This window comes from Dipodomys merriami, unplaced genomic scaffold (assembly GCF_024711535.1).
Source record: "Dipodomys merriami isolate MVZ:Mamm:240054 unplaced genomic scaffold, mDipMer1.0.p SCAF_408, whole genome shotgun sequence".
NCBI lineage: Eukaryota > Metazoa > Chordata > Mammalia > Rodentia > Heteromyidae > Dipodomys > Dipodomys merriami.
The window spans coordinates 702,589-812,594 of NW_027205693.1; the positions used below are offsets into that span (position 1 = coordinate 702,589).

At 53.6% G+C, this 110,006-nt stretch overlaps 1 protein-coding gene across 3 annotated transcripts; it reads right to left on the bottom strand.

Annotated features, from left to right (window-relative positions):
• Positions 1-504: 504 nt before the first annotated feature.
• Positions 505-101,866, bottom strand: LOC138806779 (transcription factor ETV6-like). Of its 3 annotated transcripts, none has more exons than XM_069992135.1 (8): positions 101,702-101,866; positions 50,048-50,177; positions 16,630-16,794; positions 13,963-14,097; positions 9,106-9,645; positions 4,807-4,949; positions 3,876-3,976; positions 505-2,437 (listed from the first exon to the last, which is right to left on the bottom strand). In XM_069992135.1, the coding sequence occupies exons 1-8, from the start codon at positions 101,732-101,734 to the stop codon at positions 2,332-2,334; spliced, it is 1,353 nt and encodes a 450-aa protein (XP_069848236.1). In that variant the 5' UTR covers positions 101,735-101,866; the 3' UTR covers positions 505-2,331. The 3 variants fall into 3 exon arrangements, with proteins under 3 accessions (XP_069848236.1, XP_069848237.1, XP_069848235.1); XM_069992136.1 differs by lacking the exon at positions 101,702-101,866 and adding an exon at positions 62,474-62,554; XM_069992134.1 differs by lacking the exon at positions 101,702-101,866 and adding an exon at positions 52,927-52,984.
• Positions 101,867-110,006: the final 8,140 nt, after the last annotated feature.

Below are 110,006 nucleotides of genomic sequence, written 5' to 3' on the forward strand. Positions count from 1 at the left end.
GGGCCGTCCTCCAGTCCCTCAGGGTGGTGGGCGCGTGTGGCTATGAACTCGTCAGGGTCTGCAGAGGGCAGGCCCTGTGCCCCGGGGTGGCATGGGCGGAGGGGTGTCCATAGCGAAGAGGGGCTGGGACATCTCTACAGGGCCTGAAGATGGCCCTCGGCCTCACGTCCTCAGAGGATGCTTCAAGTCAGAACTCCCCGGCGAGGGATGTCCCCCCAGAACGCACTTGCGGTGCCGAGTGTCAGAGGCCCAGCCTTCTATGTGGCGAAGGGCAAGAATGAGCCTTGGCTTGCAGGAAGAGCAGCGTGGCGCCTGCTCTTGACTCCAGGGGCCTCGGAGAAGCTCCTGGCCTCTACCCACCATGTGACTCAGTGCCCTGGCCATCTTAGAGGCTGGACGTGGATCACCACCACACTTTTCTCTCTCTGCAGTTCTGGGGTTGAACCCAAGGCCTTGTGTGCACTAGGCAAGCACCTGACCACACTTGAGCTGTGTCTCCATCCCTTTTGCTTTTTTTTTTTTTTTTGCACGAATCTACTTATTCTGAGCTAGTCCTGAGCTCTTGATCTTCCTGCCTCTGCCTCCCAATACCCATGCCCAGTTCCCTGAACACTCTGGAAAGGCTGGGATCTGCTGGAATACAATCACCAAAACCCTTCACACAGAAAGCAGCGTCCTGTCCTCCTGAGGGTGGATCGGGGAAGCACGGGGTGCAGGAGTGGGCTGGCCACGTGCGTCTACCTGTGTCTGGTGGCCAGCCTGGGCAGAGCAGGCTCGAGAACCCCAGTTGGCTCAAGTCCAGTCTCTGGACCACCGTGCATCTCCCTGCAGCGGGGCTGGTGGCCGCTGTCAGTGAGCACAGCCCGGGCTCTGCCAACCGTTGCTCGTGGAACTCAAGTGAGCCCCGGGTGTCACGGAGGGAGCGGGGGAGGGGGGGGGATGGGTGAGGGGGGTGCTGTAAGGCAGATCTGGATTTAGAGACGACGCTCCATACACTGCTTCGCTGACCTCGCCCAGAGAGTAGCCACAGGCGGTGAAGCCGGGAAGAGAAAAGATCTGCAGCTGCTGCAGGCCTGGCTGCAGGAGGCGCTGCCCACCGACAGACAGGAAGAAGCGAGCGCATGGCCCTCTGGAGTGCAGCATGCGAGGGAGCAAAGAGCAAGGCCGTTGGGGAACTTCCTGTCTGCACCAGCTCGACAAACCCCAAAGTGGGAATGGACTCCAGGGTCCCCCTGCCCCCCAACAAGACACACTGTGATCAGTGGCTCCCAGAAAGCTTTAAAGAAGGCTGGGAACTGAAGTAAGGGGGAAAAAAATCCACAAGGCCATGGAAAGTGACACCGGGCAGCCTTTGGAATGAACTGGAGGGGCTTTTCTTCCCACTAACCTGAATAATCTGTTTCAGGAAAATTCTGCCCAGTTTCTGGACTGCTAGGCCTGTGTGGCCTTTCTCTATTTCTCCTCTGCGGTCTCTGCGCGCTAAGGCCTGGGGCCCGGGCCTTCCAGACAGCCTGGGCGGGCGCAGATGGGCGCTGATCTTCCCCGGCCATGGTGGCCTCCCTGTGCCGCCTCCCTCTGATGAGACATCCAAGTCACTGGTCTGTTTAGGTGGCAACAAACTCCACGATTCTCTAACGAGCTGAGCTCTGTGGAGAGGTATAGAGTACAGCAGCAGGGGGGAGGGGGAGAGGGCGCAGGAAGGAAGGAGAGAGAGAGCAAGGCAGAGAGAGAAATGGCTTTTCCTTCCACGAGATCCTTGTTAAAAGCCTCTCTCCCCGTCTCCACCAGGACCCGCTGGGTCTTTGTCCCAGCAGGGCAGACCTAAACCACAAGCGGGAAGAGGAGGAAGTCACTCCTTCGGCAGTATTCTCTTTTCTGACCAGCTAAGCTGGCCGTACTCTAAGATTTGCAAAAATAATATATATAGATATATATAAAATCAATATATATTTCCATAGGAAAACAAGATCTGATGTCTTCCCCTGTATGAACGATGAGAATTCATGTCGCAAGTTCTTAAAAAATAAAAACCGGAAAGAAAAAAGAACACCACCGGAGAAGACGGGTCAGGGAGTCGTAGACGGAGGCTGCGGGGAAGGCGAGGCTGGCGGGCACCGCCCTCGGGAGGCCCGGCCGCTCCGCCGGGGGACCCGGGTGCCCGGGGCCTCCTGCTTGGAGGTGGAGGCGTTCCCGCCACGCTGGGTCTTTCCCTGCTGGCTGTGCCAGCGGGCCACTGTGCCGGAGCTCTGGTCGGGGCGGGCGGCGGCCTGGCCCAGCTGGGGCCTGGCGGCCCCGTTAGCGGTCGCTTCTGTGGCCTGGCCTGCGGCCCCCTCAGCAGTCATCTTCCTGGAACATCTGCTCATCCAGCTCCTGGGACTCCAGGTGCTCCAGCCGGTCCGTCCGGCCACTCATGATTTCGTCTGGCGTTTTCATGAACCTGGGATGAGGACACAGGAGTGAGGGGATTCCCGAGCCATCACCCGGAAGGCGGGGCCGGGCCACCGCTGCCACGGCCACCCAGCCACCTCGGCACAGAGCCGGTGATGCACACCTTCCTGCTGCCACGGCATGGCGATCAGCCGGGGTCAGCCCAGCACCGTGACCGGCGTGGCTAGGAGTCACAGAAAACTAGTCGCAAGATGGCTGGAGACAGGGCGGGAGGCGAGGCCCAAGCCCACGAACACTGGACCAGCAAGCTCGAGGGCTTGAGTTCAAACCCCAGTACCACCCAAAAAACCCCAGCGGCCATTCACCAGGACCGAGGTGCGGGGGGTGGGAGGGGGAGGCACAGGAACGGAGGGTCCCTGCCTTGTTCTATGCTAGGAATAACTGTGTCTACACACGCACCCATACGGCTTAAGTCTTCGTGTGTCAGCACGCCCACTCCTTTTGTGTTTTTCTTTTTTGCCAGTCCCTGGGCTTGAACTCAAGAACTCACGGCGTGGCGCTGTCTCTGAGCTCCTCTTGCTCAAGGCTATAGCGCTCCACCACTTGGGCCCCAGCTCTTCCTATGGTACAGTCTGATACCTCCAACCACATCCTTCCCAGTCTCTTTTTACAGAGTCCGTGCTAGCGCGGTGAATCTGCTCGGCGCTCAGCTCCTGGGTTGGTGACCTGCACGGGCGTGTTTAGCCTCCCCGCTGAGGTGCCCTGCTAACCACCATCAGGGTGCAATCTGCTTAGCTTTGGCTTCACTCAAGTTCACACATGAGTAGGAAACAAGTGGATGTTTCTCAAATCCTCACCAAGCAGCACTGGTATCCAGTTTGCAGTATGTACAGTCACACTGCTGCGTCTCCGAACAGCAGAGGAGGAGGAGGAGGAAGAGGAGGAGGAAGAGGAAGAGGTGGAGGAAGGGTAGAGGAGGGGAGGGGAAAGAGGAGGAAGGGAAGAGGAGAGGATGAGGGGGAGGAGGAGAGGAGGGGAAGGGAGAGGGGTAGAGTAGAGGAAGAGCAGAGGAGAAGGGAGAGGGGGAAGTGGAGGAAGGGAGAGGGAGAAGGAAGGGAGGAGGGTTGTGGGAGGTGGAGGAGGGGAGGGAGAGGGGGAAGTAGAGAAAGGGAGGGGGAAAGGGAAGGAGAGGGAGGAGAAGGGGAGGTGGAAGAGGAAGGGGAGAGGAGCAGGGGAGGAGGGGAGGAGGAAGAGGAAGATGGAGAAGTGGAGGAAGAGCGGAGGAGGGGGAGGAATAGGGGAAGAATAACAGTAGGGAGAGGAGAGGGAGAGGGAAGGGGGGAGGAGGAGGGGGGAGGATGAGGAAGAATAGGAGGAAGGAAGAGGAGGAGGGGAGGAGAGGGAGAGGATGAGGAAGAGAAGAGGAAGAGGTGGTGGAGGGAGAGAAGGAAGAGTGGGAGGAGGAGGAGAGGAAGGGGAGCACTTACCTGAACAGGAGCCTCTGGCCTGGCTCCTTCTTGATAATGTTGAGCTTGTAGTAATGGCGCAGGGCTCTGGACATTTTCTCGTAGGTCATGTTTGTTCTGTTCTGTTTGTTAGGAGGAGGAAGAGAGGAAGACATGATGAAGTAAACTCCGAAAGGCACTGGGGCAGCCATTACAGCCAAGCTCCTGCGGTCTCGGCGTGCCCGGTGTTGCACGCGGCCTGTGCCCTGCTCATCCTCCACGCTTCTCCGTGGGCCCTGGGCTTTCTCATGCGGGGCCATGTTCGGCCACCGCACCCCTTTGTCTGGAGGGCTGGGAGCTTTAGTGAACGCGGCCCAGAGCGGCCTCCGGAGATGTCCCGCATCCTCTAACCACGCAGCAGCCGCAGCGCTCATTCTCAGGCTTGTCTCTGGCTGTTGGGTTACGGACGGGTTAAGTCCAGGTTGGGCAGCAGAAACACAGTGGCTCTGAGCTCTGGGCTTTGGCGTGGCGAGGGAGCGGGCGCGGCGGAGCTGAGGCACCTGGCGGGGGCCTGGCCGTGCGGTCTGCCTGCCCCGGCCTCCCACCTCGCCTGCCTCCCTGGCTCTCACTCGGCTGGGCCCCTGGGATGGGCTCTTCTGCGAGTCTGAACTGCGGAAGACGTTGTTTTCAATTCTGATTCTTCAGAGCTCTCGCACTGTTTGTTGGGAAAGGGACTGATGTCTTGCAGACAGAATGGAGGTGACTGTCCTGACACCCCCTGTGGGTCACAGGACTCATGGGGGGAGGGCAGGGACCTGGTCCATGGAAGTGGCACAGGAGGGACACTGAGGCAGACCACCCGACGGCCCGGATGCACACACCTCCCTCTTCTGCACCATCTGTCCTGCGAGGAATCAGGCAGCGGCGGGCCCACCCCGGCCCCCTGGCTGAGGGACCCTGTGCCCCCTCTTACCTTATGGTTCCCCCAGAGTCGAGCCAGGCCGTTAGGATCCACGATGCGGAATATTTTGGACTCTTTGTCCTCCCATCGGATGAAGTTTTCGTACCGGCTGTCGGAGAGCAACTGGTAGACGTAATCCCAGAGCAGCCTGCAGTCTGTGGAGAAGGGGGTTGCTCACACCGGGGCCACGGCTTCTCATCCGTCACCAGGACCGGAGTGTCTTGGGCGACAGGCAGCGCACGGAGCCCTAGACGAACGGGCTCTGACGGCAGCCGGAGGCCTGGGGGGAGGGCAGGGGGGGGGAGGGGGACAAGGCCTCCCTGCAGTTCAGACAGGGGCGGGGTCGCAGATGAGGCTGGAAGACAGCTGTGGCACCGGTGGGCGGCACCGTGGACGGGGACTGGGTGGCTGAAAGTGGCCAAGGAGAATGGGGGGGGGGGCGTGTGGGAGTTGCAGCTAGTGTGGTTTTAATGAGACAATCTTCCCGTTTGATCACAGCCTGATGGGTGCTGAGGCAGACAGACTAGGCGTTCTAACCGGTGCACGGCAGGCCCCATTTGTGGGGTTCCTGGCTTGGTGGCTGGTAAGGGACCTCTGACAGACCAAGGACATGCTCAGCTGCGGCCCTGAGGATCTGGGGGTCCAACTCTGGGCTCCTGCACTTCAGTGTGCTGGGTTAGGCTGGGTTGGCGAGCTGGGAAGGGTGGCCCGTCCGGACTAGGAAAACCCTTTTGTTGGAGACAGGGTCTCACTACGCAGCGCAGGCTGGCCTTGAGCTCCCCACCCTCCCGCCGCCACCCACCCAACGCTGGCATTGTAAGCAGGTGCCAGCCACCGCACCCGGGTGAGACCCGGACTTTCCCACAGCCAACACAGAAAACCCCCCACACCCCCAGAGGCAAGCGCCCTTCTCTGTGGTCTACACCTAAGAGGGCGGCTCCTCCTTCTCTTCGGAACAATTCAAGGGACAGGAGATGCAGGAGGTGGGGTCCGAGGGCGCCATGCTGTCAGCTCCCAGCTTTCCATGCCCCGCCCAGTTTGGTAAGTCATGTCGGGCGCACACACACACACACACACACACACACACACACACACACACGTGCCACGAGACTCAAGGTCTGTGTGACCTAATGTGGTCTGTGTTCTCAGAGAAGGGCACACACACACACACACACACACACACGTGCCACGAGACTCAAGGTCTGTGTGACCTAATGTGGTCTGTGTTCTCAGAGAAGGGCACACACACACACACACACACGTGCCACGACACACACACACACACACACACACACACACACACACACACACACACACACACACGTGCCATGAGACTCAAGGTCTGTGTGACCTAATGTGGTCTGTGTTCTCAGAGAAGCCAGGAGCGGGTGGGCAGTCTCTGGAACACCTTAAGACTTGCTGGAAAAATAAGATTCTACTTGATTCCTGCACTGTGAAATCCCTCTGTGAACAGTGCGAGGAGGAAGAAGAGAATGTGGTGCTGTCACCAGCTGAGCCTGAGCGCCAGCCACAGCCTTCCGCGTCCCTGCAGCCAGGTCTCCTTTCTTCGACCTGGGCCTGGGCCATGTGATGTCAGGACGATGGAGCGTCAGCCCCTCTGCCCTCAGAGCTGGCCCCTCCGTGTCCACCCATCCCGTGGTGGAGGGAGGGTGGGGGCAATCCAAGCCTCAGGACAGACCTGCCAATGTTGCCCTGGTGCAGACAGAACCACCTGGGCCACTGTCAAAACCCTAGGAGGTGACGAGTTCCTCGGCCGGCAGAGGACCTGGCAAACGCTCACAGCCTGTACACTGCCAGCCCTGCGGCGAGGCTCGTGCTTTACTACTTGAGCCACATCTCCACTTCTGGCTTTTTTGGTGGTTAATTGGGGACCAGAGTCTTACAAACTTTCCTGCCTGTGATCTTCAGATTTGGCCTCCCGAGTGACTATTATTATTAAGGCGTGACCTGGCTCTACTTTGGTTTTAAAGCCCATTCTATTAGATAAAAGGCCCATCTTCCTTCTGTTCCTAGAGGCTCTGTAGACTGTTAGAGCTCACCTCGAATCTTCAGGCTTTGTCAATAAGATAACCTAGGAAATGATGGTCACCTCACTGGGCCCCGCCCAGCTGTGGACATGCTGAAGCAGAGGTGGGCATTTTAGAGAGATACTCCTTCCTCCAATGGTCTCTTCCATGAGGGGATGATTATGAAAGGCTGTAGCTTAGACAGAATGCTGTTTTGGGCTGCAGAAAGCGAGTTCTTGCTGTTTCCTGCCAGGTGAGGTTCCCCCCTCTCCCCGCTAACAGGTCCTGTAAAAACCCTTCTTGTGGCTGAGGGGAAACGCTTCCCAGCCTGCCTCTGCCTCCTGCCAGGGGCCGAGTGAGTGTGTACACACTGGACAGGGACTACAAATAGGCGTGCAAGTCCCACATAACCAACAGCTTCCACGCCAGGTGGCTGATGCTAAGAATTCTGGGTAGGCAGGTTGAGTCATGGTGCCAAGGGATGCACGCAGAAGAGCGCGCTTTGCAGTTGTTCGGTGTTTTTTAACACTCAAGCGCAGGACTTCAGGCACCAGGACAAGGACGCCAAGGGACTGTTTTTAGTCATCTGACCCTGGGTTCCAGCTACGAAGCAGGCAGAAGGCGACCTGCGACGAGGCTGCTCTGGTGGCAGCAGGCACTGGCCACGTGTGGATTTTCTGACTGTGATACTGGGGTGAGGCCGGGCGTCTGCCCAGCGTCTGACGATGTGCGGGCTGGTTCCCCGCCGGGCATGTGACCACACGGCTCACCCCCTTAGGCAAACTGGAGTTTCCAATCTTCCCAAGCCCTTCTCCTGTTTCCCACAGCCAGGCCTGGCAGGGTGGCTGCTGTGTGTCATCTTTTAGAAATACTGCCCTCACTGCCTTCTTTTCAGGGCACTTTGATTTCTGAAAATGAGTGCAGAACCGGCCCCCACCCCGAGGGACGAAATCCCCAGGATCAACAGCCCCGCAATCCCCTACCCCGCCCTCCAGGGCACACAGGCTGAGTGTGTGCAGGTGTGTGAGGTGTGGACCCCTTGCACCAAGGCCTTGCCCTGCCCTATACAGCATGCAGGCGAGTGTGTACACATTCCAGAAGGTGCTGGTATTTGACAAATAAGGTTAAAAAGTAGTAGTGAGGGACTGTGAGGAAAGAACACTCTGGAAGGTGTTGGTGTAGGAAGGGTCTGGAAGGTTTCTGACAAGTCTAAGTATAGGTATAGAAAGGGCCAGGAAGGCTCCCCGATGGACAGGTGTAGGTGTAGGTATAGTAAGGCTCTCTGATGAACAGGTGTAGGAAGGCTCCCTGCTGGACAGGTGTAGGTGTAGGAAGGCTCCCTGATGGACAGGTGTAGGTATAGTAAGGCTTCCTGATGGACAGGTGTAGGTGTAGGTAGGCTTCCTGATGGACAGGTGTAGGTGTAGGAAGGCTTCCTGATGGACAGGTGTAGGTGTAGGTAGGCTTCCTGATGGACAGGTGTAGGTATAGTAAGGCTCTCTGATGGACAGGTGTAGGTATAGTAAGGCTCTCTGATGGACAGGTGTAGGTGTAGGTATAGTAAGGCTCTCTGATGGACAGGTGTAGGTGTAGGTAGGCTCCCTGATGGACAGGTGTAGGTGTAGGAAGGCTCTCTGATGGACAGGTGTAGGTGTAGGAAGGCTCTCTGATGGACAGGTGTAGGTGTAGGAAGGCTCCCTGATGGACAGGTGTAGGTGTAGGAAGGCTCCCTGATGGACAGGGGTAGGTATAGGAAGGCTCTCTGATGGACAGGTGTAGGTGTAGGAAGGCTCCCTGATGGACAGGTGCAGGTGTAGGAAGGCTCCCCGATGGACAGGTGCAGGTGTAGGAAGGCTCCCTGATGGACAGGTGTAGGTGTAGGAAGGCTCTCTGATGGACAGGTGCAGGTGTAGGTGGGCTCCCCGATGGACAGGTGTAGGTATAGGAAGGCTCTCTGATGGACAGGTGTAGGTGTAGGAAGGCTCCCCGATGGACAGGTGTAGGTGCAGGAAGGCTCTCTGATGGACAGGTGTAGGTATAGGAAGGCTCTCTGATGGACAGGTGTAGGTGTAGGAAGGCTCCCTGATGGACAGGTGCAGGTGTAGGTGGGCTCCCCGATGGACAGGTGCAGGTGCAGGAAGGCTCTCTGATGGACAGGTGCAGGTGTAGGAAGGCTCCCTGATGGACAGGTGTAGGTGTAGGAGGGCTCCCGATGGACAGGTTCAAGAATGCTCCGATGGATGCCCCTCCTGCTACCACAGCCCTGGGGCTGGTCCGCACTCACCTGCTATTCTCCCGATTGGCATGGCGTGCTCCTCTGGCGGGGACACAGACACCATGATGTGGTTCATGTACGCCAGGTCCTCGCGGTGTGACAGGTTGATGGGCTTCCCTTCCCTGTGCAGCCCGTCCTCGGACAGCCGCGACTGTTTGAAGTCCACCGTGTGCCGGGGGTTGAGGATCAGGGGGTGCATGATGGGGCTGGGCATCAGCTGGATGACGCGGGCGTTCTCGGGCCGGGGGCTGCCGGGCTTGGCGAGGGCCTCAGAGGGCGGCGAGCGGTGGTTGCTGTCCGCGGGTGACACCGACAGGGGGTAGGCCTCCTGGTGGTGGTTGTCCTGCTGCAGCCGCGGCCCCGGCGCCCGCTCGGCTGGGGACAGGCGGCGGAGCATGTTGTCCAGCGGGGACCGGAGCGGCCGCGGCTCGGGGTCGGGAGAAGGCCGGTGGTTGGTGGTGATGGGTGAGCGGTGCAGTAGCTCGATGGTGGGGGGGTTGTGGTGCAGGCTCTCCACGGTCGGCCGCGGCGTCCTCTGCACGCAGTTATCTGTGCGGTACAGGAGAGGGCGCTGGGTGCGTGCATGCTGGGGAGACCCTGTGTGGCACCAGGCTCCAGGCCCGGCCTACAGACACTCTGCCCTGCAATCCCGGCGGCCTCTTCTTCTCCTTCCCATGCCTTCCCTTGGCTCTGCCTGTGGGCACCAAGTTCCTAAGGAATGTCTGCAGTCTCCCCCACCCTGGTGCTCTACCGCCTGGGCCATGCCCCTTGCCCTTTCTGCTTTAATTTCCACGTGGGGGTCTTGCAGTTTTGCAAGCCCCAGTGGCCCTCCAACCTACAGCTGGGAAGAAAGGTGTCCACTACCACGCCTGGTGTGTTGGCTGCAATAGGGTTTTGCTAACATTTTGCCCAGAATGGCCTTGATTTGTTAATTTTTCTGCATCTCTGCCTTGTGAGTAGCTGGGATTATAGGCATTACCATCCCACCTGGCCTATAAATACTCTGGTTGACTTACACTTCCATAACCAGATTTTTATATTCTCTACCTCTAGTTGTTGCTGCTAATAATAACAATGGTTAACGATGACTACATCCTACGCATCGGATCCTCCTGTTCAAGTCTTTGGACACTCAAGCCGGATGTGCGCTGCTCCTATTTCTGGATGAGGAAACTGAGGGGCAGGCAAATAAATGCACCCCAGGCAGAGTTGGGGATGAGAACCCCATGTCACTCTGTCACATGGAAACGGCTCATGCCAAGATGTGCTCAAAGCACCACAGTGGCCGCTGTTCACCGAATGGCAATGGTTTTGATTAGAGAAAGCCAGTCACCAGCCATGGGACAATGTCTGCACACAGAGCTCATCGTCACAGACATTGCTCTTGTTCACTGAGCAGAGAAATCTAGAGAAAGCCAGAGACGTCGGCCTCCTCGCTGTCCACAGAAAGAACTCACAAAGGAGACTGGAGAACACACCAGGGGATAAATGGAGACAGGGGTGGTAGTTCCTTTAACTTTCGTAATAAGAAAATGGAGATCTCTCTCACGTTCTCTCTCTCCTCCTGGGGCTTGAACGCAGGGCCTGGGCACTGTCCCTAGCTCCAGGTTAACACTGTGCCACGTGAGCTACTGCTCCACTTCTGGCTTTTTGGTGATTAATCTAAGAGTCCCAGGGATTTTCCTGGCTGGCTTTGAACTGCAATCCTCAGATCTCAGCCACCGGAGAGCCTGGGATGACGGGAGTGGGCCCTAATCAACAAGACAGTGGACAAAAGAAATATTGCTTGTGACGTTAAAACAGCATCTTTTGCCACCAGTGCATATTCTTTGCTGCCAACTCCACACGAGTTCTTCATCACTGGGGTAGCTATCAGTAGGAAACTTGCTTGACACATCACAGATCTCAAAGTAATGGTAAGTAGCTAAGACAGGTTTATTCCGAACGTCTAAGCATTTTCTTCTAAATGCCACTCACAGAATCCTGATCTAAAAACTGAAGGTAAGGACAACGAAGGCCAGCTATTTCCTGGATCCATTTCCTGCCTTACAAATTTCACCTGTGGGCTCTCTCAGAAGTCCTGGCCAAGCGTATGCGCTCCGGGAGGCCGAGGAGGGGAAGAACTCTCACGCCAAGGGCAAAAGAGGAACTGATGTCATGTCCTGGGGAAATTTCACTCTCTCCTGCCCAGATCTGTGGGAACAATGAGGGCAGGAGACAGCGCTCCAGATAATTCAGTCTACTTGTGACTCAGGATCCGGCCAGCAACAGGACTTGGAAGAACTTGATTTATTTATTTCTCCGCAGACCTGGCTGGAGGAGGAAGTACTTGATGAGGCTGATAGCATTAGAGTGGAGAAGTGGATCTGAGCGCATTTAATTCCAGGCTCCCGCTGGTCTGGGCACCGCCCTGGTTGAGGCTGAAAGGCTGGTCTGCAACGAGACCTTCCAAGCTTTGTTCTGGTTGGCAGAGCTGGCGCCCTGCACCGAGTGGGTGCTGGGGCTGCTACTCAGCCTGTTGTGGGGAGCTGGCAGCAGGGTTCGGAAATGCCCGAGACCAGAGGCGGCAGGCAGAGCAACTCTGGACGCCGGGGTGCACTACCCGGGGGGTGGTGCATCACCCCCCTCCCCCACCCCGCCCTGATATAGAAGCCTTCTGTTTAAATAAAACAAGGAGACTGTTCCTGACCAGCTTCCGTGTCTGTCTGCTCTTGGGAAACTGTCCCCAGATTCGGGGCACTCACGGGAAGAGGGAGGGAAAGAGGAATCAGCCCCCGGCTGGAGTCTCCATCTCTGAAGCTTGCCGTCTGCCCACTCCAAGCCGCTCTCCCTGGACCTCTGGGAGACGCCGGGCTCCTCCTCATGAAACAACCCTGGACTTCTGGAAGGTGCCCGCAGTTCCCACTTTCAGCTTAACTAGCACAGTCTCTTGTCTCTCTCTACTTGGAATTCCTGGAAATTCCATGCAACCAACTCATGTCCTAAGTAATGAATGCTTAGTGAATCTAAAATAAAAACTGCCTGTCTGTGGTCGAAGTCATGGGCGCTGACGGGGACGTGGGCACCGGGCAAGGCCCGGAGGTGTCCGTGTGGCACTCCTGGCTTCGTGGCTCCCGCCTGGGCGCCTCCTCCCAGCACCCCGGGTAGATGAGCGCAGACTCTGAAGGGCGCAGAGCCCCAGTCCTCATCTCCAGGGAACGGCCTCCCGCCAGAGATCCCAGGGCTTCTGGAGCCCTCGTTCCCACTCTTCTTATTCACCAGAGGCCCGCTGTCCAACCCCCGCTCTGCACAGCAAACCAAGCCGCTGGGACAGAGGTCATACTGCCCTGGGCCAGGAAACAGGAAGAAGAGCCTCTACTTCCCCATCGTTAAGAGTGGAAACAGGAAGCTGGGCAGGAAGAAGAGGCTTTGCTCCCTCGGCCCTTGGGTGGAGGCAGGAAGTGAGGACGGGTCTGTCCCGCAGTGGGGCGGCTCCGCCCGCTGCTGCCGCCATGTTCAAGGCCTGGTGAGGTTCCTGTCATCCTGGGTCCCCCCCACCCCCACCACGCCATCAGGCTGTGTTGCCCACAGTGGGCTCTGTTCTGCGAGTACTGAATGTTAGGTCTGCCTGAGAGCAATGGCCCCTTCCCTTGGCTTTCTCCCTGTGCACCACGTAAGTCCCTGCCCAGCACCTGTAACACGGAACTGGCAGGCCTGGGGGCAGGGTCACCGCTGCGGCGCGGCTGGAGGCTTGCTCTCTCCCTCTCAATAAACCTTCTTCCCTTGAACCGCGTGTGAGTCTCCTTTCAGCACCCCTTCTACTGCGGACGGGCCGGCCCTTCCAATGCAGCTCTGCAGGTGGTGCCAGCTCACCGAGCCCGAGGGGGAGGGGGTGACGATGGTGGAGGGGGCACAGGCCTTGGCCACGCATGTCCGTTCAGACATCTGAAGTGGAGGTAGGGAAAACCCCGCTATCATAGGGCACGACTCACAAGGGCAAAGGACAGGGACACCTGCTCATCACCAGAGGTGGCTGAAAGTCAAGCAGTGTAAGAACCACCAAAGAGTGGCAATGGCTAATGGCTCTCTGCTTGCTATCAGATGGGGTCATCCCAGCGGCCTTGGGCTCGGGACAGGAAAGCCTGTCCGTATGTGGAGTATGGCACACTCCACCTGCACATATACGACCTACATGGATACACGTGCAGTCATGCATGCACACATCGACATGGATATGTGAATACGCACGTGTGCGCACACAGATCTGGATATGCACACATGATCCGCACGGATATGCGTGCATGCCAGTATAAACACACCACTGCATACGTATTCGTGTTCTCAGGCAAGTCAATAGCAACACAAGCAGACCTGTGCCAGCACACTTTTCTGTGTATCTCCATAATGGAGATAGGAATCTCATGTGCTTTCCCTTTCTAGGCTGTGATCTTCAGAGCCTAGCCTCCTCAGCAGCTTGGACTGCAGGTGTGAGCCACGGTGCCTGACTCGCTGGGAGCTGGGTGTGAGATGGAGCTGCCTGGTCCGCAGGTTAACCTGACCCTGGTCGGTCCCTCACACCAACACCCCCTGCTCGCTGCAGCACTTGCGTACTCGGTCTGTGAGGAGCTCTTAGAGCGAGACAGCGTTCCTGAATGGATGGGTCTACTCACGAGTGAAGTCAGGCTTCACCTATACGGTGACCGCTACCAGAGCCCGCTTTCCCATGCTCGTGGCCGTCTCTCCCTGCTTCACACCGTGTCGTGAAACATCGTCTGCTCTATGCTACCGGGACTGTCCAGCCATCTCTCCTGTCTTACCGCGGGCCTCGACGTCACGGCCGGATGTGGACGGGAGGGGCGTGGGGGAGTCTGGCGGGCACAGGCCTACCTTCCTCATGGTTCTGGTGCAGCAGTGTGTCCGGCTGGGTGTGCATCGCGTTTCCCGGGTGGAAGTAGGGGGAGAAGAGGAACCGGGGCTTCCGCTGCTTCAGAATGTGCTGTAGGAGTTCGTACAGCACATCGCCTGCACAGGCAAAGAAAGGCATGGTGTTAGGGAGCAGCATGGCGGCCCTGGGACCACCTGGTGCGATGGAGAGGAAACCAGTGCAAAGCAGGGCCAGAGGCGGGGCTCAAGGGGTGGAGCGCCAGCCTGGCAATCTCAAAGCTGAGTTCAAACCTTAGCATGAGAAGAAACAGCCAGGTTTAAAAAAGGTGCAAACCAGAAAGAAAACTTAATCCACCCACAAACCTATGTCTAAGAGAGAGATCGGTCTTGGTAATGCCACGTGGGGCTGGAGCTAAGGGTCCGAACAGTTCAGCGCCTCTTCTTGGCGCAATGAGGCGCCGCTGGTTCTCAGTGTGACTTACCATCTGCCTAAGAATGAGCATCAGAGCTTTAGAGGGAAGTTACATTGTCCTGGCTTTGTGCGGCTGGCTCTGCCTGCACTTCAGGCTGTGCTAATGATGAAGTCGTTAGGGAAGAGGATCTTTCTGCTCTAATCCAACTCGAGGTTCTTCACAGAAAATGTTCTTCCATGGAGGTTTCTCTACAGAGAGGGAAGCAGGCCTTTCTGACCCAGGCCAGCTCCAGCCGGAAACAAAGGAGAAGAGAACACTTCACCACCGAGGGCAGTGATGCGGATCATGCTCTAGAAGAACTGGTACATTCTGGAACGCTTCCCTTCCAAAAATACATCTGTCAGCCCCTGGCGGAGGGCCGGGGCTGGCTGGAGCTTTGGCCCTTCAAGGGTGGCTGAGTAGCTGATTAGCAAAAACACAGGGGGCCACCCCCACCCCCAGGCCTAGAGCCAAGGGTACAGGTGGAGGCTCTGGGGCTCTAGGACAATCAGGAAAAAGCCTCAAGCCTCTGACATCCCTCTGTGTGTCAACAACACCCCCAACAATGGGCGTTTGTCTCTAATTTTAGCTGCTTTTAAACAGATACTTTAATTAACAACTTAATTTAACTGCATATTTTGGGCTGTAGATACTGCTATACTTTCCCTCTCCAAACCTGGGAAACTGGCCATACTGATTCCTTTCTGGCTTTCCTTCCCTCCCTCCTCTGCCCCTTTGTCCCAGATGAAGCCCCTGACTTCTCTCTCCCTCCTCCTCCCCTCCAGAACACTGCCCCTGGCTGCTCCTTCCTCTTTCTCCACCTCTGACCTTTGGGAGCTGGGTATAACCACTGCTTCTGCTTTGCTATGATTCGACGGAGACTCAAGAACCCTGGACAGCACAGCTCTGGGGGTTTTGCTGGGAGGAGATGGGCAGAGGGCAGTGGGCAGGGAACAGGGGGCAGGCAGCGACCACGATTTTGGGAAGGTGGCTGCCCAGGTAGAACCTGTAGGAGACCAGGGGACCCCCGGCCTGCTGGGGACGCTGAGACTTGTCGTCATGGTGACGGCTCTGAGGAGAAGGGGACTCGGAGCCCGAAATACAGTCCTATTTTAATGGCTCGTATTTTCATCTCAAACAAAAATAAGTCCCTAATCAACACTTTTGGTTTTTGAGTTTTGGGCTCTGTGGAAGGATCATCTTCCTAAACTTTTCCTAATTGACTTTGCCTCATGCGTGCTGGATCTGATCAATGTTTTATTTCGGTAATACGCAGACTAGAAAACAAAAAAAACATTTAAAAATACATCTTGATGATTACTACTACTAAAAAAGAACGGTGGGTAATTAGCAGGCCCATTTTGGAGGGGGAGGTCAGGAAATGTAAATTTAGTGTCTGAGAGTGTCAGAGCTCCTCGCAGCCAGCCCGGGCACCTTGAAGTCCCCAGCCCTCCGCAGAACAGATGCCGCTGTGTGGGCTAGATGAACAGGGCGAATGAAGAGAGGGCTGGAGCAACGGGAGCCACATTCTCACCTATGTTTGTAGCTCTCTCTGTGTCAGCGGGAAGCGGGCCACACAGTGGTGTGGTCTGTGCAGGAGCTGGAATCAGCAGCAAGCACTTGTCCTTTGACAACTCTAGACCTGTCCCTTCATGTACAAAAAGGCAAGGTAGGGGTCGGAGGCATGGCTCGGTCGAGTGCCAGCCAGGGAGCGAAAGCATCAGGTGCCAAGCTTGAGTCCCAGTCTTGGACAAAAAAAAAAAAAAAAAAAAAAAGATGGGGGTTGGGAAGGTGGCTCAGTGGTAGAGCGCTTGCCTTGCATGCCTGAGGCCCTGGGTTCGATTCCTCAGCACTACATAAGCAACAAGTAAAAAGCCGGAAGTGACGCTGTGTCTCAAGTGGTAGAGCACTAGCCTTAGCCTTGAGCTGAAGAGCTGAGGGACAGCGCCCAGACCCAGAGTTCAGGCCCCACGACTGGACCCTCCCAAAAAAGAAAAAAAAAAGATGGCAACATAGGTCAGGCATGGTGGCTTACACCTGTAATTCCAGCTACTCACGAGGCTCCAGGTGTCAGGTCATGAGGGCGCGGGATTCAATGCCGCCGCAGCCTGGGCTACTGACCTGCCTCATGGCTTGTGTGGGGGTCCAGGGCCTAGCATACACGCCTCAGAGCTGCAGGCCCACCTGTGCCCCAGCCCCCCTCCCCTGTCTGGCTCACCTGAGCCTGGAGAACGGTAACGGAAGTCCTCTTTGGTCAGCAGCAGGAGGGCTTTGCCGTTCATCTCGAATGTGTTGCTCTCGATTGGCCGTAAGGAGAACTCGTTCTCAGCCCACTTGAGCCACTGGGCTACGTCGTCCCTGCTCCAGTAGATCGGCTGCAGGCCTGCAGGAGACAAAGCTCTGCTCAGCATGGTCTGCATCCACTTCCCAGCCTCTGGTAATGCCGCCAGCTTTCTAGGGTGACACTTCCAAAGGCACTATGCTGGAAGCCCGGCTTGCAGAGCGATAACCCCTTTACACCACTACTTCGCAGCAACAAACCAACAAACTCTCTGGCCTCTTGGAGGGCTCCGGCGTGCGGTCAGGCAGAGAGAGGGGCGCACTGTCCACCTGGAGTGTCCGTATCGGGAGGTCTCACGCCCTGGCCCACGTGTGGCACCCCCCCCCCCAGCATCATGACCACCGTCACGTGCGGTGAAGGGGGTCCAGGAGTTGAGCTGAGCTGAGAAGGTAGGCTGGGTGGAAAAGAGCGTGCTCACCCTGGTCTCCTACCACTGAACTAAGGCCCCTGGGTGGCTGAGTGGGTGCGGGGTCAGGGGCCCCTTTCTGGATGGTTCAGTCACCTGAGCGACCTGGGCCACTGGCCCCCTGGGCAGTAGGGGACAGTCAGGGAAGACCAGTGGCCCCGAGTGTCAAGGACAACTTCCGGCAGGTGGGGGAATGGCAGAGGGCAGGATGGGGAAGGAGACCCTAATTTTTTTTTTTTTTCTGCCAGACCTTGGGCTTAATAAACTCAGGGCCTGGGTGTTGTCCTTGGGCTTCTTTTGCTCAAGGCTAGCACTCTACCACTTGAGCCACGGCACCACCTCCAGCCTTTTCTGTGTCTGTGGTACTGAGGAATTGAACCCAGGGCTTCATGCATGTTAGGTGAGCACTCCACCACTGAGCCACCTGCCCAGTCCCCGAATTTAGCCTTTTTCAAAGGTGCTTTTCATCGTGTACCAAACGAGGCACGAGTGCTACAGTGTGGACACGGGGCAGGAGGTGTGCGTGCGACCTGTGTGCATGTTACAAGGTCACTGAGGTTGAATGAATGGACCTTGTCCGCAGGAAATAGTCTCACATGAGAACCCCAGGACCTGTGCACAGGACCACCCATAACCCCAGGACACAAGTCACTTCACTTCTGCAACCAGCCTGGAGTCCAGTGTCTTTAGGAAAGGACAAAGGAGTATAGTGGAGAAGGCAGAGGAGGAGGGCGGAGGAGGTGAGCGGAGGAGGCGCTGGGAGACAGCAGAAGAGGTGACAGTTGGTGCTGCCACTGACTTGCTTCACAGAACCCTAGTAGTCCACCTGTTGGACTATCCTGGCCTCCAGTCCATCTTCGTTATTTCTCTTGAATTACTGGTTTTCTTCCCGCCTTCTGCTTTTCTTAAAAATTTGCCATTTGGTCAGATCGGTGGCTCACGCCTGTAGTCCCAGCTACTCAAGAGGCTGAGATCTGAAGATCACAGTTGGAAGCCAGACCAGGCAGGAAAGTCTGTGAGACTCTTCCAACCAAACTTCCCACCAAAAAGATGGATGTGGAGCTGTGGCTTAAGTGGTAGAGGCCACCAACCTTGGGTGAAAGAAAAAGGTCAGGGATGGTGCCCAGGCCCCGAGTTCAAGACCATTCCCTGCCGACCTCCACGGTGGCCCTTGCTCTGCTGTAGCTGAACGACACGACAATTTCTCTATACTTCCTCAGAGCTAAGGAGTTGCCACACCGGGAACGCAGAGACAGTGTTTGGAGAATGCATGTGTCTGTCTGGGGGGCTCTGGGGCATCAGGTGTGGGGGGGACTCCCCCCACCTGCAGAACCAGGGGCGATCTCAGTGACTGTCTGCTTTCTTGGTGGGGAAGAGCCACTGGGGACCGACCCAACAAAGAGCCCACGCCACGGCTGCATGTGCACACCAGCTACACACAGTGCAGTCTGTGGCCGGGGTCTCTGCACACTAGACTGCTGTTGACGCTCCTCTCGGAGCCAGCCCTTCCTGCCCACCGTGACAAATCGCAGCTTCCAAGAAACGGGGTTTCATCACGGACGTCCCACACAAGCCTTGTGGAAGGGTCAGTGCCTCTGAGGAGCCCCAGGGTGTGGGCCAGGCCCAGGCCCCCGCACCCCCACTGCCCTCTCCCTCTCGCTTTTCATCAGGGTCCCCTCTGGAACATGGGGTTTATCCCGAAGAGCCAGGCCCCATCTCCGCACACGGTTGTGAGTGTAACTGATGATTTTTCTAAATGGCCTTTGAAAGGCAGCCCTTGGAAACTCTGCCAGAAACAAATCGATCTGAAAGACTCAGGCTGAATTACTGAGCTTTGGCAAAAGGAAATAAATCTTGTCCATTCCCGCGCCGCGCCTGTGGCTCCGGCTTCCAGGAAGAAACACTGTTCTTTCCGGAAAGGAAGCCTGGACGTCTCCCCAGACCTCCCGCCCTTCCTCTCCGTCCCCAGATGAAAACTCTCCACTTTCTTTGCTCCTTTGCCTCAGTGTGTGTCTGAATCAGCAATGCCCAGGGTCTGCAGCATGGTGGCCAGAGATGCAACTCAAAACTTTCCTGGGGTGCAAAGCTGACCTGGAGGTGCAAAGCGGAAGGATTGTGCTTACAGATGCTGGGGCCAGCACCAGGATGGGGTGATGCTGGAGATGGACGGATGAGGGACAGTGCGGGAAAGGGGGCTTCCTGCGGGGCATCTGCCACTCCGTTCGTTTCAGCTGAGTGGCGCCTTCACCTGGCCGGGCCCCCCAGGAGTTCACACCTTGAGGACCCCAGCCCCAGCCCACCCGTGCCGTGCCTGATGCCCAGCGTGGTGCGTGGTCCAGCAGGAGGAGAAGAATGTGAAGGCGCACACAAGTCCACGCACAGCCGCGGGGGGCTTTCTGGAGGGAAGGGTGGGGTGCAGCCTGACGCGTGCGCACAGGGCTCAGGGTAAGGTTTAGGGGACCCGCAGTACCGGGCTTGCTCTTGACTGTGTGCCCCTTGTTTCTGTTGCCAAGGTCCATCTACCTCCTTGCCCCCTTCCCAGCCCGCGTCCATCGGCGGGCCTAGCCCCTGTGCCCAGGGCACCGAGGTTTCGCCGTCTTTGTGGTCCAGCCCTCTCCCCCCGGCTGTCCCCCGTGGCCTGTTCTCAGCTCTGACCCTGCTGAACCCTGTCCCCCTTCTGCCCCTCCCTACTGGCCTCATCTCACCTAGAGAGCAAACGCCTCAGGATGAGCTTCCATCTCCCTGCTCATGCCCACAGCCACGCGTTCCCTCGCACGAGCCCCAGCGGCCTCCACCCCAGGTGACCCTGCTGCCCGACAGACACTTCCGGAGCGCGTTATCTCCCCCACTTCCGGCTCATCATTGTACCGCCCATCCTGTGTGGCGCTCACTTTCATCAGCAGGACAACACACACCTTTGCCTGGATTTCTGGGGCCTCCGTTGGGCCTCAAGTGGGGGGGGGCAGTGGAGGAGTGCGCAGGCATTTCTGAGTGAATGGGAAGCTGACCCGCCCCCAGATGGGATAGCACAGTGGTTAGGCAGGAGGTCTCAGAATCAGGTGTCCTGGGTTCAAATCCAGTCTCCCGACTGATTTGCCCAGTGACCTTGGGCAAGGTTCCTTTCTTCACTGTTGGTGCCTCAGTTTCCTCTTCTATAAAATGGGGATGGCAGCAGGGCCTCTGCAAGGGGGCTGTGCCCTGTGTGGGATGCACAGAAAGCCCTCGGAGCAGAAGCAGGCACAGATGAAGCATTGATCCGTGTCTCCTGCTATCAGGAAGGGCCTGGCCTGAGGACAGAGCCACCGAGGGACTCCATCAAGGGCATAACAGAACCAGCATTGTCCCCACTGCCGTGGGGAAGGGGGGAGGGGATGAGTCAGGCGCAAGCAAGGCTGGTACAGTGCTGGGGAAACAGAGGAGAGTAACTTGAGATGAATTCAATGTGAGGAGTCACTGACAAAACCCGGCTCTGCCCGCCACACCCAGGTGGACCAGTGCCGTCCACGCCAGGGCCGGGGGAGACACGGCATGCTAACCTGTTGATATGGGGTCACTGTGAGCTTACAAGATGAACTCTTAGAGAATGGGACCGCGGGAGGCAGGTCAGGGAGCCGGGTGTCCTTCAGCCCTGGCAGAGCGGGCACAGGCGGCGGGCGGATGGCCAAGGGCGTCCGGTGGACTTGGTATCTGGGGATGGGAGCCAGGGCAGAGGCGCAGGCCGGAGCTGGGGATAAGCTTGTGCCTGTGTGGATAACTCCAGATCTTGCCTAGCAAGGCAAAAAAGAGGCAGGGTGGAGGAAGAGAGCGAAGGAGAAGGCGATCTCCCTGTGCCAGCTGACCAGGGCACCCTGGATGTTATCGAGGAGCCGGCCATGGCCCGGGCAAGGAGCGTACACCCAGCAAAGCAAAAACCCGCACTCTCTAAAGACTGACGGTAGGCGAGTCACTGGCCCCTTTGTGCAATGGAACAAATCAGAGCCACCCCAGGGTTTAGTGAGAACACATCGTGTTCTCAGAAATCTCCCCTAAGAATTCCCCTGCCCCTCCGGGGGCCTGGCCGGAGATCAAACCCCCTGTGCCACCGTAAAAACAAAAACTAGAATTTGCTTCCCCAAGTTTGAGGTCCAATCATTTATAGGTTGAACCATAAATAAAAGCATAAAACAGCTGGGTTTGGCACTTCTGAGGAGCCTCCATGCCAAGAGCTCTTCTGAACAGGCTTTAATCTCTGGTTCCTGAGTGGGCAATTCGGGGTCTTAACTGAACCGTGGGGTCATGGTTACAAACATCAGCTGTCACCGTGCTGCTGAAATTTATAATGTGCCTGCTAATGATGCCTCTGAGATTCGCAGAAAATCAGATAATAGAGGCTTTACTGTAAGCAGGACGGTTAGAAGAATCAATGCCTTTTCCCAAACAGCCGGAGTCATTTCTAGGAAGTAATTCATGCGCCATTCGGGCCGGGCAGCACTGACTGCCTGGGAGGTTCCCGGAGCCCAGGGACGAGGGTCTCTACGTTTTCTTGCTGTATTGTTGCCAGCCTGTGTCCAGGGCTCCCCATGTCCAAGCCCCCACCCCAGGGAGTCATGAGCAGGGGGTCCTTTGTACAGCCCCTTGGGCTGGATTTGGTTATGAGTTCTGGGGAAGGGTCAGAAAGGGGAGGGCAGGTGCGAGGTGGGTGGGTCGGGGAAGACCGCAGGCCAGGCTGGCCTCCAAGGTCCAGCCCCATTGCCTGGAGTCAGCCACATCAATGCCTTGTGGGTGACCCAGGCCCTTGGGCAGCCCGTGGCTCAGTGCCCTGTGGGGCAGAGCACAGAAGTGCCCTGGGGGGAAGAAGTGGGGAGGGAAGGGAACAGTGGAGAAGCTGATTTCCTGGTTGTCTTCTCCACAGTCCACCTTCCCTGTGGGGGTGGGGTGGGTGAAGGAGTCTTGGCCACGCCCCTGCTCTGCAGCTCCACAGCTCGGGTTCCCAGCCTCCCACTCCCCCCGCTGGACAGAAATAAAGAACGGCTGTTCAGGAGCAGCTCTAGGGCAGATTTCTATTTTCCCCCGTGGCTGAGACACGGATTTCAAACGCAACGCAAACCAGCACGGGAGAGACGAAGCCCCTTAAACCTTCATGGCCCCCGCTGCACCCCACAGCGAGGCCACAGCAGCCTGTGTTGGGTCAGGACCAGGCTCCCTGGGAGTCGCAGGGTCTGTGGTCACTGTGAGCTGGATTGGGTCCAGGCCGCCTGGCTGGGAAGCAGGGGAGCCCCCCCAGTGACACACGGGGTCCCCCTATGCTCCCCGAAGCTGTGTCAGAGAGGCAGGAAGTGTGCTGGGGCGCATGATGGAGCACAGGAGGGGGCAGGGCTCTGCTTTCCTGGGGGACCCATGAGTGACCCCCGTGTTACCCCCTAAGGGTTGTGAGGAGCGGAAGAGGCAGACCCCCCCATGACGTCATCAGCCTTTGTTAACGTGTGAGACTGTTCAGCTCTGAAGAGTGAACACGCACATATACAAACGTGTGTGCACCAAACCCACACATGCACACCCACCTATACCATGAATGCACGTGTACACACACACACACACACACACACACACACACACACACACACACACACACACACACACACACACACACACACAACCTATTTTCTCCAGAATAGGGGAGCAGCTACAATAACAAACCAAAAATATTAGGAAAATATTCTGAATATGCTGTGGAGGCTCTTGAAACAAACACAAAGCGTTTTGTGGCATTACATGCAGTTTAGTTGAGAGCAGGCCAGGCTTCTCGGCGGCAGGAGGCAGGGGCTGCTAAGCGAGGTGGGAAGAGGCTGCTGGGCCAGCTCCCTGTGTCCCCCCCCCCCCCCGGCTCTGTCCTTGTCTCTTACTTAGTGTGGTGCCAGGTGACCCCCAGGCTTTCCTGGGCCGGTCACTTGTCTCCGTCTCCATTTTCTCGTCTAGAGGAACCATTGTAGCGTCCATGTGAACCTTCAGGTCATCCACCGGCGCTGAGGCTAGGCCTCACTCACCCCCCCCCCCCCCCCCGCCAGCTTCCAGGACAGGGTCTAACAGTGATGGATGCCGTGAAGCAAAAGGCGGGAAGTGGCCTGAAGGCTGGGACCTGAGCAGCTAGACGGATGGCAGCCAACTCCCACGACAGGTCACTAGAAATGTCCAATCACCGCTTCCGGGAACCAACCACCTTTCCTTCTCCTGCCTGCCTGTGCTCAGACCATCAGGGCCTCTCCTGTCCAGCCGGGTTCTAAGTGAGAGCCAGACACCACTACCGCAGAAAGACTCTGGTCTACCTGCTTGGTGGGCCCTGTTAGCCTGACCACTCCCCCGGGAGCCAGCCAGTGGACCAGGAACCCACCGGTGTCTTTGAATCTCACACGGATTCTGACAGCTAGAGAGCAGGGGACAAGTCTGCTTGGTTGCTGTGACTGGAGGAACACAGGGAGATGCCGGCAGCGAGTCCAGGCCACGCTCGGCTGCCCGCGCGCGCTCGGGTCCCGTGGCTGGGTGATCCCGTGGCGGGGTGACCCCGGGGTCAGGTATTTGACGCGTTGGGCTCCCCAGAGATTGGGTGTCTGGAGGCTGCAGGAGACACAGACCTTGTGCGTGTGGCAGCAAGTTCAGAGGCTGAGCTGTCATTTTATTCCTAGTGAGAGCGGCAGCTCTCTGCTCAGTTCTTTAGTGGTTGGGATACGTCAGGCCATGGAGGACAATGATGACAACACCGAGACCCTTACACCCTAGGCTGTCTCTGTGGCTGCTGTAGAGTAGGTGCCTCGTGTGGCCAAATGGCCCCAGTGATTCTATAATGCCGTGTCCCAGACGGACTCCGCCCCATCTTGTTCTAGAACACAGCATCGCAGGGAGAACCAAATGTATTTGTACAACAGAGTTTAAACATGCCCTACTCTTCCTCTTCTCCTGACTTCCCCAATTTCAATCTCTGTAACAGGAAGACCATTTGCTTTTTCCTATTTCATGCTCACTCCGGGGGATTTCACAAAAATACTTTTGCTGGCCTCTGTGGGTGTGTGATGAAGCTGAAAACTCACCATCTAGATGATCAGAGCTTGGTCCAAGGGGGGGGGGTAACTTACTCTCATAATAAAGCTAAAAACATACACATCTTACATGTTCTAGAAACAACCTAAGTACAATTTCCTGTTCCCGGGTGACCACTGGTACTCAGTCATTCAACAAACACGAAATGGAGCTCTGTGTCTAAACTATGACTATCCACACTGTGAGACACTGTGGGTACAGGATGAGCACATCTCCCTTTGTCTTCAGGACACCACACAGGCAGCCTTATCAGCCAGCCAAGTTCTTCCTTGTAACTTCTTTCAGGCTTCCCTAATCTGTCACAGGGAGCAGAGCTCCACCTACACATATTTAATTCACTGATTTATCCGCACGCCTGCTGAACCGTCCTTATAAACAAGAAAAAACAAGTCATGGCTGAGGTTGGAGATCTCAAGGGCATTAAATCTAGTAGGGAGGCTACCTAAACCAGGAAAAGGAACTATTCAGAGTTGTAGGTACTTGCATTTACTTGGGGCAAGTAAAGCCGTTAAAAGCTACCACCCAAGAAACTGTCTCTTCATATGGAAACAGAGAAGACAAAGCGTCACTTATTACACCACAAGGGCAGGACACTTCATACAGGCTTACAGGCCACTAAGGAGAATCCAGCCTAAGTAGGAGACAGAACTTGTTAAATAGAGCCAGGCTAGGAGGGCAAAGGAACGGCAGATTTCCCATCAGAAGAGATCTGCCAAGCTGAGATCAATCCTAAGAGATGACGGTTTAGCAAAGTCCATGAGATTTACCACCAGAAAGTCGGAAGTGGAGCAGTGGCTCAAATGGCTGAGCACCAGCCTTGAGTGAAGCAGTGAAGGGACAGTGCCAGGCCATAAGTTCAAGCCCAGTAATGGCACCAAAAACCCCTAAACAAACCAAACCACCAGGGAGGGTGTGTCCCTGGCCCAAGGCTGTCTTCTTCCTCATCATGGTGGCAAACCAGGATAAGCACCCAGAGGCCGGCAATCCAGACGCTGAAGCTCAAGAGGACGTGGCCCCTCCTGCAGGCCTCCCAGCAAACCTGGCTAAGATGACGGTGCCCATGCGGACCTGTGGAAGGCGCAGGGGAGCAGGTGGTAATGGGGACACCTTGCCATGGAGGCCCTGGCCTGCTCTAGCAGCTTTCTCCCCACAGGCTACGTGGAATAAACGTCTCTTCTTCTTCCTCTCCCCCTCCCCCTGGGCCTGCAGCTAATTGCAGCTGTGGTCAGGGGCTGGCGGCCAACAGTCCCACAATGCACCGCTCCACAGGAAGTTCCCAAGATCTCTTCCTGAACAGGAAATTTCCTGTGGTCCAACTGACATTCCTCGTGGCGTTTATCACTTGTATCCATTTGTTTCTGCAGGCCTGGGGTCTTGGGTAAGAACAACTAGAAACGGTTGTGGGGGGTGGGGGGAGCTACAGGGGGAAGAGGAGGGGGGGTAGGGATGCAGTTAGTGTCAGGGGAAGAAAGTGTGACTAAATTAACCCTGAAAGGACAGCAAACATTAGCAATGTGGAGATGTGCAGAGAATGTAAACATGGCTCACCCAGCCCCAGAGATGCTAGAATTGTCTGAGGCTCAGAACGCAGGTGTGCGGGAAGCTGCAGGGGAGTTCACACACAGTGGAGGCCAGTGTGGGCTTTGAGGGCTTGAACCATGTCCTTGTGCCCTAATGCCCAGTAGTTAGGGACCTGCTCACAGCAGGAAGGGCCGCCTGGCTGGGTGTCTCCCCAAGTTCAGCCCTCAGCTGGGCGGCCACAGTGGCAGGTTGAAGGAAATGCAAGAAAGCCTACAGCACATCTGTGATTTTCCCAACTCACCTTTGTGAGTGGGCGTGCGCGTGCATGCATGCCTGTGTGCACACACGCCGGTCCTGAGGTTTGAACTCAAGGCGGCCCAGGAGCTTTCCCTGAGTTTTTTTCCGCTCAAGGCTAGTGTGCCCTACCATGTGAGCTGCAGCTCCTCTTATGGCTTTTTGCTGAACTGGGACTTTCCTGACTGGGCTGGCTTTGAACCGTGATCCTCAGACCTCAGCCTCCTGAGTAGCTGGGATGGCAGGTGGGAGCCACCGCTGCCTGGCTCATTTATTACTTATTCTGGAAGTCGTCGGTCATCTAGCTGACAGTTCTCTTTCAATGTCCCTCCATGGCTCTTGGCTGCCTTGGGGTGGTGTTTAAGTCCTTCTCTCAGCACACTGAGCGCCCCCCTCCCCCCCATCCTCCTTCACTGAAGCCACCAGCTTCTAGAAGGAACCATGCATTGCCGCCCTCAGGTGCTTCTGTAGTTTTTTCTTTCTTTAAGATGGCTTCAGCATGCTTTTCCCTAACTCAATCCCTTTCTTCTGCAGGCCAGTGAGCACCTCATGCCCAACACACAGGCTCTCGGATGAGAACTAATCTGACTTGCCTCTGAACATGCAAGAATTTGCAGAAAGACGGTCTCAAAACCGTATCCTTGTATGGTAATAAAAACTTAGGAATTTTCTTTTGTTTCTCCTATGCACTCACAACCACATCACACGGGAAGAGCTGGCAGCAGACACGGGATGGTCTCTAAGACAGAACTCCCTCTCCAACCCGCACCAACCTGGAGCGCTCATGTCTCGAGGACGAGACATCAGCACAGAACCCTATCCTCTTGGCCTGGCTTGGGTTCTGGCCGTAGTCGGAGGCTTTTGGCTGTGGGCCTCGCTGGACACTCTATGGTTCACTCCACCTCCACTCCAGGCCCAAGCTGCACTTTTGGTCAAGATGACACCGCGGTTCAGGGAACCAGTATTTGGATGGGGTGGGCGTGGGGTTGGTACTGGGGTTTACACTCGGGCCCTCTGTCACCTGAGCCACCCCCACCCCAGCTCTTTTGGTTGTAGTTACTTTTTGACTAGGGTACTGTGTTTATGTCCAAGGTAGTCCTGATCTTCCTGATCTTTGCATGCTGAGTAGCTGGGATTACAGGTGTGAGACACCATACTCAACTTTGAGTCACTCTGGAACTGCTGGCTTTGCCGTGCCCGCTGCCAATTTTGGTCCCCCTTCACTCCCCAGCTCCAGAGAGGGTGAATGGACTCCTCCTGTTCGGTGGCTGCACTGTGCTCTCCGCTTCATACTGCTCCTTAGTCAGCTCGGGGTGACAGCTCAGGACGTAGCAGCTCGGGCCACTGCCTCCCACCCAGACTCAACCTGGCCTTCCCTGTTATCTGCTCCCGAAACTTCTCTAGTGAGTGGGTTCAGTGGGCACAGCCCACGCTTGGGAACGGTGAGGCCCTTCCAGGGGCTCATCCTTCCCTTCTGTTCCCAGTGCCCGGCCAGGCCCGGGCCGGGAAAGTGCAGGAAGACTGGCTCATTCCATGGTATCACTGAGAGGGGCTCTGCAAAGATGCCTCACTTTAGAGAGACATCGCAGTGCCTCTCAGGCATTTACCCACAGTCAAAGCAGCTCTCGCAGAAGGCTGTCCGAGCCACATCCCAGGTGGGCCTGGTGGAAGTTGGGCCTTGCCAGGGCTCTGGTTTCAGGGTGAGAGGAGCGGAAGAGCCAGAGCCGTCTCTAGGACCGCGTGCCTTTTGCAGCCATAAACATTGGAGGGCGGACAGAAGGGCCCCATGCTGGGGGCTCAGCCTCCAGCCAAGGGCTTTGGGCCAGGCCTTTCTAGCATGCCCACATTTAGAAGTAACTTGTCAGGCGTAAGCCGGTTAGCAGGTTAGCAACTCTGGCATCAGTTTTATAAATACCCCGGAGGTTTAAATCACATACAGGTGCACATATGCATGCTCTCGCACACCCATGTGCTCTTTCACAAATGAGCATGAGAAGACTGCACCCATGCCCCTGCAGGGGATGTGTGGACAGTGGGGTAGAGGATGTGTGAGCAGTGGGGAAGGAGGGCTGGGGGCACCACAGAGCCCATTAAGATGTGTGAGGATTGTTAGGTTTAGGGTCAGGTATGATGACTGTGGAGAGCGGGTACTCTCTTCATCGCCAGAGGAAAAATAAAAAACAAAAAAACAAAGGAACCTGTGGGGCGGGCTTACACCGAGGCCAGATACTGGACACGGTTGATTTCGGGGACCCAATGTCTGACCCCCACGCTGTGGAATGACAGTGATGCCCAAAAAGCCAGGACAACTCTCCCTCTTGGGAGTGACAAGAACCTAGTACCATGTAAGGCCTACATAACACCGAGCATGGCGCTCAGGATCAATGAGGCCAGCGGGTGAGAGCGTGACTGCGCCCAGTGCAGCTGACTGCCCTGACCACACGCTGACCACCCACCTACGATCTGCCCATCTGGACAGCTCAGCTGAGCAGAGCGGGGTGCTGGGTGTGGACTGGGTAGCCAAGGTGCCAGGCTCCGGAGCCTGCACTGGGCAAGTGGCTTGGACTCGAGCACTGAGCCGAGCAAGAGTGGCCTGAGGTCACAGGAGGCCAAAATAGCCCAGGCCCGGGGGTCAGGCGGGGGCGGTGTGGGCGGCACCTCCTGTCTTTGAGCTGAGCTATTTTAAGCAGTCTTGGAGCTATTTCACACCCACACGGAGTCCAGGACAGAGCGAGTGAGCGAGAGGAGGCTCCGCTGCGCACTCCTGACTTTCGTGGTTCCCACCGAGCTTCTAAGAAAGCGAATCTGGCCATGTCAGGGCTGTGGCTCTATTTATTCCCACCCAGCTGCCCAGTTGCTGGGAGTTCTACATCTACAAGCGGCAGGAGGAAAAGATGCTTTCCAGAGAGCCCACGTTCTATGGGGATGATTCTAGACTTCTCTCGGACGGTTCAGGGTGCACGTCCTTTTGACAAAGAGTGAGAAGAGGAGGAAGAAAGGAGCAGAGCGGGTGGGCACAGCTCACGATGGCCACAGAAGGGGTCATTTCCTCCCACGCCTGGAGGGGCAGCTCTGTGGTCCTGGCCCCTACTACCCAGTCAAGCCCGGCCTGGGAAGCAGGTCTGCCCGTCACCTGCACAGGCATCTGGGAGTTGGGGCTCCTATGCAGCCCGATCCTGTCCTCCATGGCAAAACCACTAAAGTTAACAGCTAGAGAGCCACCCCCCAACCCCAAGTCGGAGATGCTCCTAAACTTTTCAGCGCTAACTTCACACAGAAAACCTCACACCTGCCCCTCCATGACGGGCCACAGCCACAATGCAGGTGTGACCAATAAAATCCCTCAGACTCTGAGGAAGGGACGTGAGCGGGTTGCGGGTTCAGACTCAGACCCTTCTCCACAACATTGCGCAGAGTCCATCCATGTAAACCCTCCCAGCCGCAAGCATGTTGGATAAAAGATCTTTACCATGAAGCCGACGGGAAGCATTCTGCCGTTCTGGAATCTGATGCGTATGGAGTCCCAGCTGGCGGTCATGGCTCTGCCCCCCTCTGTGTGTGATCTTAGGGCACTGACTGGAGTTCTCTGAGCCTCATCCCGACAGCCTTTATGGGATTACTGTGGGAACCAGACAGTGGCTCACACCTAGGGCATCTTCTCTATGCCTGGCCTTGTACTCACTCCGCCGCCCTGGCTGGCCTGCAAGTTGTGAGCTGTAGGGATTACAGATGTGCTCCCCTGCCGCTGGACAGGAATGAAGGCTTTCTGCCATCTGCATCTCCCACCTCATCCCTCAACCTCTCAGCGACGATTCTGACCAAATTATTTCCCCAAGACTACTTTATTAAGTGAAGAGTTGTTATTGATCCTCAAATAAAACAACCATTTAGAGCCTTCTAAGTCACTTACATGCATATAAAGCCGAATGCTTTTATTACCCTCCCCTCTCCCCCCTCCTCGCTCAGCCACAAATAAAGATCGCTTGGGTTTACAGCAGATGGATGAAAACTGAGCCCCATTAGCAGAAGAATCTGAAACTGACAGGGATTCACTTAAATGTAGTTCATCTCTGGGCTGTGTGGGCCCTGTCCGGTGATGTGGGTTTTCCTGAAGTAAACGCTTGGCTGGCTCTGGCCAGTGCTTCCGATCTGTCTCTTCTGGGGAGGGCGGGAACCCACCGCCCTCCCAGCCGCATGGACCGGGGTTATCTCTGCCTAGATGCACTTTGTGAATCACAGCAGCTTCCTGTGAACAGAGCTGAGTTCCAGCCAGCGGTCCCATGACTGAGAGAACTCTCACTATGTCCTTGGAAAGAAGGCAAGAGTACTGCCTTTCTCTCCACCCCCCCTTCCTCCTCCTCCTCATTTTAACGCCTTTAGGGTTGGATTTAAGACTTTTTTTCTTCTTATGGTGGGGACCAACCCCAGGGTGCCAAAGCCATCTCACCTCATGACCCGGCACCATGCGGACTCTTGGTGCCGCTGACATAGGATGCGAATCTCAGTGTCAGCTCCAGGTGTGGCCAAACACACATCTACTGAAACCATCGGAGACACAGCCCGCGGCCCATAGATAAATCCCTGGCTTTGACAGCGGAGCTATGGGAGCATGTGCTGTTTATCACAAGTTCTGCATTAGCAGTTGATGCCTCTAATTAGGCAAAAGTGGGAAAACAAATTAAGTTGTATGTAATTAATACAGATTTTTGTGGTTGGAAAAATATTGCAAAACATGGGGTTCAGGCATGAAGAATATAGTAGAATAGAGGCTTGATATGAAAAGACTGAAATGAAACCATGATACACAGCCCTCCATGATACACCGTACTGTGCTTCTCACTACCGGCCAGGGCACGGGGTCTACACTGCAACTGCAGCTATCTTTGTTTTATCCATCCATCCTTTACCCATCTATTATCCATCCACCATTGATCTATCATCCTCAACTCTCTCATCCATCCATCATCCGCCCATCAGCCTTTCATAAATCATCCATCTATCCATCTACCCACCCACCCATCCATCAGCCTTCCAAAAATCATCCATCCATCCATCCATCCATCCATCCATCCATCATCTATTTACTTGGCGATACTTATTAGACAAGTGGTCTAACAGCCATCCTCCTTGCACTGGCTATTTTGGAGACAGGGTCTCATTTTCTGCCTAGGTGCATACCCGGATCTCAGTCTTACTTTGTGTTTGCTGCCTGTTGCTGGGATGACAGGCAAATACCACCATGCTTGGCTTTTCCTGTTAAGGAGTCTCAGACACTTCTGCTCAGGATGGCCGGCAAGTCTGACTCTCTGGATCATGGCCTCCTGCACGCCTAGGATGACTGGTGCATACCGCTGCACCTAGCTCTGACTGAGAAGGGGCTTGTGAGTCTGCCTTTGCTGGCCTTGAGCTGTCATCCTCCTGATCTCAGCCTCCTAAGCGGCTAGGATTATGGGCCTGAGCCACTGGCTTCCACATTGTGCCTCCATGTCTCCCCTGCCAGGGTATTTGGTCCCTTCTCGCAGCCAATGGCTGGGTTCTACATGGCAGCTTGCTCACACAAGTGCCAACATGAGATGCCAAGCACATAAGGCGTCTCCTGGCAGCGTTGGTCACCCGGTTCTCAAATCCCAGCCAAGTCCAATGTCCAGAATTACTAAAAGCTGGATCCAGGAGCTGTGAAGAGCGTGAGCTATAAAAAGACGCAGAGATGACGCAGACGGAGCGCAAGGCTGCCCGCCCCATTGGAGCCAAGAATGAGCTCCATGTGGCGCTGTAGTGACACACTTCTCTGCACACAAGATTCGCCAAGCTTGATACAGAAAGGCATATGGCAAAGCAAGGAACACTCAGGCTGCCATTACTCTTCCTAATTACACTGGTGGAGGGGGAATTGTGATAGAGACAGAAGGGTGCAACTCCCTAATTGATTCAACAAACGAGTGTCTGTCTCCTGGGACGCATACTGTCCTAGGCCTCGGGGGGCCCAACAGCAGCACAAAATGGAAAGCCCTGTTCCCAGAGAGCTCACGTGCTACTCAGGAAAAGACGCAACAATGAAACAGCAAAGCACGAAGTACGTACAGGGGTGCAGGCGTGACGGAGGGAGAAGGGCAGGGCAGGACAGGGCACGCCGCTGGGGTGGGGCTGGTGTGAAGGACTCACATCAGCGCAGCTATCTGAATGGAGGGGGGACTGGCTGGGCCAGGTGTTTGGGAACAGCAAGCCACCCAGATCTATTAAACCAGTGGAGACAAGGGATCCCCACTCACCCGCCAGCTCGCCCATCCGACGGTGACTGGATGTCATTTCCACATCCTGCACCTCTGCTTCTGGCGGGGCTGGGCTGGAGCCCAGGGCTCCGTGTGGGCAGGGTGAGAATTCTACCACTGAGCTGCAGCCCTGACACATACGTGCAAGCTGAAGGCATTTGTACCATTGCAGCCAGTCCAAGAGTGCTATGGGCAAAATCCCCCAGAAGACTGTCGCACCATAGAACTTCCTCTCTCCCGCTTGCTGGGCGGGCGGATGGCATTTACTGAGCAGGGTCATTTCAATGCTGCTCTCAAAACTTTGGGGGACATTCTGTATTATTTCACATTCTCCCTTTGGCAGCAAGCCGAATGGCGGTGCACTTGAACCAAGCTGTTTCAGGCCTGGAAGCAATACTGTTCTGGGCAGAAAAGTAAAAGGTTTTGAAATGTAGAGAACATTCTATGCATCTGACAGCACCATCACTTTCTCCGTGCGCACCATCAAAAGCCCTCAAGCACATCACGGGGGTTCAAAGGGCTTCCAGGATGGAGGCTGGAACTCGGCAGGTTGGGCGTTGGGGCTGGGCCCGGTGCTCCTTTTCTGTCAAATGCATTTGCTGCCGTGCTGCTCTAAGAACCACCAAAGCACCGGCTGTGAAGTGGCGATCACTCGGAAACCGTGGGGGCTGGTTGTTGGTGGCTGTCTCGTCCAGGGAAGCGTGCGCGGACATCTGCCGAGATGCAAGGCGCACGGGGGAGCTGGCAGGCCCGGTTCCAGTGCCTGGTGGGAGCCCAAGTGCACTGAAGACACAGGCTCTCAGCTACTCAAGGCCAAGACGGGGAGAAACAAAAGCCACGCTTGTCTCTTACAATGCAGATCGGGGTTGGACTGTTGGGAAATAAAATAACCACCAGCCCAAGCTGACAGCATGACCATGCTCAGCAGTACAACAGCACAGGCAGTGTGACCATGCTCAGCAGTACAATGGCACAGCACAGGCAGTGTGTAAAGCATGGTGTCTCAGAACCTCAGAGATGCTTTCATCCGAATGACTGGGAAGCAGAGCGCAATGAGGTGGGAGGATAGATGGAGACCAGGTGAGGAGCAGGACCCCCAGGGCTTCGTGTTCACCCCACATACGGCAACAAGGGCCCGCACTCTGGGTGGCTGGGGGCAGACCCCACCTCCTACTCCTTAGCCCGCTAGGGGCAAAAGTAATCTTGTACAATGCTGGAAGAAGTAATATGCAAGGAGGACAAGACATTACAGTCACGATCTTCTCTAGAGATAACTGCAATAACTATTTTCCTGAATTTCCTTCTGGTCTATTTCTATGGATAAGAAAAAAAGATCACAAGTATTCTGAGGAGGGCTATTTGTATCCTGCTTTTAAAATTATATTCAACGAACATTTAAAAAAACTTTTTTTTTTTGGGGGGGGGGAGGGTGCCAGTCCTGGGGCTTGAATTCAGGGCCTGGATGCTGTCCTTGAGCATTTTTGCTCAAGTCTGGCACTCTACCACTTTAAGCCACAGCTCCACTTCTGGCTTTCTGGGGGTTCATTGGGGATAAAAGTCTCACGGGGACTTTCCTCAGCTGGCATCCAATGATGATCCTTAGGTCTTGGTCTCTCGAGCAGCTGGGATTACAGGCATGAGCCATTGGTGCTCAGCACTCAAAAACATTGATTCTTAATTATTGTGCAGTTCTCCACCCTAAGAATCCATGTCTGTCACACATACACCTGCTGTGTGAATAGTGAAAGTCTGGGTGACCAGGTGTAAGTACATGCATACGTCTTAGGAGTGGATTCTATTGCCCTCTCCCCTGGTCCCTGTCTCGTGAAGAAGTGGATTCCGTCACCCCTCCCCTGATTGCTGGCTTTGGTGCCCTCCAGCTGACCAAGAGCTCTAGGCTGTGCATTTGTGTCATCATGGGTGACCTGCAGCGACCACAAGCTGGCTCAGGCTGCAAGATCAGAGCCCGGTGCTGAACACCAGAACTTGGAGATGTGAGTCAGGACGACAGTCCAGCCTGGACAGCTGTGTTGGACAAACAGGCCAATGCCAAAGCGCCTCACAACCCACTGATGTGTGCCAACCACCCGGTATCAGCCATCAGCCTGCTCAGAACCCACTTCTTGGGTTCCCTGGCCCGTATGTAGGGACACATTTCATAAAAAGGCCTCAATGCAGGAGCCATCTGAGCAAGGAAAGCCCCCAGAAGGTCCAGGCCCACGTCCCCAGCAGGCATCGGATGGTGGGATGGCAAATCTGCAAACAAGGTAAACATCTGCCCCTCATCTGGCATGGTATGTGCTGTTAATATTTGCTGAGGGGAGGCAAATGCAGATGCATGTAAAGACATGTTTACGGATTATCAGTGGCTGGTAGAAAGTTAGAGGTCAGCACAGGTCGGCTACGGCCAAGCAGGTCAGTGTCTGCTGTGGATGCCAGCCTTCTAGGCACCTGGTCAGGCCTCATACCTGTGCCCCCTCCCCCACTCCCGTCCATGCCCTCAGACCACAGTCCCAGAACCACCCTCTCCCCTGCCACATCCCAATGTGCTCTGGGCCCCCAACCACTCCTTGTGGAAGTCTCCAGCCACAGTGGACTAGAAAACTACACACTGACCTGGGCACAAGGCCGCCCCAAGCCAGCCCCAGCTGCCACACCAAACGTGAGCAGATCCTGTGTTCCAATCCATGGCATTCCACCTTATCAGGAACCCACAGAAGAGGGGTTGTGCCTCAGTGTCCCCTCTTTCCCCACCTCCCTGCCAAGGCCTCAATCCCCTCCTGGGACTGAGTTCTGGGGACTAGCTAAAGCAGCCTCCCCTCAGCCACAGCTGTTCTACTTCCCGCCTTCCTTCCTTAGCGGTCAGGAAGTTCTCCCGAGCTGTCCTTCCAAACCCTCTCCCATTTAGTCCAACTCTCCCTCGCTCATGGAAAGCAAAGCACCAACCAACCCAACGTCTTTTTCTTCTTCCCTTTTCCCAGATGAGCCAACTTCCTCTTGTTTCAGGGGCCCTGAACCGCTGGCTGGCAGCTGGGTGCTGCTCCCAGTCTTTGCTCACAGCCATCTGGGCTCCAGGTCCACCCTCAGCTGTGTGATACCATCCACCCCTTGACCACAGCCCACCGCTGGGGGTATCCAGGAGACGCAGGAAAGTGTCTGGGCCTGGCGGCCTGGCAAATGCCAGGGTTCACCTGGCCCTTCCTTCTGTGACAACCCTGCTCACATCTGAAAACTCCTCTAGAAAATTCTTCTGATGCCAGCTTGGCTGGACTATGTCATTATAAAGTCTCCTTCAAGAGAAGTGCAACAGCCCACAATCTCCTCCTTACTAAGAAATAATTAAGCTAGGGGTTACCGTACAACAGTGTGTGATCTGCTCCAACTGAGAGAAGGTAACGTCCCATAACTAGAATTGTACAATGAGGAAACTGCTCTGAGATCTGAGCTTCCATCCCATCCACATGACCATCCTGTCCACATGACTGCCCATCCATGTGGCTGCCCGTCCTGTCCGTGTGACCATCCTCCTGTCTACTTCAAAACTTCCCCTCTTCATCTCAAGTCTCTGCACAGTTGAGACTTGGAAGGAAAAAAATGCAGCTAACATATGTATGTGCACACATATTATTTGACAAGAGCTATCACCTATCTATCTAACCTACCAATCATGTATCTACCCATCTATCAATCCTCCATCTACTCACCACCTCACATCTCCTCAGAGGATCAAAGAAGCATATCAAAATCACAACATGTCAATACTGTTGCTTTTTTTTTTTCATTTGGAGCAAATGGGGACTAAGAGTAACAAGGGAAGATATATTTTGTAAGACCGATAGGCTGCTAAAGAAAGTCCAAGAAGAGATTATATTTCACTACAGGAGAAACAACACTGTCTTTTTCTTTTGCCGTGAACTCCGAATGACACTAACAAGTGTTTTGTTTTGGTGCCAGAGACTAGCTCAGAACCAGAGCCCTTTGTCATCCAGTGCTGTGAAAATTGAATTGCTTCTCAGATTTTCTACTTGACGTCAAGTGTGAATTGAAAATAGCTTGGAAATCTGTATTAGCAATGGAAATGAGGGAGAAAAATGAATTCCGGAGCTGCATTGTAGTCAAATAAGTGAAGATACTTCGGACATCCAGTGTCATAGACCAAACGCTTATTTGAGCAGAGCTGAGAATTCATGCACCTTTCTGTGCAGTTAGGGAACGTGCTCGAGAATTCTGCCTGTTTGCCACCATGCTCACCCTTCCCCAGGGTATAGAAGAGTGCTGGTTGGGAGGGTACTTAACTGTTCACCTTCTTTGCTAAGTAATGACTCGCTCTTTACTTCTAGCACCACATGTGGTGGTTCTGTTGTCAATCAGTACTGGTTGGACAGAAAACGGAACTTACTTCAGCCAGCCCAGAGAGTCACAAACCGCTATTTCCAGGGAATTTCACAGCACCTTCCTTCATTTCTCCCTGGACTGTGGTCAGGGTTCTGTCCTTGTATACGGGCAGGGCCAGCCCCGGGCTTCCAGGACACACAGCCACGCTCAGGTGTCATGGGGGCTGTGTGTTCAATTCTGGTTCTTTCTCAGGTGCTGTGTGTAAGTAGGCAGTGGGGTCCACGGAGGTCGGACTGGGTGTGATTCTACGCTGCCTGTTTTGTGGCCTGGAGTGCACACCTCCCAGCTCCCAGCTCTGGTTTCTATGTCTGAGGGGAGGACAATGCTGCTGCTCTGAAGTCACAAGCCACACACCTGCCACAGGGCTTGAGCTGCTGGACTAGACACCACTGGGACTCCAGCCTCTGGACAAGGCTGTGACTGGAAAGGCATCTATGTGCAAACAATGCTTTGGACGTCTCCTGACTGCCTTGAGGGCCAGGGAGGTCCTTTGAGACAAGTCCTCCCGGGGAACAGCTGTGTTTAGCCTACTGTCCCAGTTATTTCACGTTGGAGTGATACCCCATGCCAAGTTGTCTCCCCTACTCGTGAGAACAAACCCTGCAAGCCATTGCAAAAGGCAGGGCCTTCTAAAGAACCCATGCTGGCATGCTTGAACAAGACTTTTTTAAAGTCATAGATCAATTCCTCCTCATTTTACAAAGAAGCAACTTGAGCCTTGGAACTTAAAACAGTTCATCACAAACCAGAGCTGTGGAGCGGCCACAGGCATGGTCCCTGACCTCTTCTTCCTGCCATGTCACCTGCCACACTGATTTACCCCCACCCCCGCCCAGCCATTCTGCATACAGAGAAAACCTCCAATAAATATCCCACCTTGATCTGCAAATCCCCTGTCTGGGCCCAGTCGCTCATTTCCACCTCCAGGCCCGTGGTGGTTCAATACCAACTACGGACGGCTTTGAGGTCTTTGGCGAGTATCCCTAAAACCATGACCCAATTCGCAGGTGACCCTGTGGAGGGGCATTCCTGTGCCCATGTCAGAGCTAAGGAAACGAAGGCCAAGGGGTCAGGAGACTTGCCCAGGTCATACTGCTGGCTGTGCTGTGTCGGGCTCGGCACCTGAATGGGTACACACAGTCATGCCTGTAATCTCAGCTACTGAAAGGCAGAAACGGGAGGATCACAATTCAAGGCCTGCCCAGGCAAAAAAAAGTTACCAAGACTCCGTCTCAAAAGACTTGGTGGTACAAGTCTGTCACCCAGCAACCTGCGGGGTAGAGGGAGGAGGCTGGTGGCCCTGAACAAAAGTAGGAGAAATGAAAATGACCCGGTAGATGGGTCAGTCTGCGGCGGGTCCGGCAGAGCTGCTTCCGGGACAGGGCGGACTCTAGACCCAGCTCCCTGGACCAGAACAGCATTGGCTTCCTCGGCCTGCGGAGGGTGGGGCTGGCTGGGGAGAGGGTGGCCAGTGTCTGGCTCCCAAAGACACCTTCATGTCATGCGGGAAGGGAGGAGAGGCCACTGTGGAGGCCATGAGGAAGGGCGGCGTGGGGCAGGAAGGAAGGGCACTGCCTCCTGCTGCTCGGCCTGCTCGGGATGGGGCTGGTGGCAGTGTGCGGGGTGGAGGCGGGGAGCAGGAAGGAATGTGGGGACGGAGGATGGGAGAATGGGCTGCCGAAGCCTGTCAGGATGGGATTTATTTTCGTTCTGGGAGGGAGGAGTGTCACAGGCTTCGCCAGGCTCCCGGTGGCTGTTTTGAAGTGAACCGGGCTGGTATGTCTTTAATTTGTCATCTCATTATGAAACCGGTTCCCTTCCGAGAAGCCTTCAAGCCAGGAAGCTGTCTGCCCACACAGGAAATTCCTTTGCTTCAACTTCCCCAAAAAGGAAATTTCCCTTAGAAGTGCGCCCAGCATACGCCTTTGAGCAGAGCTGTTTCAAGATACTCTGGCAGCAGAGTCCTGAACACACCCTGGGACTGGCTGTGGCCTTGGACAGGGGCGAGCAGCTGAACCCTCGCCCAGCACGTGGGGGGCCCCCAAGCCCGGCCCGCCTGCCTCTTCTTCCCTTCACCCCAGACCTGCTGCAGCCTGGGATGTCAAGAGCGTGAACTCACCACAGGACTTGGTACCTGCAGCAGGGATGGACGGACAGATGGAGAGACACACATGCACACGCGCGCACACACACACGTGCAGCCCGGGACAATGCCAACACATCACTCCTACTCAGACCCAATTTGAGCCTTCTGCCACAAAGATCATGGCATCTCAAATGCCGAGTACACACAGAAAAAAACCAAAATGGTGACTCTAGACCCTCTAGCTGGGGTCTGATTTCTGGTGCTGGAAGGGGAAGCAACTCACATTCAAGCTGCAGCCTTGTGAAAATCACTCAGATTTGGCGGGATGATGAAGGCATAGGCCCGAGTGGGGGCCGTGAAGCTCTTCATGATGCCTAAGACCTGCACGTAAGTTTTTTGTTTTTGGGGTTTTTTTTGGTCTGGTCGTGGGGCCTGAACTCTGGGCCTGGGCGCTGTCCCTCAGCTCTTCAGCTCAAGGCTAGTGCTCTACCACTTGAGCCACAGCCCACTTTCTGGCTTTTTTCTTTTTGCTTATATGATGCTGAGGAATCGAACCCAGGGCCTCAGGCATGCAAGGCAAGCACTCTACCACTGAGCCACCTTCCCAGCCCCCTGCACATAAGTTTTTAACAGCCCATTTCAAATCCCTTCATGAGAAAGGCCAGGCACCTGTGGCTCACATCTGTAATCCTAGCTACTCGGGAAGCTGAGAGCTGAGGATGAGGATCACAGTTCAAACCCACCTACCTGGGGCAAGAAAGTCTGTGAGGATCTTATCTCCAATTAACCACCAAAATGCCGGTATGGCTCAAGAGTGGAGTGTAAACCCTGAGCAAAAAAGCTCAGGTTCAGTGCACAGACCCTGAGTCTCTCCAATCCTCCCCTGCCTTTCATGAAAAGAAACATCACAAAAACCTAAAGGACAGGAGAGGGACAGCCCTGAACTTCAAACTGCCTATCAAGCGGTGGTCAGACGGATGAGAGATGTCTGAGTCTCCCTCTGCGGTTACAGTGCACAACGTCCGGATCTACGCGGATGCCAGCCAGGGCTGGCGGGAACTGCCCACTGGAGACAGGGTAGGGTCCAGAGAGAATCGCACAGCCCCCTAAAACCTAACTGTACAAACATGAGGGTCTGGGGTTGTTTGCTGCTGGCGGCTATAAAATTGCTTTGTCCTGTTTTTCTAGGCTTTATGACTTCCTTCACCACGGTGGGATCTCAGAGGAGGACCCAGCACTGTCTTCCAAAAACGGAGGCCACTTCTGACTGCCTAGAGCCAGCTGTGGGACTGGCCGGCCCTAACCAATCCTTACAGCTGACTTCCCACGTGTAGTGTACAGCAAAGGAAATGCAGGGATCACACCGTCACCACAGCTTCTTCCAGGGACTCACACCGTCACCTCAGCATCCTCCAAGGACTCACACTGTCCCCACGGTGCCCTCCAGGGATGCACACCGTCACCACACCAACACCTCAGCATCCTCCAGGGACTCACACCATACATACAGCATTCTCCAAGGACTCACACTGTCCCCACAGTGCCCTCCAGGGACTCACACTGACATCACAGCATCCTCCAGGGACTCACACCATCACCACAGCATCCTCCGGGGAGTCACACCATCACCTCAGTGTCCTCCAGGGATTCATACCCATACCCACAGCATCCTCCAGGGACTCACACCATACCCACAGCATCCTCCAGGGACTCACACCATACCCACAGCATCCTCCAGGGACTCACACCATCACCATAGCATCCTCTAGGGACTCACACCATACACACAGCGGTCTCCAGGGACTCTCACTGTCACCATAGCATCCTCCAGGGACTCACAATATCACCACAGCATCCTCCAGGGACTCACACCATACACAGAGTCCTCTAGAGACTCACACCATACTCACAGCATCCTCCAGGGACTCACACCAACCTGCAAAGTGTCCCCCAGGGACTCACACTGCTGGAACTGTCTGGAGGGCTGTGGCTGTGTGTGGCAAGGAGCAGACAAGCCCTGTGTAATCAAGGGGCCTGGATACTTCCCTCATCATACGTTGGCATCCTCTGTCAAGAATGCCAGCCCCAGGCAAAGCTACGGGTTCATCTCCAGCTCCGTCCCCTCCCTCGGTCCTCATCCCGGCTCTGCCCCCACTGCAAAAGAGAGATGAATTAATTTTCATACAAGATTAGGAGCTGGATCTGTTTCTCCTAGCTAAGGTACCACCTGTCCTCAGAACGGTCTTTAAATTAAGCAGAGCTAAGTGGGAATGTGCCCTGTGGGAATGAGGGTTTCGCGGGTGGAATGTCAGGTGCCACAGGAGAGCCTCATGTTTGAGAGGCTGCACGTCACTGCAACCGAGTGAGTACACTCCCCACTCCAGGTCCTGTTCACAGCCAGTTGCAAGCCCTGTGTCTCCAAAGCCATGTCCTCGGGAGTCTGAGTCCTCTTCAGCTAACGAAGGTCAACCACTCAACTCCACAGCTGTCCACACAACACCAACGCTGCCACCCCCCACTGCATTTCTCCACATTCCTTCCTACCATCACCTGGGCTGTGGGAGTCACTGCAGAGGTTTCTGGAAGCAGATAACTGAAGTCATTGCCAGGATAATTCTACCCAGCCCTGAGCACACCAAGAACCATCAGAAATAAAACTTTTATCTGCTTAAAAACCAAAACTCAAGCTTTCTTTTTTGAAGATTCCAAGATATACTTTTTGTTTTTTTTCTGGGGTCTGGTCCTGGGACCTGAACTCTGGGCCTGTGCGCTGTCCCTCAGCTCTTCAGCTCAAGGCTAACGCTCTTCCCCTTGAGACACAGCGCCACTTCCGGCTTTTTTTTCTTTTTGCTTATATGGTGCTGGGGAATCGAACCCAGAGCCTCCTGCATGCAAGGCAAGCACTCTACCACTGAGCCACCTTCCCAGCCCCTCAAAGATATACTTGATAAAGAACAATCCATGCCTGTTTCTGTCTCATCGCTCAGGACATTAAGGATATTGTCAAAATACCAACTTCAAACCTCTCTACTGCAAATAAACACAAAATAAATGCTTATAGCTCCTCCCTCCTAAGTCTAAAGTGAGGGAAATCTCTCCCAGGGGATTTCTACTGGTGTGATCCTAAAAGGCCTTTAAACTAAACCCCAAATATGGGTGTAGATATCAGCTTTGGCCAAGTGTTAAGTCACAGAACACATACGGTGCCTGACAGCCCTAAGTGGGGGGGATGGGTAGGGGCTTTCCAGGGACCCAGGTGTGGAAGGGGGCTCAAAACCTGAGTCAGAAGGGAAAGTCACAGGTGATGTCCTCTCCCTGCTGTTTATGTCCGGGAGGACCCTTCCCCGAGTGGCTGTGCATCCCACTTCCCTAGCAACTGTCTGACAGATGGGGGACCAAGAACTAGGGAAGGAGACAGAACCCGGGCCTTCATCAGTCTGTCCAGAGGCAGAGCCTGGGCCTTCGTTGGTCTGTGTGGCCTTCACTGCAGCTCAAGGCCATTCTGTCTCCCTTTACTGAGCCTCTGTCCAGGCTCTTGGGTGCAAGCGTTCATGCCCAGGGCATGGCAGAAGATCCTCCCTGGCTAATGTGGATGGAAAAAAAAAGTCCTTTCAAACTCAGCATCAAAGGCATTCCTTCAGAGGCTGAGAACCTGCAAGCCCTTTGCCAACTGGGCTTTCCCCCCCACAATCAATTGCTGCAGTATTAATTGCTGAATGAGAATCACGTGGCCTATCTGCGTGGCCTGCCCATGCAGATCAGAGGAGAAAGATGCAGACACTAATGTGTGCAGGCTAAAGGAAAAGCAGGCGGGGACAGAGTTGTGAGGGGATTCCCACAGACCATATAGACGGGGCTGAGCAGTTACCAGAAGCCACACCTGTGCACAATCACTGGGCATGGGGACAGTGCACACAGGGTTCCTAGGGTGTGGGGGAGGGGAAGGGCTCAAAGTGGGGAGGCAGGGAGCAGGCCAGGGACAGGGCCACCACTGGAGACAGCACAAGGGACAAGGGACACACGTCACAGGCAGATTCAGAAACCCTGCAAGGTTTTGTGCCGGTTCCCATCCCACAAAAGCACTAACCCCATCTCAACTGCAGACATCCAGATGCTGGATTTCTGTATTTCCTAAGTTGCAGCTAAAGCAAGGACAGCCTTCTGCATCCTCAGAATACTGCATCTGCACCAAATCCAGGTCTACGTTCAAGCGGATGCTGAGTACCGGCAATCGAATGATGCTGTCATGATGTGCGTCTGCAGGCTGTGCCGCTCTGAGCACAGCCCTTGCAATTCTCTTCAGGAGCCCCGTGAGCCGGGAGGAGCCTCAGGGCCACATGTGCAGCTCCAGCACTACAATGCAGGAGGGTGACCCAGAGAGCTCTGTGGCCCAGAGGCCCGGTTCAAAGCACTGATTCTAGCCTCCTATGGGCAAGTGTACCAAGTGGGGAAACTAAGGCACTGAAATGTCAGGCAGTTTTCCTGAAGCATGTCAGCTTAAGGTAATCTTCATTCAAGCTCCTCCCTCACTGCGCAATGTCTTCTTGTGTGCTTGTCATCCCTTGGATGGAAAATCAGGCACAGTGCGAATCTGTCTACTTCGTTTGTTTTTCACAGCCCAGAATTTTTCAGCTATGTGAAAATATGTGTGGCCACAGGACTGGATTTGAAAATTTGCCTTCCAAGTGCAGAAGGTAGCTTGGCTCTCATTTCCACATCCCTGATTCATCCTTTTGGTCTTTTTTTGTCAGTAGTTTATATCAATTTTGTTCACATTTTTTCCTATGAAAAAAATCCATTTGCAGCTGGGTGCTGGTGGATTACAGGATTACAAGCCTGTAATCCTGGCTATTCAGGAGGCTGAGATCTGACCATTGCAAGTCAAAGTCAGCCTGGGCAGGAAAGTCTGTGAGACTCTTATCTCCACCCAATCACCAGAAAACTGGAAATGGCACTGTGGCTTAAGTGGTAGAGCACTAACCTTGAGCAAAAGAGCTCAGGGACAGCACCCAGGCCCTGAGTTCTAGCCCCACAACCATTAAAAAAACAAACAAAACAACAACCATTTTCTGATTTTCAATTATTTTCCTCCTAACCAGGAGCAAGAGGGAAATGAGTTTCAGGAGTTTAAGATGCAGAGCACTGGCTTTGGAGTCAGATGTGGACGTATGGTCCACAGGTGGTTGTGGGCACTTTGGGCGTGAACTTGGGAAGCAATACACCACTTGTAATATCAAGCAGACCTATTATCTGTGCTTCAGTGTTTGCGGTTACGCTGAGTAATTTGTATATAAGGTTCCTGAAGGTGCTCAGTATGGTGTATGGATGAATTACTCACTTGGGGTCCTCTCCAGAGACTTGGCTCCTACAAGCTGGCAGGAGGGGCACAGGGTTATTGCTTCAGTTAAAAAGGAGAGAAGGGGCAGCGGGAGGGGAGAACAGGAGGGGAAAGAGGAGGGGAAGAAGGGAGAGACATAGACGTGGGGGCAAGAAAGGCTACTCCAACACCTGTTCCAGTCACTTAAAAAAAGACTGCTATCTCTCTACTGCATCTCCTTCTGTATCTATACCACTACTGGATCTGAGAGCCCACGGAGTCCACGGCTGCCATGGTCCACAGGAAGTATAAACAGATGTGAGATCCATGGAGGACCATGGCTGCCATGATCCACAGGAACTATAAATGGATCTGTGAGCCATAGAGGACCATGGCTGCCATGATCCACAGGAAATATAAACAGATCTAGAGCCCATGGAGGACCATGGCTATCATAATCCACAGGAAGTATAAACAGATGTGAGAGCCATGGAGGATCCACAGGAAGTCTAAACAGATCTAAGAGCCATGGAGACCACTATGATCCACATTAAGTATAAACCGATGTGAGAGCCCATAAGGACCACAGCTGCCATGGTCCACAGAAGTATAAATGGATGTGAGAGTCATGGAGGACCAAGGCTGTCATGATGCATAGGAAATATAAACAGAGGTGAGAGCCCATGGAGGACCACGGCTGCCACAGTCCACAGGAAGTGTAAACGGATGTGAGAGCGATGGTGACCACGGCTGCCACGGTCCACAGGAAATATAAACAGATGAGAGAGCCATAGAGACCACGGCTGCCACGGTCCACAGGAAGTATAAACGGGTCAGTTTCAGAAGAGTGAGGCTTAGTCCACCCACCCAAGGTGGAAGCAGGAAGCACAGGCGGCAGTGACTAATGACACTTGGGAATCTACACTGGGCATACGGCCAGAGCCAGGCCAGGTCACAGCACTCAATGCCTGCTCTGCCCTGGCTTCAGAAGACATCGGAGAAAGAATCTTAAAACACTTACACTTGGCACAGCCGTGGGGAGTCAGCACCCACCTAAGATAGCACCAGGACAGCCAGGGCCGTCGGCTAGGGTTTACGTGTTGGGGGAAGCGATCAGTCACGCCTGCCAGGAACTCTAAGAGCCTCGCAGACCACACGAGGCTGCCTCTGCAGACACAGGGTGCCAAGAGACAATGGAGAAGTCTGAGGGTCGGCATGACCCAGGGAGACAGCAAGGAGAAAGAAACAGAAACATCAGCTGCCTCGTTTCCCTGTTGTCTCTACTCATCAAACAGACTCGTTCTCCAGATTGTTGATTGACTTGCTTTATCCTGTGCCTGTGCTGGGGCTTGAACTCAGGGCCTGGGCCCTGTCCCTGAGCTTTTGTGCTTCTACCACTCGAGACACAGACCCACTTTCACCTTTTTTGCTAGTTAATTGGAGATAAGGGTCTCGTGGATTCTTCTGCCCTGGAAGGTTTCAAACCATGACCCTCAGATCTTGAGTGGCTGGAATTACAGGCATGAGCCGCCAGTGCCTGTAAGGATCATTCAGTGTGGGGTTTAGACTAGAGATGGGTACCTCTGGGCTCCCGTGTTGAACCCTTGCCCCAGATAGGGACAAGCAACTGCCAATGGCTTCCAGATGTCTGGTTCAGAAGGCCAAGGAGGCTGAGAACCCTGAATATCAACGGGTGGCTGGTCTCTCCCTCCTCCCCCTCCCTCTGCAGCTCCGAACCAGGGTCGCTGTCCAAAGCTCACGCTGGAATAGCGCCTTAAATGTACACAACGTTCACTGTGTGAGATGCAAAGCGAAAGGAAAGGTCAGAAACCCCTGGTTATATGATTTTTTTTAAAGACATCTATAAATAGCCGCATTTATTGAAGCTGCTTCCTTATCAGGAAGCATAGAGCTAGGAATTAACGTCTGGCTGCACCGGAAATTCTTTCAGACAGCAAACCCAAAAAGGAAATTTCCCTTCCCTAGCATCCTGGCGGCTCTGCTGTGGGTGTTTTTTTTTCCTTTTTTCTTTTCCAAGCTGTTGGCAGCCAACCAGGACCCTTGTGCTTCACGGGGAACAGAAAGTCTTTGGGCATCTGAAAGCAAAAGTGAAGGTGCCCAAAAGTTGAAGGGGAAACAAAATGGAAGAGGTAGTGGGCCAGCATCACCCGAGGTCACGACTGCAGTACCCATGTGGGGACTGAGGATGACCTCTGAGAACCAACCACCTTCCCACCTCAATTCTGATGTCTCTGTTGGCCACAGGCACCGGCCATCCAGGGACAGAGGATGACAACAGGTCTGAAGAGAGAGGGGAAGGCCAGCGAGCAAGGAGACTCACAGACTGAGAACACCATGAAGAAAAATCCCCCAAGCCGGGCACTGGTGGCTCATGCCTGTTAATCCTGGCTACTTCGGAGGCTGAGATATGAGGATTGAGGTTCAAAGCCAGCCTGGGCAGGAAAGTTTGTGAAACTCTTATCTCTAATGAGTCACCAAAAGGCTGGAAGTGGACCTGTTGCAAGGGGTAGACTACTAGCTTTGAAAAAAATAAAGCTCAGGGACAGCGCACAGGCCCCGAGTTCAAGCCCCAGGATCAGCATATACATAGACACAGACAGATATACACACACGTTCACACCAAAAAAGAAAATACACATACAAACATAAGGAAAGAAAAAGAAAGCTCCCTACGGAGGGCCAGAGGTGAGGGCAGGAGGCCACCCCTGGATGGGGGGCCCTGGATGGAGGCTGTAAGGTAGAACTGAACTTGGACAAACCCTGGGCAACCATTAGAAAATGAAGCTTATTCCCTACATGACTGAGGAAAAACGATGCCAATAGTATAGAGAGAGAACCTGGGGTCCTTTCTTCAGTGAAACAAACAAGGAGGGGTGTGCATGATTCCCTGGCCTTTAAAACAGGGAGGCCAGCTGGTCCTGGAGCACAGGTCTCTCTGGATTAAAATCCTTTCTGCTGCCATGCCTGCTGGTTTCGAATGCTGGGGTCAGGAGGTCCCTCTGGGGACGGGCTGCCCTACCTGTGTACTTGGTTGAGCCCCTCTTTCCCCTACCATGGTCCTGTGGTCTTTATAACTGGGCTGCCAAGAGAAACTAAACTCCAGCCTGAGTTTACCAGAAAGTAGAGGGCACCGCGGCTGGTGGGCAAGACTGAATGGATGGTTTATGGCAAGAGGGTGGTTTATGCAGAGGGTGGCAGCCCAGGAGGGTCATGCATATCAGGGCCCAAGGGACATCCGCACGGTCCTGCCTGTCCTAGATGACCATCTCCACAGTCCTGCCCCAGCTCACCACCTCCATGTCCTGTTCCAGTTCAACAGCCAACACTGCCACTTTAACAGGTGGAGCAGAGCCTTGAACTCCAAGCTTATGAGTCACGCATGAGAACACTCAGGGATGACCACTGACACGGAAATAAATCTGTAAGACCCTCCCCCAAGCTGCATGCACCTGGTCATTTGTGCTCTGGTCACCCTGTCAATCAAATAGGAGCATCAACACACGCTTTAGGAGCTGTCACATGACTAAATGAGATAATAGTAATACCTTCTGTTGCTTATAACAGCATAAAATATGAGTATGTATTTGCTTCTTCCTTTGCAAGTAACTTGAATGTATACAAAACCGAGGCTCCACGTCCCTCTGTCTGTGAGGGTTCTATGTCTCTCTGTCTATGCAGGTTCTATATCCCTCTGTGCAGGCTCTGCATCCCTCTGTCTGTGCGGGTTCTAATACAGCTCTGCTTTGCTGTAGGACTGCCTGAAATTCCATCACTCTGCTGAGAATGCAGAACGGCAGAGTGGGTGAGCAGGGAGGTAATGTTTCCAAAGGAAGATGCTTAGCTGAATTATTAAGCACACACAAGCAGGAGGAATAATGCAAGAATTTCAAGAGATTTGCGAGGAAAGGTAGGAGGGCCTGGGGACCATTTTTGCTGTTCTGACTCTAGAAAAACAACGAGTGGTTATTATGGCTATTTATTAACCTGCAACGTTGTAAACTGTAACCCTATTAAATATGATGGATGAGCCCTAGGTTCCGCTTTTAAATGTCAGTTCATGGGGCTTTTAGAAGGCCAGAGAGACACTGTAAGATGCAAAGTCATAGGGAAAATGGCATAAAGTCAACCTATGATTAGCTGTGCTTAAATCAACAAAATGTGAGATGATAGAGCATTTAAGAAGAATTTAAAATAAGACATTCAATTATTTAAATTTCCACTGATACACCAGAAATGTATCTGTATAAGTTATTACTTGCTTGGCCTGGGCATCACCGTTTAAGGCATACTGTGATACAGGGCCCCTGTGACTGGAAGCCATGGCGCTAACGGACAGAATGCTACCACACGACACCTCACGACATACCCTTGGAACCCTTCTGTGTTTTCCCCACAAATCAAGGAAAGGTGGCCATCAGCAGACAAATTAAACTAGAAAGAAGGCCGTGATGAGAGTGGGGGAAGATCGGCCCTTTCTCTGCTGAGGGGACCTTGGTCCTGCGGGGTTCTAAGCTGAGATGGAAGGCAAAGGCTCTCTTTGAAGAAATCAACTATTTTCTCATGGCCTGCTACAACTGTACTTCAGCCTTTCTACCTTCAAGCCTGGAAATAACCTGTATCCCTTTATGGAAGAATGCCAGCCCTTTCTATCTTCTCAGCAAACATACTTGTGTCTGTTCCCAGGGCAAACAAGTTCTCCACAGCACACTCAAGGCACCGGCCCATACCAGAGTGGGCCAGGCCCTTCTGCCCACAGCACTGTTCTTTCCAGGTGCAGACCAGAGGCCTGGATGGTACTGTCAGGTCTCCACAATTGTATTCTCTCTCTGAATGAGACTTGTAGCAATTACACTCCCTTTCACGGAATATGTCGATTTAAGAATGGGAGGACAAAGGGTTAAGAGAAGGGCTTTGTCTGGAAGTCAGTGAAAAGAAGCCCCTGGGAGCCACACCAGGCTGAGAGTATCTCTTTAAAACGAGCTGCTAAATATGCTTTCAAGCCCGCCATACCATAAATGTCCGTCCTGCCGTCCTTCCACAGATTCTTCCCCGTACTTTCCATCTGCATTCCACTGGGAATTGCCTGGAATCCCAGCTCAATTCCCCTGACAGAATATTTTCCTTTAGGTCTGAAAACTCATCTGGGATGCATCGAGTGTGCGGCCAGCCGCAGCCGTCAGGGGGCCCTGGGCTCCTCCAGGCATCGTGAGCGGCCACGAGTCTGGGAACTGGGTGGGAAGGAGGTAAGTGGGCCTTGTTTGGGAAGCCCTGGCCAGGCAGGCGGCAGGAGCCTGGGAACCTCCACTTCCACAGGATTCGTTCCAGATGTTGGAGCCAGAGGTATCCCAGCAGGGCTCATGCAGATTACCACAAAGTAGGCATTTGGGCCAAACCACTGCTCTGACCTGAATCCATAATCTTAACTACTGATTGTGTCTCACAGTTCACAGTAATGTGCTATAGCTCTGCATGGTATAATCATCAATGTGAGGATCTGTGCATCCACTCATCCACCCATCTAGCCACTATCATTCATCTGTCCATTATCCAATCATCAGCCATCCATCCATCCACCATCATCCATCCATCTACCCATCATCTACTTATTACCCATCCACCCATCATCCATACATATCCATCCATCCATCCATCCTTCCATCCACTCATCATCTGTAAGCCTTTAAAAAATATGTCACTGTCAGAGATGAAATGAACGCAGAAAAATAAGACAAAGAATATCAAACTCTGCACAGCCATGTGGGCGAGGGCAAAGGTTCTGGAGCAGCCATGTAGCGTGTGTGACCATCTCTGTACCCCTTGCCAACCTGGAGCCCTGGCCCAACTCCCCACCACTACCCCACAGCCTATCTCTCCTTCCCTCCCAACCTGGCCCTCCCAGGTGGGCGGACACTCACGCAGGTGTGCAGGCAGGCGGATTGAGTCTTCTTCCATCCTGAGTGGCCGGGGCACTGGAACATGAAGTGGCGTTGAGGAAGCGTAGCTGGGTACCGGGCTCTCTGGAGGTGTGTATGAGATTCGTTCCTGCTGTTGTTAAAAATAAGAGGAGGAAAAGTAATGAACATCTGGAATGGAGATGGCAGGTGTCACCAGGAAGACCAGCTTCCCGAACCATCCCATGAAGATGGCCCATGCACCTGTCAGATGCCGAGTATTTGGGACTTTTTATTTAAAAACACTGAAAAGGGTGAAGATGGGGCTTCTCCCCTGGACCGCAGAGTGCACTTGGACAAGGCCCAGGTGAGGGAAGACGAGAGAGAGGGTGAGAGATGAGTGCAAAAGCAGCTATCTCAGAAATGTTGTCTCCAAGCTGCAGTCAATGTCCCACTGCATTAAACCCACGTTGCTTCTTGTCTGGCACGAGCCTCGGCTTCTGATCAAAGCACGATTCTCTACTCAGATCCACCAAGAGGGAGCTGAGCAGGGAGGAGGGATGGCTGGAAACAGGATCTGCATTAGCTGTACGTTTTCCATCACCAAGCTACCTAACCCCACAATACCCACTGTTTAGTTTTCCCTTCCTAACGTGAAGGGGTTGGCCCCTGCTTGTCCCTCTACCTGGCATGTTAGCGTCAATGAACACTTGGGAGAACATTTAAGTGAAGTATTGCTTAACTGAGTTCCTGGTGAGCCTACAAGGAGGGGGCAGGAGCCTCAGTAGATATAACATTTTCAGTCAAACAAGTGACGCTGTGGTTCATGTGGTAGAACACCTAGGCCCTGAGTTCAACGGTGCTCAGACCCTGGGTTCAAACGTTAGGAAAAGCACAACAAGCATTTCTGGGTCCATTAAAACAAGTCAGATGGCAAGGGAAGAATGATTATTAGTCTTAATATATTCCCAATTATGGCAAGAAGCCATCTGTTATACTTGTTTGTTTCCCCTCACGAGTGGGGGCAATTTACATCCTGGATCTACAAATCAACGAGTTTGACATCAATGTAACTTCAGTGAGTTTCTGTGGTTTAATGTGGGAGGAAAAAGACCAGTAAGATGCCTGTGAAAGGAGAAATCAGGAGTGAAAGAAACTCAAGATTAAAGCAAAGAAAATGCTTACACTTAAGAAAGATGGTTTTAATTTTTTTTATCTCAAGTGTGCAGAGGAAAGAGAGGACCCCCCCTCCCCCGCCAGCCTACTCCCCCAAATTACAGCTTCTCTTCCTCCTCAAGCCTGAAAAGCTTGGTGGTTGTGGTAGGAAGTCTTAAGTAAACGTGTACTCGCGATTACCATTTCTAGGCAACTTTCACCTTCCTCATACACAGCCAGCAGCAATAGGGTGGGTAGGGCATTTCTGTTTGAATATCCAGCTTAAAGTTTCCTGGTGAGGTTCTTAATTCACAGCAGATCCAGATTTGATTTTTTTTTTCCATGTGCCAGTCCTGGGGCTTGAACTCAGGGCCTGGGTGCTGTCTCTGAGCTTCTTCTAGCGCCCTACCACTTGAGCCACAGCTTCATTTCCAGTTTTTTTTTTTGGTGATTAGAACGGAATCTCATGCATTCTTCTACCCCAGCTGGCTTCAAACTGTGATCCTCAGATCTCAGCCTTCTGAGGAGCTAGAATTATAGGTATGAGTCACTGGGCACCCGGCTCAGATTTCATTTCTCACACCAAACACGTTTCCATTAAAGGTCTTCTGGAAGCAAAGCAAAATCTTCAACTTTACTTTTCTCCAGTTTTTTGAAGGGAAAGATGGGCAATCAGGGTATGAACTCAAGGCTGTGCACTTACTAGGTAGGCACTGTACCACTTCAGCCATGCCCACAGCCTTTTGTCTTTTGGTTATCTTTCAGAGAGTGTCTAAGTTTATGTCCAGGATGGCCTGGACCTAAATCCTTCTACCTATGTTTTTTTTTTGTTTTTTTGTTGGTCATGGGGCTTGAACTCAGGGCCTGGGCACTCTCCCTGTGCTCTTCAGCTCAAGGTGAATGCTCTACCACTTGAGCCACAGTGCCATTTCTGGTTTTCTGGTGGTTTACTGGAGATCAAAGTCTCACGGATTTTTCTGCCCAGGCCGGCTTTGAACCTTGATCCTCAGATCTCAGCCTCCTGAGTAGCTAGGATTACAGGCGTGAGCCACCAGTGCCCAGCCTAATTTGTTTATTAAGTTCTTCTTAGCTTTTTTTTTTTGCTTCAGTTGGCCTCAAACAATGACTCTTAGCCTCCTGAGTGGCTGGAATTATAGGTATTTGCCACCACAACCAGCCCTCACTTTTCTGGAACTTCGCCAAATGGGACACATATTTTCAGCAACCCTAAGTTAAGGATGAGTTATATTTTTTCATGTTTGTCCTGAGTTGTTTGGGGTAAATGAGTCAACAAGATATAATCATGTATATGGGAAATGTGTATTAACTCTGCTGAGGGTTTTTCCAGGTGAGATGGGCGTTTATGCACCGCACAGAATCTGTTTTTCTCCTTTCGTAAATTCCCCAGAGTCCTCAGCCCTCCGATCCCATTATGGGTATTTCTAGCCACCGTTAACTTTATTCCCAGAATCGCTTTCTGGTTTTGTTATATGGGTTTTGCAGAAGTGAAACTGTTGGTAAAGAAAACATTGTCAGAAAGTCTTCAAAGGCCACAGCACAAGGGGGGTGGGGGTGGGAGGAGAAAAAGAAGGGAGGGAAAGGGAGGGGGAGAGCAGGAGGGAGGAAGAGAGAGAATGAAGGTGTACTGTGTAATACAAGGCTGTTCCCTTAACACTAGGAGAAGGCCGGACACCCAGATGCAAGACCACATCCTCCCAGCCTCTGGGCTCCCTGGGAACAGCCCTGACCTGGAAAAACCGCCTCCAGCCTCCGGACTGGAGCCCGGCTGAGCGTGGCCGTGGCAGTGTGAATCCCAGCTTCTCCATGGCTCTGTGCTGTACCTTCATGACACTCCAAAGGACTCAGTGAAGGTGCCAGGTAGTAACCGGAGAAAAGCAAAGAGCCAAGACCCAATCTGAAAAATAACCAAAGCAAAAGAGGACTGGGGCGCAGCGCAGGTGCCAGAACCCAAGGCCCCGAGATCACACCCAGCACCCTCTGCTTCAGCTGCTCTGAAGGCTGAGATCTGAGGACTGCAATTCGAAGCTGGCCAGGGCAGACAAGTCGAAGAGACTCTTACCACCAGTGAACCAGTAAAAAGCCAGAAGTGAAGGTGTGGCTTGAGTGGTAGGACACCAGTGTTGAGTGAAAAAGCTTAAGCAAGAGTGTGAAGTTCTGAGTTCAAGCCTCAGAACCGACCCACCCCCCAAAAGAAAGAAAGAAAAAAGAATAAAAGGTTCAGTGAAGGATGAAGTCACCTGTCAATAACAAAACAAAGCTACGTTGGAAAGGAGAACATCCAAGTCTGCTCTTAGGAGCTTGCAGAAGTTAGCAAAATCAAAGAGATGGAGCTGTGAGGATAGAGGGGCTTCAGGGACTAAGGTTCAGTGCTCCAAAGGGAGCCCTTCATCCTTACAACTGCACTTCTCCGCTCTTCTGACCCCACAAAGCACCAACCGACAGCGCATGCACCCAGGAGCAAACTGTCAGACCGATGGAAACCAGAGGTGCTTTATTTTAACGTGAAGAGGGGCAAGGAGTTCCCAAGAGGGCTGTAAGCAGCGCTCTAATTAAATTAAAATGCTCCAGTCAGAGGTATTAATGCTGGGGAGCTTTGTCGGGGACGTGCAGCAGGAGGAGGTCAGCAACGTGACCAAACGTGCCTGCAGACTGTTCAGATGGGGAGCAGATAAAACGCGTGGGGTGCTCGGCTTTGCAGACACAGACCTTCAGAGACCCAGAGGCTGAAGGAAGAGAAATCTGTCACTGCCCAGGCCAGGAGGAAGACCCCTCGGGAAGGAGGACATGGACTTGAGCTCAAAGCTCTTAGTGAGAGAAAGTAGTTTCAGACAAGGGTTGATGTAAAAATTTTAGTAATCATTATGGTAACCGTCAGTAATGGTATTTTGGAGTGCATACAGAATGTTCCGATAAGAACTACGGAATCTTAGGTGATCTAAATTCCCCTCCCCCTTCACCCATTTAATTCCCACATTTTAATGGGATGCTTAGAAAGCTGTGAGCCGGAAACTTCCGTGTAACACAGGCGTGCCCTTTCCACCCCTAATATACATCCCCAATACCAGATGTCACCAAAGAATCTGCTTTTCAGAATTCCTCAATGTGGAGCTTCGGCAAATAAGCAAACTGCCAGAGCGCGGGTGCAGTAGTATCTATCATAACTCTCTGGAAAGGCTAAGAGGTTAAGAAACTTTAGAACTTACAGTTAAATACTAATAACCTTCCTGGAGATTAAACATTCCAGGAATTGAGAAAACCAGAAAAGCAGGCAGACAACTTGCACAAAAGTGGTTTACAGGCCACCTCAAAGACTGATCTGGGTGCTGACAGTTCACACCTGTCATCCCAGCTACTCAGGAGGCTGAGAACTGAGGATCGAGGTTCAAAGTCAGCCCATTCGGGAAAAAGTTCATGAGACTTATCTCCAATTAACCACCAAAATGCTAGAAGTGGAGTAGAGCCCTGAATGAAAATGCTCAGAGAGACAGCACCCAGGCTGAGTTCAAGACTCAGGTCTTGGACATACAAAAAGACTCTGCTACTGCAGAGCTGAGATGCCTGGTTTTAGGAAACTTTTTCTAAAAATCACTCCAATTCTGTTAACACATGCCAAGGACGTTCCCCCCCCCCCCACACACATATACACACATACACACGTATCATGGCTTCTGAGGCCTTTGGTACAATCCTGGGGAGGGAGGGAGAGAGAGGACACAGGAACGAGATGATGGCCATCTCCTGCAGCCATGCTGTAGTGCCACTGGCACCTGGCCTTGGTGTTGGTGTCTCACCAACAGTCCCAGGGGAAAGGGCGGGAAACAGCAAGAGCCAAAGACACAGTGCTCACGCTGGCCACACTCCATACCCGAGGAAAACTCTCATTTCCAATCTGCAGGACTTGGGGTGTGGCCCTGGGCTGGATGGGACCCCACGAATGGAATGGAAGCTGTAGGACTTAGGGATGAGGCACCGGAGTGGACCCCGCAGACGGAACGGAAGCTGCAGGACTTGGGGACACAGCCCTGGGCTGGACCGTGCAGATGGAATAGAAGCTGCAGGACTTGGGGACACAGCCCTGGGCTGGACCCTGCAGATGGACCGGAAACTGCAGGACTTGGGGACACAGCCCTGGGCTGGACTCCGTGGACGGAACGGAAGCTGCAGGAATTAGGAGATGCGGCCCTCAGCTGGAACCCATGGACAGAAGTTATTTCTCCTGAACATGCGGTCACTCAAGGACAGTCCTCTGGCTGCAAAGCAATCAAGGTGCTAGGTTGGCTTCCATCCAATGCACTTTCACCAAATAAGCTTTTATGAATAAGCCCTAGCTGTCACCCCAAATCTGAATTAGCTAGAGTCTGCCTGCATGACTTACTAGGTTTTTGGCCTCATGGATACAAGAAACTAGCATTGTCTTGAAACTTAATTTCTAGCACTTGAAAAAAGAACACTGAATATCCTGTCCGTCCCCGGGTTCCGTAAGCTGCGTGAAAGAGCTTGAGAGAAGATGCAAGCGCGGCTGCTGAGAACACATGGGCTCTCCCCAGGAAGAGCCCAGCGCAGCCTCCAGTCAGAGGTGAGGCGGGATAGGACAAGTGTCCAAGCATGGATTGTGAAGTAAAAAGCAGAAGGACGTGGAGATGACTTCTTCTCATGTAGGAAGGACACGGAGATGACCTGTTCTCAGGCAGGAAGGATATGAACATGACCTCATACAGGAAGCACATGGAGATGACCTCTTCTTACCCAGGAAGCACAAAGAGATGTCCTCTCTTCATCCAGGAAGGTTCTGGATGTCCACACTATGGAGCCTACTGCTCTCCCAGACCAGCGGCCCTCTGTGGCTGCCGGATTCACATCCTGGTGTGATGTGAAGGACTCCTGTGGGGGTGAGGAGGGAGCTAGTGCCTGGTGTTGGAATTACCTCCGTATTTCACCATATGGCCAGGTGGCTCTGGGGGAGACGGTGCACACCAACAACCATGGTCAGTGCTGCCCAGGGGCCCCTCCCGTCGCTGGCCTTACCACCTAAAACAGCGCCACACTTTTTGTGGACATTTATGCAGATGGCTCAGGACCGGCAACGAGTGGATTCTTGTTTAGAAGTGAGAACAGTCCCTTGCCTCCCTTCCTGACTAGGCCCACCCTACATCCAGAGAACAGCGCACTCTCCTGTCAAATCAAGCCATCTTAAGTCTGCTCTTACCAGACCTGTTACCTGCACGGTGATGTTTTCAGAAAAAAGACCAAAAATGAACACAACAACAGGTCCCAGATCAAGCCTGGCTCTGAAAGGGAGGTGAGATTGAGAATTTTTCCCTTGCTGTGATCAAGAACTATTCCACCACTCATCTTGTGTTTCCTGGGAATTAGGCAAAATGAATTACATAAGTAGAACCCTGGAATTTCCACTGTGACCCCAATATCTAAAATTCTGTGTAGGGCTGGGTGTGGCTTGGTGGTGGAGGGTTTGCCAGGCATGCACAAGGCCCTGGGCTCCATCCTCAGCATCACAAACAAAAAAAAATTGTGTCTCTGTACCCGTCACTACCTGTGCACGCTCACACAGCTTAGAACCCAGGCCCCAGTTCTGGTAGAAGCCGCAGGAAGGAAGAGGAACGTGCGCACAAGCTTCCCTGTGGTATGCCTACAAAGAGGACATGAGTATCTCCAGGCTCAGGGAGAGAAACTGAGCATCTGAGCTGGTGCAGAGTTGAAGATGGTGGCAGTGGTGATGGCAGACTGGTATCTGGACGGGGCCAATCTAACTCCACCCAGAACTGCTCCTGACAAAAAGTGCAATAAAAAAACAAAAAAACAAAAAAAAAAAACCACACAGGGAATGCCGGCCGGTCCACATGGCTTTGCTACATATGGGGAATTCCGAGTGATGGGTCCATGCTTGTAAGAACTGCAGCACAGCCCGGGATGTTCCATGCTCTGCATCCAACACAGTCTGCAGAACACAGCCCCTGGATGAGGGGCAAAAGCGCTCAGCAGTGGCCATTAGAATGCATGCAGGGACACGTGGTGACCAGAGACACGAGGCGGCATGCTGACCCCTCACCTGCATCCTGCCTTTGCTGTGTCTTCAGTGTTCTTGGATTAAGTATCCAATTTCAACCCTTGTGTTTTCTTCAACCAGAAAACATTTCCTCAACGTAACTGTTCCATCTGCCCAAAAGCAGCCCTCCTCAATGCACAGGTGTGGGCAGCAAGGAGCCACCAATACCACATGGTGCCACGGTGTGTGGGGAACGCCGCTGTGTGGTGCTGTGGCCGGTGGATCCCTTGCCACAGAGTTGGGGGGGGTTACTGTAGTGGGGGAGGAGAGGGGGCTCTAGACAGGGCTTCCACAGGAGAGGGGCGCATGGGTCAGCCTGACGCCAGGACCAGGCCCCACCCCCTGCTAAGTCAAAGAGCTGCTTGGCTCCTTTAGTCCCCCAGGGCCCCTGGAGACCCCAGGGTCTCATCAAATATAATCAAGTTTCTCAAACTAGGGGCACCACAACCTAATCCTGAAATGGATTTCATTCCTGTTCGGATTTCATTCCTGTTCCCACTTCTTTAGACATTCTCTACTCCTAAGATGCCATGAAATCCTTTTCCTTTTTCACCTCCAGTTTCTTAGCTATTTCTAAGAGGTAAGCGGAATGTGCTGGTGCGACTCATTCTTGTGCTGGGCGGTTGAGGGAGGGCTACAGGCTTTCACTCAAAGCAGACTGCAGATGATCCGTGCGCCCTGGGGGCCATGGAAGTGCACTCAGCAGCCTGGCCTACCGGCGGGACAAACATCATATCCACACAGGATCAAAAGAGGCGTGCACCAAGTCCATGCAGGACCACGGCTGTCATTTCTGGGAAAAGCCAAGTCTTGCTGCTGGATTTACCAGAAATGCTGCTAAGCATTCAATCCATCTTTTGAGAGAGGGTCACGGAGCCCATTCTTCTTATTTCCAGCAGCACAAGAAACCAGGACTTAAATGCAGCAGCCAGTATCCTGGGCACAACAAAGCAGCTGAGCGGAGCTCTTTATTAGCTGCTTTCTCCTCCATTAATGCCACTGCCTTTAATGGCCGGCTATTACAATTAGCCAGTCTGCATAGTCCCTGCCTGGGGCTAGTAGTAATGAACTGGGAGAGTTACCAAGCTTGTACCAAGGGTGCCATTAGAGAGCAATGCAGATCTTCCCACATACAAGAGAGGCCTTCTAGGCAGGTACCACAGGTAACCCATGGCCACATGGTAGCTCAAATGGCTCATTCAGACTGGGGTAGACTGAAAGCCTGCTCAGAGGAGAAGTAGAGGAACTCCTACATGAACAAGAAGAATCCTTCCACCTGCCCGTGGCCTCAGTTACCCTCACCGCCTCCTCTAGAGCCACAGCACTGCTCTCGGCTTGGTGCTTGTTCCTTCTTTTCCTCAGTGGTTATGTCCTGGAAGTCTCACAAGAGGGAGAGAGAAAGAGATGAGAGTCGTGGGGAGGCAACTCAGACCTCTTTGAAACTACAAAGACCCTCTGGATGTGGATCTACATGCAGATTACATGGACCTATCATGTGTTCCAGCTATTCTGTACCGATCACATGTGCCAGCCATGGTGTACTGATTACATGTGCTAGCCATCCTATAAAGAGACTTCAGGTCTGCAAACCTAGGCAGCAGAGCAGGGGAGATTTGCATGCTAATTCAAATGCAGGCAATCCCAGGCAACACTAAACGAAGTTGCAGACAGTATACCACTGCGTACTTGTACGGCCCTCATGGATTTGTACAAGAGTCAAGCATCAAGTGCACACTTGTAAAACCCAGCACATTGGAGGCCAGGAGGATGGTGAGTTTGAGGCCAGCCTGAGCTCAGACACCCTGGCGGCGCACACAACCTGGCCTTGGATGTGGGGGTGGGGGTGCGGGTGGGGGGAGGCCAGAATGGGATGGTACCCAAGGGAAATGACCTCCTCTCTCAGGGCTGCAAAGGGAGATGGGGGGGGGCATTTTCTGTGGCCCCTCTTGGGCTGTCAGCTTCCTGCTGCTTCCCGTGGCGAGGCTGGGCAGAAACTGAGAGCAGCAGCCCTGTTTTAAAAATTCTGAGCCAAGAGAAGCATCTACGTGCCGCTTCTGGTTTCAGAAGCTGAGAGCTATATCGAGGTTCTTCTTTTCGTTTTTCATCATCTACCGCCCTTGGGAATGGCGGGCAGCAGACCAGCAGGCAGAAGTTCTGCTTGGTGATGTCAGACTTGTCGGGAGTCTCCATGAAGTGACGTGCTTCACTGGGGCGGTGCTGCAGGCCTGTGCAGAGCCCCGCCCACACTTCCAAGGAAGCCCACCGGGTTTGGGGGCAGAGCAGAGTCCCTCAAGCAAAGACGACCAAACTGTCTGCCTTCCCAAATGGCCAGCCAGGGAGGTTTGCCTGGGACAAGTCGGTGACCTACACCTTCACCAGGGCCAGTGAGCTCGGGGGGCTGAAAACACAGCTAGAAGTCCCCGCTGGTATGGCAGCTGACTGGTAGGGATTGTGCAGGACTCTGAGGCGCTCAGGTCTTGGGGAGGAAGGCATTCTCTCAAAGCAGGAAGTGGCACCTGGCAAGGGTGACTAGCCCTGTGCTCCCTGCTCAGCCACGTCTTTCTGATGTCTGCTTTCCCCGACAGGCCAGGGAAGTAGAAGAAAAAAAATCATGTTCTGTCTCTGCTCTTAGAAAGGATGGGGGGGGGGGGGATTTCAACCTGCCCTTCTTCTGCTTCCCCCCAAAAGGTACCCGAGAGCCCATAAGCTCTCGCTTTCACGAGGAAGTGCCAAGGGAGAAAACAGCAGCTATCGCCCGCCTACTAAGTTCCTGCTCCGTGTGATGAGAGAAAACTATCTGGTCAGAGTGGGACAATCCCTGACTTCTCTCCTACTCCTCGGCCAGTCAAGAACATTCCTGCAGAACACTGTGCCAATCATGCACACGGGATAAAGATATGCTTTTATTTCACACGTCCTGAGGATCAGGAGTCACACGTGGGCTGCAGTGGAGCCTCCCACCTGTACCCGATGGTGAGATCCAGGCTGGACACCCTTAGCCCGCAGCTCCTAGCCATGAAGACCGTGCCACAAAAGGCAGCCTGCCTCTCGCCTTTTCTGGGTTAACAAGGACAGTGGCGGCTCCCGTCCAGGACAGGGCAGGAGAGGCCCTGCTCTCTGCTGCCCTGTGCACACATTTTGGGGGGGGTGCACACATTTTGCCGGGGGCGTGATGGGGAGGCCAGAACAATTTTAACGGTGGTCTCCAGATGCGCAGGGTGATGGGGAGGGGTCTCCGGGGAGGAAGGTGCGCAGGGCTGTGAGGAGAGGACCCTGGGGAGGGAGGGTTTCTTTTCCTTCTACTTCTATCCCAAGGGTTGATGCCTGTGTCTCTCGGAGCAGAAGGGAACAATCACGATGGAAGCGTGTCCCATGTCACCTGCATTCTGCAGTGGATGGAGCTGCTCACACACCTGTGGGAGGAGGCTGGGAGCTCAGGTCACAGGTGAGCAGGGCAGGGACAGCTGTCGGATGTCCACCCAGTCACTCCACCTAACAGAACCAGCCTCTAGACACAGCTTGGGCCTCCGCTGAGTCCAGCCTTTAGACTTGGTTCCGGCCTCCTCAGAGTCAGTCTTTAGACACAGCCCCAGCCTCCTTGGAGTCCAGCCTATAGATACGACTCTGGCATCCAAGTCCAGCCTCCAGATGCGGTTCTGGCCTCCTTGGAGTTCAGCCTCTGGACGCCCAGCCTCCACCGAGTCCAGACTCTGGATGCACCTCCCCTGGGCTGCGGGCTGAAGCTCTCGGGGCGTTGGTGACTTGCTCTTTTGTGCACACTACAATTGGCTTCTTTGTGTCTGGCAATCCCGGACCAGAGCCTCACTGGACCTCCTCAGTTTACACAAGACTGGCCAGGCAGGTTATGCCACTTTCCTGGCACTTGCCTTTCCAGATACCTCTAAAAAGCCAAGTTATCTGGGGGAAAGAGAGGGATAAGGTTCCCCAGCCATTACCCCGAAGGCTGACAGACCGGCTAGCTGGAGGCCCTCGGCGGTGTTCCTAAATGGTAGGGCAGGTTCCGAGGGACTTCAAGGGAGGAACTGTCCCCAGGAAGGTCAAAGTCAGAGGCTCTGTGTTTATTGCTGGCCTCTTTCCAGAGGGAGGAAAATGCACCTCTGGAACCCGAGGCAAGTCCTGTGGTTACATTAGTAATAGTTTTGCTTGAAAGGAAAAGCCCCCAGGTAGCACAGAGGTAGTCATGGACTACTGTACTCTGCAGATCCAACAGGCAGGGCAGAAGAGAAATATCTTTATGAGTCGACACAAAATCCTAGCGATCGAACTCAGGATCCCCAGGAGAGAACGCAGGGTCCCTAGGAGAACATGCAGGATCACTAAGAGAGAACGCAGGATCACTAAGAGAACATGCAGGATCAATGGAGGAGAACTACAAATCACTAGGCGAGAATGCAGGATCGCAAGGAGAAAACACAAGATCGCTAGAAGAGAACGCAGGATCACTAAGAGAGAATGCAGGATCACTAAGAGAGAATGCAGGATCACCGGGAGAGAACGCAGGATCACCAGGAGAGAACGCAGGATCACCAGGAGAGAACGCAGGATCACAGGGAGAGAACGCAGGATCACCAGGAGGGAACATAGGAGGATCCCTAGGAGAGAATACAGGATCACTAAGAGAAAATGCAGGATCAATGGGAGAGAACACAGGATCACCAGGAGAGAACGCAGGAGGATCCCTAGGAGAGAACACAGGATCACTAAGACACAGGATCACTGTTCTCTAAGCCCTTCACCCCACAGAAAAAATGGTTATTCTGTCCCTTTGGAAGAGCTGACCCTCTCCTTCCAACGTCTAAATTAGAAACAAACCTAAGATCTGAGAAGCCAGGTGCTAGTGGCTCACACTTGTCATCCTAGCTACTCAGGAAGGAGGCTGAGCTCTGAGGATCATGGTTTAAAGCCAGCCTGGGCAGGAAAATCGGTGATTTTTATCTCCAATGAACCACTAGAAAACTGGAAGTGGTGCTGTGGCTCAAAGTGGTAGAGCACCAGCCTTGAGCAAAAGAGTTCAGGGACAGAGCCCAGGCCCTGAGTTCAAGCCCCAAAAAAGACCCCAGAATTATTGTGGAGAACAGAAACATTCTTCCCAGAGGTCAACACAGAATCTAAGCAAGGTTGATACTACTGACCCCCAAGTTCACCCTGCTCAGAGCTGAGACTCAAGTTCACCAAACCTGAACACATACCTGGTACCACGCGCCAACCCATCCCCTCCAGATCCAAGACAGCGCCGAGCAGCTTGAAAAATCTTCTGGAAGGTTCTGTGATCTTAGTACTTCTACCCATAGGGGCATACCCGGAAGATGAGATAAAACCCTGAAAGCAGGGGCAAAGTACAACTGCCAGGTGCTACTTCCGGCCTGTGCCCAGGGCACACCCGGCCCTTTGGCATGAGTTCTCCCTGGTGGTCAGGAGGCAGTGGGAAGTCAATGCCCCCTTGCCTGTGTAGTCTCGAACCGAACTGCTCAGAGCACTTTATGCGGTGGCTGAGTTCAGTATGTCACAGAACCAGGAGACATGAGATGGTGCCTGTCCAACTGCAAATCCCAACACACACCATTACATACTGATGTGAGAGCAAATAATGTCAACCCTGGGACGTTCACATGTGACTCAATATTGCCAGCTATGGAACTTGGATGCGCACGATGCACAGACAAAATGTGAGCCATGCGCAGACAATGGTAAAGACAAGGAAATCGGGATGGGTGGTCGGCTAGAAAAAAGAAATCATTTAAGTGGCTTGAGCATTTAATAGACACTAAAAGAGCTCCAGTGGTTTCCCCTAATGAGAAATGTTGATGATTTAATTCCACAGCCAAGCCGTGTCATCCGTCTCCATTTGGAGGGGTCTCCCGGCAGCCTCGAAGCCACCAGGCCTCCCCTGTAATGGATCCGATTTTCTTGCGCGTCCATTTGGCAGGTGACACCCAGGGCCAGGTACTGCCTGGCGTCTCCCCCTGCACTGCTGCGTAGTGTGGCATCCAGCAAAGTGCATGGAGAGGAGCCAGCCCCCTCCACCCCACCTCCCGCCAGGTCCACTTCCTGACATCAGATCTCCAGGTCTTGTGACAAGGAAGAGGAGACTTGCTCGCTCCCAGGGCCAGCCAGCGAGGTCCTGTGTTTGCAGTCGCCTGCCCCCTGGCCTTCCCCACCTGTGTGGCATCATGAAGGACTTCCCGACTGGGGTGAGGGGCCACCCACACAGCCAGGCACCTGATGGGGAAGGAGGCGTGTCACCAGCGTGTGCGGGGCGGGTCTGCGTGACTCTACTGCTCTCTGTGGTACATCCACCCAGAGTGTGTTCGAAGCTGAGCCCGTGAGGATGGCATGCCCAGAGACCATTGCCCTACACCCGTCACAGCTGCTTTCCTCCCCTGGCATGGGGGCAAGATCTCTTTCTTCACCACGAGGCCCCCACCAGCCCCCTTTCTCTGAACTGCTGAGCCCATGGCTGCACAGGCTCCAGGGATGATCGCTGCCCTTGTGATACGGGCAAGTGACTCGGCCCTGGGGCCTAGCCACTCACCTGCAAACCCCAAAGTCCCGTGTCCCCCAAGTTCTTGCTGCACTGCACAGTGTCCCCCACAATCTCGGCCCAGGCACACGGCCCACCTGCCTAGCCCTGAACCTACGTGGGCCCATTATCCCCCTGCCGGCATGGCAATGCAGTCTCCTCATTGTAACCCCTGCCATTACCCGGTGAGCTGTGTGCACTCCAGCCTGGGCTGTGGAACGCGTCGCTTCCCACACACAGCACGTGGAAACGCTTCCTAAGGAAGTGCTGCAGCCCCTGCATGCTGAGGCCCTCCGCCTTCCCTGTCCTCATGCCTCCTCCAACAGACCAGCTCAGTGCCACATACGCTGCCCCTGAGAACTCTTCCAGGCTGAATTGCCCGGCCTCCAGCTCCCCGCCTCTGTGCTCGGCCTCCGGCTCCCTGCCTCTGTGCCCAGTGTCCAGCTCATTGCCTCCACACCTTTCTTGAGTTATACGCGTTGCTCCAAGTCGAGTGGGCCTGAGTCTGTAACTGGATGGTGAAATGGGATTCGAGTCTTGCAGTGAGGGGAGAGTGGGGTGGATGGGAGGCAACCTCCCAAGTAATGTGCTCAGACCGTCTCCACCTAGGGAGGAAGGGGAAGAATCCAGCCAGAGAGCAAACTCCGTGGAAACTGTCGAGATCTACACGGCCTCTGAGACTGGCAATCCCCGCAACTGAAACAGCAGTGAAGGGACCCAAATCTTTGGCTTCAAAGGCCAATGCCACTCCAAAGAAACCTCTGGATGCCAAGTTCTTCTCAGCACCTTTCTCATTTGGGGGCTGCACAATGCAAGACAGGAGCATTTCAGAACAATTAAAATTTAGAATTCTGGCAGGGCACCCATGGCTTCTAGCTACCCTGGAGGCTGAGATTTGAGGATCATGGTTCAAAGCCAGCCTGGGCAGGGAAGCCTGTGAGACTCTTATCTATAATAAACCACCCAAGAGCTGAAAGTGGAGCTGTGGCTCAAGTGTAGAGTGATAGCCTTGAGCAAAACAGGTATGGGATAGTGCCTAGGCCCCGAGTTCAAACCCAAGGACGGACTGGCACACACCAAAAAATGGGAATTCTGGCCAATCCACTCACACCCATAATCCCGGTGACACGAAAAGTACTAGGAGACTCATAAAACCAACAAAAACAAAAACAGGAGAACAGAAGAAACTTCGGTCTTAACGGTTCCCTGCCTCTTCCTGGAGAAAAGGTGTGGCGTGACTTGGTGAAACCGGTAGGGGCGGGACAGAGAAGAACAGGGGAACCAGTCCCTGTTTGCCCCCCCCATGGTGTGAAGGCTGGGTCCCCAGGGGGAGTGGTGCTAGGTAGTGGAAATCCAACAGCCTAGTGGTAGTAACTGGGTCATGGGTTCTGCCCTCACGCGTGAATGCTGTCTCAGGCGCACACGTCCTCTCAAAGGGAGGCCTCTCCGCACTCCCCCCACGCCCTGGCCTCTTCTCCACGCCCTGGCCCTGTTCTCTCTGTCTCTCTGCATGTGGAAATGCAGGTAGGAAGGGATGGTCCTCACCAGATACCCTGCTGTTGGGGCTTTCCAGCCACCAGAATGGTGAGCCAGACCAAACTCTTGTTTATAAAGCACCCAGCCTCAGGTATTTTGTTACAGCAGTGTAAAATGGACTAATAAACATTAGTCCCTAATTAAGACACTGGAGAAGCCAGGAGTGGGAGGATCACCTACACTTCTATTCAAAACTATCCTGTGCCGGCCCTGGGCCTAATGCGAATCCAAGCCACCTCTGGGGCAGCAGCAGGTGGCTCACGCCTGGAGTCTCAGAAAATTTGGGAGGCTGAGATATGAGGATCGTAGTTTGAAGCCAGCCTGACGGCCAAACAAGCAAACTGGAGAAGTTCAAGTACCTGAGTGCCAGCTGTGAGCAAGAAAGCCAGGAAAGAACACAAGGCTCTGGGTTCAAGCCCTGGAGCGGGCATGCACACGCATGTTACCTATCAGAAGAGGAGGGGCTGCTGGCGCTCATGTGTGAGGCACATAGCCAGACACACCGGCCGAGATACACATCCAGTGCAAAACTGCAAAGCTCAACAAACGTCGCCAACACTTTTCTGGGTCAACGCGTCATGCCACTCCTCCAGGCTCAGCGAGTACCATCCTCCTCTGCCTCACCCATCCTTGGTAGCACACATGAAGGCCCTCTGGAGGCCTCCTGGCCCTGACTCTTCCCAGAGCACTGGGCAGGGCAGACCTTCTGTTACTTTATTTCCTGCTCAGTCAGACAAGCCAAGGGAAGCTGCGATGTACCACACACAGTGACTGACTGCCGCCTGTAATACCGGCTACTCAGAAGATGGCAGAGATCAAGAGGCTTGAGAGAGATCAAGTTCAAGGCCAGCCTGAAAAGATGTCACTTCCTGATAGTGTCTGCCTGGTGGACATGCTGATCGCTCACTGATGTGATTCCATTATCCACACTGATCACCTGGTCGACACAGTCAGAGGCTCAGGCTGCTCTGCTAGAGCTGCAGCTCCCCGAGTGAAAACCCCTCACTTGCTCTCCTTGTGAGCAGTTCTGATGAGGACTAGCACTTCATCAAAGGAGCTCCTCCCCATGGGAGGAGCGTGCACCCGACCCTGGCCGGCTGGCTCCAGCTTTCCCTGCTCTCCTTGCTCCCAACGAGCGCAGCCACGCCAGGCTCCAGGTGAACAGAAGCACCATGTTCAAATTCTGCAATTTCCGCAGAGGTAACCTCGGAGATCTTCCTTCAGTGACAGCTCTCAAAGGTGCTCAGGTTCTGGACCACAGCTCAGGGTGCTGGGGAAGGGTCGGGAGAGCCATGGCTCCAGACTGGCCTCTCCTACCGCCCTCGCTGAGAACGGGAGGCCGGGCCAGGCCTGCATCGCAAGGACACCACGTGCCCCGTTCCACAACCACCTGCACAAAGCAGCTCTATGACTGGTTTTTAGGCTTTATACAGAGAGAAACAGAGGCTCACAGAATTTACATCTCAGACTTCATGAGGACCAGAAGACAGAACACAGACCTTTGTTTTCAGTGTTCCTTCCCCTCCACGAGCAGCATGGACGGGACTTCTTACCCCCACAGAGCTGTGCGACGTGGCTCCCTAGGCCGGCGTGGGGACAACTGTACCAAGGGGCTTTGAGAGGCTGAGGCTTGTCCTGAACACACTGAGCGTCTCCAGTTATCAACTCCTCCCCTTCAGTGAAGGCCATGGTCCGCACCTGGCCTTCCACCAGATCTGTGCACGCGCCCCCCCTGCCTGTCCAGGCCTCTGAGCTTCCTGCTTGGGGGGTGAGAGCCCCCCGCTTGCTGTCCCATGCTTACCAGAGGCAAAGGCCGATACCTCGGTGCTGCTCGCAATCCTGGTGCTGGTGAGGTGTCTGGGAGGACGCAGGAATGAAGACAGAAGGAGGGACCCCAGCCCCCCCTGCGCCACCGCCTCTGGGTTGGACTCTCAAACCTGGTGCCCCAAAGGAGTGTTCGTGATGAGTTTGTGGCAGTGAAGGACACCACTGCCCTGATGTCCGCCAGCGGGATCTTGAGTCATGGAGGGAGCGCCTCACGTGCAAGGCCGTGAGGGAGGCAGGCTGGCCTCGGTGTCTCACGCATGAAGGGGCTACAGGCAAGGGTTGTCCCCGGGGAAGCAGAGTCCCACGTCTGTGTCGACGGCACAGACTGCCCGGCCCGCACTGCAGACCTACCTAGGTCTCAGTGCATGCTGCCCAAAGCGCGTCGAAGGGATGAGATGGGGCCACAGCCAATTCTTCCTTCCTTCCTTCTTTCCTCCCTTCTACCAGACCCCTCAGGGCCTCTTACCTTGACCATTAATTCTGGCTCCAGGGCCCAGGCTTTAGAGTCCCTCCCTGTGGCCAGTCCCAGGGTGGCATCCACACCTTTGCTTTAATGGTGAGAAAGTGGCCACCGGGAGTGAGCCTTACTCCCTCCTTGGCCGGCACGGAGTTCAAGGCAAGGCAGCCTCCGGTTTTAATCTACTACTTACGTGTCTGTCCCAATAACTGAGCATGAACAGTGACTTTGCCATTTGTGGTGCTTGGCCCCCACGGACCCTGAGTGAAGCCACACGGGTGGTAGTAGGTCATCCGAAGTCTTCGTGAATTATTTACTTAATTGGCTAATTGGTTTCAGCAGGCCCCTAAATCGAATCTATGTGTGGAAGGCAAGGGCAGGGATGGGCAGAGTTGGGCAATTCATTATCTCGGGATCTCTGATTAGTCAGCTATCGCTCTGGAAAGCCTAGAGAGTGGAGGCCGGCCTGTGAGATGCTGACTGGGGCTGGCCGGGCTCCAGCTGGGAGCAGAGCCCTGGGAAGAGCAGCCCTGGTCACAGCGGCCCCAGGCTGGGGCTGGGCACCTCTGCTTCTTCTCCCACCTCCCTGGCTTCCCCCCCGCCCCCCCGCCCCCACCAACAGTAATGGAGTTTAAACTCAGGGCCCTGAGCTTGCTAGGCAGGTGCTCTACCAGCTGCAGAATGCTCCCAGCCTTTTCTTTTCGCTTTAGTTCCTTTTCAGTTAGGGTCACATGCTTCTGCCCAGAGTTAGCCTCAGACCACAATCCTCCTTACCTATGGCTCCTGCGTGGCTGGAATGACAGGAGTGTCCCACTACGCCTAGTTAAGATGGGGGGGGGGGGTCTCACTAGTGCTTTGCCTGGACTGGCCTCAAACCACAAGCTTCCTCATTTCTGCCTCCGGAGAAGCCGGGATTACATACAGGCACGCACCACAGCACCAAGCCCCCTGAGGCCCCCAGTGTGGGTTCTGGCTCAGGTCATCTCAACTGGGACCTTGCTCAGGAGCAGAGTGGGACAGGGCAGTGTGGGGCGGGGCCAAGAACCTGAATTTCAAATAAACCCCAGTACGAGCCAGAGCCAGTCTCCGTGCACGCGCTCTTGTCAGTGAGCGTCTGGACTGCAGGGCAGCTGCTTCTCAACCTTCCTGCCTGGTCCAGGAGGTAACTAGGAGGCCACCAGATCCCAATGCCGTCTCTTCCCCAGAGCTTCTGATTTCACTGCCCCACAGGGCCCCCCTGGGTTTTTTTTTTTTAAAGGCTCCAAGCGGTGTCTAATGAACACAAAGGCTGAGAAAACCACTGTCCTAGCCGGATGTCGACAGAAAAGGAACAGAGTCCAGGCAAGTACTATGAAGGAAGCAAGGGACATAAACAGGAAGCACGAGTGTTCATGTCCCTCACATACAGAGAGAGTATACCTGAAATACATTCAGGAACAAGGCAGGAACCTCTGCACTGTGTGAAAATAACTCGTGCAAAGGCCCTGAGGTCAGTGTGCACTTGTAGCAGAAGAGCTGAGAGGATTAACATCCAAGGGCACTCACTAGAAGCATATGCAAACAGTAGTTAAAAATCATGGTAAAACAAGTGCTATCACCTTACGTTTATTTATTGGTGGTGCTGAGGTTTGAATTCAGGGCCCCCTTTTGGTAGGCAGATGCTTTGCCACTTGAACCACACCAGTCTTTAACCTGCACTTCTGTTTACTTTCTCCTAGGGCCCAGGTCAGAGTGCCTGTGCCTGTACAAGTCAGCCATCGGGGTGCTTCCTGCAAATCCTCCTTCAGCGACGGCAGAGGCGGCCAGGGCACCGGGCACAGGCCCGCCCGGGGAACAATAGGCCTTTTCTACAAAATACAGGTTCGTCTTCTTTTTCAAACCACAGGAGCTGGCCCTCTGGCAGAAGGGACGACCGGAGGGTACAAACTGCTCCTTGTGAAGCAGAGGGCTCCCAAACAGGAAAAACTAACCCGCAGCTCAGGTGTCCCACAGACAAGGTTTCAGCCCAGATTCCACTTAGAGGAGGCAAAAGGTAAACTGTGGGCTCTACCAGAAAGCAGAGCCAGGACAACAGCGTTCTAGAGACCAGTCCCCTGCCGGGAAGGCCTGGAGGAGCACGCCCCCCGTCCCTCCCACCCCCCACCCGGCAACTTCCCAATTCCCTAGGACATCACTGCCCTGCTCACACAGCGCAGCCCAACTGTCTGTCCCCTGCTTCTCTGCATAAACACAAGGCCATGGGAAAACCAGTGTGGGCCTAGACGAGGCTTCAGGGCTGTGTGGCACAGGAAAGCTGGGTCCTGGCATTGTCTTCAGGAGGTTTTATTACGGACCAGCTGTGATGTGATCCAGTTCGGCTCTTTTAGAGAAGAGACACCGAGTCTGCTCTGCTGTGCCCTTGAACCTCTGAGCAACTTAACCCTGTGTGCCTCTGGCCTCCTGCATGCCCAGCCTCAGCCACCCACCGTCCTCAGGATGCGACGCAAGCACAGAGAAAATGTTTCAAGAGCTGCCTTACAAATCAAAGGCACTATCACCTCCAATGCTTAGTGTGCACAAATAGGGCCTGAAGCCATCAGGGGCTGGCCAACGGCTGCCCTCCGCCAGCAGAGGAGCCCTGGCTTCTGAAGAGCTCCTGCCACTTAAATCCAAGGCCCTCCAAATGTTCAGACGGCATGCCAGGCACCCATCATGGAGGCACAATATTCGTGCTCCCAGTGTACTAGAGTTACAGGTAGGAAGCCAGGCCCAAAGCAGACCTTATCTGAAAAATCACCAAGGCAAAAAAGAGTGGTGCGGCGTTGAGATGGTAAAGCATCTGCCTAGCAAGCCCTGAGTTCAGACCCCCGTGCAAAGAGGAGGAGGAGAAGCCATCAAGAAAGACCATCAGGAGCTGCGTTTCCCATGGCTGCATGACAAGGCTTCTTACCAGTATTGTGGGAAAAGCTGTAAGTCCAAGATGCTTTCATTTCTCTATTCATCCACTGGGACCCTGGCAGGTGAACTCACCCTCTGGGTAAGGGGTGCAAGGGTGGGGGCATAGATGGGACCCTCACTTCCGTCTCCCCCCATGATGAGGGGACCCTGGAGTCCCAGGTAAGTATTTTCCTGGAAGCTGGCTGCAAAGTTTGTGCCCGCTTGTTTTCTTCTATTTCATTAATAGGTCAGAACTTGTTAATAGGTTAGTACCCTACGGCCGGGCACGTCAGATCAGACTACAGCAGGCCAGACCAGGTGAAATCCAGATTCGGTTTTGGCTGCTCCGGCTGAGAAAAGCAGAACAAGGAAACACAGGAGGTGAGCCGGCTAAAAGGTGCCCCCTTTTTCCCAGCGCAGATACTCTGATTGAAAGCTGCACAGAAAACACGCGAAGGCCAGGGCAGAGAATATAAATGAAAGATTCGGATACCCTCCCCACCCACCGCCCCCTGACCCCCACCCCCCATAGGATCTGCAAAGTAGGAATGCTTGGGTTTTAGGGTCATCTGAGACAAAAACCAAGCAACTTCACTGGTACCTCTGAGCACCAGCCCGTGGTGCGGGCATCGCGTGGCACCTCTCTTAACACATTCATTCTCCCAATGAAAGCAAGGACGAAGAGTGACAAAAAAGGCCTTGTGCTCACTCCCACCCTTCCTCCACTCTCCGGCATTCCACCGGGCGGATGTCCTTTCTCCCTCACTATGCCCACGTTCTTGAGGAGCAAACAGCAGACCTACTGTGTGCCGCCATGTGCTTGATGGGAGAAACAGGGCAGCACACAGAAAGAGATCTAGTTCCCATTTCCGTGGTCCGACCTCAACGTGGTGACACAGAAAAGTAGTGACTCAGGAAGCCTGTGCAAGCTGTCCCCTCCCCCTGCTTCCCTCCCCTCCCCTCAAGTCCCCTCCCCGCTCCCTGTCTTCAAACTGTACGCCACACAGGTACGGTTCAGGAGTTGACAGGGCAGTTAACTATCTAAGTCCTCCTAAACTTTACCATGAGCCCTACATTGAAAAGGATGTGGGAACACACTCTTAACCCCAATTCACAGCCAAGAAGCTCTCCGATCAGTCCGGCTCCGCCCAGTCAAGGAAGAAGAAACCCACCTCCTATGGGAAGCTATAAGCAGAGTGCCAGTGGGCTCTGGAAATCACCCAAATGCCTTCTACCCCGTACCGTGCCCTTCCCGGAACTCAGTGCCTCTGGGAGATGAGAAGCTCAGAGCCCACATCTTTACAGGGTCAACTGGCCAGTGGTCGGGAGTTGCAACCTCTTAGTACCATTCACACTGGTTTGGCCATATATGTTCTTTTGGTTTGTTTTATATTAAAGATGGTAAATGAGCCCATTCTAATTCCTGGGCTTCTCTAACCATTTAATTAATTAATTTTTGGTGCCAATACTATAGCTTGAACTCAGGACCTGGACATTGTCTCTGAGCTTTTCTGCCCAAGGCAGATGGTTAACGGGATAAGAATCTCCGCTCAGCCTGGCTTTGAACTGAGATCCTCAGATCTCAGCCTCTTGAGTAGCTAGGATTACAGGTGTGAGCCTCCAATGCCTGGCTTAGCCTTTTCTTCTATAATCCACATTACAAAGCTTAAATTATTTTTATTTCCTGTCCTTCTATATTTATACATCTTTTAATGCAGTGACTAAATCAGGAAAAAAATACTCTAATAAGGAAGTAACTAATGTAAAGGTTAGCAAAAGGATTATTTTCCTTGAAAGCCCTGTATTTTTAGTGTATTTTGCCACTTTTCCCTTGCTCCTCTTTTGGGCGCCTTCTTTCAATAGTTACACCAAGTAGCGTTTCTCCTTCTTTACCTGCACTCCAGCTGCTCCTTTAAACACAATACGGTGTGTTAGCCCTTGCACATCAGCTTCCAGATGAGTCTCTTCCTAGCCTTAAGCAGGAATGACTGGAGTCCTGATTCCCATAGTGGGAACAAATTCACGAAATGCATTTAAACACCGGTCCTTCAACACAGCCGACGCATACAGTGCACCTCCAAGGCTGCAGCGTGCTAGGCATGAGAAGGAGATCAGGCTAGTTAAAAATAGCCACATCCTAGGGAGGACAAGGCACGGGTGCTAATAACTGTCGACTGCGCTGATCTGGACAGAGGCTAGAAAAAGAAATGTGAATGAAATAGCTTTAAAAGGACAACAGGAGTTCAGAGAAGGCAAACTCACAGGTTGATGGGGCAAAGGTGTCAGGTGCAAGGCCCTGTCCTGTCTGCATCTATGCAAACAAAGAGATGCGGTCCAAGGCCCTTCTATCTGTCCTATACTCTGGTTTATGACCAGGGAAGAGGCACACTGGGCGTCTGGCCCCACTGGCCCCTATGATATTCTTTTTTTTGGTCCTGGGGCTTGAACTCTGGGCCTGGGCGCTATCCCTCAGCTCTTCAGCTCAAGGCTAACGCTCTACTGCTGGAGCCACAGTGCCACTTCCTGTTTTCTGAGTGGTTTACTGGAGATAAGAGTCTCACTGACTTTCCTGCCCAGGCTGGCTTTGAACCTTGATCCTCAGATCTCAGCCTCCTGAGTAGCTAAGACTACAGGCGTAAGCCACCGGCACCTGGGGAAAGTCCACATGGCTTTATTTTTTTTGGGGGGGGGGGGTCAGTCAGTCATGGGGCTTGAACTCTGGGCCTGGCCGCTGTCCCTCAGCTCTTCAGCTCAACGTAAGCACTATACCACTTTGAGCCACAGCGCCACTCCCTATGACACTCTTTTATCCTCCTGACCTCCAGAGAGGGCTCCATTCTACCACTCAAGAAAGAGCTCAGTAATGCACAAATCTCCTTCATATCCACCTCCCCTCTGTACTGCAACCTGCAGGACAGCTCTCTGGATTCCTGCAAATATAAAAGAACACACATCTTTGGATTTTTTAACACTAAGACTTCAGTCTCTAATACACACATGCATGCACACACACATTTCTGATTTAATAGCATTCTTGCAGTGACTTAGCCTTACTGGACCCCTAGAGCAGAGAAAGACAGGAGATCTCAATAGTACAGATAATCTCCAAAGTATGGGAGGGAAAAAATGATAGTGTTCTATGGTATTTCATCAAGCAAGAAAGATACCCAGAGGTTTTGTTTGTAATTTTCTTTTTCTCAAGTTATTTTCAACATAGTTAAGTTGGCCTTTCTGGGCACCAAACTGGGTGAGGGACCTTGTCCTGGTTTCAATCTTCTTGCCAAATCACAGGCCTTTGGGAGAGCCTTGAGGACTTAGTTTCAGAGAAAAGTTCTTCAATCAGATGCCCAGCTTGGAAACTCGTCATGAAGAAAGGTAGCTCACGCCGAGCTCACTCAGGTCAGGAAGCTTCTATTCCAATGTCAGTTCCGAGGCCATTCTCTGATTGCTGAAATCTTCCAGCTCCTCTCGTGAATGTTCTTGCAATCCATTTGGCCTGTGTCTCCTCTGGGACCCATACCCCAAGAGTCGGGAGAACTGGGAGACTTTAGAGTAAGGCGGTTCTTTGAGATGATCTGATGTTAGTGAAGGGATGTGAGCTCACAGAAGTCAAACAGCTCAGGTTCAAACGTGAGAGCCTTTGACCTTTCCCATGGTTTCCTGTGGATGGGTGAGTGTGCTCTCCCTGGCCTTCCCTTCCCCCAGCCTGTTCAGATGCTGACGGCCACTGTGGAGCTCCTGCCGTCAGGGAAGGACCTCAGTGAAGCATTGACCGGCCATGTGGTGTCCTAGGGTGGGCATAATGTTCATGAGCCACTGCCCACCACTGCCCAGCAATGTCCAGCCAATCATAGAAGTCATTATCGGCCTACTGTCCAGAGACTGGAGGCCAGCCCACGTGCATGTGTGCAGAGATGTCACCCACAATTTCTCTACCTCCTCCACAAGCACTGAGTACCGATCACGTAGCAGACACGTGGCGAACGAAAGTAAAAGGTAATGCAAGAAACTCTTAGAACTTGACTTAGGTCCATCACCTTTATGATGACAACCAAAAAAAATGCAAAAACTACTCACAGATCAGTACAGAAGCCAAATATCTCATCCCTACAATGAAAGGGAACATCTGAACATTTACTATGCGCCAGGCAGTTCTAAAGTGCTCTGGATGGTCAAGCTTCCCCTACAACTTGGTCAAGTCGTCTCTTTGCACATGCACTGACTCATGAGACAAGTACAGAAGTGTAACACGCCTCACCAAGTCTCACGCAGACATCTCTCAGGGGCCTTTGCCGACCATGTTCCAGGCTTGGCCCTGAGGCCTGGAGACAGCAGAGGGAAGAGATGCGCACCGCTGCTCTCCTGGAGTGTGTACCCCAGTGGCGGGAGACAGGACTCAGCAAACTACTCAAATAGTTGTCAGGGAATGATAAGTGCTGTACACAATACCCCAACCCCTCTACACCCTGGCGTCAGTTGGACCCGGCAGCACCAACCATCTGTGCTCGTGTTCATGTCTGGTGTCAGCTGACTTTTAGAGCCCGACGGCACTGCCTCAGCCAGGGAAGGAGCTGGACACCAGGAACTGCAAGGTCTGTAAAATATGGCGTTCCACAAGTGGATGCTGGGAGAAGGAAGGTCAACGGTCGGAAAGGTCAACGGAACACATGGTGCCTCTAACACACGGGTGGGTCAGGGGTCAAAGGTACCCCTGGTTTCCTGCTCTGGGGAGAGGTGAGGAGGCAGTGTGACAGTAGACATATACCCCACCAGGCCACAGCTGGGGACAGCATGGAGGGGAGGAGGGAGAATGTGCCTCAAAATTGGATGCCTTGCGTCTCAGAATCCATCAAGGGAGGCATGGGGGGCCCATGCCTCGTGTCCCAGAATCCATCGGGGCCTGGAACAGATGGCCTCTCAGTCCTCCAGTCCTCCCTCCAGTGTGCACCAGAGCGTTCTCCCTGCCTTACGTGCAAACCTGTGCCCAACCTCCTCCACGAGTGCCCCGGGCCGGCGGCTGCCCACGCCTGGCCGAGTTCCCACGGCAATGAATGAATCTACTCTTCTATGCAGTGGCTGGTGCCCCTTTCTCCTCTACTCCATCCCCGGTCTACCCCTGCCAGCGGCCCACTCCCTTCTCTTAGTTCTAACTACAGAAGGTGGAGAAGCCTCCAGCGCCATCCATTAGAATCTGTTGCTCTCACGGTGACTCCGTGAGTCCCGTGGGTCCCATCTGGATTTGGGAGCATTACACCTCCAGTTGGGTGACAGGAAATGCACAGGACCGGGGCTGGGAAGGTGGCTCAGTGGTAGAGCGCTTGCCTTGCATGCCTGAGGCCCTGGGTTCGATTCTCCAGCACCACGTAAGCAAAAAGAAAAAAGCCAGAAGTGGCGCTGTGGCTCAAGTGGTAGAGCGCTAGCCTTGAGCTGAAGAGCTGAGGGACAGTGCCCAGGCCCAGAGTTCAGGCCCCACGACCGGACCCCCCCCCCAAAAAAAAAGGAAATGCAGAGGACCAAATCTCCCACACGGCTTGGGATCCTTTGACAGATTTTAGCCAACTTCCGCATGTCTAAGTTTCAGAGCTGACGCACATCGCTGCCCAGGTGCAGTGACGTGGCAGGGCGAGAGGCCAGCACAACACAGTGCAGATCCCGATGACAGTCACAGGATAGGCGCGGGGTTATCAACACACCACTGCCCCCCTCTCCCCAAACACTAGGGGCTCACTGCCTCCCACCACCTCCCCTGCCAGCCTGCACCCTGCTAGACTGTATGTTATAGCAGGCATCGCAGGTTACAGTTCTCCATCCTCACGGTGCTCCCCACAGGATCCCCATATCCTCACGATCCTCCCCCATTGGACCCTCCATCCACACAGTCCTCCCCATAGGATCCTCATCTGCATGGTCCTCCCCATGGGATCCTCCATCCGCATGGCCCTTCCCATGGGCTGCCCCCACCTGCGTTGTCCTCCACACAGGATCCCCCTCCTCACAGGATCCTCTGACTGTATGGTCCTCCCCATGTCCCCATGGGATCCCCTGTCTACATGGTCCTCCCCACTGGGTGCCCTCATCTGCACAATCCTCCCTGGGGATCCCCCCATCTGCAGCTAGCTATGTCTGAGAAAGGCAGTCATGACAGCTCTCTGATACCCAGATTCACATTCTGCCCTTAGTGAAGGACAAGCAAAAGCCACAACCATCGACCAGTGAGACGACCATGACACCTGGGTGTCTTCATGAGGGAGGAGATGAAGCAGGGATGGACTGTCATCTGCTACTTCGTGGCGATCAGAGTTGACAGGTCACCTGCTCCTGTCTGTGCACACTGTCCACATACACATTCACATGCACACAAAAACATGCACCGTGCACATACTTTCTCAGTGTCTATACATGTGTTTCCCACTTCCTAATTTTCACCTAGAGACAAAATATTAAAGAGTCACGAGAGCTAGACAAAAGTAGCTCACATCTGTAATCCTAGCCACTAAGGGAGCAGAGACTTGGAGGACTTCAAGTCGCAGCCAGCCTAGCAGAAAAGTCAGATTTCACCTCTAATTAAGCAGCAAAAGCCATGCTGGAGGCACAGACCAAGTGGTAGAACACCAGCCGTGAGCAAACAATCTGAATAAGACCCAGAGACCCTCCGGACACCAGATGAGAGGTCACAGGTTGTAAGAGTGAAGATGTATGTGTAAGTAGGAATCTCCTTTATGATGACTGGAGAACTTTCAGGTGTACACTAGTTCCTATGGCAATCCTGCCTGTATTGAAAGTCAAAACACTAACTGGATACATTTTTTCACCCTGAATCACTCTGGCCAAGGTCTCTCTGTCCAGGTGGCAGTACACATCCACGGAGCCACCAACTGGCTTTACACCACACTGTCTAGGTGAACAGAAGAGCGTGGAGGCAACTTTGCGGAGGGCATGTGGCAAGATGGAATCGTGTGACAGGAAAGGGACAGAAGGAAAAAAGTACCAGCAACTCATTAAACTGCCCTGGGGAAATCTGCTCCCGAGTGTGTAGTCTGGTGACATTTCTAGGAAAACAAACTCAAAACTCAGGTTTCCTCCGGGTGCTGGTGGCTCACGCCTGTCATCCTAGCTACTCAGGAGGCTGAGATCTGGGAATCAAGGTTCAAAGCCAGCCTGGGCAAGAAAGTCAGTGAGACTCTTATCTCCAGTAAACCACTCAGAAAACAGGAAGTGGCACTGTGGCTCAAGTGGTAGAGCACTCACCTTGAGCTGAAGAGCTGAGGGACAGTGCCCAGTCCCAGAGTTCAAGCCCCATAACCGACAAAAAACACAAAAAACAAACAAAAACTCAGCCTTCCAGTGTGCTCTCAGTTCCTTGAGGTACAAAAGTCACAAAGTAGCAGACCCGAAACACAGTCCTGAGACAGGACTGCCCTCCTCTCTCTCCTTCCAGTCCTGGCCCTCGGAAGTCACACATGAATGAGAAAGTGCCCCAGTCTGGTGTGCATCTATCATGAACAAAACCAGACAGGTACCGGTGGCTCACACTGGGAGGCTGAGATGGTTGAGTTCTCTTCCTTTCCTTCCTTGTTTTCGGCTGAGATGGTTCTAATCCAGACTGGACAGAAAATCAAGCCTCCCTCTCAATGCGGAGCTGGTCACTGTAGGGCATGCCTGTAATTCTGGCTATTCCTAACACAGGTAAACTATTCAGGCAGGAAGACAGACGCTATTTCAAAAATTGCCAGCAGGGAATAGCGCTGGAAGCGTGGCTCAGTACTGCAAGACAGAATGCATGGGCTCATTATTTGTGGTTTATGATATATGACAACAAAATACCAAGAGTTCCAGCAGAATGGGACATGGAATCTTCTGAGAGGTGCAAACAGGTAACTTTAATCCTGGAAATGCTTGTCTACAGCCACAGAACACCAATCGTTTGCATATGGCAAGAGAAAGAAAAGATGGGGCTGAGGGGCTGGGAAGGTGGCTCAGTGGTACAGCGCTTGCCTTGCACGCATGAGGCCCTGGGTTCGATTCCTCAGCACCACATAAGCAAAAAAGAAAAAAGGCTGGAAGTGGCGCTGTGGCTCAAGTGGTAGAGCGCTAGCCTTGAGCTGAAGAGCTGAGGGACAGCGCCCAGGCCCAGAGTTCAGGCCCCACGACTGGACCCCCCCCAAAAAAAAAAGAAAAGAAAGAAAAGAAAAAGATGGGGCTGTGTAGGCCACTCAACATAAGGCAGAAAGCAGGAGACATACTCAGGCAAGAGTAAAACAATCCGCAAGCCAGAAAGGGTGACAATTCATTTACCATGGACAGCTCGAGAGCCACGTAGACTCCCGCTGGGCAAGGGGTCCAGCCTCACAGCTAGAAATAAAGGGCTCGTGGTTTGGGGGGTGATCAATGTATTTGTGGTTTACAGATAATCTAGCAATGGAACTGCCCCGTGGGTGCATACGCATCTTTTCATATCCCTGCTGTTTTCAAGCTAACTCAGGAGGGGTCAGTGGTGAACGCAGTTCTGCCTTTTGGATCATCACTCTGTGAGCTCAAAGAGAGCGGTAGGAAAGATGGAACCCCTCCCTGGCCGCATCTTCTCAGCTCCCGGAGGTCCAAGTGCCCTCAGAGCAGAGAGCTGTCGGGCTGGTGTCCCAAAGTTACTGAGAACGGCGACAATGAGGCCTTCTCCCCAGCACAAGCCCAGAGACGCTGTGATGCTAAACGAATAATGATGACCGAGAGATGTCTGAACTTGAGAACAGCACAGTGAAGCTGTGAGGCAAGCGAGATGTAAGAAAGAGGGCCACCCCTCCTAGAGCCCAGAGACCACCCAAGGAGCCTCGAAAGGTGAGTTGGAAAGCAAAAACCTTTACTCTGGTTCTGATACAGGATCAGTGAAGACACAAACATGACAAGCTTCCTAAAAGTGCCATTTTGCTATGTAAAGAAAGAAGAGAGGGACAATAGATGCAGTAAGGCACTGTGAATGGCCCATTTTGAAAAGTGCTTTTTCACAGCGCAGGACAATCAGTTAACACGCTCTGTGGTGAACTTCCAGGCAGGCCAGGGAAGAACGGCTGCAGGAAACAAGGAAGGAAAGGAGGGAACTTGCCAAGCCTGCCAAAGAAGGCAAAGGCACGCTCTTCCTCAAGATGCCATCATCCCTTCCTTCACCAAGCCGAGGTCATGCTCCCCAGGGCTCTACACGGCTGGTCACAGCGGCTGTTTCTTTCCAAACTACCACAAAGAGCCCAAGAGGGGGAAAAGGGAAAAACCAATCCTTCAAGAAGACATGACCTTCTCCAAAGAGCACTGGCCCCTTCTTCCACACACTCAGACGGTGCTAGACTCTACACGCTCACACTCAGTGGGCAGGAGCTGACCCTACACTCAAATGATTTTTGTTAACACCTGGGATGGCTAATTGCAGACTTCCTATCTCACCAGCTCCCTTGAGCTCAGGCCCATATTCACCTTTTTCCTTTTTTTGTTCGTTGTGGGTCATGAACTCAGGGCCTGGCGCTGTCCCTCAGCTCTTGAGCTCAAGGCTGGCACTCTACCGCTTGAGCCACAGCGCCACTTCTGGTTTTCTGGTGGTTCATGGGAGATAAGAGTCTCACAGACTTTCCTGCCCGGGCTGACTTTGAACTGAAAGCCTCCTGAGTAGCTGGGATGACAGGCATGAGCCACCGGTGACTGGCAACCCCTTTAGCGTTGCATCCATCGCCTGGGCCAGGGCTGTGCTAATGAGGAGGGGCATGAGCAGAGGCCAGAGACTGGTGTGAGATAAGAGCACCATTTTCTTCATAGTATTCTTTCATTTAACCATGTCTAGGTCTCCATAGCGTCTCCTTAGTTTTTTCTAGTGATGGGGGGGCGGGGTGGGGTGGGGTAGAGTGAGAATCCACTTATAATTTTAAAATTCACAGTTCCTATGTGCCAGCCAGCTCTAGAAAGACACAGAATAAGTTTAACAGGAGTGCAAGAGAGATGCCCACATTCCTGATATACAATAGTTCCAGTGACTAGAACGAAGGATTTCCAGGACTCTTTTTTTATTTGTTTGCCTTCTTTTTCTCTGTACTCCAGAGTACAACATGTGCTCCCTACATGGTCCTCAAAAGACGTTTTCTGGATAATTCTGAGACCCAGGAATGGTATGGGAAGCCTGCCTTATTCAGACTTTCTACCAAGAGTTCCAATCAAATCCCACACACTCACTCATAGCTCAGTGGATGTGGAAGTCCTCATTCTGTCCAGGTGATTGCTGGGGACATGTGTTCAGGCCACTGCACGATCTGCCCTTGCTTGTGGACACCTGCTCCCCAAACCAGCAAGGTTAACAGCTAGTGTGTTCACCTGAAGCACCAAGGTGCCATCTGGAGATGCGTTGAAAGGCAGACTGTCCTCAGTCGAACTTGGGCTGCACTGGGGGAAGGGGTTCAAGCACAGTAGCATGGGATGGCCAGTATGAAGTAAGGTCTGGTTTTGGTGGGTAGCGGGGGTTTCTGGGACAACGCGGGGTCTGGTTGAGTGGTGATTTCTGGAACATCACTGGCTGCCCCATGTGGCCTTGTTTTACCATGGCTGTTCAGAACCGTATGCACAGTGTTAAGTACACTTGAGTATTTTCAGAGTCCTAGGCCCCTCACATCCTGGTCACCCATGGTTTTTCCTCAATTCCAGTCTCTGTGGGACCAGGTATCTGCAGATGCCAGGTGTTTGGGACTCAAAGAATGTCTTTTAAGCCAAGTGCCAGTGGCTTGCGCCTATAATCCTAGCTCCTCAGGAGGCTGAGATCTGAGTATCATGGTTCAAAGCCAGCCCAGGCAGGAAAATCCATGAGACTCTTATCTCCAATAAACCACTAGAAAACCGGAAATGGTGCTGTGGCTCAAGTGGTAGAGCACCAGCCTTGAAGAGCGCAGGGGCAGCGCCCAGGCCCAGAGTTCAAGTCCCATGACTAACAACAACAATAAAAAAAAAGTCTTTCTATAGAGACAAATTGTGCCCCTTGTCCTGGGGGGGACCCTCCTGTGGCTACTGCTAGGTCTACAACTATTTACAAAAATGTGCACAACACAAAAACACAGGAACAACACAGCCCACTCTGGAGGGCAACAGGCCAGGACATGGCACGATTCTCCTGTCACCAGTGTGTGTCTGTGTGGGGACCCGACTTTTGTCCCACCACATTCCTCTCTCTCCCTCAGGGAAGCAGGAATTTGGTTGGTGTAGACAGTGCTGGCCTCTTGAGCGCCAGTGGTGTTGAGGGGCACAGAGCTTCCTCTCACCCCGCCATCTCCAGGAGACGGTGCTGCCTGGAAAAGCAGAGCAGGAAGCAGCTGGCTCTCTAACGCAGGATTGCACAACTGGGTCATTGTGGGGAAAACACCAAAAACAAACCTAAAAATTCCCTCGGGCCCCGCACCACACTGCGCAGTAGCACGGGGTCGCAGACGGGCAGCCATGCTGGGCTGTTTTCTGTTCACCCTTGCCGCACCCTCTCTGATGATTAAGCCCTCAAAGGCAGCATGAGGAGGGCCTTTTGGTATGTTCCAACTAGGTCGCTGGCCCAGAATTCCTGCCTCCCCTCATCCTCCACACCCATCTGAACACCTCAGTCTCTATAATGCTTTGGCCCGTGGCCCACGGAACTCACCAGCAAGCACTTAAGGCCAGAAGGAAAGGAAGGTAATGATGTGGACACTGCTCTGATGGTGACTGCCGGGCTGGCCTGCTCGTCCCCAAGGTGAGAGCCAGCTCATGGGTCGGGTGTGCACCACATTTGGTACCTTCTAGAGAAAGGTGGACAGAACAGTTCTCTGGGATGGATCTGCACTGGCAAAGCAATGGAACACCTGCTTCCAGCAAACTCCATTCTCTCTCTGTTTTATAGCCAAACTTCACTCCTAACAGCCAAGAGTCACCCCCAAAGCCAGTCTGGAGACTCCAGGATGGAGGGTTGGCAGGGCTTGAGGGGAAAAACAGCCATTCTGAGAGCAGTGGTCAGCAATACCTGGCCAGGATCAAACAGGGGACCTCTGTGCAAGCAAGCAAGCAAGCAATGGAGAAGGAGCCCAGGAGCAAGACAGACAAGCTCTCTTACGGAGACATAAACTGACATGTTTGGGACGACTAGAACTGTGACATTTGCAGGACCTGGGGTGGGGGGGGGGGCAGAGGACAGAGTTCTGAAGAAATGAATTCTTCCATCCCGCACATTCTTCTTCTCATGACTGCTCAAGAACACTTCACGTGCGCTCTGCATGACCAGAGTCCAAGTGGTAGACCGGATTCTACTGTCTTTTTGCATCTAGACTCTTCCCTTCTACAACCTGCCTGGGCTGGTGGTGATTTCAGTTTTGAGACTTAAGACCTCTTGGCTGTGGTTGTGTGTGGCAGGCTGACCTCCCTCAACCCACTTCAACACAGACCTCTTAAAAGTCAGCTTGTCTTACACTGCCCCCCAACCCCCCCCCCCCCGTTCCAGAGCTGCCCCTTAGCCAGTCTGGACTGGCACCCCTCCCCTGCTTGCCAGCCTGGCATCACCAGCTCCAGCTCTGCATACCACCTGCCGAGGGAACAGATACAAGAACTCCCCCCCTTCCTTCTACAAGCCAGGTTCAAGTTCAAGGCTAGGAGAAGCACCAGATTTCTTAGCTTGGGAAGGAAGAAGAGGCCAAGGGACTGCAGGTTTTCCCCATGGCTGGTGGACGGGTCAGTTTTGCTCCTGGGTGCCTCATTTTCATGGACCAGATTACTAGGCAATAAGCAAACGCCGGCGGGCCCCTACCTCCAACATAGATGTGGGTGGGGAGTGGCGAGATGTCAACAAGGCAGACGGGCAGCGTGGCTCCAGGGCCCTCCGTGCTATGCTTGGATGGGCAGCACCAAAGCACACGGGAGCCTGGACTCATCCCCTTCTCAGAGTGAGTGAGCGTTCCCAGCTACTTAACTGCCATGCTGTCATGTGAACGAAGTTGGAAGGGAGTGTGGAAAGAGTGTAGATCACCTTGGTGTATAGATATTTGTGGGGTTTATTTTTCCTTTTGCCAGCTTGTCTCTCTGCTTCAAGTGCCTACCATCTGCCTTTGAACAATCTAAGTGCGAGCAGATAAGGTTTTATTTGGAGGATGAAATGCTTAGAGCTCATCTAAGCATTTTCACATCCTGGTGTTCAGGGCATTTGCTGTTTAATAAGATCTCAGGGGCAACGTGGTTGGATTGGGAGTTGGCTCTTCCCATAGTCAGAGTGTACTAGAAAATTAAAAACCTCACGATCGCATCACTTCAACAGAAGGAACAAGATAGTTGGGGTGTCAGAACTTCACCCCTAATGGAGTCCCAGGGCTGCAGGGAGTGAGGCAGGGAAGTATCTTTGTGTTATTTCCTACTTGCTTTCTTAACCTTTTTCCCCCCAGCCCTGGGGCTTGAACTCAGGACCTGGGCGTTATCCCTGAGCCTCTTTGTACTCAAGGCTAATGCTCTGTCCCTTGAGCTATAGCACTACGTCTGGCTGTTTTGAGGAGTTCATTGGTGATAAGAGTCTCATGGACTTTCCTGCCCAGGCTGGCTTCAAACAGTGACCCTCACATCTCAGCCTCCCGAATAGCTATGATGACAGGCGTGAGCCATCAGCACCCAGCTTCTTAACTCTTTTTGAAGATTAAAAAAAAAAAAGTCAGATTCACACATGAAGCAGTTCAGGACCTGCTGACTGGTGGTGTACTTTCCGTGACCAATAAACACCAACGGAACAGCAAATAGATTCATTCAGCTCACTCCTAAGAGTCATGTGATTTGAAGTAATCTGCCATTTTAGAAATATGGCCTTAAAAATTCTAGACTTCTAGATACCAAGCCCTATGATGATGCCAAGAATAAAACATTCTAAAAAAAAAAAAAAAAAAAGCTGGGTGCTAGTAACTCTCGCCTGTAATCCTAGTTACTTCAGGAGGCTGAGATCTGAGGATTGTGGTTCAAAGCCAGCCTGGGCAGGAGAGTCTGTGAGAGTCTCATCTCCAGTGAACCACAAGAAAACCGGAAGTGGAGCTGTGGCTCAAGTGGTAGAACACTAGCCTTGAGGAAAAAGAGCTCAGGGACAGCGCCCAGGCCCTGAGTTCAAACCCCACAAACCAACAACAATAACAACAACGAGAGAAAGAAAGAAAGAAAGAAAGAAAGAAAGAAAGAAAGAAAGAAAGAAAGAAAGAAAGAAAGAAAGAAAGAAAGAAAGGAAGGAAGAAAGGAGAACGAGTGAGCAAGAGAGAGAGAGAGAGAGAGAGAGAGAGAGAGAGAGAGAGAGAGAGAGAGAGAGAAGGAAGAAAATACAGCCTTAATTAAAACTAACTTCTGAGTCAAAAACAGATACACCGGCCAGTAGAAGGCCTGGAGTTGTGCTTCTAACCAGCAAAAAACAGTGGGTTGCCAGGCACTGGTGGCTCATACCTGTAATCCGAGCTACTCAGGAGGATGAGATCTGAGGATCACAGTTCAAAGCTGTGAGACTCTTAATCTCCAATGAACCACCAGAAAACCAGAAGTGGTGCTGTGGCTCAAGTGATAGAGCACCAGCCTGGAGCTGAAGAGCTGAGAGACAGCACACCCAGGCCCAGGGTTCACACCCCATGACCAACAAAAATAAAAACAAAAAAACACAAAACACAAAACAACCCCCCAAAACACAATGGGTCCGGAGCCCTTTGCTGAGCTACCCAGGCCTTGAGAAACCCAGTTACTACCCCTGGAATTACAGGAGCCCAGCAGTCAGCATGGGCTGGGCACACATCAGGATGCCACATGTGAGTCCTTCCCCACTGGAAGGCTGAGAGCACTGCACAGCAAACCCTAGCTGGGAAGACTGAGGCTCCCAGAAGCCGTCAAACTGGAACTCCAGCTTCCCGGGCAGGGAACAGAGCCCACTAGATTCCCAGGTCTGAGTCTTCATTGTCCTTGAATTGCTAGGGAGGCTAGGTGACTCAACACCTGCCCCCACCCCACTGCCCTGAAAATGGGGGGTGGGGAGGGGAGGGAACCCTAAAAGCTACCAAGCAGTCGTGTTTTTGCTTACTCCAGCAAGACAGGTAAGAAAAGGCAGTAACTACACGTAATCCCGATCGCTCACCTTTGCCTCCACAATTCTTACACGTGGCTTTAATAAAATGCTACGGTTCTTTATTGTAAATGATCACTGCACAGAGGAGAGTGTTTAAACGTCCTAAAAGGCGAATTTCAAAGCGTTATGCCTTCAGAAATGTCGTGTGGTAGGTGGGATAATAGTATTTCATCTCCTCACTAAGTCCTGTTAAAGTTAGTAAGAGGTGCTTCTCATTTACAAGAGAGAATGAGTATGTCTGCCTGGTTTAGGTCCCAAAACTGACCCTCAAAGCCTCTCCTGGGCTCTTCTCCCATTGTTTGTCAGAGGGTAGGGACAACGCTCCCTCTGTTCCTAAAATGGTGCTGTGCTACCGAACAGCAGAACCCAAGTAGCTGCTTTGCACTCCCCTTCCATCTACTCCCCCCCACCCCCGCCCGCCCGGCAGTGTGCTGTGTGTAGGACATATGGCAAACAAGCAGCAACAGCATCAGATGACACGCTGCCGACGTGTGAACAGGACACCCTGGCTAAGAGGAGTCCATTTCTACTACTTAACTACAGCCCGGTACCCCGTAATAAACTGCGGCAAAGTGAGAAAACGGCCACCACCACACTGAAACACATCATAAACATTAAAGCCCTAACAGCAGACATTAATTAGCAGTTGTTTCAATTTCGGCAACAATTCATCTCTAAGGCCACTATTTGGAACACTCGTGCACTTAAATGGGATTTCTCACTCCAAACAAGGGAAAGCTATCTTGATTACAAAGACATGACCTGCACTGTATAAAAATCAAATCAACTCCTCCTCCTCATTGATTATAAATTGAGTCATGATAATAAAAGTTACCAAAAGTCTCCTTTCAGAAGGACATACTGGTTACCCAATGCCATGATTGTACCCATTTAGAATCCAGCTGACCAAAACATACAATAATCTCTAGTGGGCAGCAGCGCCAGATAATTCCATCCAGGGAAGGAGTACTTAAATAAAACCATGAACCTACAAAAGGAACAAGCCGAACCCGGCAACAAAGTGATCTGAGAAGAGACAGGTCTAGGGACAGATGTGGAGAAGTGGGTGATTTCAGCCAGAATAAGAGCTGGTGGTGAGCCAGGCCTCTTCTCAAGACCTCCCTTCAGTCTATTCATTGTGCTGAGAAGGTTTGGAGGCCAGGCAGGGCATGACGGAGGGCAGGGGTTCCTATTTGCAAAATACCAATGAATGCACAATGAGATGAAGGAGAAACAGAAAAGATTTGGTTATTAATGAAGAAATGAACCTCCTTAAGGTAGAAGGCTGGAAGGAGAGGACAAGGGAGAGCGGGGACTGAATGGTAAAGCTAATAATAGAGGAAGAAGAAAGGAAGTTTGCACCACAGGAGATAGAGGCAGAGGAAGAGCAGTGAGCCTGGGAATTGCATCGTGGGTAATTATCCTCTTGCACAAGCAGCAGCAGAGTCGGGGCCAAAAACGAAAGGGGGGGGTGGCGAGGAGAGAAAAGCAGAGGTTCACCCCTGTCCCTTCTCTCTCCCACAGCTTCTTCCCAAACCACTTGTAAGACAAGCTTGGAGACTGGCAGCTGCAGGCCTTGGCCAAAAGAACCTCACCACCATTTGTTTCCATGGCTGGTGTCCTGAACTGCCTGGGTATGGATTGGTGTGGGAGTTAAAGCAAAGTCTGGGAGAGGGAGCCCCACTATGGAAGCGTTATGTACGTGTCTGTGCCTGTACCTGTGTGTAGATACTAGGACCCCCATAATTCTCCTACAAAGGAGATCACAGGTGCCAGTGGCTCCTGCCTAAACTCAGGGGGCTGAGATCTGAGGATAACGGCTCAAAGCCAACCTGAGCAGAAAAGTCTGTGAGACTCTTTATCTTCAACAAAAAGCCAGAAGTGGTGCTGTGGCTCGAGGGCTAGAAGGCCAGCCTTGAGCACAAGAGCTCAGGGACAGTACATAGGACCCGAGTTCAAGCCCCAGGATGCAGAACAAGAAAAAGGAGGGGAGTGGGTAGTCCTGAAGTTTTAAGAACAACTTTTAAGCAACTTCGGATGAAAATAATTCTGGAGGGCTGGGAAGGTGGCTCAGTGGTAGAGCGCTTGCCTTGTATGCATGAGGCCCTGGGTTCGATTCCTCAGCACTACATAAGCAAAAAGAAAAAAGGCAGAAGTGGTGCTGTGGCTCAAATGGTAGAGCGCTAGCCTTGAGCTGAAGAGCTGAGGGACAGCGCCCAGGCTCAGAGTTCAGGCCCTACGACCTGACTCAAAAAAATAAATAAATAAAAATAAAATTCTGGAAAACTATCATAGAGTAGCAGAGATTCTAAGCTTTGTTGCTAGAACTCTGAGGATAACTCACCTCGAGACAAGATGGGGCTCACGACCGCTGGGCCCTCAGGTCCCTTTGGGTAAGGACCTGAGGGAACAAAGACAATCACACTGGGAGGGAGCCATACAGTCAGTGTTCCTCACAGGATACACTCACGGTGGCCATCTCCACCTTGGGAGCTTCATGAGTGTGACTTCACACTTACACATGCTCCCTGAGTGATCAAGATTGGGACCCCCGACAGCTCCTGGCATGCTGTACAGTGCATCCTTGCTGGAACCTTCAGACAGACCTCTGCCAGGAGAAGCTGGGGGGGGGGGGGAGGACCCACAGCCTCACCAACCACCTGCAGCTGAGGTCAGGTCAAGGGCAGCAGAGAGCGGGCAGTTACCGTGTAAGATTGGAAGACAGAGCCCCGAGCAGGTGGGCAGTTTGGGGAAAACTGTAAAAGACTCCTTGGCTGGGTTCTGGAAGTTGAATCTTTCCATGTAGAACATTGGATAGTCCTAGCAGCAATCAACAAGAACCTGGAGAAATGAGCCTCTGGGCTCGTGTGGAAGGCCCAAGAGCATCCAGTTGGATGGAAAATACCAGGCCTCTCCTGGTTATGTCTCACTTGTCATTGTAACCCCATTCTCCTGCACCGCCCCTGAACACAATGGCAGCCACAGGAAAGGCTTAGGAAATGGTCTTCAAGACCGGCGTGGCTCAGGTAGTAGAGTGCCTGCCTAGCAAGCATGAGATCCTGTGTTCAAATCTCAGGACCAACAACCCCCGCCCCCCCACCCAAAAAAAGAAGAATCAACATTTAATTATCCAGCTGGTAGAGTGCCAACGACTGTGGAAGGACCTCTTTCACTACCTTCATCCCTGGCTGGCTTCTGAGCCAGCCCTGCCTTTAGGTCAGCCTTTGAAGACCCACAGAACTCTTCATTTACTCCTCTTCCTCCCGGCAGTTTTATTTACTCTCCTCAGATTCCTGTCCCAGCAACTACCACCAAGACAAGCTGTGGTCCCCTCTCACAGTAATCCTTCCCTGCCTAATGTGGGACAGACAATAAAGAAATGAAGGCCCAGCCGGGCCAGCAAACTCATCCAGTCCAAGGATTAGGAGAGACACCTGTTCTTCACAGCAGCTGCTGAAGTAGTCAGAAGCATGACACCCTAGTAACAAAGTTCTCTCTGCTAAAGGCGCAGCACTGACAGGAGCAATAAACCAGTCTCCAGTTACATCACCTGAACGTGAAAACAAGTTCAAGACCAGCCTTGCTGAACTTGAGAACTCTAATACTGCTCTGATGATGGAGGCAGCGCCTGCTAGCTGATTATACAAATCTTCTATGGCATGAATGCTACAAGCAGCCGCTGTATACACAGGGTGTAAGGAAATGGCTTCATGCACTTCACCGGACACGTACCCCATGGCTGACCAAGTTCCCCTCTATTGAAGCCATTTTAAAAAACAGCTGAAAATTGCCCAGTCCAGAGCACAGACACCAACACGGGAACAAATAAGCAACATTCTAAAATGACCTTTTCACTCCACTCAGCACTGGACACACAGACAGACACAAGGACAGATGCACACACATGTGCACCCCCCCCCCATGACAAGCATCAACACTGCCCAGTCTAGAGCTCCAGTACTAACACAGGAACAAATAAACGTTCTAAATTGTCTTCTCAATCCACTCAGCATTGGACACATGGATGCATGCGTGCACATGTGCACGTTTGTGCGCGCGCGCGCGCGCGCGCGCGCACACACACACACACACACACACACACACACACACACGACCAGCACCAACTCTCCAAGTAAACTACTTCATCACTGCAATACGTACGTATTACCTTTTCAGACCAGACCAGGAGACATTCTTGGAAACAGCTTGTTAACAGCCCCTGGCTTGCTGTTGAATCCGTTTATAGTCTATCAGGAAGACAGCCCTCCAAGGAGACGCATTTTACATCTCTACATAATACCGCCTTGCCTCAATAAGGCTGGGTTCTGTGCAAACCTTCCCTCTACGCTAGAGAACAATTTGGCTATAATTTCTATCACATACTCTCCCATGAGCATGCAGTACATACGCACATATGCAAACAATCACAAACCCTTGGAATAAAAGCAGAGTGGGGCCCAAGAAAGGGCAGCCATGTCACCTGGTCCTGATGGCCATAAGGACTCCGTCAGCTACCTTCCCAACTCTCCTCTCCAGAACCGACCTATTCTAACCTCCAGTGCAGGCTCTAAGGTGTGGGCTTTCAATGTCTGCACGAGGGAACTTTTCTCCTTGGCCCACTGAAGCTGCTTTCCAGGTGTGGGGCACGATGAAATCTCTTGGTGTACCTTGATATGCAGCCCTCAATACACACAATCACCATTTTCCCCAAGCCTAACATTTGCCTGGGGACACTAGGACCAGCTGAAAGGTGACCAGGACCTGGCACAACAGATGCCCCTGAGGTACCAGGCATGGTCCAGTGTGCCGCCAGACCCTCTCCCAAAGAATCACCATCTCATCCACCAACCCACTAGATTAGCAGGGGGCCCCTAATAATGTAAAACTCTAAGAGGAATCAGAGAGGTCAGCTTGGGGCGCAATGCTGTGAGGTGAATCCCTTCCGACACCATTTGGTGCCGTGCCCAGCCATCCCCTACTATGCCCAGAGAGGCCCATTTGCAGGCCATCCTGAAACATGCCCGGTAAAAGACAGGCATGCTGTGAACTTGCACTCTGCCCTATAACCTAGATTTAAGCCAGGCATGGGGAACTGTGGGTGTGGCAGCGTGCTGTGGGGTGCTGCCGAGGGTTGTATTCCCTCCATGGTCAATCTTTTAAGACCACAGAAGAAAAGGGATTGTCCATACCCCATCTTTCCTTCAAGGCAGCCTCCTCAACGCTGGGCCAGCCAGACACACATGTCACCCTGCTTGCGTCCAGAAGCTGTTCAGCTGTTTCACCGAGAATTTCAAGACCAAGCCTCAGGAAAGGTAGCTAATGTTTACATACTTACACCTTCTGGCTTTGCTGGGGTAAAAAAGCCCTACACTGGAGTGGGCCTGTCTCACCTGCAGTTTTTTGGGGGGGTAGGGGGAGAATCCTGGGGCTTGAACTCAAGGCCTGGGCACTGTCCTTGAGCTTTTCTGTTCAAGCCTAATGATCTGCCACTTGAGCCACAGTTTCACTTTTGGCTTTCTGGTGGTTACTTAAGAGTTCAGAATCTCCCAGCCTTTCCTGCCCAGGCTGGCTTTGAACCATAATCCTTAGACTTCAGCTTCCTGAGTAGCTGGGATGACAGGTGTGAGCCACTGACATCTGGCATTCCCCTAGCAAGTATGCTGCCTAGAAGATAATTAATAAGCTGACCACGCTGGTAGGCTGCTCGCTGTTCAGCTTCTGGGGGTAGGCAGCTTGGGGAGGCTAGAGGACCAGGAAGGGCTGACATGCGAACATATGTCCCAGCGGAGACAAGGAGCCAACACCCAGGCCCTCTCAGAGCATGCTGGGAACCTCGGAGCACACTTGGAAGGCAGGATGGCCCATCACTCCAGCAGTCCTGCGCTGGCTCCCATGGTGTCCAGCGTCCTGTCACCTACAGCTGACCTCAGCCCACAGAGCCTGGCCCCTACTTACTAACTCCCAGCCCTGCCTAGAGCAGAGCTGAGGACAAAGAAAGCAGAGCAGGAATCTAGCAAGGGAGCCTTTGTTCCTCTGGTTCTCAGGGGGAAACCTGCTTACTTTTCTTTCTCTCACCCAGCAGCCCTGTCAGCAGACTTGGGAAGGAAGCACATGGGACAAAGTCAAAGGAGAGAGGTTGGCCGCTTTCCAGGGGGTTTTAGGTGTACTCAACGGAATCAGGCCCCGTTGGTGTCAAAGTTGGGGAATGGAGGAAGCATACCCAGACCTGGGACGCGGTCCAAAACCCCCCAGATTTTTTTCCTCAACAATAGCTCTCCCACTCTGAAAGAATACGGATCAAATGGTATCAAGTAGTAACCCCTGCCCATCCCGGCCACTACCCGGAGGGTCACCAAGACCCACTAGGGCAGAAGAGCTTGGATCTCCACAGTGTAAGACACTAGCCCAGAGAACTCACAATGCAGGTTGTTTTTTTTAAATGTCCCAGGCCACAAGTCAAAGTGGGGAGAAAAAATACCAAGGATCCAATCCCACTTTCCCTAAACCCGCCATGCCAATGCCACGGCAGGAGCTTAAAGAGGAGTACACAGAGGTCTAAAGAGTAGAACTCACCTTTGTCCCTCTGGGAGCCTGCCCTGTGATCACAGATCAAACCATGGAAATAATTCGCTGGACCATACAGAAGCTCGGCAGACTAGGGACTATGGTTTGTTCTGGCAAGAGTCTGACTTGAGGGCCAAAAACAGTCAGATGGAAGAGGAAGACGAATGGTACAGGACAACAAAGCATTATGAAAGAAGTTATTCCTCCTAGGGACGTTCCTAAACCTCTTCAGGCTCCTGCTGCCCCGGCTTAGGCATGAGCTGAGCAAAACAAATGGATGGATGGCTTCACTCTAGTTTCTGATGCTGTGTGGATCTGCGCAAGTACCAGCAATCAGGCGTACTTCCCTGGGCTTGACTATTCTTCTCCAGGAACCCCACACAGGACCACACCTGCCACAAGGCCCCCACCGGCAGCTGTGAGGATGCTGGGCTGTCCCTCTTCTCACCTCCAGACCCTCTGGACTAGGGAGTAAGGAGGGAGAAGCCTCTGAGACAAACAAGCTGCTTTCTGGGGCTTGCACTTTTTTTTTTTCTAATTACAAGGTTGATTTTTATCTGCAGCTCATTTCTTCCAGGAAATACTCAGCTTCCTCATGTAGGAGAGCTGTGAGCGATGCAAGGATCAAGTGACCTCACACACAGACCGTCTTTGGGAGGATAATGACACCGCGGGTCACAGACCGTGCAGCAGCAGCCCTACGCCTTTCTTCATCTGCTGCTCCCACAGGTCATGGGTGGGAAAGGAGCAGGGAACGTTCTCCTCAGAGGACACGGCATATGCAGGTGAGAAGTGAGGGTGTCTTCAGATGACAATGAATGGGAATACTGCTACTGAACCCCCCTTCCAAGCTCTCCCCAAATCAAGAGTTCCCTCATAGCCCAAGGTAACAAGCTCAGCTTCCTCTAACTCTTCCATGCAATTACACTCCCCGAGGGCTACTCCTCCAGCTTATGAAACCAGAAATGCACCACCCCAAAGCCCCAGCGTCTGTTCTGCGGTCAGACAGAGATGGGATCCTGGAAATGCAGACAGACTGGGGAGCCTGTGCCATCTTTCAAGCCTCGCCCCAGTCCCAAAGAATGAGCAACTGTACGAACAGGAAGTGGGATACTGAATGCTGGGCGAGAACGCGGCCCTCGGGGACACAGGGATTTTCCTTGGCTTTTGTCTTGGGTTCAGAACCATACAGCTAGTTTTCCCCTAAACTCCCTGCAAGACTCCCTGAAAGGCATGGGCTCCCCTGGCTCATCTCTCTTGTAGCGGAGACCTGGGTTCAGTTGAAGGTGGTGAAGCAGGAGCTACTCTGAGTCCCGTGGGAAGTTCTGTGGGACGGGGACAGGAGTGCCAGGCTGGGCATCGGCCAACCCGGGAGGCCAGGACACCAGCCCTCAAGAGGACAAGGTGTCCAGGTCCACAAGCTGAGCAAGAGATACACAAAAGAACTTTGATTAGCAGCGTAAGGCACCGTTAACAGGCAATTGCAGGTGTTCACAGCTCTGAGCCGAGCAGGATTGGACCCCCTTCAGGCACCGAAAGTTCATGGTTAGGTGACCTGGACAAGTTCAAGTCCAAGCTCCAGGCCTTCCCGGGTCTGTGCCTAAGCTCCTGCCCTGGGTGTCCTCCGGGGTCAGTGGACCCTTCTCTTCTTCTCCACTACCCCTCCCCCCAAAGTGAACTCACAAGGAAGTGCCGGGGAACCTTGGAGGACAATAGCATGCAAATCTGAACCTGAGGCAGGCAGGGAGTCACCCAGCAGGGAGCATGTCCTTTCTGGGTCATTCAGGAAGTGAGGTCTGTTTCCTGGTGGCTAGCTTTCACACCTGATGGGAAGACTCACTTCTCAGCAGAGGGAAAGGCCTGAGGAGGCTGCAGACCCCTTCCTTCAATTCAACCCCTTCCTCACCTGGTGAAGGGGAGTGGACTTCAATAAACTGAGGGGACTTTTAAAACTCAACGTTTTAATGCCAGTCCTATTGTGGTTGGAGATCTTTCCAAAATACACTGCATTCTCTTCTCACTTCTTAACGCTCGTAAACCTGGAAGCCATGACTGCAAACATTAATATCACCAGCATTCTGTGGCGTCTGCGGCGCCCTGAGGAGGGATTTAACACTAGAAATGAGTCCTGGCCGGAGAGCCAGGCCGTATAAACTGTGTTTTCTTTTCCCTTCCTTTTTGGTGGTACTGGAGCTTGAACACGGGGCCTTATGGTTGCTAGGAAGGCACCCAGCACCTGAGCTACACCCTAGCCTTCTTGCTTTATTTTTCAGGTAGAGTTTGTGTAGCTGGGATTACAGATGTGTACCACCATGCCCAGATTAGTTGTTAGCAGGCTGGCTCCAAACTGTCATCTGCCCCATCTCCAGATCACACAAGTAACTGGGATTACAGGCGTGCACCACCATATCACTATGCAGTTGTATGGCGTTAGAGGGCATGAACAGGACACTTGGTTCTCACTCTGGTCCTCTCTAAGGGGTGAGGGGGGCCCTGGATAGGAACCTGCTTCTTACTCTGGCTTTGCCATGATTAACAATGTGAGCTTAGTCAAACTATTTATACACCACAGGACTGTTTCCTTGCCTGTCTCAAGGAAAGTTTGGACTGTGCTTTCAAAATGCCTTTGAACACACCTATAAACAACCTGTTATCTATCAATTACCTACTATCTCTAGCCTTCCCAAAACCTCCTCTAAAAAATTTCTGTCAACACTTCAAAATCAGAAGAAACGTATGAAGTCAGACGGCCAAAAGCTGTCTTCATTCAAGTACAATTAAAAGAACAAAGCCATGATAAGCAGGTAATCACAAAAGAAAAAAAATTAATGTTCAAGAAAAAAAATTAATGTCCGAATACCTACAAACACTTAAGTAAATTTCCAGAAGTCACAGTACTAAAGACACAAATGGGACAAATGACAGGTGCTTTTTAAGAGATTATTGTTCATGGGTTGAGCAGAAAATTTTTTCTAAAAAAGTTGTGTAAGTACAAGGAACAGAAGAGTAGTGATGATGGCAGGGCAGGCCTGCCGGGCTAAAGACAGCCTGAACACAGCCGTGGAAGACATCCATCCATGCATCCATCCATCTAGACATCCGTCCTTCCATCCTTAACCAAACTGCTGTGGGTCACTGGAGGGGGATAAAAACAGATGAAAAAAATTTAAAAAAAGGAGAAAAGTTTTGAGCAGAGTGAGAGTGAAGCAGGGCAGATCACTAAACGGGCATTGCCAAGGCTTGGTGGTACCGTGTGGCCATCTCCGCTGCCTGTGCCCAGCAGGCTCTGTCTGCCTCAGCTTACCCAGCAGCCCCCCCAGACGCTGCATCTCCTCACTTTCTTCCTTCATAAAAAGGGCTGTAGCCCTTGACAGACTCTGGTTCCCACAGTCCTGCACACAAGCCCACCCACATTCCGTAGCCTCCCCGGGCTTTGTAAAATGGGGAGGAAACTGCATCCCAGACAGAACCAGGACAGTGAATGACATTCTGCAGATAAAAGACCAACAGCACAAAGACACTAGTGACAACGAAGGGGGAGGGGCGCCCAGAAGAAGAGGAAGAGGAGGAAAAAGAGGAAGAGGAAGAGGAGGAAAAAGAGGAAGAGGAAGAAGGGGAAAAAGAGGAAGAAGGAAGTCGAGGAAGGAAGAGGGAAAGGAGAAGAAAGAACCTGGTAAATTACAAATCACTGTGCAGTTGTGAACTAGGAGCAGATACTCCAATGACACAGGATTTATGAACCCCAGGGGTCCCGTTTCCAGTTTTAAGGAGAAGCAGGGTGGCTCCAGGCACTTGGGCCCACTCTTGTTTATACACTAAGCCCCTCCTCCCAGCCACTGGCACAAGACCCAGCTACAGGGGATATTTTCACCCAGATGAAAGCGCCACCTGGTAAATCTGCATCAAGTCACAGATCTGAGATAGGTCTCACTGAAGGCTGCGTTACAGGTGCATAAGCGTTTCCACCTAACAGAGAGGCCAGGCAACGCCACTCACCAAGCCCGCTCACCCCTGGTGCCCCGCACAGAATCTCTTTATAGTCTGGTTCCTGTAGGCCCAGAAAAATCAATAAAAATGTGTTAGCTTTTTAATAGGCTATAATTCGAACTTCTCACCGATTTAGTAGCTCTTCTCTCCCCAGATACTAGGTCTAGGGGTGACAAACAAGACTTCAAGCGGGACCCCGGTGGGCATGAGAACCCAGAAAAACTCACAACCCCACTCAATCACCACCCAGAGGCTGATTCCTTCCACACACCCAAGGAGAAACACTCCTTTCCCTGCATGAAAACGAGTCCAGTGCTGTTCAAAAAGTGGATTTCACTGGGGAAAATGCCTCTTGCATACCTCACCCCCAGGGGCTTCCTCTGACAAGGGTCCCTGAGCAAAGGGCAGGCTTTAAATCTGGGTAATAAAATGAGACTGCTCCCCAAGTGACCCCAGCCACCCCCCCCTGCCCTGCCCTTCCTCGCTGGGGATAAAGGCCTGGTGAGTCTCAGTGCTTCCTGCTTCCTGGCTTGCCGTGTTCACCCCTTGCCTTACCTACCCTGAGGAGGGGACTTCCAGAACCGTCTTGGACCGGCTGCCAGGTCTGTGGCTTTAGCTGATAAACAAATGGGCTTGGCTAACCTTGGGTAACAGCTGGAGGAGAGGCAAGAATTCCTCAGAGGGGAGCTGATGGCAAGAACCAGTGCCGTCAGCCTGAGGCAGACCTCACTACAAAAATATTGCTGCAAGCCAGGCAAGGTGGCTCATGCCTGCAATCCAGGCTAACTCAGAAGGCTGAATTCGGGATGACTCAAGTTCAAGGCCAGACCTCATCTCACCCAATGGTTCAAAGCTGGGCAGGGTGGTAACTGCTGGTCATCCCAGCTGTGTGGGAGACTGATCTGGAGGAACAAGGTTCCAGGCCAGCCTGGATGAAGAAGGTTCCAAGACCTCCTTTCAACAGAAGAAGCTAGGCCAGCAGGAGGGAAAGGGTGTTATGGGGGAAGGATGCAAATAAAAGGGGTCCTGGGGGCATGGTTCAAGTGAGCCCCTGCTGAGTTCAAACACCACTGTTGTACAGTAACTAAAATATTGCTGCAAACCGAGGTTCCAATCCAAGTCCACCAGGCTCTCTGGCCTCATCCCTGCCTCCTACCCCTTCCTCTTCCCACACCTGTTGAGACCCTCCTGGCTTGAAGCCCCCACCACCTTCCCTGGTACATCCCTGGGGGCCCTGGGAGCAGCTGGCTAGAGATTAAAATGACCACGCTAGGAAGTACCAGGGATAAGGCCTATTGTATCGAGTTTCCCTGGCCTTTTATAGATGCTCCGTGAACCATAGATGTGACCTGGTGGCTAGAGACGCTGCAGGCCGGGGCATCTGGTTGAGCACCCACGGCCAGAGCAACACTTAGCTCTGGAACCCCATCTGTGAAAATGGAGTCCCACGCTCTCCCAACACTGAATGTCTGAGCATCCTATGATGCTACACCATGGGGAAAACCAGAACTCAAAGGCCCATGCTGCTGACCCTCACACCCATGACCGCTTAGGAACTGTGCTCTGTTTCTTAAGAGACAAAAGGAGAATTTTACCAAAATATTACAATGTTATATCAAAAGTTCCATTGCTCAAATCAGGCACTGGTGGCAAATGCCTGCAATCCCAGCTACTCAGGAGGCTGAGATCTGAGGATCGTGGTTTGGAGGCAGCCAGGCAGGAAAGTCAGTGAGACTCTTATCTCTAATTAATCAGCCAAAAGCTGAAAGTGGAGCTGTGGCTCCAGTGGCAGAGCATCGGCCTTGAGCAGAAAAAGCTAAGGGAGAGCTTGAGGTTCTGAGTTCAAGCTCCAGTACTGGTACAAAAAAAAAAAGAATCCTACCACTAGTAATCTTTGGATAGATACCTAGGGAAGAGGGCTCCAGCCCTGCTCAAGGCGCTTGGTTCCTGAAGGGACATAAGGACCCCGAGCAGAGATGGCAGTCTCCTCTTCCATACCTCATGTGCAAGAACTCTGGACCAGCTGCCAGGAGGAGAATAGGACACAGGACCACACCAAGCCAAGGAGCCCGAGACCCGGCTGGAACAATCCAGGTGGCCAGTGTCTTGGTGAGCAACAACTTCTTAAAAAAAAAAAAAAAGTATTTCAGGCTAGTCACTAGTGGCTTGTGCCTGCAAACCGAGCTACTCAGGAGGCTGAGATCAGAGGATCACAGTTCAAAGCCAGCCCAGGAAGCAAAGTCTTAATTACAATTGACCACTCAAACAAAACAAAACAAAACAAAAACAGAAATAGAGCAGTAGCTCAAAGTGGTAGAGCACTATCCTTAAGCCAAAAGAACTTAGGGACAGCCCCTAGATGGACCAGGAAAAAAAAGAAAAGGACTTCATTCAGGGAGGAAAGTTGGCTGATAAGGAGGCAGGAAAAGGGCCAGGGCACTTGTTTATTGGCTAATTTCTGTATCCCAGCCCCCAGGAGGGCATGCGGTGACCCAGTCCACCACCACTTGGCTGAATTAAAACTGAACAGGTGACTTGAACTTCTTCCTTCTTCCTGGGACCAGAACAGGACTCTGAGAAAACATCTGACTTTATTTTATAGAGCAAGTTGATCCTGGTGCTATAGCTAAACACCCCTTAGGATCAGGAACTGGGGGAGAGGAGAGGAGGTCACGCTGGGCATCACGGAGAACACCCAAGATCAGGAACTAGGCTGGGTGACCTTGAACTGGGTGGAGGCAGGCTGGGTGACCTTGGGCTGGGCAGCGCCTGGGCACCGGGAAGAATATCTGACTTTAACTTCCCCAGGAAATGGAAGAATCACTTAGGAAGAGCAAAGAAGTAACAACAGCCCCCTCCAAAGGGGGCTAGACCCATTCAAAAACTTTCACCTTAGAAACCTGCTCCAATCAGAAACCAGCCTCTTCTAGCAGAAAACCCAGGTCAGAAGTAAACAAAGCACTTCCCTGACAGCCTTGGGCTGGGCTGGTAGGCCAGAGCTCCCACCCACCGTGGTTAGGGACTTATCATGTGCACCCCCACCCCCAAGGGGAAGGGTCTGGGAGTAGATGGGGAGGAGGAGACCGTGCAGCATCAACCTGCCCATCCACCTTCTCTACTCCACAGAAAGCGGATTCTTGGGACTCTAGAAGCCAGAAACCTGCTTCTGGCTCATGACAATTTTTTTTTTTCCTCCCAGCACCCTAAATGAAATGCAGGGTAAGTAGAAGCATCCAACTAGATAATATGTAAAGGCTGGGAGTGCAGCTCAGTGGTAGAACACTGGCCTAGCATGCCCAAGGCCCAGGGTTCCAGCCGCAGCACAGACATAAAAAAGAAAACAAGGGCTGGAAAGGTGGCTGGCTAAGTGTTAGAGCGCTTGCTTTGCCTGCATGAGGCCTTGGGTTGATTCCTCGGCACCACATAAGCAGTGCTCGTGAGTACTAGCCTTGAGCTGAAGAACTGAGGGACAGCACCTCAGGTCCAGAGTTCAGACCCCATGACTGGACCAAAAAAAAAAAAACAAAAACAAAAACACAAAAGACTGAGAAGCAATTAGGGGAGAATAATGATGTACAAACAGAAGATGCAATTCCTGTATCCCATTTAAGAAAGTTTGGCTGAAGGTGGGATGATTTGCCCGTGGTCTATGTAAGGAAAGGGACGGGTACTCTCTGCTCTTTCCAGTTCCAATAAGGCTCTAGAAACATGCTATTTCATTACCCACCCCTCCACCCCTCCTCAACACCCCCCCCCCCCCGCCCGGCACACATGTACAAGGCTCACCAGAAGAGTGGGGTGTGGCACACCTGAGGCCACAGGGACACACTACTCTCTGGTCCTCACACTACTCTCTGCCTCACACGTACGGCAGCATCTCTGGTCTGGGTTTTTCCTGGTGGCAAGTTTACTACCGCTGAACCAAATGCACTTAGTTCACTGATTTGATACCCTTGGATTTAGTGACCTGTTTTTCGGATGAAATATCAAATAAATGAGATTATCTATATCAAAAGATTTCCCCCAACTCCATGCAGAACCTAACTTATATTACAAAACAAACTGCCTTTGAAACATCCAACAACACAAAAGTTTTCCCCACCTCTCCTCCTGATCTGTTCAGACCCAGGAGCTGGTGCTTTAGTAAAAGCAAAAACAAAGGAACCCAAGCCACCTTTGGTGGGGTTTACCAGAGGCACTCTGCAAGCCAAGCCCAACTCCCAGATAAGAAAGCTCTGCTTCTAGTGGTAAAGATATAGTAAGCGGCAGGGCCAGGTGGCTCACGCCTGTAATCCTAGCTACTCAGGAGGCTGAGATCCGAGGATCGTGATTCAAAGTCAGCCAGCCAGGCAGGAAAAGTCTGTGAGACTCTTACCTCCAACTGACCACCCAAAAGCCAGAAGTACAGCTGTGACTCAAGTGGTAGGGCCCCTTCAGCGAGCCAAGAAGCTCAGAAACAATGCCCAGGCCCTGAGTTCAAGGCCCAGGACCAACCAGCTACAAAAAGGAGAAAGCCCAATAACCAAGTCTGATAAAAACAAAAACTGCCCAACAGAGACCCCAGCTCAACAAGTGTTAAAACAGGAAGTGTTTCCCCAACTCCCCACGGACCAAGAAAACGGCCTCCGTTGTTTCTTCAGCAGGCATTCAATTTAAACAGGCCGAGTGGAAACCAGACTTCTGCAGGGCCAGCGTCTGACCCGGACGATGTGCTGACCGGATCGGTGCGGGGAGAGCGAATGGCCAGGATGACGTTCTGACCAGATCCGTGCGGGGCCAGCGTCTGATGGGATCCGTGCGGGGGGCCACGAGCGACACAACCGGGGAGGTGGGCAAACAAGTCAGCCCAGGGCAGCAAACTCTGCCAGGACGATCTAGAAGCACCGACCTTCGGCCTCCCCCCCCCCGGGGGACACCCGCAGGCGTTACCGCGCACACAGACACAGGGCACGCGCGTCGTGTGCGTGCCATCCACACGCGCACACTGTATGCCGCACGCGTGTTGCACGCCTCGTGGGCGCTCCCCGCATCCCGTGTGCATCACACCCCCCTCGTGGGTCGCGTGCAGCGCGCACACGCCGTCACGTGTGTTGCGGGCGCCGTCCGTGTTACGTGTGCAGCCCCTGCGCACGGCCCGCGCCGTCACGCGTGGAGGAGCTACTTCTGTCCCCCCCTCCCCGCGGCGCGGGAGTCCTCCGCCTCCACCCCGCACAACTTTCTCACGCACGGAGGTAAAACCCACCACTCAGCAACTTTGTCCGCCCGTGGCGCCATCCCCAGGCGGGGAGGGGGGGGGGAGTGACCCCGCGGAGCTCACGACGCGGGGGGGGAGTGCGGGGGGAACCCCACGGGGGTAGCCGTAGCCGCCCCGCGCGCCCCGCAAGTCCGCGATCAGGAGGCGGGGGGGGGGGGTGGAGGGCGGCCCCGCCTTGAGTCCCGGGACCTGAGCCCCGCGCCGCCCGCCGCCTCGCCCCGCCCCGCAGCCCGCGCCGCCCCGCCGCCCCTACCTTGATGCCGCACGGGGCCGGCGTCTCCGACATGTCTCCGGCGGGCTCCGGAAGTTCCCGGCTCCTCCGCGCTCCGCTCCCGGCCGCGGGCGGCGGGCGCCCGAGCTAAGAAGTTTCCGCCGGCATCGCCGCGGGCGGCCGCCGGGGTGCGGGGCGGGCGCGGGGCGCGGGGCAGCGCGGGGCGCGGGCCGTGGAAGCCGGCGGCGCGGGCGCGGGGCGCGGAACGCGGGGCGCAGCGCCGGCCTCCGTCTCCTCCCACCGCGGCGGGCGCCCCGCCCTCGCTCGCTCTCCTCTCCGTCCCCTCCCTCGCTCTCTTTCTCTCTCCCTCTCTCTTGGCTTCCTCTCCCCCCCCGCCCCCTGCTTTCGCTCTCTTCCCGTCGTCCGACTTCTCCTTCCCGGAAGGGAAACCGAAAGCTCGGCCGCGCCGCCCGCACCGCGACCCGGGGAGTTTGGGGCCGGGACTGACGCGACTTCCCGGCCCGGGCTCGGCCTCTTAAAGGCGCCGCCAGGAAGCGCGGCTCGGGTTCCCGCGACCGGCGGGGCGGGGCGGGGCGGGCGTGAGGACTGGGGTGGAGCTTGCGGGCGGGGCGGGGCGTGAGGGCCGGGGGCGGGGCGTGAGGGCAGGGGGTGGAGCTTGCAGGCAGGGCGGGGCGTGAGGGCCGGGGGATGGTGCTTGCGGGAGGGCGGAGCGGGCGTTAGGGCCAGGGGTGGAACATGAGGACGGGGCGGGGCGTGAGGGCTGGGGGTGGAGCTTGAGGGTGGGCGTGGTGGGTGTGAGGGATGGGGGTGGAGCCTGAGAGGCATGAGGGACGGGGGCGGGGCGAGAGAAAGGGCGGGGCGTGAAGGGTGAGCCTGAGAGGCGTGAAGGGCGGGGAGGGGCTTCGTGGGCCGGGGAAGGGGTCGGAGGAGCGAGAGGACCTGGTGCGAAGCCCGAGTGGCGTCAGGGTAGGGGACGGGACGTGATGACCGGGGGTGGGGCCTGAGAGTGGGCGCGGCGGGCTAGTGAGGTGGAGCCTAAGGGACGCGAGTGCCGGGGCGGGGCCAGATGGGCAGGGGTAAGGCAGGGGCGGGACCAAAGTTCCGGGTGTGGGGCCTGAGAGGCGAGAGGGGTGGGGATGGGGCCTGAGGCAAAGAGAAGGGGCCTAAGGGTCGTGACGCCCGGCTGTGGAGTGTGGGCGTGGCCTGAGGGTCGGGGGCGGAGCCTAAGATGCGAAGGTGGGGCCTGGGGGTCGGGAATAGGACTTGACCTGGGGCGGGACCTGAGGGCCGGTGGGCGTGGCCTGTGGCAGGGGCGGGGCTGGCCTCCGAGGGCGCCGAGTGCCGCCCGCGGGAGAACTCAGTCCTCGAACGCCGCTGGCGACCTAGAGTCAGTTTGTTAGACGGAGCCTCCCAGTCCGCGCCTGGGCCCGTGCCTTGGGCGCCGGGGCGAGGGCTCCGGGACGAGGGCCCGGGCCCAGCAGCAACAGCGGCCTTTGTCCGCCCCGTTCTCCCGCAGGAAGCGCGGCCAGGATTACCGCGGGCCCGGAAGCGGGGCGAGCGCTCGGGCGCGACGCGGAGACAAAGCCGGCGCTGCGGGCGGGGACGGTTTCCCCCAACACGCGCGATAAAGGGGCGGGGCCTCGGGTGGGCGGGGCCCGCGGAGGAAGGGGGCGGAGCCCTCAAGGGGTGACAGGGTGGGGCGGGGCCTACGGGAGGAGGAGGCGTGCGGGGGCGAGGTGGGCCCCCATGTTCTCCCCCCTTCCTGTCCCCCACCCGTCGCGGAGGGCGCCCCGTCCTGGGTCCTGCGCGGTGGCGCGGGAATGACCGGGGTTGGCTCGAGGCCCCAGGGCCTGCAAGCGCGCTGCCAGGGTCCGACCCGGGTGTTACCGCGTGTTACCGGCACGGGGTGCACGGGGTCCGTGAGACGCGGTGTGGCCCCCACGTCTCAGGCTCACGTCCCGCGTGACCCCCCCTTGATTTCTTCCGACCTGCCTGCGTGCCCGGACGGCCGGCTTTGAAGACTCCGCTCACCCCGAGGGGGTCGGCGGGGTCACCCCTCGGGGTCAGGGGTCACCCCCGGGCCCCCCGATTTGCTTCTCCCTGACCCCCTGAGTCCTGAGCCTCGCTGCTCCCTTAGCTTCGTGGTCTCTGCGCTCGGGAACGGGAGGGACGGCCGTTCCCACACTCCTCACCCCGACGCCCCGGACCCCACACACACCCTGAGCCCCCGACGCCCTGACTCCCAGATCCCCTGACACCCCGGACCCACCGATGCCCCAACACCCCGGCTCCCCACATCCTGGCCCCTCCCGACGCTCTGAACTCCCAGATTCCTCCGCCCCCACGATGCCCCACACCCCCACACCCCGACACCCAGACCCCACCGATGCCCTCACACCCCGACACCCTGTCCCCCCCGACTCCAAGATCCCCCGGTTCTCCCAACGCCCTGGATTCCCACACCCCGACGCCCTGGACCCCCACACGCCGACGCCCTGGACCCTACACCCCGTCATACCCAATGCCCTGGACTCCCAGAAACACCGGCCACACCCTGAACTCCACCACACCCTGAACCCCCCCCCCCGACGGCCCGGAACCCCCCCCACACACACACACAGAAATTCTGGGCACTCTGGCCCCACCCCTGCCTGGCCCAGGCCTCTCCCCACACAACCCACCTCGGCCCCTCCCCTCAGGCCCCGCCCAGGCCCCGCCCCTGCCACCCCAGGCCCCGCCCCTGCCACCCCAGGCCCCGCCCCTGCCACCCCAGGCCCCGCCCCTGCCACCACCTCAGGCCCCGCCCCTGCCGCCCCAGGCCCCGCCCCTGCCGCCCCAGGCCCCGCCCCTGCCGCCCCAGGCCCCGCCCCCAGCCCGGCCATTTCAATTCCTGTGCTGTCTAGTTTTTTATTCGTGAAATACCGTGGTGGCCGTAACCATGATCCGTGATCGTTCGCACCCTTCCTCAGCACCGCGTTCCGGGCAGTACTGCCTGCCGTGCGTGTTGGGGAGTTTACCCCAGCGCAGCCCTTCCCTCCTCCGTGTGCACCGCGCCCGCGCCGCGCAGGTGCGGCGCAGGTGCACAGGTGTGGGGTGTTCGCAAGGCCTCTCTCCGCTGGTTACCCTCTCGAGAGCCCCAGGGAGTCCGCTGCCTCCACACGCGGCTGACCTTGTCCCCTGTCCTGCCCACATCCCTGCCAGAGCCGAGCTGTGTGCAGTCCGGGGACAGAGGAGCGAGATTTGCCAGAGAAGGCCTGACCCGCGGCCAGCCCGCATGGCTGAGTGCATGGCTGGCCCGCAAGGCAGAGTGCCTATGGTGGAGTGCCTGGCGGAGTGCGTGCATGGCTAAGTACATGGCCGAGTGCGTGCATGGCGGAGTGCGTGGTGCAACACTTAGAAGCAGAAGTCAGGTGCTGGTGGCTCCCGCCTGTCATCCCAGCTACTCAGGAGGCTGAGATCTGAGGATCTTGGTTCAAAGCCATCCTGGGCAGGAAAGTCCGTGAGACTCTGATTTCCAATGAACCACTAGAAGGCCAGAAGTGGCACTGTGGCTCAAGGGGTAGAGCACCAGCCTTGAGTGAAAGAGCTCAGGGACAGCGCTGGGGCCCTGAGTTCAAGACCCACGATTAGGAAAAACAAAAACAACACAACAACAAACTGAGAGGCAGGAGAGTCTGCTGGTGCTCCTCCAACCCAGCCCAGGAGAAACAGGCCAGAAGCAGGGTCGGCTGCAGAGTACGGTGCACTGCTATACAGTCATGGAACTTGAGGTCCCCAAATAACTTAAAAACCCAATCACACTTCATGTCCACACGGGGCAGCTGCGGAGCAAGCCAGGCCAGCGGGGGCCATGTGCCTGGCTTGTGTGAGGACACACGTAAGATAAAGAAGAGCTCACGACTTAGATTTACTGTCATTATCACACCTGATGGAGCCTACCCAGAGCTGGGACAACCAGCCTGGCTGGGGGTGGGGGTTCTTGTTACTTTCTGTGCTTTTCAGTGAGGTCTACATTTGCACAAGATTAAGCAAGTGTCTGCCCTTCAGGTTCCTGGGTGGTTTCTCTCCGTCTGATTCTTGATCACGATTGAAAACTGGAAGGTCTGCGGTGGCAGTGGCCAGGGCAGAGCAGGACGATGCAATGGATACTGCTCCGGGTTCCTGCAGCCCCTGCCTGCCTGGGCCAAGTCACTGTATCCTCCTGCCCGAGGACCCTCCTCCGCCCCCCCCACCCCCACCCTTCGTGGTGTCTGGCCCTCCATGAGCTTGATTCTGAGAGGGAAGCCAATTTGGAAGCCCAACAGACAATCTGCGGAAATTCCGGTGAAAGCAGGAAGGACGGGGTGACAGCCTCAATGAGATAATTTAAAGAATGACCCAGGAGGTGAGAGTGGGAAGTCATTAGTGGGAGGAAGAGGGAGGCCAGGCCTGTGTGAGGACAAGACCAGAAGGAGAAGCATCTGCAGAGGTCCGAGGTCAGGGGAGGAGAGCCAATGAGAGAACGGAACGGAGATGCCAAAGTAAAATGCATCCCCCAAACATTAGAAATAACAGGAGATTTCCTTTACAAGATTTATATGTGTCTGTGTTTGTTTCTATATTTATGTGCCTGTCCTGGGGCTTGAACTCAGGGCCTGGGTGCTCTTCTGAGCTTTTTTCCTTCAAGGCTGGTGCTCTACCACCTGAGCCACTGCTGTACTTCTAGCTTTTAGGTGGTTAGTCGAGATGAGTCTCTTAGGCTTTTCCTGCCCAAGCTAGCTTTGAACCATGATCCTCAGATCTCAGCCTCAGTGGCTTTTTATGGACCGTCCTTCTAGCTGTGTGATTGTGTTGAATTTGTACTTGGTGTGGGTTTTCTCTTCTTCCAAAAAAAACAGTTTTCTGGTTTTTTTCACATCATACATTCTGGCAATTTCAGGAGAGCAAGAATGGATAGAAGTAGGTCTTGGGCCTTTGGTCACCTAATTGATTGTGTTTGACTCAGCTGGCCCCATACCTTATTTGGAACTTCCCAATGATTCATTTGGAAATGAACAGGAAGTGAGTCTAGATTATCTGTGAATTACTATAGTCAAATGATGTTTACCCACTGTGTGAAAGAGTGTGTGCTCCTTTTCAGACATAATGGAAGCTATGGCCTGGAACCTTCCATGTATTTGCACACAGGAATGCAATTTGAGGAGGTTCCTGGGTTTTTTCTAACTAATCTATGGATCGTGGTTTCGAACCCTACTTTACAAACTTCCTGTTTGTTACACCTGGCTCTCCACCCTTCCATTTCCTCTCTGAACTTCCTAAGGAATTCCAGCATTGTTTCCTTCCTGGTTTGGGGTGTTTTTTTTTTTCTTTCACATTTTTAATCAGCAAAGTCCAGTGCTCCTGGAAGGAAACTTGAGAGACAGATTGTGCCTCTCATTTCCTTCCTCCCATTTCGTCCACTAGGAAACTCGCCTTGTTTGTGGTTGGACGTGATGTGCGTTGCCCTTCTCCAGCACAGGAGCCCCGTCCAACGGTGCACATGCCCCTGATGTACCCCCTTGGGGTCCAGTCTGGCTCTGCCCCCAGGGGCGTTGTGAAATGGACCCTACCCTTGCATTCCAGCAGAGAGAACATCAAAAAATACATTTCGAGGTAAATGAATGAAGTTGCTTTGTTAACAACACACAGAAGCCGGTGAAGAGCAAAAGCATGAGCTTGTAGTATTTTATTTATTTATTTATTTTAATAAAGAGAGTCCCCTAGGCCTCCTGAGAAGGTGGCACTTGCCCCCTGTGGCTAAAAGATAAGCGAATGTTTGTTATGCTGTTTTCCTGGGAGAGTCATGTGTGGCCTCCCCCCACCCCCCTTCTTGTGGCAGGGAAGGATGGATGCGGCTTAGGAAGTCAGCAACAATGTAGAGGAGTCCGGTGGGTGGGAAAGAGGGGTCCGAGAAGGTGGAGGGGAGCAGGGCAGGGCAGGTGTAGGCCGGGCTTTGTGGCCAGGCTGGGAGCACACGGAGATCTCAGATTCATTCCGCAGGTCTGCTCTTCACGCACCCAGCCTCACCCATGGTTCTGCGTGGGTTTTGTGGCTTCTAAGCATGTCCAGGAGGCACAGACCCCACACGGCCCTCTGTGTGTCCCGTCATTCCCACCGGTGAATTCCTGTGAGTGCAGGGGAAAGGACACCGCTGCCCCTGATCACCAGAGGGGAGGGGTAGGGCTGCCCACTCCCACCTCCCCCCCTGCTCAGCTCACAGCACCCACCCTTCCTGCCTGACCCCCAGTGAAGGGTACTGTGCACAGCACCCAGGTTGTGACAGTACCTGTTTTCTGAATAGGTAAAACTCCTAAGAGTAGCACCTGCTGTACATGTCAACGATTTGATAAATGAATGTGTAACACACTTAGAATAGTGGCTGGCCCATAATGTATGCCATATAGGTGCCGGTTTTATTATTTATTCTAAGTAAGATGGGGGAAGGCACATCACCATCTGATGGGTACCCAGGGATTTAGGGCTCACGTTCCAAGAAACAGAGACTAGACCAGGCACATATGTCGTGGGGCTTGAACTCTGGACCTGGGCACTGTCCCTGAGCTCTTCAGCTCCGCTGTACCACCTGAGCCACAGCTCTACTTCCGGTTTTCTGGTGCTTCATTGGAGATCAGAATCTCATGGACTTCCCTGCCTGGGTTGGCTTTGAACCGTGATCCTCAGATCTCAGCCTCCCAAGGAGCTGGGATGACAGGTGTGAGTACCAGTGGGTCTGCATCCTCGACCCCGCCCCGTGCCCTCTGCCGCTGGGTCCAGGACTCACAATCCCATCCACCAGGTTTGGCTCCATTCTCATTCACTCTGCCAACCTAGCAAAACTGAGTCTTAGTTCCACCGTGGCTCTGCCTGGTGGAAAAACCTAGGCTGGGCACTTTAAATATGAATGTTCTCAACACAGCTCCTCTGGAGGAGTTTGCAGACGGGGTCGAGTGGGATTGCACATAGAAACCGACTCACCAGTCCCAGTGAAATGATCTGATCTGGCCTTGTACCGCAGCAGAGTTCTGCTCACAGGTCACATTCTCAGCAACTTGCAACCCGGGGACAGTAAGTGCTGTTGTCTCAGCAAAGTTCCAATCCTGACACAAATGGGAGGGAGAGAGGGAGGTGTGGGAAAGAGAAAGGAAAAAAGAAATGAAAAGAACCAGGCTCTTTTAGACTCACGCCTGAAATTGTAGCTACTCAGGACTCAGGAGGCTGAGATCTGGAGGATCATGGTTCAAAGCCAGCCTGGGCAGGAAAGTCTGTGAGACTCTTAGCTCTAATAAACTACTCAGAAAAAGCCAGAGGTGGAGCTGTGGCTCAAGTGGGAAAGTGCTAGCCTTGAGCAGAAGAAGCTCAGGGACAGCACCAGGAACCTGAGTTCAAGCCTCAAGACCAGGGAAAAGAAAAGAAAAGAAAAAAGGAAGAAGGGAAGAAAGGGAAGGAAGAAGGAAATTAGGATGTGAAGAAAGGAAAGAGGAAAGGAAAAGGAAGAGAAAGGAAAGGAAAAAAGAAAAGAGGGAACAAACAGGAGAGAGGAAGGAGGAAGACAGGACATTTTTATGTTCTCAATGACGTACGTAGACTTTCAATTTCTGGACAGAACGGATGTCCAGCGGGACTTTGTTTCTGAGGCACTTTCTGAGGATGACAGATGCCCATTGCCAACCCCCACAGCTGATGCCCACAGAGCCCATGTGTGTCGATTCCAACACTGAATGTGCAACGGAAGAACCCAGCACCGTCTCCAGGTCTGGGTGTGGCTGGGGACTGGGGTGGATGGCCGAGCTTTGCTGATGGGAGCGGCGTGGGACAGAGGCAGGTCTGGGGAGGGACGAAGGGGGGGGTGGGTGCTGGCACCGAGGTCTTCCCTGCTGTTCCTGTGAGCGTGGGTAGGGCGATTGCTCGGATTTCCGGAGATACCACCGCGTCCCTGCTTTTTCTCTTCCTGTCCCTCACTTGCCTTCTGCTGGCCCGTGCCCCCCGTGTTCCAAGGGGCTCTGTGCACTCCAGGAACGCAGACTCCTTCTGGGCTATAGTTCTGTTGTCCAGGTGTGCTAACTCCCTGCACGCTGACTGTCCATTCCTCCTCTTTCCTCAGCCCCCTGCTGGCTGGGCCGACTTTTCTGGACTCTTCTCTAGTAGTATCTATACCATTTGCTTTGTTGGGTCTGACACACACATACGCATGCGTGCACGTGCACACACACAGTGCAGGCTCTTCACTATGATTTTATTTTTATTATTATCATTTTGCATATGTGGTGCTGCAGAATCGAACCCAGGACCTCATGCATGCGAGGCAAAC

Coding starts and splice junctions, on each gene's coding strand:
- LOC138806779 (XM_069992135.1), bottom strand. CDS start 101,734: ATGTCGGAGACGCCGGCCCCGTGCGGCATCAAG. Junction 50,178..101,701: donor CGGCCCCGTGCGGCATCAAG/GTAGGGGCGGCG, acceptor TTTTAACAACAG/CAGGAACGAATCTCATACAC. Junction 3,977..4,806: donor GACTCTGGGGGAACCATAAG/GTAAGAGGGGGC, acceptor CCTAACAAACAG/AACAGAACAAACATGACCTA.